The sequence below is a fragment of the Archocentrus centrarchus genome, chromosome 1 (genome assembly GCF_007364275.1).
Source record: "Archocentrus centrarchus isolate MPI-CPG fArcCen1 chromosome 1, fArcCen1, whole genome shotgun sequence".
NCBI classification, from domain to species: domain Eukaryota; kingdom Metazoa; phylum Chordata; class Actinopteri; order Cichliformes; family Cichlidae; genus Archocentrus; species Archocentrus centrarchus.
The window spans coordinates 19,707,631-19,835,973 of record NC_044346.1 but is presented as its reverse complement, the minus strand read 5'-3'; the positions used below and the strand labels follow the sequence as shown (position 1 = coordinate 19,835,973).

Here is a 128,343-nt window from a genome sequence, read left to right as displayed (position 1 = left end):
TCTCCAATATTGAGGGGGGAATGGGTGGGGTCCCCCCCGGTTCCTATGCCTGTGTGCGAAAAAGAAAGTTTTCACAGGATCCTGCACACAGGACTTTATGTAAAAAAACTAAGTACACCTCATGATTCAGTTGTTTTGCTGTTTAGCAGCAATAAAATGAAGTAATCATTTTCTGAATGACTTTATCAATCTCACATTGTTGTGGAGGAATTTTGATCCACTCATCCTGATAGTGTTGCTTCAGTTCATTGAGATTTACAGGCATTTGTTTACGTATAGCTCTCTAGCACTTCAATCGGGTTGAGGTCTGGACTTTGACTGGGCTATTGCAACACCCTGATTCTTTTCTCTTCCAGCCACTCTGTTGTTGATTTGTTGCTGCGCTTGGGATCATTTGTCCTGTTGCAACACCCGATTACAGCCAACATTTAGCTGCTGGACAGATGGCTTCACATTTGACCCTAGAATACTTTGGTATACAGAGGAGTTCATGGTCCACTCAGTGACTGCAAGGCAACAAGCCCAAATCAACAGCCGTCCAAGACCGTGATTGACAGTTGGTATGACATGTTTGTGCTGATATGCTGTATTTGGTTTGCACCAAACATCTCCACTTTGCTCTCATAATGACATTGTTCTAGAAGACCAGAAATGGTTTATTCAGATGCAGCTTTGCAAACATAAGCCACGCTCCCATGTTCTCTTTAGAAAGAAGAAGCTTTCTCATAACAGCCCTTCATAACAAGCCACACTGGTTCAGTCTTTTTCTAATTGTGCTGTTATGAAATTTAACATTTACTACGCTAACTGAGGCCTGGAGGGTCTGAGATGTAGCTACTAGGTTTGTTGCAGTTTCCTTGAGTATTGCACAGTCTGACCTTGGGGTGAATGTGGGTCTACTCTTGGGATGACTGTGATTTTGTGTTAACACACCTGAACGGTCCAGCCAGAAAACTGCCAAAATGTTGGGTTTTATAGGTGCTCACACTTGTTGATGATCAATTAATCTGGTACATTTGATTATCAACACCTGGCTGCTACTTACCCTCTTAATTCCTGTGGAAGCAGTAATGATGTGCTTAATTTTCACAGCACTGCATAGAGTCCTGTGAAATATGTCCTTTTCGTATGACTGTGACAGGTTTTTCTTTTTTTGGTTTGTCTTTCATTTCCGGTTATCTAGCGAGAGGGTTTATAGAGTAAATCTATTTATTGTTCTTATACTAGTTGCAGTTTTGACTAATACTTTGCCTCACCTTAATTAATCCAAAGCTCACTTTACTCTTTGCACTTTTGGGTTATCTGAGATGAAAACTGACCCTGGTGAGAAAGACATTTAAAATAATTATTTTTTTTTGGATGATCTAGATTACACTGTGATGTAATCTAGATTACACTGTGATGTAATCTAGATTACACTGTGATGTAATCTAGATCTGTGATCTGTGAATGAACCAATACGAAAGTGTTTGTATTGCATTGGTTGTATTTGTTAGCTACATTTCTACATTAAGTTTAGGGGAAAAAAAACCTCTTTCAGGCAGACACAGACCAAAACATGGGATGAAAAAGTTATTATAATTGTATAATGATTTTTTTGCATTTTCAAAATGGAAGCGCTCTCATATCAGTTTTTGTCATATTCACTGCACAATCTGACACGTTTCAGCGCACACAGGACAGTGGGTCACAGATTATTAACAAGGTTTTATTAAATCCATCTCACACATCCAGACATGCATTAAAATTAAGGGGCATTAGAAAAGGGAAGAAATTAGCAGTGATGTGGCGATCGGCCATGACCAAAGTTTGATTAAAATTGGTGATTTGAAGTGATGGCTTCAAATCACCAAATCACTGACCCCATCAGTCAGCCACAACCAGCTGACTGATGGGGTGGGAAATACATGGAAGGGTTATCTATGCAACCAGAGTCTGGGATACCCACTAGAGACCAACTGAAAAGCAATCAGGGACAAGCAAATCTAACTTTATATGTGGACATACTTGCATCACCTTTCTCAGTATTTTTCATGCTTTTAGCAAACCACTTAGCATGATTGTGCTAATGCTTTTTAGTGTTTTTTGTGTGTGTGTGTGTGTGTGTGTGTGTGTGTGTGTGTGTGTGTGTGTGGCACCGTCAGTGTTCTCTTGTTTTATTTCATTTCCTGTCTTTTTGGTAATGGCTTGTTGTTGATGTGGGTCTGCTTTGGTGAAACTACAATATTCCAAAGATGGGCTAAAAAATGCACATCTTAGGTTATTTCATCCTGTGTGTTATTGTGTCGTTTCAGGCTTTCCAGGTTAAAACATGGACAGCTTTTTTTTAATTTTTTTTTTTAAGTAGCCTTGTTTTTTCATTACTAAGATTTTGAATTTTTTACAAAAGGAAAAAGTCAGTTAGAAGGCATGTTTGCCCAGAAAGCTTTCTAAGGAAAATCTTTTCTTATGCTCTTTTTCATGCATATTTTCTCCTCATACCGAAGAGATGCTTCAGCTTTGATTAACATGTTTCATCTATAACTGATGTTATATTAATCCTCATGGCTGGCAATGCAGCTTCACTCAGACTCATAACCAGTGGTGTAAACTGAGTTACACTACAGTGTCATTTTGCTTCATTTTATTATTTTAATACAGTTCAGTGTAGGACTTTTTGGTGTTTCATGCAAGTCTATCACATCACTACAGGTAGAATTTCTTAAAGTGGCATAATGTTCATAGTTCAGCTGTGGGTTTGCTGAAATTTCAATACATACAGTGATCTGAAAAATAAAGTTTTCCCAGGATCCTGCACACAGGACTTTACAGTATGTGAAAACCCAAGTCCACCCCATGATTCAACTGTTTGTTTAGCAGCAATAAAATGAAGTAATCATTTTCTGTATGACTTTACCAATCTCACATTGTTGTAGAAAAATTTTGATCCACTCATCCTGATAGTGTTGCTTCACCTCATTGAGGTCTGCAGGCATTTGTTCATGTGTGGCTCTCTTAAGGTCCCACCACAGCATTTCCATTGGGTTGAGGTCTGGTCCTGTTGCATGACCCAGTTCCAGTCAGGCTTTAGCTGTTTAGCTGAGTCCTGTAAAATATTTATTTTTTCATATGACTGCATCAGCAAGTTTTGGCACAAGGTGGAAAACTCCTTGCCGGTTTACATGATAATGTGCATTCCTTATTGATCACAAGGGCGGGTCCAGTGGCTCCTATGCTAAAAGAGGTAATGAAGAAAACATTGCTCAGTATTTAGAGAATTTGACCAGCTTATTATGGATGCCATTTTGATACTTTTGGGTCAGTTTTTGTGGTCTCTCCTTTGACTCTTCCCTGCCCTCTCTGTGTTTTCTGTTTAGCTTTTGCTCCTTTAGTTGTATTTTGGACTTTTTCTTTTTCGTGAACAACTGTTTGAGTTTACCCTGCTGGATTTTTGCTAAAGCTCACATTTATTTCCTTAGCATTGACCTATTTTCCTATCCTCATTTGTCTAAACAAGACACAATTTCTTTCCTTTTTATCATCCACATGTTTAAGTAATAATATGCACTGAATATCTAAAGTTTATATCATGTCATAGCTGAGAAAATGAAATCACTTTGATACAGAGTGTGACATATTCGTGTGTATATCTTAAGTACACATAAATAATTTTGCCTGCAGGAAGTATCATGACTGGGTTAAAAGACAGCAGTAATCTTAGTAATACATACTCATAGATACATTCATGCAACCTGAGAAACTCACTTTGACCTTGAATATTTTGAGCATTTTATACACACACACACACACACACACACACACACACACACACACACACACACACACACACACACACACACACACACACACACACACACACACACACACACACACACACACAAACTGAAAAGAAAATCTGTCTGCACCTTTTATAGGTATTAGCGTTACTTTGGCAATGACAGGAGGCAAACTGTGTACATAAAATGAATAAGTGCTGGTCAGCTTTATGTTTATTTTCTCCTTTTAACACTTCATCATCTACACACATGCTGAGAGCATTTCATTGTAGCACCACAACATTGCTTAGGCATTTTGTGCTATGTTGTTATGGCAATAAAATAAAATAAAGTATTTTGTGGGCAATTATGTCTCGTGCTTTCAGCTTTGGACGGTACAGCATTGTGTTCTAGCGTTGTTGAGTGAAATGGTGTAGGAGACTTCTGTGTTTCTCTCAGGCTGTTTACGATACTGCCTAATGTAACATTTAAAAGTTCGTGCGGTAAAAGCACGGGCAGCTGCGAAACGTTTTGCGTTCAGCGTTCACATATATGTTCCAGAAGAAAATAATAGCAACATGTGTACAGATGCATGTGGGTGTAATGCAAAAGAAAAACTGTGGCTATTGCTTGATTTGCACAGGCTGTGTTGTGGTGTGTATGCTGCCTTATGAGCTGAAATGTATTGTCTCTTTTAATAAAGTTTTGTCATATAGAACTATGACTATGGGGCATTTTTCCATCCTTTGTAAAAGTGTTGCCACCGTGACATAAAATACTGTATGTTTAACACGCACAAATAAACTTGATACTGAAGATTCACTTTGATTTTTTTCTTTTGTAAAAAAAAGGTATTTCAGATAAAATGGATCTTCAAGAAGAATGGAGACCGGGCGTTTTAAATAACCAAAGGTTTTTTGAGAACTGTTTTTCTTTCAAACAGACCAAGGCCACTTCCCCATCATATGGTACACAAAATGGCTACTGGAAGCTTTCTATCTACTCATGAAACAGGGTACACACATTTGTCTTGAAGATAGTTATTTTATTGGGTGCCTGAAAGCACCTGAGTGACAGTCCTGGGAGAAAGAATGAATAGCAGATGATCTATGACTAGATCGAAGTAGCCCGCTTGTGATTCAGAAGTACCATTATGAAGATTTCATGACGAAAGAAACCAAACATAAATTTTATGCACATCTCTGAGTATTTTATGCAAAGTAAAAACTAACAACATAAAATGTTATTTAATATTTGTATATGGCATTAGCCACCTTGAACTCACCCACTAGTTTGTGACCCCCTGTTTTGTCCCCATGTTGGAATTGTAAAGCGCCGGTAGCGCCGGTCTCTGGCTGCATGATCGCAGATGCTTGTCTCTGGATGAGTGATCTGGAACGATCATTTTGTTGTGTGCTTTGTGCGCACAATGACAATGAGTTGAATCTAACATCTAACATCTAAAACTTGATGTGATGAATGAGAGGTGGATCTTACTAAGAAACTGAAGATAGGGAAGCAGCTTGTTAGGGCAGACCCATCCTAAAGCATACACTGATTTACTGTCTATAATCGACACAATGAGCATCATTCTGTATGAAATAACACTTGAAGCTAGGCCACAGACTGTTTTACTGTGTGGTATTAAATTCTGGTCATTTTATTGTAGACTTTTATACTGGCTTAGATCCAACTTTTGTAAATAGTCTATGGTCACAACAAGAATTGTACAGAAATTATCACTCAACCAGTTCAGCTAAGCTCTAAATCTTGTTGATGAAATCTGTAGCTGAAACAATCTGCAAAAGCTAAAGCTAAATTTCCATTTGTGAGAGGGAAGCAGAGCATTTTGGATATAAGTAGGATGCAGTTTTGCAGTTTGAACAATAATACGTGACCTGCACTTGCTAGCTGTTTTATAGTCAATAGGTGGCTGAAGGTCAGGAAGTAGAGTGGTTTATCTGCTAATCAAAAAGTCATCCTTCGATGTCCTCAGGTGAGATACTGAAACCTAGGTGAGTGTAGCTTGTCATGGAAACCGCTGTCAGTCATCATTACAAGAGCAGAATGGGAGGCAGATCAGCTATCAGGTTCCATCCCAGTTTGGATTCAGGAGGCAGATACCCTCTCTGCTTTTACCTTCCTTTCTGATCAAACTTCCAGTTAAGACTGGATCATGTGACCTTGAACCATCTCTTAGCTTTGCTGCAACAGGCTCGTGCTACAGGGGAACTTCTATGATCTGTCTCTCTGTGCTTTCCTTTTCTCCCTTCTCTTTCCCCTCACCGTCTCAGCTGGTCGCAGCAAATGGCTGCGCCTCCCCGAGCCTGGTTTTGCTGGAGGTTTCTTCCTGTCAAATGGGAATTTTTCTGTCCCACTGTCATCATTGCCTAAAGCACCTTGAGGTGACTACTGTTGTGAATTGATGTGACACAAATAAAATTAAACTGAACTGAAAAATATTTATTGCTGACAATATATTATTTACACACTATATTGTTATTGTTATTATAGTGATTCATTTTAATTACAGAAGTACAATTAAGCATTTAAAATATACCATTTTAAAATCAAGGAAAAGTTTAGCTAACAGATCTTTGTATTTATTTTTAATTTTTAATATTGATTCCATTCATTAATTTTGTGCACTCAGCCTTAGAGCAGTCTTCCTATAATGAAATATTGCTTTAGTGATACTAATAGGTGGGGAAAAACCTAAAGTATCTCAAGACTCTGGTTTCATGAGCTTTTTCCACACTGAGCAAAGCCTGCAGAACAATGTAAACAAATTTTAATTGGCTTTCTTATTCATCTGTGAAACAACTAAAAAAAAAAAATCCTTTCATCAAGTTATAACACAATGTAAGAAAATGAACATACTATGGGATATGTAACTGAGACAGGCTCCAGCAGTACATCCATATGTCAAAACTAATGGAAGTTATTAAATGTGTAAATCAATATCCATGGCTGAAGCACATGCAACTATAATTACAATAATTCTAATTAAGGGCCATCACCACATTTTAGAAAAAAGTAACTAATTATCCTCATGCTAACGAAACAAAACAAAACAAATTATCTGTTTTTGCGACAGGCTGCTCTAAAATATTGCCTTAAGATACGATTTAAAATTGGTTCTATTCTAAGTTGTCTGTTACAGTATGTGTACACACAACACTGGTTCAAGGTAAAATCAGTAAAATTTTTATGCTTAGATCAGTCACAGGTCAATATTAAGTGGCTTAACAAACACAAACAAAAAATGACCCTGAAAATGGTCACGTACAAAGACTGGACTGAAAATGAGTGAAAAAGCAGCCAAAGTCCAAAGAAAAACAAAGAACTATTGAATAATTCCAGCTTCCTGTAACACCAGTGTCATTACCTTTACTTATTTTAGAAAGTTTGACTTTCTATTGCATGACACTGAATCTCCAATCTCATTTAAATCCTGTATTCCTTTAGGAAGAGATTTGTGGACAATATTTACTGAGAAAATGTCAGATGGCTCAGGATTTTTCTCTCTCTGTGTGTGTGTGTGTGTGTGTGTGTGTGTGTGTGTGTGTGTGTGTTTGTGTGTGTGTGTGTTTGTGTGTGTGTGTGTTACTGACAAAGTGAAGGAGGTGTCAAACAAAGCCATTTGTAGATATACTGATCAAAAAACGGACCACTTTTTAATCAGAGCATAGCATCAGGTCAATTAAAGGTCAGCAGGAATGGTGTCTGCTCCTTTGTTTAAGGAGGATCAGGATGGGCACTGCCAGAGCCCTACAAAAGGGCCTCCAGCAGGCCACTGGTGTGAATGTTGCTGACCAAACAATCAGAAGCAGACTTCCTCTAGTAGGGTCTATGCTCATTGCCTGGCACTGTGGAGCCTGATTGGCATTTGCCATAGAATGCCAGAATGGGCAGGTCCATCTCTGGCATCCTGTGCTCTTCAGAGATGAGAGCAGGTTTAGTTTAGTTTATTTGGTTTAACATGCCTTATAAACAAAATATAAATTAATGTGGCATAAAAACCAGGATTGCACAAACAAGTGTAAACACTTATTTCCAAGGCTATCACAAACAGCAGAAAAAATACAAAGCAAAAAAAAAAAAAAATGTTAACATGCACAAGGATGAAGCTAAAAAAAACTAAAACTGTTTCATCATGTGACAGACATGAAAGGGTCTGGAGAAGCCATGGACAATGTTTTGCTGCCTGTAATATTGTTTAGCATGAGCGGTTTTGGTGGAGGGCCAGCAATGGTCGGGGAGGTATAACCATGAAGGGATACACAGACCTCTACAGGGTTAGGCAAAGGCACCCTCACTGCCATTAGGTATCGGGATGAAATCCTTGTCAAACCCTACGCTGGAGCAGTGAGTCCTGGATTCCTCCTGGTGCATGATGGGTCGGTCACGAACGATCCAGCTCTAAGAGCCGGCTTTTTGAAGTGAACGACGTGAGCCGGCTCCTGATTGGGAGAGTTTCTTTTTTCTTTTTTTCTTTTTTTTTGTGGAAGCCGCACGTGATTGGTAAAGATCATTGGCAGCATCTGTGCGTGGACACAGAGTGGGAGGGGAGGGGCTACAGACACACAGCACAGTGAGCACACAAACACAAGAGTGTGTGAGGCTCCTGCAAAGTTTGCTTGGGGACTGAAAGAGTGAGAGTTGCGCTTTGCATAGACAGAGGCTACACACTGGAAGAGTGAGGAAAATGAGTGACAGAAAGCATAGCAAAGTTTGGACAAATTTTAATGCGATAGTTCAAAGGCAGAGTGTAGACTGTGCAAAGCTAAAATTTCATATCGAGCAGGCTCCACAAATAACCTGCACAGCTGTATGAGAAATCTTCCTCCATCAGTGCAATTAGAAGCGAAAAGACAAGCAAGAGAACCACTGTGCCACTGTGTCTACTGCAACTGTTGCTGCTCCTACAATGTTTTCAGCCAGTACACCACCACAACCACCTACACCTACTACCCAGAGCTCAATGAGCCAGTTTTTGCAAAAGGCTATGACCCCAGCTAAACAAAAGATGAGAAACTGGCCAAAATGACTGCATGCAATTTTCAGCCATTTTCAGCTGTGGTAGACAGGATTCAGCAACTATACTCATGCTGTCAATCTAATGTATGCGTTTCCAAGCAGGAAAACATTGTCCCAAAAAAAATCACCCCAGGCCTGTATGACAGAGAACGTGCTTCACCAACATGTTGGCTTCACTCCTAGAAAGGGTCAAAAAAGCTACAGCTCTTTGTTTAACAACTGACTGCTGGACGTCCCGAACCACCACATCCTACATGTCAGTCACATGCCACTTTGTCAAAAATTACAAAATGGTGTCCTGCCTACTGGATTGTTTTGAGTTCAGTGACAGACACACTTCTGAGAAATTAGCAATGGAGTTGATCAAAGTGGCAAAAGAGTGGGGTGTGGAAAACAAAGTAGTTGTCACGGTGAGGGGCTGTGTGCGGAGGGAGAGGACCCAAATGCAGGACTGACGCAGACGTAAACTAAAACTCTTTATTTGCAGGAACTTGAATAATACAAAACACAAAAACTCGAAATCTCCACCAGGGCAAAAAACAAACCGGAAGCCTGGGAGAAAGCAAAAAAACAAAACACACAGCTTAAGAGGGGAACACTGGAGGAAACAATGACGACGTCACAACAACAAACAAAGGAAGACTAAGGGCTTAAAAACACACAAGGGGATTAGGGCAAGTGGAAACAACAGGGGACGACAGGTGAACCAAATGAACCTAATGACAAAGGGGAAGCAAAGCTAAACACAAAACACAGGGAACAAGAGACTGTCAAAATAAAACAGGAACTGACTAAATATAACAGACGCGGACCTAACACAAAGGGAACATACACAAAAAACAACAAGGGAAACTAAACAGCATACTCAAACAACAATATAACTATAAGAAACACTAAAAAACATAACCTAAAAAGTACAACAAAGAAAGCTACACAAAAGAAACTGAAAACGCTGGGCCACCGGCCCAGGATCATGACAGTAGTATGCTGTGTTAGTGACAGTGCAGCTAACATAACAAAAGCAATTAAAAGTCTGAAATCGCCCATGTCTTGCACACATGATGAACTTGTTTGTGAGAGATGCTCTGAAGGTGATGAAGCCCGCTGTGGACAAAGTAAAGGCAATAGTGGAATTCTTCCACAGGAACACAACAGCCACAGAGAAGCTCCAATCTACCCAACAACAGATGGGCATGCCTGAGCTGAAGCTGAAACAAGATTGTGTTACTAGATGGAACTCCACCTTCCATATGCTAAAACCAGTGACACGTGGTGAGGTTTGTGACTCGTCACTCACTTGTCTGGAGTCGGATGTTCACATATATGAACCCAAAATAGAAGCTGATATTTCAATTTTAATTATGCTAATGATTAATTATGCTTTAATCAACTCCATACTGTTCAACAATGATGGCAAGAAAAAGAAAATATTTAATGTAAGGTCTTTTTGTTTTGCAAATTTGAATTTATATTTTGTTAAGTGTTGTTTCACTGTACATGGTTGCAAATTTGCAAATAATACACACACACACACAATCAGAGACTGGATCTTTTTCTCTAATTGACATGGGTCTTTGCTTTTGTTTGTATTTTATAATTATTTTTGTAGCACTCTATTTATCTACTCAACATAGAACAAACACTTGATATGTCTATTTTTACATTAGTAATTCATTTTACACATAGTTTAAGCAACAAAAAAATTTTGAGGAGCCACTTGGGAGCTGAAAGAGCCGGCTTTCAAAAAGAACGAGGACTGCTGCATCCAAAATGACTTCATTCAGTCACTCTTCACGCTTTATAAAACAGACTCCCAGAATGGCTCTCGTACTGCTGAATTTACTCAGCGTGCTTCAGTTTTCAAACACTCCTCAGAGATTTTGATCCATATTAACCCCCACATCCATGTTGAGCCACATGTTCCACCACATGCCAAAGATGCTCTATTGTATTGAGATCTGGTGACTGTGGAGGCTGTTTGAGTACAGTAAACTCACTGTTATGTTTAAGAAACTAGTTGGGGTGGCTTGAGCTTTGTGACATGGCACGTTGTCTTGCTTGAAGGAGCCATGAGGAGATGGTGCACTGTAGTCAGAAAGGGATGGACATGATCAGCAACAATTGAAATTGCTGTTGAAATTGCTGAAGATGATGATGAGATCATCATTCAATTCAATTCAATTTTTTTTATATAGCGCCAAATCACAACAAACAGTTGCCTCAAGGCACTTTATATTGTAAGGTAAAGACCCTACAATTATTACAGAGAAAACCCAACAGTCAAAACGATCCTCTATGAGCAAGCACTTGACGACAGTGGGAAGGAAAAACTCCCTTTTAACAGGAAGACACCCCCCCCCAGCAGCCTAGGCCTAGGCAGCATAACTAAGGGATGGTTCAGGGTCACCTGATCCAGCCCTAACTATAAGCTTGATCAAAAAGGAAAGTTTTAAGCCTAATCGTAAAAATAGAGAGGGTGTCTGTCTCCCGAATCCAAGCTGGGAGCTGGTTCCACAGAAGAGGAGCCTGAAAGATGAAGGCTCTCCCTCCCATCTCATCATCTTCTGTTTCCAGTTCTGAGATGCAGCGCTTTTCTTAGCTAACCAAATGTCTCTGGAAGATCCTAAAAAGACTGACCAGTGGCCGCGTGACATCATCAGAGACACAAATTGATTAGTACAAAATTCTATTTTCAACTCAACTTATCTAAGAAATATTATCATGAGGATGAAGGCACTTTTACACTAAAAAGAAAAAAAATCTAAAAAGAAAAACAGAATAATAATTCTGTCTCTACTCTTTTATATAGAAATAACATTTTTAAAACGTTCCTTTTAGAAAGAAAAAGTCAATTGAATAACTAAAATAAACCAGATTTATTCCACAAAAACAATTTTTTTATTCGTTTCTTTTTTAACATCCTTGATGTGTGGCCATAACCCCAGTGCTATTCATCCACATTATGACAGGAATCTTTGTACTGGCCACTCTTTAACCTGACAGGCACATTTATCCAGGAATATTCACCAGGATGAATAGAATGATAATGAATCTCCAGATCCCAGGAGTTCACACAGTCATAAAAAACCACAGAGCAACTTAGATGTCACTCTTTTGCTTGTGAACATCCATTTTTGTAGTTTTGATTGCAGCGTAACAACATGCTATTAAAATAGTAGAATTTCACTCAGTAAGACTGGGATATTATTTGTTTTGGATACCCTGCTTTACAACACAGAAAGTTATATTATTGTATTTGTTAGATTAAAATCATGCAAATCATTTAGACTAGTCAGGGAACCACCTTTGACAGGGGAGCATTTGGTGTGCTCCTCAGTCATGCTTGTTACCATGATTGCTGCAGAAGAACTAAGATACTGTTAACTGAATAATTAACATAAGCTTGGTTGGTACTAAAATAATTTATCAGCAATGTGGAAGTTGTGGAACCATTAATATAGTTTAAACATCTGAGTTAAAAAAAAAGAAAAAGTCATCCTCTGTGCACTTGTCACAGAAGGGGAAATTGGGTATAAAGATTCTTTTGAATCAGGCAGTAAACACGCTAATTCCTGCTCCAAAGCTGAATATTGTAACATGGCTCTATGGAGATGACTTCCATTTGAACCAGCCTCATTCCAGGTCATTCAAAGACCTGCAGTTTTTAGCACTTTGCTGTTGGCAACAGAGCAGAAACTACATTTGTGCTCCTCATTGCCTATGAAGAACTGCATTTTGAGGCTCTGCTCTCTGGACTTGTAGCAGCTGATATGGTCACACACCTGCAAAACTAATTGAACACTGAAGGGAATATGCTGTGGCTGAAAAGTGTCCATGTTTTAGGGGGAACTATGAAAATGTCCCATCCATCCATCCATCCATCCATCCATGCTCTTTCACTTATCCTTTTCGGGGGGGTGGGTGGGTGGTATCCCAGTTATTATAGGGTGATAGGCAGGTTACACCCTGTACAGGTTGTACATCCAAATTGAAATCACTGGTGACAGATTGATAAAAACTCTCTGTGGCTTTTGTTTACATTTTTAAATACTGGCTACAAGTTTGTTACAAATTATTTGTGTGAATCTTTTTTTTTTTTTTTTTTTTTACAACACCCTCTTCAATTTAAAACTAAGGAATCATGAGAATATGACATAAAAAATAAAAAAAAAACGGAGGAAAAAAATTATAATTTTGACCCTAACTATTATTGGCCAGCAAATACACAACAGTGAAAGCAACAATATACAAATTCAGAGAAAAAAGACGCCCACCGCACACTTCTTTTATTTAACTGTAATTTCAGTTATGAGGCTGACTGCTAACATAATAATTGTGAATAGTGGGAGATAAAAGGACAAAGGAAAAGCCACTGCACTCTGAGAGAAAGTGAACAAAAAGAAAAAAAACATTAACATTTTGAAAATAGAGCTTGATTTTTTGTTTTTTTTCTCAAGCTTTTCAGTCCAGAAAATTGAAAGCTCAGCAAGGAGCAGTCCACATGAACTTGGCATATGTTGAACTGACAGACTTAACATGCAAATTTTTAAGATGGTGCAAATCACCAAATTCTTTTCAGGATCCCAGAAGAGCACCAGCTACTTTGTTTGACAAGTTTGATGTGTGTGCAGAAGCACTGCCCTCATCAGCAACAAGGTAAACTGGAATAATACTTTCAGAAAGGTTCTGATTCTGATCTGTCATTGTACAAGATTAATGGAGAAAAACAATTTTCAAGGCCGCAGAAGACAGCTCCCTTTCACTTCATTCACTTATTTGAGTTTTTTTTTTTAGGTTGTGGTTAATGTTTTCTCCACTACAACAAAGGATTTCCCAAATTTGGGTGTAAATATAGTGTGTCTCATGAAACACAGCTCAAACTGAGTTGTTTGTGGTGTGTGCTATATCGATATATAGATATATGAATATATCTATTGCAGAATCGCATAAGCGAGAAGACATTTGGTTTGTAATAACATCAGAACCTCCTGAAGTGGTTGAAAATGTTCATTTTAGAGTCAGCAAAGCTCTCTGAAATGTTGCTCTAAACTGAAAGTGACAGTTCAATTTGTAACAGATCTTCAGTCAAAAGAGTGACATTGATACTGAGAGCATGTGAACCATTTTATCTGAAATGTTGAAATTGCAGGCTGCCTGAAGGTGCAAAGGTAAAGCTGCAAATATCCTAATGCCAAATATTCAAATGCTCCCCTATGGCTCCATCCACTGAAACTGTTAAGGAATGATTTACATTAGTTATATAACAGCAACAACAACTTTTGGTTGCTGCTCTATAATTATAGGTAGTGCTTAAAAAAAAACACACCTGCTGCATTTATTTTGTTCTGTAAGTGCTATGATTGTAAAAACACAGACTTTATCAGCAGCCTGTTAATGACATAATATATAATGACTTGCAATCACTCGAAAAAAGCGAGAGAGAAAATGAAAACTGAAAACTACGAGTGAGGAAATCTGATTTCAGCCACATTAAAACGTTGTGCAGGTAATCAGCAGCATTCGTATAGTGGCATAATAGTAGGTTTTCATAGAGACCAAGAAAACACATGACAACAGATGCAGGCATTTTTCAAGTGAATTTCACACTTCAAGACGCAGCACTGTCCGACTGGTCTAACAGGTGGAACATAACTGAGGAATCATGGACTCTTCACTGCACCAGTTAAGTGGGATTGCCGTGACAGCAGGCACTCTGGTGTGGAGTAAAATGCCAAAATGATAAAATGCAGAAAATTAGTTATATTAGTATTCTACATAGTCTTGCAGACTAATTAGTTTTTCCATCACTGCACACAGAAACCTCCGTCATGGCATTTTCATAACGACTGAATGTACCGCAGGTCAGATGAAGGATGACTCACGTTGAGTGCATGGTGTGCTTCTGTCCCATCGTCCTTCCATTAATATGCAACTCCGCCAACATTCATGTTCTGCAAATGGTTCTGTGTTGACATCGTGGATCAAAGTGACCTCTGATGGCTCACAAACTCTTAGACATCTTTTCCACCAACATGTAGCCTAGTGGGTTTGTACAAAACCTTCTAAGAATGAGTTTACGAACACTGAGCCACATCATCACGTCGCTGCGTATGTCTGTGTACGTCTTCACTTTCTCAGTAACTCTATGACAGACTACATTGTCAAATGTCATTCATTTTAATAATGTAGTCTCAGTTTGGGGGTCACTACCCTGAGTGTTCAAATTACCACAGGGACCACTGTTACCCTCACCTTTCACATCCTCTCAAGCTCTTCTCTCAGCTCTTGGTATTTCTCGAGCTTCTCGTGTTTTTTCTTCTTGATCTTGCCATCGATTGGTATCACAGTGTCTATAAATATCGTTAGCCTCACAGCATAATTGCCTAAGTCATATTTTGGCCAAATTGAGATACCTGCCTAATTCTACTTTGCTAACACTGTAGATTCATTTAGATAGATATCTCAATTTGGCCAAAATATGACTTAGGCCATTATGCTATGAGGCTAACGATATGGCTTTCTTCCTCTTTCTTCTTCCTTCTGTTACCAGTGTGACTCTGAGAGCCCACACCCAGTGGAATCTACTGTTTCCAATGTATTTAACAAACCATATAGTAAAGTATACAATGTGTCAGATCATAGTGGTGCATGAATGCAGATAAACATATATAAGGTATTAAACAAAAATTCCAGAACTCAAAATAAGAAATCAGCATAAGGGTGGTGAGGTAGATGCTGCCCAGAGAGAGAAAGGGAGGGGGAGAAGGAGCTGTGAGAGCAGGTTTTATTCCCTTACCCGTTCCCACCTCTCAGGTTCAACCACTTCTCTGATGATCCACTCAAGCTGCTGCTAGAAACAAACAAGGAAAATCAGAGAGCATAGAGGGTGGGCTGTCACACCCCCTCCCATAAAGAGGTTTAACTCACAACCATCGTGTTTTTACTGGGGTTTCCTCAATCAACTCAGCAAGTACTTATGGTACCTGTAAGAAGCAAATTAAGAGAAAGATGAGCAAAATAGTAGGAAAACAGTTCAGTCGGACGAGTAGGAAATTCACTAAGACAAAGCCCTATTGACCAAAATATTGTTTTCACCCTTCATTTGGCAAATGTCCAAGTTAAAAGGCTGTAAGAAAAGACACCACCTCATAATATTACAATACTCATTTACTCTGTAACATGCCTGAGATACACTGTCACATATTTACATTTAACAACTTAAACCTTAGGTTACATGTCCACATACTTATACAAATTGCTTTCTAATGAGGACAAATACACACACATATTCAGCACACACACACACACACACGTACACACACATACACACACAATTTTAGTATTTAAGTTTGAACACAACTGATAGCAAAGCTGAAATCCAGCCCATCACTTCACAGTGATTCAGTGTCATATTGACCTCTGCAGCCCCAACTCATGTAGAAACATGCACGGGTAGCCTCACTCTTCATTACTGCTTATTTGTTACCTGTTGAAAATCAGGCTCTGGCTGGGGGTCAGTGTACACAGAGGTGAAGCTTTTGGTCAGAGGGAGAATGTTTTGAAAGAACTACCCTATGTCACTGTCAGATGCCTCTGCTATGAAATACCATCTCATTAGGTACTGGTGCAGAAGTTAAGCACTGTCTCGGTCTTTGGAAAGTCAGGTCTGCCAGACTGATGCACTGGAGGTGAGCTGACTTCAACAGCCAGGTCATCAACAAAGTAGGAGCCCTGGCAGAGTGATAACAGCCTTTTAGCAGCCTCTGTGTCAGACAGGCTGATCAAAGACACATCTCTTGTGTGACAGGATAGGATATAGCCAGTGAGGATAATTACCAGCTCAAAGAAGACTCCAAAGGCAGCAACAGGTCAGGCTGACTTAGAATGAGAAGCTGAGGGGAAAGGAGAGGAGGCTGCAGAGGCCAATATGATGTAATTAGATAATAAAATTAATTGTCATTAGCCACATTTTCAGTTCAACTCAAAGTCATCAGTTAGGGACAATGGTGTAATAATTTAAAGCACATTACGGGAGGAGACACAGATCCCTTTGGGGTTGTGTCAGGGAGGGCATCGGGCATAAAAATCTGTGAATAAGGGAGCAGCCAAAAGAAGCTTGTTATTAGTTTATGTCACTCCTTGTAATACACCCCTGCACTTTTGTAACAGCTGATGAGTCCTTCTGTTCTTTCCATAATCACCAAATTACCCTTAAAATTACCCTTAAGTGAATAAGCAGTCAAAATATTCAATAGTTCATGACTAAGCTTAGATTACCTAAAAACTAATAACATTTCTGACATGGTAATAGAAAAAAATAACTATTAGTAAAGTTCCTATATTTTCTGAGATGTTCAAAAAATTAAAGGAACACTAAAAAAACATCAGATCTCACTGGGGAAAAAAATCATGCTGGATATCTATACTGATGGTATAGATATCCAGCAGTACTCAGTAGTTTGTATGGCCCCCAGCTTGTATGGATGTGTCGAAGCATTCTCCCAATGAGACAATGGATGGCGTCCTGGTGATCTCCAAGATTTGGACCAGGGCATCAATGAGCTCCTGGACAGTCGGAGGCCCAACCTGGCGGTGTTGGATGGATCGAAACATAATGTCCCAGAGGTGTTCTACTGGATTAGGTCAGGAGAGTGTGGGGGCCAGTCAGTGGCATCAATTCCTTCATCCTCGAGGAACTGCCTGCATACTCTCACCACATGAGGCTGGGCATTGTCATTAGTGATGGGAATTCCAGCTCTTTTCAGAGAGCCGGCTCTTTAGGCTCGGCTCCCAAAGAAGAGCCGGCTCTTTAGGCTCGGCTCCCAAAGAAGAGCCGGCTCTTTCAGCTCCCAAATGGTTCCTCAGATTTTAATTTAAAAAAAAAAAAAGTGTAAAATTAATTACCGATGTAAAATCATACATTATAGCAAAGGTTTCTTTATATACTCAACATATAATACAGTTCTCCAAATACAAATTATAAAACAAAAGATTGGAAAAATCAAGGGCCTTTGAGGAGTCTATCCTGTTTCTCCTACATGATATGACCTGCCCTGTTTTGTTATTGTAATTGCACTGATGGATGATCAATTTGTGTACATCCGTGCAGATTGTTTTTGGAGCCTGCTTGATATTAAATTTTAAATTTGCAGTATACACTCTGTCTATCACATTAATCCTTTAACGCCAGGCGATTGCTGCTGAAGCGCTGGTTTCCTGCCCTTACTAGCTGCGAACAGCTGATTAAGACATCACCGCCCAGTCGGCTGATCAAATGAACTTTGATCAGCTGGCTTTTTACCATAACTCCGCAACCGTTTGTCCTATTGAAAAAATTCAAACGGTTCCTGAAAGCTCAGAATTTGCGCTTCACAGCCATGCATAAAAATTGTGGCACTTTTGAAGTATGCTGTGTCTCGTTAGACATGTTCAGAGGTATAAGGTTAAAATGTGTCCAGTCTTTACTACGTTTTATGTCACTCATTTCCTCACTTCCTCTAGCTCAGGGGTCTTCAACTCCAGGCCTCGAGAGCCAGTATCCTGGAAGTTTTAGATGTGTCCTGATCCAACACACCTGAATCAAATGGCTGAATTACCTCCTCAGTATGCAGTCAAGTTCTTCAGAGTCCTGCTAATGACTTCTATATTTGACTCAGGTGTGTTGAAGCAGAGACACATCTAAAACCTGCAGGACACCGGCTCTCGAGGCCTGGAGTTGAAGACCCCTGCTCTAGCTCTTTGGCGAATTTTGCTGGAGCCCCTCTCTCTCTGGTGTTTGTTTACTTCCTGCATAGTGTGTCCTTGGCCCCTCCCTTCCCGCTCAGTGTAGGCGCTCATATGCTACCATTCATCTTAACCAGTCATGTGCGGCTTCCACAAACAGGAAAAAAAAAAAAAACAACGAAAAGAAAAAAGAAACAGCTCACTATCTGGAGCGGGCTCCCGTCGTTTGCATCAAAGAGCCGGATCGTTCACGACCGACCCATCACTAGTATTTTTTGCAGTTTTACTGAACAGTTGCAGGTTGGCTTTGGAAATTAATATTAATGCAGACATTTACCACATTCTTTCTCTAGGAGGACTCTCTCCAGGCATTAAAGGCACTTAATATGTACACAAAGACAAGGTGTGTATTTTACATTCAGGGTGTGTATGCCATCTAACTGAAAATTTGTTTAATTCATTTGTGTAAGAACTATAATATTATTAGGGCCTGAGCACAACCTGTGTGAAGGCCCTATTGTAATTGCTTTGGACATTTAGGCAAATGAATTGCTTTTTTGAGGTCCTAAACATACTCAAAAACTCATGAAATTTAGCACACGTCAGGTCTGGTGAAAATTTAAGTATTTTAATGGTTTCAGGTATGGCCCTTTCAAAATGGCTCTACAGCACCACCTTTAGTTCAATTCCCACTGCTGTGTTTCACATACGTGTATGAAATTTGGTACACATATGTAACATGTCCAGATGAGCAAAAAAGACCACAGGGTCCAATGGCCTAAATCCAACAGGAAGTTCGTCATTTTGAATCAAATGGCTGATTTTAGCTATTTCCTGCCCTTATACTCTCTCTAATAACTTAGAGGTTTTGGATGTTATCAGCTTCATGTTTGTTTGGTCTTATCTACACACCACGGGGGAATCTAAATTTCAAAAATGGTGAGTTTTCACCAGAGGGCGTGGCCGTGACACCACAGTGAATTTCAATCATTCGCCAGGAAAGTTTGATTGCCTCTCATTCAAACCTGCATTATCCAATCTGGATCAAACTTCTGCAGTAGGATGACGGTCTGCCCCTGAACTCATACATATATTTACTGACAGTAAATATAGTGGAAGCAGGAAATGTCATGTTTTACACTTTGAGGTACAGCTCCAGGGTGGATGAGCTGAACCATCTCAAATTTCCCCTGAAAAGCCTTAAGGAGTTGGCCTTACACTTTTTTTCAAAACTGTGAGTTTTTGCCAAAGGGCGTGACCCTGGCAGGATGGCAATGTTTGGAGTTTCGCCATGAACACAAAAAGGGCCGTAACTCAAAGCCAATCTGCCTCAAACTTTAGTGGTTTGATAAGCCTCCCACCCTGAACACAATGATATGCATAAAGTCCCTAACCATTAGTGCGCCACCTTGTGGGACCTGGAAATATGATAAAATACCATGTTTTTTGCGTAGCCCCAGAGCTCAATTTTATCTACATATCTGAAATTATGCAGGCTCATGTAACATCCTAAGACGTACAAAAAAGTCTCTTGGACCCATACCCGAAACCCTACAGGAAGTTGGCCATCTTCATTTTCAGGCCTGGTATTTGAATTAACTCCTCCTAGGACATTTGACCCAGAGAGACTAAACCTATTGACCTATTTTCATCTATGCTGGCCCGTATATTTGTGCGTAATCTGGCGATCGGCAGCCGGCACTGTTGCGAACTTTTGTGCAACAAAACTCGCTGTCCCCCTTGATGCCAAAGAGAGGTCAGGGAGTTGCCACAGCATATGCAGGGATGCAGTACGAGCACTGTATGTACACAAAACACGGTGACAGCGGAGTTTTCAGGTTTCTGGTGTTGAGTCAAAAAGAGATTTCCTTTTTGTTTTTTGTTTTTTAATGGTTTTTCTTTGCTTATATATTGGTAAATAGATAGGTGCACAGGATTTGTGAAGGGCTTTAATATAAAGTGAAGAAATTAATTGTTCTTACTCTCATTAATAAAGAATATATTGTAGCGTCTGTTAAGACGTTAAAGAAGAGATTGCCAGCAAAAGTTGCCCTTTTATTAACAATTAAATGGTTGCTGTGTGCCGCAACCATACCTAAACAGTAACAACAACGAGACTGACTCAGATAATGATGATGCTTCAACTCAGACACTGAAGATAAGGAATTTGATGGATTTGTGGAAGATGAATGATTTAAAATGTGAGTGTATTTTTCTGTATTTGTTACAAATGAACAATATTCTAAGTTATTGTGAATGAGTTGAATAAAGTTCGACTTACCTGATGCTTTTGTTTTGCTCTACATATGTTTTATCATGTGCCTTATATATGAAAATACGTTCATATATAAGGCAAGTTCATTGATAGTGCGCCTTATAATGCGGTGCGCCTTATGGTCCGCAAAATATGGTATTATTATTATTACTGCTTTATTTTATTTTGTTATTCTGGCTGCAGAAAGGATCCTGCCAGTCCACAGCAAACACCTGATGACTAATGGGGGTCCTCAAGCAGAACTGGTGATACTACAATTACATATTTTTCCCAAAGAATGTCTGAATGCAAAAAGTGATTTATATTTCAACAGTGTCTATGTTTGCAGTGGGCTTTATATGTTATTTTCTTTGTAATTAACCATGGGCAGTTGGTTGTAAAATCTTAGCCACTGTTGTTCCTTATTTTTTTCTGGGTGAAGTTCTGGCAACAACAGCTGCCACTGTTTGAATGTAATGTTGATTTTTACAATAAAATACTGTTATGTATCACACAGTTGTATTCTGTTTTTCATCAACAACTGTAATTAGGTTTAAGGTATATCATTTGTATTTAGAATTGTTGTCATGGTCCTGGGCCGTCTGCCCAGCGCTTTGTGTTTAGTTTTATTTTCCCTGAGTTTTGTTATTTCCCAGTTCCCTTCCTCCCTGTCTCCCCTGCTTCCATGGTCTTGTCTGTTTTGTCATCTTTTCTTGACCCTGACCTCCTGTGTTTTCATACTGAGTTTTATTCCTAGTGTTGTGACTAGTCTGCTTCATCTGTTCTTTGTTGCGTTGTCTTCAGTGTTCCCTCACTGTGTGTGTGTGTGTGTGTGTGTGTGTGTGTGTGTGTGTGTGTGTGTGTGTGTGTGTGTGTGTGTCTGTCTGTCTGTCTGTCTGTCTGTCTCCCAGCACCATTATTTTGTAGTTAATTCTGGTTTCTTCTGTTTTCTTAATAAATCCTCCTTTAAGTTCTATTTTTGCCTGAGTCTACATCCTGGGGTCTAATCCTGCCTGCCACACACAAGCCATGACAATTGTTTACCATAAACAGTTTTAAATTGTCACCATATTTTATACAGTAAAATACAGGCAACCATAGCAGCCAGTATTTCACTGTGAACCTATTTGCGGTAAAATACTGGCAGCTGTGGTTACCGGTACTTTACTGTGACTCTGTTTACAGTATTTACCGTAGAAGAGTTTACAGTTAAGTAGTGGCAACCACAGCTGCCAGTATTTTACAGTAAATTCAACTTTTTTTTTTACAGTGAAGATAATAGAGTTTGACAGGAATAAATTTGTATTTTTGCAACAACAAGGTGATTCCCAAAAACTATCTCAACATGGTGTTCAGTGCCGTCTTAAAATAATGAGGAAACTAGACAAGTGGAGGACAAAAGAAGTGTCAGGCCTAAAAAAAACAGTATCTGAAAGTCATATTTTTAAGAAATAGAACAAATTCCAGCAAAGGCACAGCAAACCTTGCATTTTATTGAATTATTTTTAATACTCAGAGTGAATCCTCCACTAATGGCTTATGCCATATATTGTAAATTAAAAAATATATATATCATCGTCTGCTCATCAGAAGTGGGGCTACAGTGGTAGCATACTAGCTGCCACTGTTAGCAAAATTTTATTTTCCTAAATAATTTTCTACCTTGGATTGAAAATAAAACCAATCCAGGTGTAATATATTACTCATTATTATTAATTACATCAAAATGAAATTACATTAAGCATTACTTCTGCCACAGAGTGACGTGATTGACACTGTGAACAAAGAAGGAATAAAAATCATCTTCAGATCATCACTGCTGACCAAATATTTCTTTATTGTAATACTGTCATGGTAAGTTCAACATCTCTATATTGGTTAATTAAAATGGAGTTAACATATATTTGGAATCATTTTATATTGACACAGATCTTTATAAAAACTGTGGCCATCAACTCATGATCTGACTCATACCACCTTATCTGTCAAAGATGGTGGAGGCAGTGTTATATGTGCGCGAACTGGGCCACTGGTGTTTATTGATGAAGTGACTGCTGATAGAAGTAACAGGATGAACTTGGCAGTGAACAGTGCTACACTCTCTGCTCATATTCAGCCAAACACTGCAAAACTGGTCAGACAGCTCTTCACAGTGCAAATGGATGATGAGACTGATACTGCAAAAGTAATCCAAGAGCTTCTCAAGGCAAAGAAACTAGATAGTCCTCATGTCAGTCACCTTAACCCAACAGAGCATGCTTTTCAGCTATTGAAGACAAAACCTCTGAGTCTGACCACTGGGTTTCATGTATTTTATTCACAAACACTGGCCTAAACCTTTACCCATGTAAAACCGGCTGACTGACTGACCGGCTGCTCCAAGCCCCTGCTGCCACAGCCCGCAGCGGCAGTCTCCAAGCCTCAGTCTCAGTCAGCAGCTGTAGCTCCAGCTCTTCCTCAGTCGCTCCAGTCTCGGTCAGCCCCTGTAGCTCTCCCTCAGTCCGCTGTTTCGGCTCCCTCTCAGTCCCCAGTGTCAGCGCCTCCTGCTTTAGCGTCAGCTTCCCCAGTGTCTATTTTTCTGCCCACCGTCCCCGTAGTCAGTGCTTCTGCTTTAACCCCCTTGGTCCCCTCAGTCTCCTCGTTCTCGGTCCCAGTGCCCTCTGCTTTAGCTCCTTTTTTTTCTTTCCCTTCTTACAGCCTCTGACAGTGGACTCATCTCTGTTCTTGTCCTACAGAGATTAGAGCATACTATAGGTATTAAAGGTACTGCACTGCAGTGGTTTGAATCATATTTATCTAATAGACTCTAATTTGTTCATGTAAATGGGGAGTCTTTTTCAGACACTAAGGTTAATTATGGAGTTCCACAGGATTCTGTGCTAGGACCAATTCTATTTACATCATACATGCTTCCCTTAGACAGTATTGTTAGAAAGCATTGCATCAATTTTCACTGTTATGCAGATGATACTCAGTTTCGTCTATCCATGAAGCCAGATGTCGCACATCAATTAGTTAAACTGCAGGAATGTCTTAAAGAAATTAAGGCCTGGATGACCTCTAATTTCCTGCTTCTAAATTCAGATAAAACTGAAATTCTTGTTCTCGGCCCCACAAATCTTAGAGACATGGTGTCAAACCAGATACTTACTCTGGATGGCATTACTTTGGCTTCCAGTAACACTGTGAGAAATCTTGGAGTCATTTTTAACCAGGATATGTCCTTCAATGCACATATTAAACAAATATGTAGGACCACTTTTTTGCATTTGCGCAATATTTCTAAAATTAGAAACATTCTGTCTCAGACTGATGCTGAAAAGCTAATTCATGCATTTATTACTTCTAGGGTGGACTATTGTAATTTGTTATTATCAGGCTGTCCTAAAAGCTCCCTGAAAAGCCTTCAGCTGATCCAAGATGCTGCAGCTAGAGTACTGACAGGCAGTGTTAATTTCGTTGACGAAATATTTTTGTCATAGTTTTCATCAACGACCCTTTTTTTCATCACGATAATGAGACGATAACTAAATTAAAACCACCTAAAATGATAAAAACAATGACAAAATTAATTGACACTTTTGTCAACGAATGAAAACGAGACAAAAATGCTTGGCGGGGACGACATCCTGATTTAATTTTGTGATAGGGCGGGACAAGTTAGGAAAACATCCAAGCACACAGTCGCACAAATATGCTCTAAACCCGGGAAGGACAAACTAGCCTGTGATTTGTCTTTACTGTACTTCTGAGAGAACTAAGTTATGTAAACAATGTCAGCAGGGAGAAAGAGAAGAGCCGATGTATGGTCACATTTGTCCTTTGATGCCGTGACAAACAAAACGATGCGTAAACCATGTGGAGCGATTATCCTGGGTAAACACGACAAATCTTAAACAACATCTGCAAACCAGTCACTCAGATCTCCATGCAAAGGTAAGCATTTTAATGTCATGCAGGGTGAAGTGTTTTTCCCAGTTTAACGTTTGTGCATAGAGAAAATCACCACACCGCGGTGGATTAGCCTTTCCTAATCTTAGTCCTGAACACTGCCCTGTACCTTTCAGAGCGTGTCCTGCTGTAAAATGCTCGTTTTATCTCAGTAAGGTGCTGTTAATGATCATATTTGTGGGAAGCAGGTGAAACGCTAATGCTAATATCAATAATATTCCATAACATTTAATAAATTAATTTTCTGTAAGTGTGTATAATTAATTCGAGAACTGAAGAAAAAGCATTTATATTTTACACTTCATATTTTAGTCGACTAAATCGACTGTAGATTTAGTCGACTAAATTCTTACGATAATTTCGTGGACTAAAACTAGACTAAAACTAAAACTATTCAGATGACTAAATTATGACTAAAGCTAAATTACATTTTCGTCAAAAGACTATGACTAAAACTAAATCAGAATTTGCTGTCAAAATTAACACTGCTGACAGGGACTAGAAAGAGAGAGCATATTTCTCCCATATTGGCTTTTCTTCATTGGCTCCCTGTTAAATTTAGAATAGAATTTAAAATTCTTCTCCTCATCTACAAGGTCTTGAATAATCAGGCCCCATCTTATCTCAAAGACCTCACAGTACCATATCACCCCAATAGAGCACTTCGCTCTCAGACTGCTGGCTTACTTGTGGTTCCTAGGATACTTAAGAGTAGAATGGGAGGCAGAGCCTTCAGCTTTCAGGCCCCTCTTCTGTGGAACCAGCTTCCAGCTTGGATTTGGGAGACAGACACCCTCTCTATTTTTAAGATTAGGCTTAAAACTTTCCTTTTTGATCAAGCTTATCGTTAGGGCTGGATCAGGTGACCCTGAACCATCCCTTAGTTATGCTGCTATAGGCTTAGGCTGCTGGGGGGTTCCCATAATGCACTGTTTCTTTTCATTCACCTTATTTACTTTGTTTATACTCCACTCTGCATTTAATCATTAATTGTTATTAATCTCTGGCTCTCTTCCACAGTGTCTTTTTTTTCTCTCCCCTCACCCCAACTGGTCATGGCAGATGACTGCCCCTCCCTGAGCCTGGTTCTGCTGGAGGTTTCTTCCTGTTAAAAGGGAGTTTTTCCTTTCCACTGTTGCCAAGTGCTGCTCATAGGGGGTCATTTTGACTGTTGGGTTTTCTCTGTATTATTGTAGGGTCTTTACCCACAATACAAAGCGCCTTGAAGCGACTGACTGTTGTGATTTGGCGCTATATAAATAAAATCGAATTGAATAACTACTGCCTTACTCCCCATACATCTAAATCCCCAGTCTCATAGTCTTCTGATACTGCAGTTTTACCAATCCCTGCAATTATAATGCACAGAAGGAAACTGGTTCATATTCATTAAATTTCTTCACCCAGGCTTAATAATCTAATTACTGTGCTCTGTAAATCCCAGCTTTCCAAGCCTGTCAATTTGTCCTGTAGTTATCAGCCTTTTTAACTGCAGCTCTTTATTTATCATTAATTCTTGAGGATTTTGTTACCTCTCAGAAATTAGACTTCTTCTGTATCACTGAGACTTGGCTCAGACCAGAGGACTGCTGCCCCCTGCAACAGTCAAACCTTTACTGATGCCCAGTAAAATGGAGCTTTTAGTACACACTTTAACCTTCTCCCATCTTGATTATTGTAACTCAATTATTATGCGGATCTCTCAATCCTCCCTAGCTCTTCTTTAACTGGTTCAGAACACAGCAGCTAGGCTGCTTAAAAAAACTAGCCAGCACTCACATAGCATCCTTATTCTTGCTGCCCTTCACTGGCTTCCAGTAACATTTATAATTCATTTAAAAATTTTATTATCAACATAAAGCCCTACATGTCCATCCTCGAGCCTGTGTGGCAGACCTGTAAAGAACTTATTCCAACAGTCAGTCTGGAAAAAGGGTCTTTTGACTGTTCCACTCTTTGCAGTCACTGACTGCAAAGGATTTTCTTGAGCCTCTGAAAATGGGGGACTGTGCATAACAGTGATTATAATTCCTAAACACTTAATGCAATACCTTTGTTATACTTCTTGAATTAAATCTGAAAGTCTGCACTGATGGTTTGGTTTAAAAATGCACTGTGGTGATGTACAGAGGCAAAACTACCAAAATATTGTGCTAATACTCGTGGACCAACTGTACGTGTTATCTCTGTAACTGACAGGTTCACCACGGGAGCACTTTCATTAAGAAAACATACTGACATGTTTTTGCTTGATAATTGTGTTGAACTGGGTGTCATAGATGGGCAACACTTCACTCTTTATATTACTCCCACTCTGTTACAGCACAGTGATTACATGATAACTCAGTTCTAATATGTGGAGACATTAATATGTTGTGCATTACTGTTGTAATAAGAGAGCATAATGTGTGCTTGTCTAATGCGAAACAATTTATGCTTTGTGTGAAACTAAAAGAAAAAATGAAAATAATGTGATAAATTTATCAGCAGTGTTTGTACAGCTAATACCTGACATACTGTGATAGAAGGGATTTGATGGTTAAGCAATACTTAATAGGGGGACTTTTAATATTGCTGACCAGTTGGCTGTGGATGATAGATCAGTTTTGTCTTTCTTATCTCCTAAAATGTAAATGTGTGCTGGCTGTCTTCTTTAAGGTTCATTACAGAATTATGAAATCGAGGGCTTGGAGCCACAAAAAAATGACCATAGTTTGCTCTTACTTTGTAAACTGATTTTAGTTTTTTTTTTTTTTTAAAGCATGTTTATTTTTATAAATTTGACACAATGCTTAATAAACAATAATCTTGTCTTTGTCATAAATGCGCTTACGCCCATCTGGCACTAACTACTTGTGTGCATTCAGAGTTAAGTCTTTTCGTTTTTTGTTGAATTACTATTTCTATTAATATTTTACTTCTAGAATTTTGACAGTAGATAAAGCATCAAGAGCTTTCATTTGAGAAATTATATTTATATATATATATATATATATATATATATATATATATATATATATCAAAATGTCAGTTATGCCCCTATGGCTCCAAGCTCTAGAAGTGTTGTTAGAAAAGGAACTTCAAGCACTCCACCACAAAAAATAAATAATAATCCTTGAGCAGTATAATCATTGAGCTGTTTTTCATTGCATTTACAGTTCTGTGAAAGATCCGACAATTTCCTCTTCATAAAACATCTCAAATCTGCCTCAAAACTCTTATCATGTCTTTACTGAATCACTTTTCTCAGCTTTGTTCTACTACCTAATAGAGTCTCTTTGCTTTCCCTTTTTCCTCAATATATCAAGGATGAAAAATGCGATAATTTTTTTTAACCCTTTTTAAAAAAAAAAAAAAAACAAAAAAAAAACATACCTCTTTCTCAGACTCATTGTCTGGTTATGTCACCTTGTTCTTCTGTTACTGTAAAACCAGACAGTATTCTTCTCCGAGTCTCCCTTTGATCCACTTGATGTTCATTCTCAGATTATATGGGACATACTTGCGCTCAGCTCCATCCACACACGCTGTCATCACAAGTCCTCTTCCTACTGTATCGTATATGCCACAGATAAAGTCAAGTTTTAACATGTTCTCAGTAAATGGATGTTTTTTTCCTACATTTAAAATACAGTAAACAAAAGTATGAAACAAACCAAAATATGTTTTAGATTCCTCAAGGTAGGCACTTTATGCTTTGATCATCTTTGCACGCTATTGTCTGGAAGTTTTACTTAAAAAAAAAACAAACAAACAAACAAACAAACAAAAAAAAACCACACCTCAAAATTTTCAAGTTATGGATCTCAAAATTTAGAGTTAATAAGTCAAAATTTTGAGTAATTTTCTCAGAATTTTGAGTTAGCTCTGCCAATCAGGAAGCTCCATAAAGGTAGGTCATTTCCTTGTTACCGGAAGCAGGAGGCTGATGGCATCAGCTGTCCAATAGTTCAAACATGAAAACACTGATTTGATACCTTTTATGCAGCTTTTATTCGCTAGAAGGTCACAAACTTGACAGTTTGTTCATGTTTGCTATACACTGCTAGCTAACTGATACTGTCGCAACCTGATTCTGAGTGCTCATGCGCTGGCATCATCTGCTTCCGGGTAACAAGGAAATGACCTCTTTTATGGAGCTTCATGATTGTTAAAAAAACACAAAAAACAAATGATGGTCCTACTAAATGCAAACCAGATGGGATGGCATGTCGCTGCAGAATGCTGTGGTAGCCATGCTGGGTAAGTGTGCCTTGGATTTTGAATAAGTCTCCAATAGTGTCACCAATAGTGTACACTTCCTCCATACTTCATGGTGGGAACTACACATGTAGGAACCATCCACTCACCTTTTCTGAGTCACACAGTCCAGTCTTTATTAACACAAAATAAGGCAACAGATATTGCACAGAGTCAGGGAAAGAGAGAGTGACATCCAGGGATGGATGATCCTCTGAGAGGAGAGGGAAAAAGAAGTTAAGGTGCAGTCACAATATTGACAATATAATGTGAATAAAGTCATCTGAATGTTTGTTTTACTTGAGCTCCGGTTAGTCTCTACAAAGAGGCTGTGAGAGTCCACAGTTTGCGAGCATTGGAGGTAGGTAAGTGAAGAACTGATCCTGGAGGCGAGCGTTCTGAGAAGGTAGACAGGTGACAGAAAATGCAATGAAGGCACTGGAAGTGGAAGGAAAACAAGGGGAAAAACTGGTAAATACAGAATAGATTATCACAGCAAGCGCAAAAATTGACCTGATTACCAATGTGATAGGCAGACAAGCTGGCAGAGAATGGATGGCACCATTGGTCCTTAAATACTGGAGCTGGATGATGAGGATGAGGAACAGGTGTGTACAGCCAAAGAGCGAGACAAAGAAAACTAGACCCATCCGGGAGGAGCCTGCCTACAGGAATAACTCAGCAAAGCAGAAGGACTCCAGCAACATCCCATATCATGACAGTAATATGGATTAGAACATTACTTAAATAGGGCTGTTCACTGTATACCAACTCTACCTCTTCACAACACAACTGATGGTCTCAAACACATTAAGAGGGCAAGAAATTAACTCTTGACAAGGTGCAGCTGTTAACTGAAAGTAATTCCAGGTGAATTCCTCGTAAAGCTGAAGGAAAATACCTAAATGTGCAAAGTTGTCATCTAAGAAAGAGGATGACTTTGGATCTAAAATATAAAACTTTCTGATTTAACACTTTTTGGTTTACTAAATAATTCCATATGTATTTATTCATAGTTTGGATGACTTTAGTATTTTTTATTTTATTTTTTTAATAAAGCCTGTCATGTCTGGTAGTTTTTGCAATCGGAACGGTGATCCGAATGCAATGATGTACCAAACATATTTGCTTTTACAAGAACAGCTCTATAAGTTTTCTATAGGCTATTCTTGTTAGTGTTTGTATGTTAATTTTTTATTTAGTAATTTATGCCAGACCTGACAGGCAATCAGGAAAAGGATATAGAAGAGGGGAAAAAAGCAAACAAAAAAAACAAACCAAAGAAAACAAAAAAAACAAAAACAAAGAAAAACAGGGGGGGGGGGGGGGGGGATATACATACATACATACACACATTCACATGTCTATACAAATACATATACACACATACGCACAATTTTGCTGTTTGCAGTAATGTGTGTATGCGCCTCTGTCATGGAATGTACTCAATGAGACTTTAGTATTAAAATAGACAATAATTTTGAAATAATGAAAAACAATATTATCAATTTGTGAAATTAGCAGCAAAAGAAGTGTGATGAGTTTGACAACGCTGCACTGTAGATAAAATATCAATCAGTCAGGGCAATGGCCTCAACCAACAACAAGAAAGCTCAAGTTCTCCCAGCAGATAAACAAGGTAAAACTTTAAGAAGCAGGTAGTGGAAACTAATTAAATGTGGGTACAAGTGCATCAGACAAAAGAGGCGATATAACCTCATTTCACCTTCAAGTGGGCAGTGGGAGTAGCATGATGTGCACTGCTGCATGAAAATCACCCTGAAGTAAGTGACTAATAATTTGCTCTCTTTTTTTAACATCAACAATTACTTTCTTTGATAAGGTCAAGTAAACATGGAAAGTGCTATTAAGAATGGCATTAGCAAGTGGACCTCATAATCTGCAAGCAAATCCTGCCTTTGTCTTATTTGTTTTTTTAAAGTTTACACTGTGTTTGTGTATAAAGCAATGCTCCAAGGCCTGTGCTGCAGATTATTGTTAGAATAAAGACTGAAAAGAGGCAGAAGGGTGAAGAAAATGCTTTAGCCAGCATTTAATTTAAAGTGTTTCCTGAAGAGAAGCTTTTTGCAAACACTTTAAATCTCCAGGTCTGAAAGCACCTCATGCTGTCTTTCTACCTGTTATTTTGCATGTTTTTCTTTGTAAAACTTTGCGTTCTTCTTCAGCTGTTGTTTTCAAAACTGGTTTGATGTGGCTAATTCTATGTTTTTTGGAAATCCTTGCTCGAAGTGAAGTTGCCAGAAGCCTTTTCTCTCAATGTTGCCTACACCTAAAGACAGTTCATGGTATTCAGTTTTTAATCAATTGTACATTCTAATTGCATTTATAAATGTAAACATTTATATTGTTAGTTCTTCTTGTTTTGAACAATGCAGAAAAGAGGAGGAGAAAAGCAGCATATAGAATTTAAAAAAGCTTTTTTTATTGTTAGTTTTGACATTTTTCATGGATTGCAAAACTCTAGTACAAATGACAACCTTTGGAGCTCAATAAAAAAAAAAAAGGTATGGGGGGGGGTCCTATAAAAAAAGCTTTAAAATTTGTGAGAAATAAGGGAATTGCTAATGAAAAAATTCCTAATAAACAAATAAATAATGGAACTGGGAGCTTGTCCCTCATCCACCCATTCCTCGGATGCGTGAGCCTCGTCCTCGTCTCCCTGCATCAACCATTTTGTGCTGTCAGTGCTTCAAGTTCATCAGAAAAGCTGAAACCTTCAAAGAGCTCAAAATGTGGCTGAAGGAGTTCTGCGGCTTTCAGCATCTCCATGGAGACAGCCTGTATGAGATGTAGGCCCGTGAAGCTGGAAATGGGCAGAAACTACATGGATGTGCTGTGCACAGAGCTTACAGCATGTACAGGCTGCTCGCAGCTTTAATTTCCTCCTGAGCACATTTTATTTGATGAGCACACGTTACCTCGCAACTCTATAGCCTCTAAAAATCTGAATTTTAAATTATTATTATTTTGTAATATCTGTAGTACATCCACACTAATGAGCATTACATACAATACATTTTGATAGGTTTACCAACACTGACAGTCCTGCTTCAGACCTGCAGCTTCTAACTACACTGCACTTACTGTACATACTCTCGAATCCTGCTAAAGCCTTTTGGAACTTTAAAAGTGCATGCCTGCTGACCATGTTTTAAGCACAGCAAGACATATCGCTACACAAAGATGTGTGCTGCTGTAACAGTGATATTTCTGAAGGCCACTGTGGGACTAATAGCTTTTGTAGGGAATGAAGCACTTTAAATATGCCTGCACAGTGTTACACACCAAACAAAAAGGACATGCATACGTCACCACTTCAAATACAAAATAGAAAAAAAAAAAAATCAGCTAGCCAGAATAAGAATTTAATGGATTTTACAGTGAAAGAAAAAAATAAAGAAAAGCTCACTTTTCTGATGTTCTATAAAGCAATACTTTAAGCTTATCTGCACCTATTTAGTCCCGCTTCCTCATGTCATCTCTAAAAGAAGCACAGACAAAAAAAAAAAAAAAGTCTGAGTCTGTTTAAGCAGTGTTTTTTGTGACATTCGCCCTTTATTCAGTGTTTGATGTGAGCAAATAATCTTTCAAGCGCACGCTCCACAAGTGCTTTAGTCTTTAGAAAAGACCTTCTCAGCTTGAGATGGGGGAGACGCAATTTAAGATAGATGAAAGGAACGGGTGATGAGATGAGCATACGGCTGTTCCCATCACCAAACTCGAGTGAAAGCTCATCACAATGCCTTCTGAGTAGTTTTCCTGTGCTGTTAAAATAAATATAAAAATAGAAAAAGTTATGGTAAAGCAGTTGTTTCTGCCCTGAAGAAAAAGCCATTAACATACATCATAATGCACCATTTTAACATGAAGGAATTCTCCGTATTATTACAAATAATATGGCGGCCAAAAATCACTAGAAGGTTTTCTGTTTTATAATATATATATATTTTTTTTTTAAACAGTGCGGCATACCTCACTCCTGGCCATCCACGCTGCGCTTGCAGTGACTCTGTGCTCCACAGTTTGAGAGCTGCTGGGTTCATGCTGAATGCACATTAATTCCAATACAGAAGAATCATGAAGTCATGATGTGGCTGGTAATACAGCACTGTCATTTTTCTAATATTAGACACCATGATCTGTTCGTAACACAAACCTTCCTGGAAGTGATGCGAGCACATTTATTCAAATACTGCACATTACTTAACTGCAATTTGAGGTACTTGAGTACTTCACTTTTATGCAGTTTTATACTTTCAAGATTTGCCAGCACTATTTTTAATTTGTCTTTTAGCAACAGAAAAATACACACAAAAAACCCAACAAATAATAAACCTCAAGTTCAAATACAAAATACAAACCTTAATATCTGAAACTTCTGGCAAGTCCGCTGATTAATCCTCTGGTGAAAGAGATTTCAGGGCATTCAGTGTATCCAGGAAGTCCAGATAAGGGATATCCAGCTCAAGACTTCCTGTTTCATTTGTTGTTGTTTATTAATGCAGAACATTTTTTAAAAGCTAATAAAAACTCTCATCAGATAATGGCTATGGGATTTCATATGGCAAAAACAACCAGACAGGCTGCTTACCTGCTTCAACTCTGGCTCAGAATAGAAACTAGAAAGTTTCTGATACCAAAAATCTTGTCCCTATAAATCGCATAAAACATATGAAGCATATCATAAAACATAACATCAGTATTAACAAGCTAATAGTTTTATATGATATATCACCCAGTTTTTTCCCCCTAAGGATAAATACACTGACTTTTGATATCTTGAGCACATAAGGTAGATTTTGAAAGCATGTAGTCAAACTGGTGTGTGTATGCATTATGAGTGTTTAATCAAATAGAATGACTGTGTGTACATATTACTGGCTTTTATAGATTCGAGTTTTTGAAAGAAAGAGCTGTGCCTCACTATGCTGTTTATTCCAGCACAAGGATAAATTATCTGTGGCTCATTGTTTCTTCTCCACATATGTCAATCATCTTTTGAATACCAATCAGTCTACTGCCATTAATTTAATCTACTACAGCCCTCATCCACTTAATTTTTCCAGTATCTGCATACAATTTGACAGTAACTACAAGAAAACAACTGATCAGGGCCCTGTTGGGACTAATCTCTCCATGCCATTTAAGCCTTGCAAATAAAACTAATAATCTCAGCAGTTTTAACCAAAACAAATGGGAATGATAACATTTCCCTGTAGAGTGCAATTTTCAGCCTTATAACAACTGTGTGACAAATCATATCCTGTTTTAAATTGAATTCTTTATCCAGGAGAATATTTGTTGTCTCACCACAGAGAAAAACACGCACTGCATGCTTTCTCAGCACCCACATATCCAGTTTGTGAGTTTCTTATCGCTGATTCTTTTGTTTTGATTCTCTTTCCAAACCACCCCCTTGTTTTTTCGATTACATCCACTGAAGTGTGTGGAACACTGATTGTATCCTTATGGATTACGAAAAACCTTTTCTTGCTTTTTCAGCGGGATCAGTGTTTCCTGTCATCTGCTCTGTAACTTCTGCAAATAAGCCTACACCTCCATTTTGATTGTTTTCTTGCCATTTAGCCATGTCTTCTATAATTACAGTACTTTGCAAAAGTCTCAAATCACCCCTCTTTATATTTAGCTAAGAAAATGGGAAGTAGGCACAGTGCTTTATTGAAACGTGCAGCCATACATGGAAATGCAGCATATAAGGTAAAAAGAAAGTCTGTGCAATTCTAATTAGCATGAAAATTAACTTTGGGTATGACCATCTTCATTCTTAAATGCAGCTTGAACTCTCTGAGGCAGCTTTCTTCTCATTTCTTGAAGTAGTCTTCAGGAATAGTTCTCCAGGCTTCTTGAAGGACATTCAGAGCTCTTCTTTGGATGTTGGCTCTGAATAGACCAATCCATGACTGATGGTGATCCGTTGCCTGTTTTTCTATCCAGGTATGCTTTCACTGCATTGGCAGTGTGTTTGCGATCATTGTCAAGCTGAAAAATGAAGCCACTGCTACTCAGACACTTTACAGGTGATACTGCATGATAGATGAAAATCTGATGGTACTTTTCTTCATTCATAATCTTATCAATTTTGATAAGATCCCCAACACCACTGGCTGAAATTCAGCCCTAAACTTTGTTTTACAGTTGGCTGTAGACACTCACTCACTGTTGTACCTCTTGCCTGATCTTCTCTCCTGGCACTCCTTGATTTGAAACAAATATGTCAAATTTGGATTTGGATTTGACATTAGACCTGTTGCCACTGATTTTCATTAAATTCTTGTTTAATTTGGCATACCTCAGCCTTTTCTCCCTGTCTCCCTTCCTTAATAATGGCTTCTTGACAGCCACCCTTCCACTGAGACATTTCTGATGAGGCTTCAGTGAACAGCAGATGGATCAATTGAAGGGCCAAATACATCTCTCAGGCCCTGTATCCACCCTTTGCAAGATTTTTTCCCCCCTGTTTCTTAAGGACTTGACTCTCAGATACTATTTATTTGCTGTAGATAGTGTTTTAAGCCTGACACTTTTGTCCTCCACCTGTGCAGTTTTCAGCCAAGAGCTCTTTAAGAATCACTTTGCTGGTTCAAAATACTAATTCATTCCTGTTTATCTTTGATTGTTTCCATTGATTCAACTGAATGATGTGTTTTTGTGACAGACTGCAAGTAACAAGCCTTTAGATACCATTTAAAATCGGTTCTTTGCTAAGCTGTCTGTCATGTACAGCTACAACACTCTTTGATCTCTTTAGTTAGGTTTTGCTTTTATGCTTGACTGATTCATAGGTTAGTGTTAATTAAATGAAATAAAAAACATCTCACTGAAAATGGTCAGGTACAAGGACTGTACTATTATTTACTATCAAAACCAATAACCTCTAGTAATGTCTCTTAGTATATTTTAAACTTAACCTGAATTATTAGAATCCTTCTAGACAGTAGGTCTCGAAATGATGGGTAGAATAGGTCTAGAAACTGAAAACACAATTTTGTTCTATTTGGAGAGGACTATCTACTAATATTTTTGTTTTTGTGGTACAACCTGCCATATTTGCTCAATCCAGCATGAAGGTTGAATGAAAATACCATTTTCTTAATTTCTGTGACTAAGACTTTTATCGTAAAGTATACTACATTCACCTACATACATACATATATACATTCAGCCCTTTATCCTCTCAAGGATATTCGCGTGTGTGTGGGAGTTTGCCCATCCAGTCTACATGGAGGACTTGGAGAAGGCATTCGACCGCATCCCTCAGGTTATCCTGTGGGAGGTGCTGTGGGAGTATAGGGTGTCTGGCCTGTTGTTGTAGGCCATTCGGTCCCTGTCCAACCACAGTGAGAGCTTGGTCCGTATTGCTGGCAATAAGTTGGATTCATTTCTTCTGTGTCATAACCCAGGGAGGTTTTTGTGTATGTCTGTGTGTTTGTGCATCTCTTTGTCCTTTGGATCACGGCGATGGGGTTCTGTGTCCCCGCCCCTCTGGGGCAGATACGCTGGGTGTTACTTCACCACACCTGTAACAGATCGGTTCATCAGGAAGGTCTTTTTAAGCTGCCAGCAGACCATCAGTCTTCGCTGGATCATTGACTACTTCTCAGTTAGTGTCAGCTCCTATCCTGTGACTCTCTCTCGTGTGAATTTCTGTGACTTACCTGCTCTCCGTTTTTGTCTCTCTCAGATCCTCGTGTCAGTTCCTGTGCGCTCACTCTGGAAATCCTGCTGATCCTACTCTCTGCTTACCACGCCATCCCACGCCATGCCCGCTGCTGCCATTAGGACTCACCTGCTTGCTCACTCACCTGCTTTGCCTCCCCTCCTCTCCCCGGATTCCCTCCAGCACCGCGATCCTCTACACCTGCTCCCACCAGTCGTTCCATCCCTGTTTCCCTGGACATTCCTGCCCTTGCATATCTCACGATTGCACTGTAAATAAACTTGCACTTTTGTTCACATCAGCTACTGCCTGTTTGTCCTCTCCTTCCCTGGGTCGTGACACTCTGGGTGTTGGACTTCACCTTGGCTGCCCCTTGTCATCGATTCTGTTCATAAATTTATGGATAGAATTTCTACAGTAGGTGTAGCCAGGTGGTGGACAGCTTCCACCTTGGTGGCCTCAGAATCTCATCTCTGCTTTTTGCAGATGATGCGGTCCTATTGGCTTCATCAGGTGATGGCTTCAAGCTCACAGTGGAACGGTTCGCAGCTGAGTGTGAAGCGCCTGGCGTGTGAATTAGTACCTCTAAGTCTGAGGCCATGGTCCTCAGCCAGAAAAGGATGGAGTACCCACTCCAGCTCTGGGATGAGTTGCTGCCCCAGGTGTTCACGAGTGATGGGAGAAGGGAGCCGGAGATTGACAGACGGATTGCACTGGCCTGTCGTGGTAAAGAAGGAGCTGAGCGTGAAAGCGAAGTGGTCAATTTACCAGTCAATCTATGTCCCTATCTTCTCCTATGGTCATGAGCTCTGGGTAGTGACCGAAAGGATGAGACTGCGAATACAAGCAGCAAAAATGAGCTTTCCCCGAAGGGTGGCTGGCCTCTCCCTTAGAGATAGCGTGAGGAGTGCAGCCATTCGGGCTCAAAGTACAGCTCAAAGTACAGCCACTGCTCCTCAACATCGAAAGGAGCCAGTCGAGGTGGTTTGAGGATCTGACTAGGAGTGTGTGTCACGGCTCGACCATGCCACGGGTCAATGTGCGCCGGGTGCGAGGGCCCGATCATCGCTGCTTGTGGCTTTAATTTTTATTTATTTATTCAAATTACACATCCTGGTTAAATTTTGATGGTAAGAAAGGCCAGTGAAAATTTCAGGCTTTTATCTAGTTTTTGAGATATTTATTTTCAAACATGGCCTCAGATTTCAAAGTGCAACAAAACATGCTGGAAGTGGGTTGATGGACCGTTTAAAAAAACAAGAAAACAATCTTGAAGTATTTGATATACGAAGCTAAACTTTCGTAATGTATATATCCAAAATTAGGACCCTAAAAATTTTAGGTAAATCAGAGATGGTTGAGCAGAAGGCCCATGCAGATTTGAGCTGGCATGACCCTACCTTACATTCTGTGCTTACCTTCTGTATTTCTGTTCCCTTATTCTTCTATTTTCATGTAATAATAGCATTCAAGAAAGAATTTATTTTTAATATAGTACAATCTATTTGTACTTGGTGCTCACTGTGAAGGTACAACAGGAACTCTGAAATTAGAAATATTATAGTTCTGAGTCATATTTTTTATTCAAAATGCATCATCAAAGGTCTGTACCCTAACTTGAAATACCTCAATCTGCACTTCTAATTCTTCTAAGTCTAAAACAAAGTATTTGATCTATAACCTTAGAAAACATGAACAAACTGATACGTCCTAGACAAAGAATTACAAACATCATGGCAAACAAAAGAAGAATCTTGCATATTTTTTCACAGTAATCATTCTTGTTGATAGTGAATAAAGAACCAAGTTAAAGCATTAATAAATTAAGTAACACAAATATTATGTGTCTTGAACTTGTCTATAAATGGAAACCTCTTTAGTTTGACAAAGATTTAAATTAAACTTCAGTTCAATTTTTATTTCTGTAGCGCTACTTCACAGAGACAGTCCCTTCAAGGTGCATTATATAGCAAGTCAAAGAACCATTATATTAGGGACAACCCCATCATTTTTCAGGGGTGGACAATTAATCTTTCCTGGGACTGTTGTGGAGGGATTCTAAATATCGCAATATAGTTTGCTTCCAAATATATCACAGTCCCTGCATCTTCCTGACTGACCTGTCACTTTTTCTTTCTGTTCTCTTGCTGCTCCTTTTTCTGTCAGTGTGCATGTGTGAGTGTTTTTATTGTGGGCATGAATTGTTTACTTCAGTGCGAGGGTGTTTCCCCTAGGTTCTACCACCCTTCAGTCATAGCTTCACATGTGGTGAATCAGCTGATCTACTGAGCTGTTGCCCACCTGTGCTCATTAAGGGCAGACTATTTAGGACTGAAGAATTCTCTCCGCCGTCGTCATATTGCTGCGTCAGCTCAGGTATGCGCTCTGGCTCCTGCTCTGATTGTTCCCCTGTTTGTTTGTTCTGTTGGATTAACATTTTTCTCTGCGCTGATCCAGCCAGCCGCAGAACCCGTGACTGTGTGTGTGTCTGTGTGTGTGTGTGCGTGTGTGTGCGTATGTGTGTGTACCTGCAGAAGAACCCGCTGCCCTCGCTTAATAGAGGAGTTTAATCTTGTCTTTGTTTGTTTTTAAATCAGTGTTGACTCCTTTCAGTCTCCAGCGAGTGAGTCCTCTTTTGTGAGGTATATGAGAAAATATCCTGTCACATTTGACTCCTGATCTCACGTTTACATTTCACATCTGCCTTTCTTTCAAGTTGATCCCAAAATGTGTTATAACTAAAGAAAGTATATTCAAGAGAAAGAGAATTAGCTGCCTGGTTAGTACTGTAGTATATTATATAATAAGCTCAAGTTATTCATGTTCACTTATTTACATATCACTACCTACTGTCTGTTACCTACTCCTACATAATGTTTATGTAATCAGAGTAAACATCTGTCATGCCACCCTTATCTAATTTTTACTGCACTGCAAACTACTTAAAGTACATTTAAAAAGAACAAAGAAAACCAAACGAATATTTACAAAATACAATACTACTTCCTAAAAAGTAAATACTGCCCAGAGAGCTGCCTTGGTGGAGGTTTGTGCTCTCTGAGTACTTCTTTAATTTAATTTAATTTACTTTAATTTTTAAAATCCTGGGTGCTTAAGAGGATAGGGACCATGTGACTTGTTACTGGAGGATGTGGGTAATTTGCATATCTGTGAAGGCACCATTAATGCTGTTTTACTGTATGACTTTATCAGTCTCTCACATTGTTGTGGAGTCATTTGGGCCCACTCTTCAGTTCTTTTAGGTTTGCACATATTTGTTTATGCACAACTCGCTTTTTAGGTCTTATAAATGCCATTCAGTCTGGTTCAAGTCTGTACTTTGACTGGGCCATTGTAACACCCTGATTCTTTTCTTTTTCACTGTCCTGTTTCATGACCTAATTTGGGCCAAACTTTATCTGTTGACTGAGATGGCTTCACCTTTGACTCTAGAATACTTTGGTAAACAGAGGAGTTCATGGTCGGCTCAATGGCTGGAAGGTGTCCAGGTCCTTTGGCTGCAAAACAAGCCCATATCATCAACCCTCCACCACTGTGCTTGACAGCTGGTATGAGGTGTTTGTGCGTTTGGATTTCAACAAACATAGTGCTGTGCATTACTGCAAAACATCTATACTTTGGTCTCATCTGTCCAAAAGACATTGTTACAGATGTTTTGTGGTTTGTTCAGATGCACCTAAGCAGTGCTGCCCTTTTCTTTTTAGAGAGAAGAGGCTTTCTGCTGGCAACCTTTCCAAACAAGCCACATTTTTTCTGTATTTTTTGAATTGTACTGTCAGGCCTGCAGTGTCTAAGATGTAGCTCTTGTTTTTTTTTTTTTTTTGGCAGTTCCTCTGAGCACAGTTTGACCTTGGCATGAATTTGCTGGAACCTCCACTCCTGAAAAGATTGTGGTATTGTGTTAAAAGACACCTAAATACTCCAGACCAGCAAACATTGAGTACTGTGCAAACTTTTTTTTTCATAAGACTGGAGCCAGTTATGCTGTGACCCAGACAGCATTTTAAAAATTGATGGCATTGCATGTTTCAGCAAGACAACACCTCTGATTTTAAAAATATATCTGAACTTCTGAGAATCTGAACAATACTGCATATCAAGCAAGAATGGGGAAACAATTCTCTTTCAAAAATAACAACTGAACTTTTCAGAACTGAAAGGGTTACACGGTTGTTAAAAGAGGATGTGATGCAGCTCAGTGGTGCGCTGATCTGTTCCGGCTTTCTTGATATATGTTGATGCTATTAAATTCAAGATTAGCATGTTTTTAAAAAAAAAAACAAGAAAATATGCAATTTGCAATTTGATGTTTGTACTTTGTATTTTCTTTTTTTTTTTTTTTTTTTTTTTTTTTAGCCTGTCATGTCTGGTAGATCTTGCAAGCAGAACTGTGATCTGAATGCGTTGTTGTGCCAAACATATTTGCTATTTCAAGATGAGCTCTATAGGTTCTCAATAGGCTCTTCTTGTTGTTGTTTTAACCCTTTATTTTATTTATCTGAGTTATTTTTCCACATACTGTGTAACAGCCAGAGCTGACAGGCTGAAGAAGAGGAAAATAAAGAGAAGAAAAAGGGAGAGAGAAAGGGAGCAAAAAAAAAAAGGGGAAAGAGCACAAGTCTATTAATCAGATAGTTCATCACTTTAACATATAAAAAAAATACTATCAATACTTGCAAAAATAAATTTGTGTGTGAAAAACAAAACTAACAAAGCATGTTACGCACACCAACAATTTTGTTGAGTTGTGATTGAGTGGGCGTTTGTGTCTGTGTCATGTTTGTGTCTGTGTCATGGAACGTACTTACCAATGAGGGCAAAACGCTGCAGCTCCACCCATCAGAAGCCAGAGGCAGGTACGGAAAGCCCCCGGAAACCCAGGCCACCAGCAGCCCACCAAGGGCCAGGAAGACCCCCGGCCACTCAGTCCAAAGACAACCGCACACCTACCCCAGCAGACGGGAGAGGGTGGTCTCAGACGGAGCCCCCCCAGTCGAGGAGCGAGGGCTCCAGGGAACCCAAGGCGATGAGAAGCCAGCCCCCCCCCAGCGGCCAGCCCCCTGCACTGGCCGGCGGCAGGGCTCCCGGGCCCACGGCACCCAAGGACCGCCCGACCCTCCACAGAGCCCCCCCCCACGCCGAAGAAGCCAACGCAGCCCCGCACCGCACCCCCAAGGGGGGCAGGCCAGTACCCACGCCAGAACACCCAGCCCCACCCAGGAACCCCGAGGCACCCCCATCCCAGGGGGGTAGGGGGGAGGAGGCAACCAGCAAGGAGCGGCCAGGAGGCAAGGCACAAGGCCCAGACCCAGGGCCAGCCATACATACAAACACACCCAGACACCCGTGTACACATTTATACACAGATACTCATACATGCCCATACATACTTACCCACACACAGATATGCCATACATACACATTCACTCACCCACCCATACTCACGGAGACGGTGACAAATACACAAAGACACACATTCATCCATAGCTACCCACCCTCTGAAGGCGGGGCAAGTGGAAACCACCCCAGGGCCAACAGCGACCCCAGGACGCCACCAGCCCGGTCCCCAAGGAACCACCCGACCCCTACCCCGGGCGAGACGCAAGAAATCGGGGTGTAAGATGACCCATCCACCCCTCCTCCTCCCCAACTTGTAGGTCTATGTGTTAATGTTTGTGAGTGAATGAGGTGTATAGGGTGCAGTTAAAATTGAGGGGACAGTTATGCCACAAGCGCCAACTGTTGGTCGTCAGCGCTTGCCCACACTGCCCCCCCAAAACCCTCCATGTCTAAAGTGCAAATAAAATTTGGAGACAGACAGTGACGAGGATCCGAGTGGGGCCACCTCAGCGGCCCATCTCATCAACCTCTGAGTAACATGCCTGCCCCAAAGGTCCTATGTGTATCAGGGTGTAAGTGTGTATGTGTTGTGAGTTATAATGACTAAAGTGCAATTAAAACGGAGAGGCAAGTGGTGGTGCAGCTCTCCACGTGGCCTCTCCATCCTACATCTGTGAGTGATGTGTATTCTGTGTGTGTGTGTGTGTGTGTGTTTGTGTATGGGGAGGGGGAGGGGGGGGGGGGGCATATGACCAGGAAAAATCCTGGAAGAAGAGAGCCAGCTGGCCGCTGGCTCAATAGGCACCCCGACCTCCCACACCCCAGCACAGGGCAGGGGGAGGTGAGCCCGGGGCCGCGGTGACAGCATCCCGGAGCACTGCAGCACCCGAGGTTGGCGCCCTCGCCCCCACCGCAGAGGGCGGCCCGCTCCTCCTAGATGCCCATTCACTCAACAATAGACACAAACAGGCGACAGGACATACTGGCCTGGGCATGGAAATGCAGTGCCCAGTCCCCCCCAACCACCCCCACCCCACCCTGTTGACTGAGATGGCTTCACCTTTGACTCTAGAATACTTTGGTAAACAGAGGAGTTCATGGTCGGCTCAATGGCTGGAAGGTGTCCAGGTCCTTTGGCTGCAAAACAAGCCCATATCATCAACCCTCCACCACTGTGCTTGACAGCTGGTATGAGGTGTTTGTGCGTTTGGATTTCAACAAACATAGTGCTGTGCATTACTGCAAAACATCTATACTTTGGTCTCATCTGTCCAAAAGACATTGTTACAGATGTTTTGTGGTTTGTTCAGATGCACCTAAGCAGTGCTGCCCTTTTCTTTTTAGAGAGAAGAGGCTTTCTGCTGGCAACCTTTCCAAACAAGCCACATTTGTTCTGTATTTTTTGAATTGTACTGTCAGGCCTGCAGTGTCTAAGATGTAGCTCTTGTTTTTTTTTTTTTTTGGCAGTTCCGCTGAGCACAGTTTGACCTTGGCATGAATTTGCTGGAACCTCCACTCCTGAAAAGATTGTGGTATTGTGTTAAAAGACACCTAAATACTCCAGACCAGCAAACATTGAGTACTGTGCAAACTTTTTTTTTTCATAAGACTGGAGCCAGTTATGCTGTGACCCAGACAGCATTTTAAAAATTGATGGCATTGCATGTTTCAGCAAGACAACACCTCTGATTTTAAAAATATATCTGAACTTCTGAGAATCTGAACAATACTGCATATCAAGCAAGAATGGGGAAACAATTCTCTTTCAAAAATAACAACTGAACTTTTCAGAACTGAAAGGGTTACACGGTTGTTAAAAGAGGATGTGATGCAGCTCAGTGGTGCGCTGATCTGTTCCGGCTTTCTTGATATATGTTGATGCTATTAAATTCAAGATTAGCATGTTTTTAAAAAAAAAACAAGAAAATATGCAATTTGCAATTTGATGTTTGTACTTTGTATTTTCAGTGACATTCAAGGTTTGAATATTTAACAATTCATTACTTTGTGTTTATATTTATATTTTTCACAGTATCCAAAATTTTTTTTTTTTAATCATAGTTGTGTAACATCTGTCATTACATACAGACAGTAAACCATTGCTACAAATTAGCTACAATCATCGTCACACTGCAAACAAGTACATTGTCAAAACAGCAATTAAGGTGATAGCTGTTTTCTTTGTACTAGGTAAACTGATCTCTTTTGATCCATAAAAACATCTCCCACCTGTGCCAAAATGTAATGATGCAAAAGTGCAAATGGGTTTTCTGTGCTACAGTTTCTGGTTCTTGTACTTCAGAGGGTCAAAATGTTACAGCAGGGGCATGATGACAGTACGACTCCCCAAACTCATGTCTGTTCACTCTTTCATAGAAAGAGTATGCTAAAATAGAAAAGTTGCACCACCACCCTCTAAGTACAAATAGTGTAAATTAACCTCTACTAAAGTCCTTGTACTTAAATATTTTGATTTTATGCTAAGAGGGAATATTGGTATTTTTTTCTACCAAGTTTTTCTAAGAACTATTAGAGACCTGTCCATGATGTACCCCCCCTCTCACCCTATGACAGCTGGTATAGACTCAAGCCAACTGGCGACCCAGAATTGGATAAGCAAAAGAAAATGGATGGATGGATATTACAGCAGATTAGAACTTTGAAAACTTAACATTATACACTGACCATACACTCAGCTGAGTGTATTTAAACTGGGATGTTGCTACTTTTACTTTATTAAAAGATAATAAACCACCTCAAAAAAGATATCTCTTATGATCCTCTTCTTTGGGCTGCTCTCTTTAGGGGTCATCACAGCAGATCATCTGCCTCCATCCCACCCTATCCTTAGCAGCCTCTTCTGCTACACCAACCGTCTGCATGTTCTCCTTCAGTATATCCATGAATCTTCTCTGTGGTCTTCCTTTTGTTCCTCCTGCCTGACAGTACATATTCAACATCCTTTGTCCAGTATATCCACCATCCCTCCTCTGCACATGTCCAAACCATGCTCTAAAGTCCAGTGTCAGCATCTGTTACACCACTTTGCACTCCACTTGGCTTGGATGCAGCTGCTCGGCCATGGAAACCCATTCCATGAAGCTCTCTATGGGGTGTTCTTGAGCTAATTTGAAGGCCACAAGTTTGGAAGTCTGCAGTGATTGACTCTTCAGAAAGTTGGTGACCTCTGTGCACTATGCACCTCAACATCTGCTTTACGTGGCCTACCACTTTGTGGATGAGTTGCTTTTCATTCCCAACCACTTCCACTTTGATATAATACCACTAACATTTGTATGTGGAATATTTAGTAGTGAGGAAATTTCACAACTGGACTTGTTGCACAGGTGGCATCCTATCAAGGTACCACGCTGGAATTCACTGAGCTCCTGAGAGCGACCCATTCTTTCACAAATGTTTGTAGAAGCAGTCTGCATGCCTAGGTGCTTGGTTTTATACATTTATGGCCATGGAAGTGGAGCATACCTCAACTTTTACAGCCTTTATTCCCCCTGGACCCTACTCTCACAAGAGATCTCAATGTCATCTACAAACATCATTGTCCACAGAGACTCCTGCCTGACCTCATTAGTCAACTTGTCCATCACCATCACAAACAAGAAGGGAATCAGAGCCAATCCCTGATGTAATCCCACCCCCACCTTGGACCCATTTGTCACACCTCACTACTGTCTCACTGTCCTCAGACATCTCCTGCACCAGCCTCAGATACTTCTCTGCTACTCCTGACTTCCTCATACATTACAGTTCCTCTCTTGGCACCCAATCACATGCTTTCTCTAGATACACAAAGACACAGTGCAACTCCTTCTGAGCTCCTCTATACTTCTCCATCAACACTCTCAAAGCAAACATCACATCCGTAGTGCTCTTTCTTGGCATGAAGCCATACTGCTGCTCTCTTCTTAACTTAGTTTAAACAACTTTGTCCCTCTGCAGTTACTACAGCTTGCACATCACCCTCGTCTTTTGAAAAAACATCTTTTATAATGATGATAATTATGATTAAAACATTTAGTATGGAAGATTATGGATAAAAGAAACATAGCCTGATTATGTTACATAGCATAAATATTATTTGCAGAAAGAATAGTTGCAGCACCCAAGAGGCTTTCTGTGCAATCAATACTGTATACGAAATTCACTGAATGGATACGCTGATGAAAGATGAGGATGAGCTACAATAAAACTGTAGGTTCAGCAGTTTTGAAGATTGGTCTGCACTAATGAAAGCTGATGATTTGGCTGCTGCTTCTATCTATCTATCTATCTATCTATCTATCTATCTATCTATCTATCTATCTATCTATCTATCTATCTATCTATCTATCTATCTATCTATCTATCTATCTATCTATCTATCTATCTATCATACTGCCCCATGCATGAAATGCAGGGAAACAAAATGTTATTTTTCAATAAAGAGAGAAAAAGAAACACAAATAGACTATTAATAGCAACAAATTTATATAATTCAATAAAGTTAGGTAGATATTTAAATGCAAAATGTGGGAACAAAAACTAGAAAAGCTAAGGTACCTCACCAGAAGCAGACTAATTGCAATGAGAAATGTATAAAAGTCTCAATGTTTTTTTTTTCTTTTTTTTTCCAGATTTCATAGTTAATATGCAGATGGGAGACAGTTCTGCTCATGAGTATGCTTCATAATGTGTTTATTTATAACTATGTTCCATATTTTTCTGTTTGTATTGTAATTTTTCCTACGTCTGACGCAGTTTGGCGCGGTAGTGGTTTTCTCGTGACGAATACATTTAGGACACATGTCATAGGTAAACCAACCAATCAAATCGCTCTATGAGTAAAAAAAAAAAAAAAAAAAAAGCCCACTATACCCGTCTTGTGCGCAGACTCAGTCACAGAGGAAGAGTCAGAACTCGCGTCCCACAGAGGATTTCTCAGCTGCTTAAAAAGGTAAAAGTGCCGGTCTTTTGTATCGTTTGAGGTGTCATTGGTGGCCACAAGTTTAGTTAAACGTTATCAGCATTCACTGTCTGTGTTAGAATGTAAACGGCGAGTCTGTTTGGTTGCGGTTTACATGTGTTTTTGTGGTAACCGGCAAAAGCTAGCTAATCCGGCTAACGTTACCAAGTAGTAGTTAGCTTGGCACCTTTTATGTAAACGCTAACGTCAGCTTTTGTTTCATTGAGCACCTTCTGGCTCCGCTCGGGTCACTTTGAACGACCGCATTCACACATCCTGCCTCTGAAAAGTTTCATTAGAGCCGGCGCACGAAACAAAACAAGAACAATTCACAGGTTCACATCCAGATATTAAGTGATGGTCGTCTGCTGTGAGAATACCGCTGACTGATCAGTAAACTTGTACTGCAATGACGATGTTTTCTGGTAGACTGTAAAATTAGACTCCAGCGGACTGTTTATAGCCTGAGATGGTTCATATGGTAGAACACGAGCACGGGTGTGTTTTTAGACGCACTAGTTGTTTTCTGATACAGTCTACTTTAATGGGGAAATTTTATTATACTAATAAAGTTACTCTCATGGGCCATTTCAGCTAAAATTACTGAACTCAGAGAATAATTCCCACCTGGTCCCATTAGAATGAGCTAACATTTTTAATTTTTTTTACCAGTAACTTTATTATATTTAATGGAGCCATGCAAAGTTTGAGTTACAGGCCCTCAGAGGACATGGGGATGGGTAGAAATTTGGTGCTTTTTAATTCTCCTTATTTTCTTTGAGCTCTCATAACTTCTTGGATACATTAGTTAGCCACATGAAAAATTCAGGGCTGAAAAACAAATTTAAGTTACGCAATCAGATCAGTTTTGCAGCCACTTCCAGTGTCTGGTTATTGTTCAGCTAATGTTAAAGCTGAACCTAAAAATAGACGTCATTGTAGCACTGAGTTTAAGACGCCAGCTGCCCTGGTTTCCTGCTTGTTTTCTCATGCCTCTGGCACTAAAACAACCTGAATGAGAAACACTGGCAGGTCGTACGTCTTGTTAAGTAATGTGTGACCTAGGGCAGACTTGCTCCAGTTTTACATTTAAAATGATTCTGGTGCTTACAAACACATTCAGTCTGAGTAGTATAAAAAGCCTTGATCACTGCTGTTAGATATTGGTCTATTGTGCTAATTTCCTCACTGACTGTTGTACATATTTGGTTATGATTGTGATTCCTGATGATTATGATTCACAGCTTTCCGTTGCTTCCTTCTATTCACGCACTGCATTTTATTTGTGTTTTTTTTGCATTAGCTCTTAGGAGCTCATCATCACCTGTAAAGCTGTATAAGTATCGGGTTGACGGGACCGAAGGAAGTGGTGCGTCGTACGGGGAGCTGCCTGCTGAAATCGCCATGAGTTACAAACCCATTGCTCCTGCACCATCTGGCTCTAACCACACTCCACCGGGTACTCTAGGACCAGCTTTAATGCTGTGCAATATTAGCATGTTGTCAGTTCTTTTTGTTAAAGATATGCAGCACTTCACGCCATGACCAAAAAAAGTTTGCTCAACAGTGTTAAAATATTTCAAAAGCAAAGGTTCTTGTTATTAGTTTGTGCTTTAGGCTCAGCCATTAATGTGTTATGTCTCTTCTTCTGGCCAGGGTCTTCTGTGCCCTCTCCATCTCTTCCGTCATCGTCCAACTTCAGACCAGCCTTCAGTGACTTCGGCCCGCCCTCCATGGGCTTCGTTCAGGTACAAATTAGTTGCTCTGATACTTCAGTACAGACTGCTTTAATAATTCCTGAAGAGTAGGTCACCAAACATGTATTTTCAACCATTATGTTAATGTCAGTATTATTATTATTATCCTCCATTACAACTGCTGTAACAAACAAATTTAACAAATATTGGATGAATGAAGTATTTCTTGTCTCATTCTACAAAAAGTTTACATTTTTCATTATTAGTTCTCTGATGTGTGTATGGAGATGTGAAATGATCAGTATTTTATCTGTCTCTAAATTTTATACAGCCTGTGAAAGTATCCCAAGGGTCCACCTACAGTGAGCTCCTGTCTGTCATTGAGGAGATGAGCCGTGAGATCAGGCCCACATACGCCGGGAGCAAGAGCGCTATGGAGAGGCTAAAGAGAGGTACGCATATCAGTAGGAGGCAGATTATGATTATTATAATTAATTTAAAAACTTCTTTTTTTGGTGTAGAAGTGTGAAGTGGGTGTTCATTCTATACTTTTATGCTTTCGTTATGCAAATAGCACTACAGGAAGGGTGGTGAGTTCACCACCCTTGTGGTGAAGGCACATTTCACACAGGGCTCATTTTGAAAATATTAATTTACTTGGTAAAAAAAAAAGGTAATTATTCTTTTTAATATTAAAATGCTTGCCGCTGACAGCAGCTCAAGACTGATAGCCACAGTAGCCACATTTTTAGGAAATATGCCTGGTTGAAATAAAGCACAGTTACCTATTTTAAGTCACGGTTCTAAGTGTGTGGCACAGAGTCCCTACTGTGAAAAACATTTTGAACCACTCTTCTTTACATGTTGCGTCAGTTCTTTGAAGTTTTGGGTGATTGCAACACCTTGATTCATTTATTTTTCAGCTGTTGTGGATTTGCTGGTGAGCTTGTTATCATTGTCCTGTTGCATGACCTAATTTGGGCCAAGCTTCAGCTGTCAGACAAATGACCTCAGATGGCCTGACTTTAGAATACTTTGGTATACAGAGGAGTTCATGGATGACTCAAGGTGTTCAGGTCCTGTGACTGCAAAGCAAGCCCAGATAATCACCCCTCCACCACCGTACATGACAATCAGTATGAGATGCTCATGCTGATATACTGTGTTTAGTTTTTGTGGTACTGTGCAATACGGCCAAGCATCTCCACTTGTCTGTCCAAAGGACATTGTTCCAGAAGTCTTTTTTTTTTTTTTTTTCAGATGCAACTTTGTAAACTTAATGTATGCTAACTGTTGCTTGTAGAGTTTGAGATGTAGCGCTTGGGTTTTTGCACTTTTTTTTTTTTTTTTTTTTTAGCATTGCACTGGGGTGAATTTGCTGGGATGTCCACGCCTGGTAAGATTGTGACATTGTGTTAACACACACCTGAATGCTCCAGACTAGCAAACTCCCCGAATTTTTGCAAAATTTCTGAGGTGCTCACCCTTGCTTAATCAAATGCCTATGATAAGAAGCACCTGACTGCTGCTTTACCGCTTAGCTCCCCTATGGCAGCAGTGAGGGTATGCTCAGTTCCTGCAGGGCAGGCTGTGTGAACTGAAGAGGGGCAATCTAGACAAAGTCAAGAGAACCACTGCATTAAATTAACCCACAGTTTTCTTGGTTAATGAGAGCTCTAATGACTGTGTTGGGGTTTTTTTGTATTTCAGCTAGTCACAGACTGACTTTGAACAAAAAATATTTTTGCTGCTATTTTCACCCTTTTTTCTTTTTTTTTTTGTTAAACTTACCTTCTGTTTGTGTTGAACAGGTATAATCCATGCGCGTGCACTGGTCAGGGAGTGTCTGGCAGAGACGGAGAGAAGCGCCCGCACATAACCTTTTGGACAAATCCCTTCACCTGGCACTCTTTCCCTGCTGAAGCCCACCCTCATTGTGATCCCCACTGGATGTTTTGCAACTGTTTTTCTTTTTCTTTTTTTTTTTTATTAAATCCTTCCTCTTTACACTGGCTTTTTATAGGTGCATTATGTCCCGTTGTCCATTCACAGCATTTTGCCACATCCATTTTGGTAAAGACAAACTTTCTGCAGCCTGTGGGGCGTATGCAAAAGAAAATTTTATACCTATTTTAAAAGTGTGGGGAAACATTTTTAGGTCAAGCTGGGGATACTAATGTGGATGGGAATGTTTATATTTGTTCAGTCGTGGCAGTTGACCAAGAAAGTTGGCTTTTTTTAATGATGTCCACACTGTACCAATGCTCCAGTGTTGATTTTGAACATCCAGTTTTCAACCAATGAGTATTTTGTTATTCTGTACATCTTGAATATCCTCCTGTTCCTTTCACCTGTGTTTTGTTTTCCATATTTTGTAAACACACATCAGACATTTCTCATTCCCAAGAACTCTGTACATCTCATGTGAGTTTGTTAGTATGAAAATTTTGTAAACCAGATTTTTTGAAATTCGGTATGTATAAATTAAAAAATAGCCAAAAAAATTGTAAAATATTGTTTAGGTTTCTAAGATGTTACAGTAATTTTATCAAACAAAAATGATGACATCTTTCCATGGAGTGTTTTTTTTTTTAATTTAAATGAGGAAAAGGGTTTGTTACTGACCTTGAGAGCTGGGAAGTAACGAGGTACGAATACTTGGTTACTGTACTTAAGTAGAATTTTCAGGTACTTGAGTATTTATTTTTCTGGGAACTTTTTACTTTTACACCCCTACATTTTTATACAAATATCTGTACTTTCTACTCCTTACATTTTCAAAGCAGGCTCTTTACTTTAGGTTTAACTCATCTGAGTGAAGTTTTTATATCCGGTCACTGCGCACCTGTGCAACAGTAACACATAAGAGACAATTGTCTTGGCTTATTCAGCTCCAGGGCTTATTGTATACAAAGATTTGAAAGAGGCAAAACCATATAGTTTATTTATGCATCATTTATAGCTCTGTACTCAGGGGTTAAAGTGGGCTGGAATGATTCTGGAACAACGTTTTTGGTCTGTAGGTTGTGGTCAGCAGCAAAATAAAGGGAGTAATGTCTGGCAGGTAATTTCAAATGCAGTGTTTCTAACAGCTCAACAAATGTCAATAAACACACAAACTGTGTGCAGTTTGTCACACAGTGGGTCTGCTAGCCAGAGGTCCGGCTGCTGTAGTTCCAGGGAAAGAAAAGAAACAGAAGTTACTCAGAGATGGAGAAAGATGTAAAGCTCCGTGCTGGACTGGTTCACAGCGGCTGTGGTGTTCGCGGTCAGTTTGGTTACATCAAATGTAGCAGAGAAGAGTTTCAGTTTAAGCTGATGATGCTTAGAGTTATTAACTCAATTCAACCTTTATACCAACTGTGTACTGTCAGTATAAAGACATTATAAAGATTATACTGTCAGGGTAGGGGGTGGAAATGAGCTTAGCTAGCTCGTGAAATACTGGGTTACATCTTGTTGAATTTAACCGTAAATCCACAAAGAGCAGAAGCAGCTGATCACAGCCTGCACACAAAGAAAATCTATTTTAAAAAATGTGAGCTGGGATTCTTCTCCCCACATGGATCCACTACAGCTGATCTTAGGATTCCCCACCTGCTGAATCCCACTTTAACTTGACTGTACTCATCTTTCTGTTTGGGTGATAAGGCAGAGTCACCCTCTACAATCTAGGTAACAGAAAACAGCCTCTTTTTTTTTTTTTAAATAAGTTCTACATAACAGTGTTCAGGCTGAGTGCTATCATTAAAATTTAGATTGAAATAAAGTTTGTATTATAATATTGATAATAATGGCACATAATATTTTATGTTTATACAGCACAAGCTTCAGTTAGCTTTGCACAAAAATAGCTGTTAGAAATGTGCTCCAAAGTGCTACTTTTACTTTGAGTAGATTTCAGAGCCTGTACTTTTTCACTTCTACTTGAGCAAAGAAGTTGAATCAGTACTTCAACATTTACCAGAGTATTTTTTTTAACACAAGTATCTGTACTTCTACTTAAGTACAGAATGTCTGTACTTTTTCCACCTCTGCTGACCTTAATAGCGTTTCAGCAAAACACTTAGCACAATCTTTTTAGAAAATTATACTTAACAGCCTTAATCTACTTAATGCGTGAAACATTTAAAGTACGACGACAAATTTTCTTGAGTGATATTCTTTCATTCAAGCCTTCTGATTGATAGACAACATCCTGAATGTTTCTGTAGAGGCCATATTTACTGAAACACAACTAGGCATAAACACATTTATTTACAGTTACGTAATCACAACCTCAGTAACATGTCACTGCAGGCAGGCTTGGGCTAAATGACCCACTGCTCCACACGAAGAGGAAAGAGTAGCTCTTTCTAAGCAAGTGAATGCGATACTGGTACTTCATGCAGATTACATCTTCACATAAAAATAAAGGTATTATTTATTACATACATGAAATAAGTACACAGGAAAAGCAACAACAACACAAGTGTTTTATATGATTGTCACAGCGGTTACATTTCATGGCCCACCTATCGTGTAGTAATGGTGCTTCTGCTGTGATCACAACAGAAAAAGTGTGCGAGGCAAAGACGTGCATGTGAGTACATGATTATATAAAAAAGGAAAAAAATATTTTCTGACTGGAAATGGGCCCCAAATTGCAGATAAATTGGTTGTTAAATCAAAGGTAAAATGCTCCCTTAAGAAGTTTATTGAAAAAAACCAGTTCCTTTTAATTAAGTAACATTATGGACTAAATTGTAATGGCTCTGCCTTCTATTACAGTCCTTAATAAAACTGGGTTTTGACTTTAAACTCCAGATTTAATTTAAACACGTTCTAATCCAAACCTTAATTAAACATTTAGAGGACTAAAGCTGCAATACAACTCCTGTTTGCGTGTTGTCCTGCGGCTGGGCGTCTGGCTTGGATGGATAAAAGCGAAACACAGCGCGCCAAATGTTTCTCCTCCATCTTGAAAGTCACAGGCATCCTCTTGTGTCCAGCCCATCGGAACATTCAACCCTGTGAGAAGGAAAAGAACATAATGCCCATCATTAAAACACAGTATGACTGCTTAGGTGTCTGTGGGCCTGTGAAAATTATGAGTGCAATTAGAAAAACTGACTTTTTTTTGGACTTACTGTAGTGGCAGTGGCTGGTGGTGTGTTGTACTTGAACAGGCCCTTGTAGCGACCTTTTTCCTCCTTCTCTTTGGAGCGGATCTTCTCCTCCATGGCTCTTAGCTCCTTGGCCACAGATGGTCCCAAAGAAGGATCCAGTTCCAAGACCTTTGCAAAGTCCGCCCGTGCCTCCGCCTCGTTCCACACAGCGGCGTGGGCTTTAGCCCGCTTGTAAAAGGCCTTTACATTGTCTGTTGGTTAGACGAAGAACAGCATTTTAACATCAACTATACAACTCAGAACGCCAGTGGCATAGTAGCTCATCTGGCTCATGATCCATCACAACTTACTGTAATGTGTCATGTACAGGGAACGTTTTTTTTTTTTTCCCACTGGTTAGCTATACTGCACAAATGAATGAGAATTAAAATCCACTGAGAAGCCAAGGAAGCTTGCAACACCCAGCACCCGTTTCACCTAAATCTGACCAAAGAGGAGGAGCAGCGATTCTTATGAAAATGGAAAGGTGCCCATAAAATGACAAATATGACTTTGAGCACAAGTTTGGTGTAAATTCTAACTATTACTGTAGGAGGAGCAGCAATTCTTGTGACTGTCAGCCACCCCACCATCACAGAAGCTTATCTTCAGCCAGATGAGCTAAAAACAACAGTAGCATCCAAGATGATGAAACTAATATCCTTTTTCAGATTATAATAACTCTGAGAAATGGTGCAGCGAGTACAGTTCACTTGTATGGCATGCAGCGAGACATAATTTAGTTAGTGTATGTGTGAGGAAAATATGTGAAGAAATCATCTATCAACATACATATTAAAAATAAAAAAATAATCTATGTATCAACAAGTAATCTGATTATGATGAGCATACTTATATTGGTGATAAAACTCCCAAATGGTACCTTCTGATACCACCATCCAAAAATAAATGTAAAAAATAATAGTATTTTTGCCATTTTACTACAGAAATTTACAAATAAAGTGTACCAAGTCAAGTAAGTAACACTGCAAGATTTACTAATTTCAAGCTTGGGGTCAGTTTGGGGTCAGCTTGGGTCCACTGGAGCATGAGAGCCTAAGACCCAGGCTGATTTCTGGGTCTGTTTAATGTTTTGGGTAATACGTGCGTGGATCAGTCGTCAATATATAAGGACAGAGACAATGATTACATCACAGATTTATAATCAGCTCAGAATAACATCTATAGAGTCTATATCTTTCTAACTCTGTGACTGTGGACAGTTTTCTTGTGCTGCAAAGATTTACTGTAATTACTGTGTAAATTATCTGTATAAAGGTTTATACACATAACACACCGGTCGATCATGTGTCACAATCATTCACACTGATGGAAAAATGTCCGTCACACTTGGATCCTGGAGATGATGTGAACATTTGAATGAAAATGAGGTTAAAATGTATTTAAGTTTGAAAACGGAACTAAATGCATTTTAAAGGGAGTTTTTAAATGCAGCTGCGGACAGTTTGTGTTCTGAACATTTCATGTTGAAATTTGTTCACAAACTGAGATTCAGTCATTAAATGCTGTCAACATTTCAAAAAGGTTTGGTGTCTGAAAATTCAGAGTATGAATGTCAGCATATTTTCCACTGAAATCACCTAAAATCAGTCTCAGTGGATCGACCCAGAATCAGATCCGTGTATATTTCAAATGCTCTGTAACGACTCAGCAAAGTGTGTTCGAGTCCACTTGCACAGCAGGATGGATCTAAACCGGATAAGAATCATGGATCCAGACCAGATCCGGCTCTGGTCATTTCCCAGCTCATCCCATCAGGATTAGATCATAATGGCTTAATTTTTCCCCAACATGATCTGCATTCTTTATTTAAAATGGCTCAAAAACTATACTGACCCATTTAAAATCTATAAAAGCTGATACATTTCCTATAACATGTTTGCCTTTTTCTGACAAAACTTTGCATTCATTTAAAAGCTTAGAAAGCTGCAGTTTTTTTTTTTCAGTTAAATGTGAAGCTATTACTGACCTCTCTTAATAGTAACTCAGTAAAACATCTCTGGTATGACTGTAAGAGAGCCATCATCTATCAGTGAAGGCTGAATGTAGATCAGATTAGCAAAGATTAAAGCAGAGTTTTTCTGTAAATGTTATTAAGCATTTTTATCCAGTAATGGCAGAAATTCTCTATAAAAAAATATAAGGTTGCTGCACTCCACAGTAGATTACATTTTTATTGAATAATTATTCAAATGATGAAATGAGCATTAACTGTAGCAAGAACAGCTTTTATTTAATAAAAAACTAACCTGAGGTTAGATCTATCCCAGAGTCTGTTGCTATCTGTGTAACTAACCTCATTGGTCCATCAGGAAACTGTCTGATCTGTTTCTCCAGATTTTTATCTTCAGTTTCTGTTGCCTGCACTTTGTCCCTGTCAAATTGCAACTAAATAATTACACTTAAATATTCAAATGTAAAATTAGGATTCTAGCATCATCTAATGAAAAATTAAGTTGGATAAATGATGACAGCAGACACTATAAAAAAAAAATCATAGATTTTATACCAAATTTTATTCTGTCTATGATGATGACAGAGTGGCCCGAGCTAATTAAAATGACTTTTTTTTCATGGTCAGCACTTGATGTGTTCAGATTAAAGTGGATTTTTCATGGTAAATCCTGGTATCTGAGTTCCACTGATGATGGCTTTCTTTCTCTACTCACACGCGCTTAGCTCAAGGTGAGCATACTCAGAGTTGATTAAACTAACCCTGATCAGCTGTTCTGGAACAGGAAACAGAGTAACCAATTTCAGAGTTAATCCACTCAGAGCTTATTTTTAAACTCCTGGAATAGGGACCCGGGCACGACAGCAGTGTGTGTTAGCATCTGTGGCCACAAGGTGGGACCACATCACTTGCATGATTCACCTGGCTCCCGAGCTAAACCAGAGGTGCGACTTATCTTTGATGCTAAGGCTAGTAGTCGAGGCATTGATAGTCGATGCCGCGACTATTATAGTTCAAAGGAGCAAATAATCAAAAATGATTCAGGTCTGCGACAGATGGGACAAAGCTTACTCTAAAAGAGTTGCACGTGTTAACAAAAAAACTAAGTGGATTTCAAATCAGCAAGAGTAAAATTAGAAGATGTATTTTACCAACTTTCTTGACAAAGATGCTGAATTATGTGTCACAGAAAGGCACAAGGAAGAAATAACCGATGCTGACTTAATGAAGATACTAATGTTAATGTGATAATAGCTACCAGAAGTTAAATTTGTGCCAACTACTTAAGTACCAATTGGACTGTAACTGAAGTCAGGCTGCCTTACTCTCATATTTGAAGACCAGGGACGTGCAGTGTTCGATGACCTCGTAATATTGGCTCAAGAGTAACAGGCACTGACAGTAGTTGAGAAGCAGTGGTGTGATCATCTGGTCCAACTTTAACCAATTTTCATCTCCAGGATGCTCCTAAATAAAGAAACAGAAGAATTCACTGTATGGCAAACTGATTGTTCATAAATGAGCCAAAACTATTTAATTTCCCTCTAAGATGTGTTCAAGAAAAGAAATGTATGACAACAATGTATCCTAGGTTAATATAGTGAGCTACAAAATGAATGACTGTGCCCTAACCTTCATCTGCAGGTTTTTGAGGCAGGCGATGCCATTGTAGTACTTCTCTTTTGCCTCACTAATCTGGCCTTGTTTGAAGAGTTTGTTTCCCTCCTCGTGGATCTGAGGCACAAAAGCGAGTTTTTCGTCATCAGTCATAGCCCAAACATCCAGCTGGAACGACCCGGGAGGGAAAACCTGGGCAGGCAGAGAGACATGTGATCAGCGGCAGCTGCAGGAAAACAACTGTGTGTCTTCTTCATGGCATATTATGATATTGAGCTATTTAATGGATAATTAAATCCTAATAATAATAATAATTTAATTATCTAAAATCATTATCATTCCTTCCATTTAAAAAACTACCAACTCAAATATCCGACACAACCTGCTGTGGCGTCCACTTGTAAACAAGTGAGTAGCTGTATTAAGTTTGGACAGCTGGTTGGACAAAACAAGCATTGTAAAGGTGTCACTTTGGACTAATGACTTTCTGCATGTTTGCTCAATCAATAAAGCAAAAACAGAATGTATGAAAACTCAAGTATTGTGTAGTGCTTTTATTGCAACCCAATTCAACACCACCAGTGATGTTAAACTGTGGTTTTTCCCCTTCCTGCTCACCTCCAGCAGTTCGATGGTGAAGACAAGTGGCTGAGGATTAGCTTGAAGATGATCCAGGTCTTTGTGGCCAACAGAGTGGTGTGAGTGGATCTGAGCAATGCCACAACAGTGCCTCTGCCCTTCCAGAGGGTCCTTACCAACACTGATGTTTCTTAAGGACTGAGACACAAGCGGGTAGATTGCTGTGTGCTGAAGAATGAGACAGAAGCCCTAATCAATCCTGAGGCAGAATAAAATGTTTATCCTATCAATTCCAGTATCACCAGCTCACCAACCTTGGTATCACAGATAAATTCTGCAATTTCTCCTTTTCTCATAGTGATGACCAGTCTTTCCCACACAGCAAGTTTAAACTTCTTGCCCAGGATGAGCTCCATGGGCTTGCAGCGGCCCCCCATGGTTCTGGAATCATCCAGCACATTGCCATCACACAGGCTGGTGCGGTAGTGAAAGATAACCTGATTATAAAAAGGGTACGACTCAGTTAAAAACAACGATTACAGATTGAGTACCTCTATAACAGCTCTGTTAAGGATCTGCGTTGTACTATACTGTGACCAATCAAAACAATGGAAAATTGAGTGACGTAACAACTCGACCAATCAGAATTCACAAACACAGGGCCGTCCTGTTTCCGGCTCATTTTTTCCGTCAGATGAAATAAAAAAAAAAAAAAAAAAAAAAAAACTGAACCAGGCCTAAAATGATCCCAGTCCCGTCCAATACTCCATCGCTATGACTCGACAGAACTTCCCATCTTATCGGTACTGTGTATACACAGAAGCTTCTGGTACAACAAATATAGTCTGACTGACTCGAGTATGTTAACAAAGGTATAAACGCCGATAGCATTAGCTAACGTCCCTCGTCGCGTTACTTTGACTAAAGGCAAGACTGAACACAGTCAGCGGCTGGCATCATAGTTCTTACCTTGGTTCCATTGGGGAAGGACGATAACTCTCCTTTACCGGGATTGACCAATTTCTTTTTTATTCCCTCTTCGAGAAGGTTGCGAGCCTCTTCCTCCATCCTTGGCCGAGTCTCAGTTCACGAGAAATGACGATCTTTCCCGACTCCGGCCGTTTCGTAAGACGTCATTAGGGGCGTCATCTAGCGCGAGGTTTTTCATTTTTATTTAAAATAAACTGGTATGACAGACTTATTGTAAATTGTTACAGACAAGCAAGTAACGAAATAAACAGATAAATAAAAATATTATCTGTTTACATTTTATATAAATTGATATTACGTTCTGGTAATAACTATCCAGATGATGGCGCTCTCAAATATCTCAATAATCTCATTATGCAACGTTTTTGTTGTTTTGTTTTAGTTTGCTTTTAATTTACAAACACAATCTTTTAAAACCCTTTTCTAAGTTTTCACTTTCTGTGAAGCTGAATTCTTCATATATAGTACTGTACAAAAGTCTAGAGCCACCCCTCAGTAAAGCGATAACTCTCCAGCCTTTCTGAAGGTTTTGCAGATTGCTTTTTTTTAGACATCGGCTTTAAACAAAAACACAAAACAAAACAAAACAAAACAAAACAAAACAAACAACAACAACAAAAAAAACCCTCTTTTCAGTCCAGTTCTTGTACCTATTTTCAGAGGAATGTTTTTTATTTTTTTGTTTCTTAAGTAACTTAACACTGACCCAACGGACTCATTCAGGCATAAAAAGGGCTCTAGCTCAAGGTGCAGACAACATAGCAAAGAACCAATTTTGAATTATATTTTTAGACACTTTGTTACTTTCAGCCCATCATGAAAATATTTGTTCTAATTTCTTCAGCTGAATCTAAGAAAAAATAAGCAAAGAAAAAAACAAAGATAGCACAGGCTGAAGGGCATCAAACAGTATTTTTTTGCACCAAATCAGATGATTCCGAAAGTGCTATTTGCTCAAAAGTGAATGGTGTTTCAGTGTGTGCAATTTGGGGAAATTGGGCAAGTGGAGGACAAAAGAAAGTGGCAGGCCTGTCTAAAAACTGTCTTCAGCAGATACACAGTATTTGAAAGTCATGACTGAAAGTCACCTGAAAGTTGAAAAACTCCAGCAAAGATCTGATACAGGGCCTGAAAGATGCGTCTGGCCCTTTAGTTGATCCATCTACAGTTCACTGAAGCCTCATCAGAAATGGTCTCAGTGGAAGGGTGGCTGTCAAGAAGCCATTCTTAAGGAAGGGAAACAGGGAGAAAAAGCTGAGATATGCCACATCACACAAGAACTGGACCAAAAATCAGTGGCAACAGGTCTTATGGAGTGATGAATCCAAAGTTGAAACTTTTGGTTCAGATTGTCATCAATATGCAGGGAGGAGGTCAGGAGAGTACAGCCATCTGTTGAACATGGTGAAGGCTCTGTCATGATCTGGGGCTGCATTTCAACCTGTGGTGTTGGAGAACTTGTTAAAATTGATGGAATTATAAACACAGAAATGCATCGTCAGATTTTGATCAACTATGCAATACCATCTGATTGGCAACATCTTAATTTTTCAGAATGACAATGATCCCAGATGCACTGCTAATGCAGTAAAAGCACACAATGGAAGACCATCAGTCATGGATTGGCCTCCCCAGAGCACACACTCACAACATTAGTAAGCAGTGTTGGACCATCTTGACAGAGAACCGAACAAAAGGCAGCCAACATCAAAAGAAGAGCTTTGACTGTTCTTCAAGAAGCCTGGAGAACTATTCCTGAAGACTACTGAAAGAAATGACAAGAAATCTGCCTAAGAGGGTTCAGGCTGTTTTGAAGAATAAATATACCAAATATTCATTTTCAAGCTTGTTAGAATTGTATGAACTGTTTTTAGCTCATATACTGTATGCTGTATGTCTGTTTTCACGTTTCAACAAATTGCTGCACCTATAAAGAAATATGAGGTTGGCTCGAGACTTCTGTACAGCAGTTCATGTGTGTCACATGTGTATGATCTACACATCTGTCTGACACACACACACACACACACACGCACAGTGATTATCTGTTATTTTTTCCTCCTCTTTGTGGATGTGAAAATCTAACTGATTGATTTCCCTGTTGGCCTCAGGCACAAGGAGTTTATCGTTTTCATGAAATACCACTATTTTTTCTCATCATCACAGTTCTACAGTTAGTAGCTTCATACAGAGTGATCACCAGTCTTTACAGAGAAAAAAAAAATGCCCTGTTATTTTTAAAAAAGCACTACTTCACTCCAGGGCTCCAGTTATCAGCCCAGTCTGACGGGTAAGCAGCAGAACCAGAGCGTCCTTCAGTGGTATTCTTACCGTTTTTTAAACTGGGCTCATCAGGGACTTAGATATCTAGAAGCATCTCTGCTCCAGAGTTTCTGTTTATTGGGTCCAATTGCTCTTTTTACGGGCCAATTACATCGACCCTGAAACTTCCAGTGGTTTTTCTTACTTTTTTGAGTGAGAAAGTAAGGAGGTACAGGTCCTTTGTGATGTTAGGAATAAAATGTGATTATAGCCTGCTGGTATGTCATAACCAAAACTGATCCGATCAGGTCTGAAGTACCCAACTGGTACAGTCCAGTTTATTTTAGGGGGTATACTGTGATTGATCCCTCCCAGCCACAAACACACCAGTATGATCAGATATGCTCCTCCAAATCTAATCAAATCTCATTTTTATTACCTTATAAAGACAATTGTTTTAACACTCCAATTAATGTCAAATGACATGAAAAACAAATCAACTTTGGCATTTTTTGTAGATTTAATTAAAGAAATGGGATCAAATTATATGTTTTTAGCACAAGTTGCTAGTAAGAGAGCCTAAAGATACAATTTGCAATTGTTTCTTTGCTAAGTTGTCTGTTATGTGTAGATGCAAATGGTTAATCCCTTGAGTGCCTTTATATGCTTGAATGACTCATAGGTCAGTGTTAAGTGGCTTAACAAACAAACTTTAAAATGGTCAGGGGTGGCTTAAGACTTTGCGCACAAGATTTTGTCTTATTTAGACTTTGCATCTGTTTTCACATTTGTAAAGATGTAAAAAAAAAGGTTATCTTTCAAAAGATGGATTAGAAGGTGCAAAATAAGGATACACAAAATTAAAGAGCCATTACTTAACTGTGTTTGTGCCATCCTAATGTTTCTACCAAATTGGTTTGATGCTTCCAAAGCTACTTCTTAATTAAATTGAATAAATGTGCAGAGCCTTTCAGAACAGTGGATGAATGGAGTGAATAATGGACATAAAGTTTTCAGAGCCAGGAAACAGCAGCAGAAGGTCAAAATGGTTTTCACTGAAAAGTCCACTCAATAAAAGATTCAGATTTAAGGGAATGTCTCATTTAGAACAATATAAGATTTATGTTGTTCGTGTTATCTCTAGCGTGAAATATATCATTTGAAGCGCCAACATTAGACCTACACCTTTATGGGCACATTAAGCATTAAGTTTGACCCCACCCTAACATCTGGCTTTTCATTTCTCCACAGTAAAATTAAAGCAACTGACACAAATTAAAATATACCAACAATTTATCGTAATTTCACAGTCATCATTCACAAAAAAACAAAAAAAAACCCCCAAAAAACAGAATACACAGGCAAGACCACGCTCATTTTGGTATATACATACAGTAATGTTCATGTAGTGGAAATGTATTGAAGGCACTGAGTGGTTAAAGCAGCAGTGGTCTTATTACGGCAAACAGGTTTGTTATGAGTGTCAAAATACAGTTCATTTTAACATAGCAGAAAGAAATGTAGTGAACATGTCTGGCCTCATGAAATGTTATTTTTCAAAATAAGGTAAGTAGAACAGTTTGAAGCCTCTTCGACCACGGACTGCACAGCTGATGTAAATCACATGGTACACTGCAGGGGAGCACAGGGAATGACAACGTTCGTATCAGTAAATCAAAGCACGGCGCATACGGTGGACAAGTACAAAGTTTGAGAAACAAAATGATCATTTTACCTCCGGGGATAAAGAGAAGAAATCCAGGTATGAAGAAAATAGCACTTGAAATACCTGCAGGGACAGTTCTATTAGTTACAATCAAGAGAAAACACACCGTCTGTGCATACACAAAGTGCTTTGAGTGCTCAATTAAGAGTAGAAAAGTGCTACGTAAGTACCAGTCCATTTATCATTTACGTGTTCTGAAACTGCCAACAATGTTCAGATACATGAGAGGACTGATAAAGTTTACCTGTACAGTGAATTTGAAGCTTCAGCTGGTCAACTTGCATAAACACTGGAAATAACTAGTCTCCATCTAAGATTCACAGTGATTGGTTTTCCAACAACATAAATCAAAGGGTGGACAGGAAGATGAATTGATTATATTTTGATATATTTTATATTATATTTTTGACTATATTTTGAATTATTCTACTTTCATTTTATCTTAGTGTATATTTCTGAGTATAATTTAATTAGATTTTGATTATATTTGTAAACTATTGAATTTATATCTTTCTATTATGTAAGTGCAGTCATCAAAGCATTTCACTGCTAGTTGTACCGTGTAGATGGTGACTTAACAGAAGTTTATTTTAAAGAAACTCTTAGAGATTAATACTAGAGCAGAGCTGTCAAACTCATTTCACACTGTGGGCCACATACTTTGATCTTAAGTGGGCAAGACGAGTGAAACGTAAAGAAGTTTAACTACACAATTAATCACTGAGATATCTTAATATAAGAAAAAAAAAGGTGCAATTTAACAGTATGTTTTTGTACATGATCAGGAAATGCTGCTGCGGTAAATCTGTCAGCATGACTCTTTAAATTCAATTCTAAAAAATAAGTGGGTAAAATTACAGAAAAAGTTCTGCCCAAACAGAAAGTTTCTGCCCTATTTTTTAGTGTGGATTCACTGTAAAAAATATAGTAGATAGTGAAAAAACAGGAACTTTTCTGCCATTTAATTGTTTAAGTATTACCTAATACTTTGGTGTAGTATGAATTGCCATGGGGAAGGTCTTTTTAAGTAGTTTTACAGCTGTATTTTCATAAGGTGTAAAACTTATGAAAATACAGGTGTAAAACTTATGAAAATACAGTTCAAAGTTCAAAACGTATGCCCTCCTTCACATTTTCCAAAGCCATCCAGTAGACTGGATTGAAGTCTTTACTGGTCCAACTCTGGCCCCCCAGGGCCTTATGATTGACACCTCTGCACGGGAGGATAAATTGGTGTAATGTTAAAGGGATCAGGAGATGAATTCATAGAAGGTGAAATGTTTACTAATGTGCGACCAGATAATACAGAGAAATAGAACTCAGTTCTTTTCCACAGTTCTTGAGATGATGGTGTTCCAGAGCAGGTTTGGGAGCAGTGATAAGAGCAGTCGGTTGCTTAGAACAGGATTATAGGGTGATGGGATAGATAACGACACTTTCTAAGCAGATTTTACAGCTTAATTGCAGAGCTGCACCTGCTCCTATAGCTTGTGAAAGGCAAATTTATCTTTTCATCTGTTTGGGCTCAGCCTGGTGACATTTTCTTTGCATGTTGTGGGTGAGCTCATCCAAAGAGCACATTACCTACTTTCTTTCTGCCTCAAGTTGAGAGGAAACATTCTAAAAAGAAAAAAGCCATCCACGACTAATTAAAAGTGTCTAACAGAGGGCGGGACAGACCTTAAGTCATTATGAGCCCGGGCTGTATATACAGGCAAAGAAATGCTGAATAAAATCGGGAATATAAAGATACCTGATAAAACTGCACTGGTTGAATTTGACAGCTATGACCTTTTATTCAAGGTTTTTGGAGGCAGAAAGAAAAACAAAACAGCAGGGACAACAATATTTAAAGAAAAGGCCAAAGAGGTTCAAGATAGCTAAACTTTTGAAACTAAGCTTAACTTCAGGGAACTGGAATATATCAGAGCCCAGCAGACCTCAGCACTATATGGAGTGTGAAGTGTGGCCTCACTCAGTACAAACTAATCACAAGCGTGATGCCAGAGGGCTGCACAATTAATTACATTTTAATCTCAGTCATGATTTTTAGCTTCCCACAACTAAATAAACAAGATGGAGTGACATTGAAAATGGACGCTTCGCTAACTGAACACAAAGCTAAAGTAAACAGAGCGCTCCTTGAATCAGCGCCTGACCTCATTCCTGAATAAAGACTGTCACCATGACTGTCATACGTCCAAAATGTCAGACATGGTAACTTCACGTGGTTGATGATCACACATCTCCAAAACCTCAATAAAAAGCTGCAGAAGCCCAGAATGACACCTGAATGGGTTTGGGCTTGTGTCTATTTTAAAATAAATAAATGTCCTTCCTATTATTCATTCTTGTTATCTTCTTTCACTCCACTGTAAAAATAGACAGCAGGAAAAAGACTGACCTTGAGAACTAGACTGAGAAACACTGATGTATAACAAGAACTTTGGCTTTTAACACTGGAGTTTCTTCACTGCCAATCAAGCTGTGTGTGTGTGTATGTGTGCGTGCGTGCGTGTGCGCGCGCAACTCAAGATAAGACAGAGATCCGCCCACTTGTGGGAAAGCACGTCAGCATTTATGGAGTCCAATAAAAATATCCCATTCTGAATTGTTCAATTTAATCCATTGTATAAAAATGTTCTGCATTTATTCATGTTTTGTGAGTTGGCATTTTGGTGTAAAATTCTGGTCTGTTTATGATTATATGACAGAAATTCAGATGTAAAATGCTTTTTTTTTTTTTTTTTCTTTTTCTTTTTGTGTATGCTTGAATTTGGATTAATGTGCATTTCTGAAAACAACAATCTAAATGTGTTTTACTTTAACATTTTCTTTTCCTTACCTGCACTTGGATTGAGCTGTATGCCAATACCTGTGAAAATAAGAGCTAAAACAAAACAACAAAATATATATCTGAGAAAAGGAGAAACCAGCCAAATGTTTCTGTTAGCTCGGGTACTCTGGCAATAAATCTGTTATAATCTGCTCATCCGCATGGGGACAAAGTTCACTGTGCCATGTGCCAAGACTATCACTGACTCACACAACACGGAACAAACTACCTGGTATAAAATTGCAAAACAATTTGGACTGGAGTCTTCTTGTTTACATTGGAGCTTCATTTTCCTAAATCAGAAAGAAGAGGTTTATTTGTTCTTTTAAAACAGCCATTTTAGACTGCAGTCATTTTACTGTAATTTTAGCATTTCTCCTGAGTGAAAACCAAAATAAATTAAAAATCACTAAACCATCTATGGTGGGAGCAGCCGGTCCTTAATACTCTGACACTACAACAGCCAATCAAAAACCAAAAAAAAAAAATCAAGCAAACATGAGAAACAAGAATTTCTCTTTGAGAAAACAGTAAACTCACAGCAGATTATTCTGGTTTGTGTATTTAATATCTAATAAGCGAGAAAGCACGTTTACTCACCAACTCCAGTGATGAGGAGAAGGAACGAAGAAAGAACAACTCTTCTGTTTTTCTTCACCAGCGGATGGGACACCCACCTAAGAAAAGCGTGTTTTTAAAGTAACCGCGTTTGTTACGCTTCTCCGTGTGAGCAGACTGAACTTACCCGCAGCAGTGAGCAGAAAGCTGCGTGACAGAACTCAAGGTGCTGAAGGACCACTGAGAGCTGCAGTAAGACAGAGTTGCGGGGTCACTGAGGAGAGAGCAGAAACACGCTTCATTTCACGTTCGAAGAAGAGGCAGGCAAGACAAAAATCATATCGGGACCCTATCTATAGGACCCACCTGATTTTGAAGAAGTTATTGAAAGAGGAATTCCCATTGTTGCCCAAAGCGTCTTCATTTTCCAGATTCTAAAGCAACAGCAGACGACGACGGATGTCATATAAACAAATGAAAAAAGCAATGTATAGCTCACAGTAGGAAGTAAGGTAGTAAGGTTATTACAGTTAAGTAAAATTAAAATGAAACGTAAATCTATTCATTGATTGCAGAATGTCTACAGTGCTGTGCAAAAGTCTTGAGTCACCCCTCATTTCTTTATATTTTGCTAGGGAAATGGAAAATGGGAGCAGCTATGTATTAAAACGTGCACACATACATGGAAACAGAGTTCGTACAATTCTAACTAGCCTCAAAGTCAATTTATATTATGACCACCTTTATCCTTCAAAACAGTCATTTCTTTAAGTAGTCTTCAGGAATAGTTCTCCAGGCTTCCTGAAGGACATTCAAAGCTCTTCTTTTTAATGTTGGCTGCTTTTTGTTCTGTGCTCTGTCAAGATGATCCCACACTGCTCCAGTAATGTTGAGGTCTGGGCTCTGGGGAGGCCAATCCATGACTGATGGTGTTGCAGTGTGTGTTTTTCTATCCAGGTATGCTTTTACTGCACTGGCAGTGTGTTTGAGATCATGCTGAAAAATGAAACAGCTGCCAATCCAGATTGCATGGTGGACCAAAACTTGATAGTACTGATGTGTCCATAATTCCATCAATTTTGATGAGATCTCCAACACCACTGGTTGAAATGCAGCCCCGAACCATGACAGAGCCTCCACCGTGTTGATGACTGTAGACCAGGGGTCTCAAACTCCAGGCCTCGAGGGCCGGTGTCCTGCAGCTTTTAGATGTGTCCCTGATCCAACACACCTGAATCAAATGGCTGAATTACCTCCTCAGTATGCAGTCAAGTTCTCCAGAGTCCTGCTAATGACTTCTGTATTTGACTCAGGTGTGTTGAAGCAGAGACACATCTAAAACCTGCAGGACCTCGAGGCCTGGAGTTTAAGACCCCTGCTGTAGACACTCACTCTCCTGACCTCCTCTGTACATGCTGACAATAATTTGAACAAAAACTTTCAAATTCAGATTATAATGGTTTAAAAATGGCTTGTTGACAGCCATCCCTCCACTGAAACTATTCCTGATGAGGCCTCAGTGAACAGCAGATGGATCAACTGAAAGGCCACATGCATCTCTTGGGTCTTTGCTAGATTTTTTTCCCTTAGTTCTTAAGGACATGACTTTTAGACACAGTTTATCTGCTGTAGATAGTTTTTTAGGCCTGCCACTTCTTTTGTCTTGCACTTGTCCAGTTTCCTCATATTTACACTGCATAGCGTGCTGAGATATGCCAATTTTTCAGCTAAAAGCTCTTTGGGAATCACCTTGTTTGTGCAAAAATATTATTTTATTCTGTCAAACTGTTATCTTTGTCATTTTTCATAGATTCATATAAAGAAATGGGAACAAATTATGTGTTTTTCTGACAGGTTGCTAGTAACAAAGTGTCTAAAGATGCAATTTAAAATTGTTTCTTTCCTTAGTTGTCTTTTATGTGCAGACACAACACTGGTTCATCCCTTGAGTTAGGTACCTTATTTATGCTTGAATGCTTCATAGGACAGTGTTAACCCTGTCAGGCCTACGACACCAACGCTGAGAGTTTTTCAAGGTTCAGGCTTCACAGGCTTAAGTAGTTCAACAAACAAAAAGAACATTTCTCTGAAAATAGCCAGGTATAAGGACTGGACTAAAAATGAGTGAAAAAGCAGCCAATGTCCAAATTAAAACTAGAGAACTATTGCTCAAGACAGCTTAAAAAAAAATACCAGAAATCTCACTTCTTGGAAGCAAAATATAAAGAAATGAAGGCTCAAGACTTTTGCACAGTACTGTGCATGAGTCGATTGCCTTCACAGATATCTGTGATGGTGACTGACCAAGCTCCATCACATCTTTCTTTGTCCACAAACACTTCCGAGACCATCAGGACTTGAACAACCACACTTTGCACACAAGCACATCTTAGGCCGCTCCCAGTTGTTATCTATATCAGATATTATGATGTCATCATGTTGCCTACCAACCACCGGTAACAAAATGACCCAATTTAGCATTTTGGATTCTATAACACATCATAAAAGCATCCCATTGTTTTAATTTCATGGCAATAACATCTCATTTATATCCATAAAAGCTGAATTATGCATACTGTATTAGGATGCATCATGTTGCCTGGCAACCATCTAGCAACAGGCTAAAATTACCCACTTTTAGCACATAAACACATGCAAGGGCATGTACCAGCACTTTGCTTTCAGACTGCAGGCTTACTCGTGGCTCCTGCAGTTTCCTAAAGTATAACAGGAGGCAGAGTCTCGAGCTATTAGACTCTACTTCTGTGGAACCAGCTCACAGTTTGGAACTTGGAGACAGACACCCTCTCTGACCGTCGTTTAGTTATGCTACTATAGGTTCAAAACTGAAACACAGCCTCTGGTTGGAAAACTAAAACCAAAAATGAAACTGAAATACAAATAATAAATATGTTATATCTCTTGTGTACATGTGTACCTGATACTTGAGGTTAGTGGGTTCAAGGGAGCCAGCGGCAGCAGGGGAGGGATGACTCTGAGGTTTAGAGAAACTCAAAGGACCAAATGTCATCTCTCCTCCGTCTCTGTCCTTCCATCCCTGCGGCTCTCCGTCAGTCACAGCTCCCTCCTCATCTCCCTCCAGCACAAAGGCATCGTCGATGGTAAACTGTGTTGCCATGGTGATTTCCTCTTACACCCTGAGGTCCCGCAGCTGGATACTCACTGTGGTTATAAGAGTAATAATCAATTTTATTCGCACAACACACACACAAATAAATCGCAGGAGATATTTTAGAGTTAAAATTTAGTAGGTATTCTCGACCCAGTTCTCAGTTCTCGACCCAGCCCGTGGAAACAAAACTCAACTTAGCGGCTGCAGAGTTTTCTCTCATGAATCTGGGAATTTATATCCCTTTAAAGTTTGCTCATACAAGCCCATATAAAAAATAAGTAAACTCAGCAACTTTCTACTTAGTTTAAAAGGCGAAAATAGCCACCGTACTGCCTTGACTTGGCCTACATGGGACCGAGGCTAAGTACAACTGAGCAGAGGCTCCACGGCTTTCCTGTAGGTCTCTGCCATTGTTTGTCCTCATTCTTCTGGCCGATCAGATGACCAGGAGGAAAACTTACTGTCTTAAGTAAATCTATTCTCCTGCGAAGAAACTTCGGCTTCAGTACTTCAAAGATGAGTCACATTTTTGTAAGTCCTGTGACAAGTCGTTATAAAGCCTTCTGGTAGGTGTATCTTGATGTCGCTTCTGTAGCGCGAAAACCGCTTTTGTAGAAGTTTGGGCTCTCTTGTTTTTTAACGCTCGGCAATCGATTACATACGACTGATTACGCCCAAAGCGCCCTTTTTTTTTTGCGTGTGAGCCAGGGCGCCTAATCGAACGTCGTTTTTTATCGTCGTTTTGTCTGCCGACTTCTGCGATTGAAGAAAAAAAAAAGCCTTTAGAAACTGGGTGAATAATTAATCACAATAAATGAATATATAAATAAAGTAATTAATGAAATTAAATTCAAACATATAAAAAAAAAGAAAACAATATAATATAGAAGGCTATTTGAAAAAAAAATGCTGTACTTAAATCAAAATTTCAGGTTAGTCATGTAGAAATTTTGACTCACTCAGAAGTAACTGGAAATGTTGAAATTTTGAGATACCTTCTTCTTTTTTCCCTTTTTTGAGTGAATATATAGAGATAAATTACTATATAATTTATGACAATGTTATTAGAAATGATCACGTTTGGCTTCCATTAATTTTAGAGTAGTAGTAGTAGAGTAATTTTTCTAGTATAGAGATGATTTTTTTCGAATAGCATGTGAAGATTTTGCTTTCATTTACAGTAGATGAAAGCTTTACTGCTGCAAGAAATCTTCAGGAGTTGTTATATCATAACTAGGGGTGGGACTTTAACGCATTAATTTCAATGAATTAATTATGGGGAAATTAACGATTTAAAAATTTTAACGCAGTTTAATCGCACTTTGCACCGGAACGTTTCTCAGTTCCAGGCATACAGATTATATCGACGCACGATGTCAAAAATTCAGCGGTCGCATCGTTCGAAGGACCCGGCCCACGTCCTTCGCAGCCCAGGAAGACCGCAAAGGCCGGAAGTGAGCGGCTAGCCTTCATATCAGCGTCACCTGCCCTCTCTCTGCGTAGCTCATGTCGCCAGCAACCGTGAGTGCGAAGCACAGCTGTGTAAAAGCAGCTGGTTAAACCGAGAACGAACTTTTTCTCCTTTTTGTGGTTTAATTTTAAGTCTTTAATTCAAAATAAGCTGTTAAAACAAGCATAACACATTTCAAAATCAAGGAATACAGCTGAGCTAATGATTAATTTCCAACTATATTAAGTGAGACATTAATGTTGAATAAAACTATCCAGTTATGATGCTTAACTTTAATTTCAGGAGTTTGCTTATCACAGGAGCACTTCCACCCTTGTTGGTCTGTGTAGTAGACTGGTGGGGAAATGAACAAAATTTGGAAGTTTAAGCTTATGTATATTGATTCATTCATCAACCAAACTTAAATTAATATTTGTCATGTTAAATATTTAAATGAGATTAAAATGCGATTAATTAATTACAAAGCTCCTAATTAATTAGATTATTTTTTTAATTGAGTCCCACCCCTAGTAAAAAGTATTCTAGGGTCAAATGTGAGGCCATCAATCCAACAACTACAGCCTAGCCAAAATTGGTTCATGCAACAGGACAATGATTCCGAGCACAGCGGCAAACAACAGAATGGCTGAAAATGAAAAGAATCAAGTGCTGCAATGACCCAGTCAAAATCCAGACCTCAGCCTAATTGAAATGCTGTGGTGAGACTTTAAGAGAGCTGTGTAGAAATAAATTCCTGCAAACCTCACTGAACGGAAGAAATGCTATACAGAAGAGTGGACCAACATTCCTCCATTACAATATAAGATTGACAAAGTCATAAAAATTTATTGCTGCTAATCATGGTTCTACAAGCTACTGAATCATGGGATGCAGTTCCTGTTGCACAGTATTGCGTGTACTGTACTGTGAAAACCTTTTTTACATGACTGTATAAGATGCTAGAGAGCAAGTTTTCAAAAACTGACACACTTTACTCATTCAAAACTATTAGCATGAAAGCAAAACAATACAATAAATATTTAACAAATGATTTAAAAAATGAAAGTACTATAGAGAACCGATAGTACAATGCTTACTTGTAAATCAGATTAGGGAAACTACCTCTACCTGGTTCATCTATGAAATACTATAGATATTAATAGAAAGCTCTGCTAACAAAAGCTACTAAAGACAGTTATTTACTTTAAAAGCAAATGATGCACAGTTTGTGTTTGGGAGGAGACACAAATCACTTTGGGTTTGTGTGGAAAGGCAACTGCTGTTTAAAAAAGAGAAAATCAGCCAAATCAAATATGCAGAGTTTGCCACTCTGAGTCAGAGAACAACCGAAAGAAGCTTTAAAGTCGCTCTATTGTATGATGTTTGTACACAGATGCACCAACACTGTCTTCTTCTGATAAGGACAAACTGTACTTGTATTATTATTTTTTTGGGTGTCCTTTTTTCTCTTCCCACCACAACCATCTGCAAAATTAACTCATGTAAAACATTTTAGGAGTGAGAATGTTTGTCTTCTCCCCAACTAATACTACCGTTATGTCTTACTTGGCTTGACTAAGATGATGTTTATTAGAAACTCTGGACCAAAGCACTGATACTCGAAGTAATAAAATTTCTTTGAAATTATCTTTGAAGGCGAAATTAATGTAGAAATTTGAATTTTTCCACTTTTTTGCTGCTGCTGACATATGAAATCATGTGATTTCCAGCAAGTCAGAAGACCTGCATTATGCAAACAAACATCTCTAAACCAACAATCACAGATTAGTCATTGTTGGTTGCAGTTCAGGTGAGCAGATAGTCAGAGCTGGTAGACGACGTGAACAGTGGCTGAATGTCAGAGAAGCCTCACTGATAAATACTCATATCAGGACTGAATTTGGACACTTGGAAATTCAAGAGTTGTAAGTTATGCATTTGTGTGTGTGTGTGTCTGTGTGTTTATGTACTTCTAACTGAAAGCCTGTTACGTTAGTACCTAAACTATGTAAATTTATCTGACACAAACAGATTAATATGTGTGCGTATCTTCTGATTTTTTTTTTTTTTAATCTCTGGCAGATTGTGTACTCATTACAAATGCCACAAAAATTTAAAAAAGTTTAAATGCCAGCTGATATGACAACTTAACAGATTGCGCCACATATTGATCTTTCCTCCGGCTTGGTGCCACATTCATTTTGAAATCCTCTCTCGTTTGCAGATGAGACGAAAGGCCATACTTTGCTTCGTGCTGCAGCTCATTTTTGAGGTAAATCTTAAGAAGCGCAGAAAAGTCTCTTCACAACTCAGCAGAATGTTTGCTTACTTTAATTACTTCTCTAGAAGCCTTAAATGTCAGACACGTTGACTCTTAAATTTGTGAAGCTTTTCATCCGATGTCTTGTTTTCCCTCCTGGTCAGCTTTCGTCATGCACAGAAATCCTGGTGATACCTGGCTCTAAGCTGGAGCTGCCCTGTCTCGCATCTGAGAATTACTTCACTGAAATAGAAGAAATCACATGGAAACACAACGGTCTCATAAGGCTTCTGTTTTCATGTGCAAACATTTGCGCTCTCTCTCTCTTTCTCTCTCTCTAAAAGTATACGTGTGTGTGTGGTCTCTTTTAAAATACAGGTAACGTCATATTTCACCATTTTCAGCCAGCCAATTCACAATTCTACTTCCACATATCCCCCGTAACTTCAGCCAGTCAGGGTGAGTACGAGTGTCTGGCAAAGGGGAGCGATGTGGAACTGATACGGACATTTAACGTCACTGTGGATGGTGAGACTCTTTTATCATGCAAGCACTTTTATTTCACAGTTAGTGGAGCATATTTAGCTTCTAACAAAGAGCATAAAACAATTTGGAGTGTTTGCTGTTTGTCTGATTTTTGTTTATTTTTGCAGGACTTAGTATCTATCAAATGAAAGCATTTGAAAAGTCAGATGTTAAACTCCCATGCGATATCCCACGTTCCAGAGAAGTCAGTGCCAATGCACTGTGGTTCAAAGTGGAAGGCAAGGGGGAAAAAAGAATGCTGAATCTTGAAGATGACCCAACAGATGATGAGAAAAAATTTAGTCTGATTTATCCCGAAGACAATGATCAGACCATGAACATCAGAAACATTGGCATGGAGGATGCTGGCATTTATCACTGTGAACTGGATGATGGGGAAAAGCTCAGCATTGTAAACGTTAGTGTTGAAGGTTTGTCAAATTTAATAACACTGAAATTGATTTGAACCGTTCTGGTCAAAGTACATATAATTTCATATAAAGAAAGGGTCCATCAGTTGTGTAAAATATCTAATGATCTGTTTCATTTTTCTTTTAGTTCAGCCTACGTCTTCTTCTCACACGTGCCAAGGCTCCACCTCACCATGGGAACCCTGCCAGGACGAGAACAGTCGCACAGGAGAACCCACACTGCAGGAGTCCATGGCAGAGTTTGCAATGAAGCTGTACTCTTACCTCAAAGAATCATATCCTTCTACCAACTTGCTCTTCTCTCCCGTGAGCATCAGCGGGGCACTCTCCCATTTGTTGTTAGGTAGGAGCACCCCACTACCCCAACTCTGAATTGGATAAGCAGAAGAAAATGGATAGATGGATGGATGGATGGATGGATGGATGGATGGATGGATGGATGGATGTTGGGAAGTTTTACTTTACAATGGAAAGGATGCTGTGATCATACACCACTGCTATCTTCTGTGAACATCCTGGGCATTTGTTTCTGAGGTCACCAGTGTAAATGTACCAAAACTGCTGATTTGACCACTCCTAATGTTCCTGTCCACTCTGTGCTGAAGAAAGTGTTTAGTATTTAAACCCTAATGATGGCCTGTTTCAGTTGCCTTACATCTTTTGACCAGATGATGTAGGGTCACAGAAAAGCTTCCAAATGCAAATGTCATACCTGTAATAATCTCCAGATCACAAAAAAAAAAGCCCACAGCTATCCATGAAGCAGTGCAGTGAACTGTCCCATTACATTAGAGACACCCAGGGGAATGTGTATAATTCCTCACAGGTAGTTTTTGACCAGCTCCTAAAATTGAAGTATTGAAGTAGAACCTTCACCTTGAGCCCATACATGTATTTCAAATAACTGTCACTCAAATAAGTTTTGGTACACAGTTAAGAAGACAAAAATTTGCACCAGTGTCTTACATGGCTTGCAGCTTTCTATAACATACTAAGCTTATTGTTGTTATCTTGTTGGACCTTCAGGTGCAAGGAACGACACCCGTAAGGCCATTGAGAGCGCTATCTGTGTGCCTCACGACTTCCACTGTGTTCACCTCCTGATGAAGAAGCTGAGAGAGAAGCTGGACAGTTCTTTGCAGATGGCTTCTCAGATCTACTACAATCCATGTATTACTATCACAGTGTGAAGTGCACAAAATAACCAGAGATCATAGAGCAGAAAATCACAGATCATAAAAGATAAAATGATCTCTATTTCTGCTCTTATCCTTAGATATGAATCTGAGTAAGACCTTTACCGACCAATCCATTCAGTTCTATGATGCGAAGCCCACTGAGTTGCTGAATACCACTGAGGAAAACACACGGATGATCAATAGCTGGGTGGCAGAAAAGACCAAAAATAAAATCACAAATTTGGTTGACTCTGTCCCATCAAGTTCACAGCTGATCCTGCTCAACGCCGTCTCCTTTACTGGTCAGTAAACTGCGCGTGCACACAGTGCAACTGAAAATAGTAGAAACTGATAAACTGTGTTTACATGTGTTTCAGGTCAGTGGAAGGTCAAGTTTAATCAAAAAGAAAAAAAAGGATTTTTCACAAAACTGAATGGTGATGTGGTAAAGGTGCCTCTTCTCTATCACGAGAAGTACATGGCAACTATGATTTATGCTGCTGAGCTAAAGGCACAGGTAAGGAACAATTAAACCACCCACAGACATGCTTTACAGCAATGGCTGTCTAGATCCTACCCAGACCTTTCTGCCAGTAGATGGCATTAGAAATGACATCCTTTCTTTCTGAAAACTACAGGAAACATGCATGTTATGTTTCCTTTGTGTTGAGCTACTCAGCTTTAATGCACAAATAAACTTCACTACTAACTCACAAAACATACAGAATGAACAGTAACTTCGTTAATGTTAGCATCATAGAAAAATATACTTTTTAAAAAAAAATACCAACAGCTATCTGGTTGTTATTATACTGTTATTTTAATTTTTTACTACAATCACTAATACAGTTTATTGCTGTCAAATGTGTTAAAATACTGTAGCTCAATAGGATTTCATTTCATGTACCCTGAGGCTCAGTTTCTTGTTTTTCTTGAGTTATGACAGGTATCAGCTTTCATCATGATTCTCTTACTTCTCTCCCTTCACAGTCATAGGAATGCTCCTCATTTCAACAAACACCGTGAATATAAGTTTGATTCATTGCCACTGAAGTATTGGATGTGTGGCCCATGATTAACTAAACCCTAAAACTGTTCACACTGGTCACACAAATGCCATAAACTCACATTCCCATCAGTCACATTCTACACACAAAACAACTGAAATAGTCGACTCCACAATCTCTCTTTCCTAACAGCATCCAGTACCTGATAGGTCCATAATTCCTGTAACCTACAGCATTGTGCAAAAGTCTTGAGCCACAACTCATTTCTTTATATTTCACTTCCAAGCAGCCAGATGTTCTTGTAATTTTTAGAGTGGTCTTGAGCAATCGTTTTTCAGGCTTTTAAAGTTTTTCTTTAGACATTGGCTGCTTTTTCACTCATTTTCGGTCCAGTCCTTGTACCTGACCATTTTCAGAGGAAATGTTTGTGTTTTGGTTTGTTTCTTAAGCCACCTAACACTGACATATGAATCATTCAAGCATAAAAGGGGATGCACCAGTGTTGTGTCTACACAACAGACAACTTAGCAAAGAACCAATCTTAAATGGTAATTTAGGCACTCCGTTACTAGCAGCCCATCACAAAAACATATAATTTGTTTGCATGTCTTTAGTTGAATCTATGAAAACAGTTTGACAGGCGTTAAATAGTAACAAGGGGATTTTCAAGGAGTTATTAACCCAAAGGTTTGCATATCTCTGCATGGAGTGCAGTTTATCCTCAAAAATACTGAGGAGACTGAACAAGCAGAAGACCAAAAAAAAAAAAAAAACACCTACAGCAGATGAACAGTATCTGAAAGTCATGCCCTTAAGAAACAGGGAGAAAAAGTCCAGCAAAGACCTGACACAGGACCTGAGAGACGCATCTGGGACTTCAGTCGATCTATCTGCTGTTAGCTGAAACCTCATCAGAAATGGTCTCAGTGGAAGGGTGGCTGCCAAGAAGCCATTCTTAAAGAAGGGAAACAGGGAGAAAATGCTGAGGTATGCCAAACTACTCAAGAAATGGACTGAAAGTCAGTTGCAAGGGGTCTGTGATGAATCAAATCGTCCTCAGTATGTACAGAGGAGGCCAGGAGACAGAATGGAACAAAAGTCAGACAAAATCCCAAGAAGAGCTTTGAATGTGCCTCAAAAGGCCTGGAAAACTATTCCTGAAGACTGCTAAAAAGAACAGCAAAAAAAGCTTGTCTGAGAGAAGAATAAAGGTGGTCACACCAAATACTGACTTTCAGGCTCGTTAGAATTGTACAAACTCTGTTTCCATGTATGTTTGCACATGTTTTAATAAATGGCTGCACATTCTCCTGGGAAAATTAGGATTGGCTCAAAACTTTTGCACAGTGCTGTATATCTTTAAGTTGATTGTGATGTGGTAAATGAATCAGTGGATTTTGCTCAGACAAGTACGGGACTCAACAACAAAGTTACAAAGTTTTGTACTTTTACTGCATTTTTTTTTTTTACTACTCACAAAAGAATACACGAGATTAATTACATTTTGTGGATACTGAAAATACAACCAGTTGAGTGTTAACAAAAACAGTCACTATCATCAAAACAGTTACTGGCACTGATACTATCATGTGTATTCTTAAGATGAGATTTAATTTTTTTGGATTTCAGGTTTATTGTAAATACCTACTAAGCACTTTAGAATGATTAAAAACAGATGGTCCTTATAACTCCCCACCTTGGAAATGATCACTTTTGACGTTGATTAACACTTGGAATATTTACTTTGCCAACAGGTGGCGAGGTTTGCTCTCACAGGTGACAGCAGTCTTTACATCCTGCTGCCTCTCAGCAACACAGTGGCAGCACTGCAGCAGGTGGAGCACAAGATGACAGACATGGCTGTGCGTCAGATGATAGAAAGCATGAAAGCAACATCTCCTCAGACTATGGAGGTCACTCTGCCCAAAATCAAACTGGATATCCAGCCAGACATGAACATGCTTCTCAAGAAACTAGGTTGGTTCATCTTTCATGCTGTCCTCTCTTTTTAGTCCTTTTTTAATGTGCCACAAATGAATACCACCCATGCTTTCAGCCTGCACACTTTACCCAGCAGTCATCCATTAAGTCCCATTTATGAAATATGTCTCTACATCTAGTTTTAGGTCTCAAAGCATCTTAAGCACATGCTTGGTGCCCTTACTTGCTTTTACCCTCACTGTTACCTCTCTGGCCTTTTCTCTGCCTTTTCAGGGCTGTCGGCACTTTACGAGGGTGTCGAACTGTGCGGCCTCTACCCTATGGAGAAACTGTTTCTGGACGACGCCAAGCACAGAGCCTTCCTCGCACTGACCGAGCAAGGAGTGGAGGCCGGCGCCGTCACCAGCATGTCGTTCTCTCGCGCCTTCCCTTCCTTCTCTGCCCTGCGGCCTTTCATCATGCTGCTGTGGAGTGACCACACCAATGTGCCGCGCTTTATTGGCAGGGTGACCGAGCTGTGAGAGGAGAACGTTACATAGGAGGTGTGCTGGAAATGTCAGGCAATGTTTAACAAAGGCTGCTTTGCTGCTGTGTGTGAAGTAGTCTTAAAGTAATTTGATTTTTTTTTTTTTTTTGTCTGAAAGATGCAATGTTTTTAACTCAGAATCAATGTTGCTTCAAGTAGCCTAGTTATAAGCAGTGACTTAAAAACACACACATATACAGGCCTTGATGTGGATTAGCTTTCAAGATGATGATAAATAAACACATATCTACACAATACATGTGATTCTATCTTATGTTCTTGAGGACTTCAGCAAAGTGTGGATCACATGTTCAAGGGAGGACAGACGACCATTGATACAGATTTGATTTATTTTGAGAAGTAGTTACACAAACCCACCACAGGATGGCAGCCATACTGTGTGATTGACATTGACAGTTACTACACAGGGACTGCAACAGCGATATTCCCATCTCATTCCCTTCTCAGCCCTCCTGCATCATCGCCACTGATAATAATTTAAGGAAGACGAGTGTCAAAATCCGCGACAGTAAAGGTTTTTGTTTCGTTAAAGCGAGAGCTTGCTTGGAAAAGCAAAGCAACTGAGCAAAAGATACCCTGAATCGTCGTATTCACCAACAAATACACAGATGGCGAGAAGGCTGAATGTATGGCACATCGGCATTCAGAATGATCAGCTAAGGTTGCACTCTATTATACAAGCTGATGGGGATTGCTAAACATGCAGCTGTACTGCAGATTGAAATGATTACATAAGCAAAGCGGGGTCAATAGACAAGAGTCCCAAAATTCAGTGACTGTAAACAAAACTAACAGATCCAGAGACAGAAACAAATAACCACCCAGCCAGAAATGTGAACTCTATTTGATCACTGTCAACCAGAAGTGTATCCTTAATGCCTGGATAATATGATAGTGTTGTTTTGGTTTGATTATCTCACTGCTGACGTGCTGGGAGTCTCATATGCATAGACAGAGTGCAGAATAAACCCACCATCCTTTCCCAACTCTCACTGATGTTATTTAAGATCTAAATGAAAATATGTTTAAGCCTACACTTTTTTTTGTTGTTGTTAAATTGTCCAAGCCCTTTATTCTTATCCTAATCCACCACTGGAGGATCTACTCTTTTTTTTTTTTTTTTTTTTTTTTTGTAGTCAGCAATCAGACATTCACAAGGTTATCAAAGGACACCAAGAATATGAGCAGCCAGATCGATTGAACAGTTAGAAAACTCCCGGAGGCCACTGACCGACTGTGCATGTGCTTTTGTGAGTGAGTGTGTGGCCAGAGCTGTTGTGTCAGATGAACCAGGGGAGGACATTTGATATCCTGGCAAGCATGTAGATAAATTTTATATATCATGAAAATGCTGAAATGTGCATAAAGATGCACAACATGCACACAGCTTCACAAAAATCCGACCTTATCTATTTTGTTAATGTGTTGGATCAGTGAGTATCCGCTGACCCTGACGGGTGTGATTTCTCTTTACTCTGTGAGGTTAAATCATAGGGGGCTCTGGTACCAAAAGCAAAGTTTTATCTGAGCATGAAATCCTGTGTTTAGACATGGACAAAATCCTCTCAGTGATCTACAGTGTTGTGCCACACTAGACCTGATATTTAATAGGTCAGAAGTAACGGGACAAACAGAACTCCTAACAAAGCAACAACTCCCCCTGATGGTCGATCTCCACTCTTTTCTTTAGAGACTCTTGAATGTCCGAGGATGTGTAAACGTGAGCTAGGGAGGTTTTTCAAGCAGCGGGCAGCTCCATTTATATAAATCGGACAACTGAACTCATCAAATTCCTGTATTTTTAATTTAAAATGTCTGACACTGCACTGATGAAAGAACATGTTGCATAATTTATTGTTTCTGTTGGAGCAAAATTACAGTCACTGAGGTAAACTCTCTTGAATCCAGGTGAAATTTGGCTATTAATGTTGCAATAAAGTACAAGTTACTCCGAAAACAATATCCGTTTTGCCTGCTGTGGACACAGCTCCGGGCTTTCATCAGACGAGCAGTCAAAGGTTACATATCAAGGTATTTGCCTTTCTCAAAGTTGCTCTTTTGGCTTCCTGGCAGTGGCAGAGTGAGAGAGAGATGGCAAAGGCCTGGCACAGGTGGCCAGGAGCACTCACAAAACTGAGGCCTTTGGTGGTAGCAGAGGTTTTCTCTCATGCACACATTTCTTTTTAATACTTCTTCACATCTCTGTGCATCGGCATTCGGGTGGAGACATTTTGAATGCGGCATGACGTGCATACAGATTAGCAGATGCTGCACAGACACAAAATGCAGGCACTCATACTCTCGTAGCCCTCATGCACACACACACACACACGCACGCGCGCACACACACACACACATATGCTGACACATTACTGTCTCATGTGAAGGTGGATAAAATACCACTGTCACTAAAAGACAATGAAAATACATAAAAACAGGAACAATGAAAAGGTAAAGGTAGAAATCCACCAAATGGATCCGTTTGTGCTTTATAATATGGTATGTCCTTTTGCATTAGATAGACAACCACTTAGAGACTTCTCACGACAACCATCCTGTCATAACATCCCTCCTGCAACTATGTACCACATAATGAGTCACAAGGGTGCACATACTGTTGGGCACTTTCACTGAATGAATTTTGAGTACATTAGTCTCAAATCTGGTCATTATGCATAAATTTGAATGAATATGAGCAACTTCTACAATACAGTACGGTCTAACGCACATTTTAGTGAGATTTGTTTCATTACGTCAACACTTTAATGAGGACATTGTCACAATTTGGTTTACTTTGAAAAAAAAGTATTCAGATTACACCTTATTACCATCACTAATATTAGTATGAATATCATATACTAATACTCTGCGCCGTATTTGTTGGCAATATGAGACAGATTTTGAACATTATTGTTATTGCATGTTTTATCCTTTGTTCTTATTTCATCCTTACTCGCACTCTGTTATCAGCCATCGTTCAGTGAGACATGAATATGTGTGTGTGTGTGTGTGTGTGTGTGTGTGTGTGTGTGTGTGTTTGTATCATGAATGTATTGTATAATCTAGTCCGGTTTGTCACTGCTTGGGGCTCCTTGCTGCGTGAGCGTATGCCAGTACTCGACTTTCTTCCCTTTGTTTTTGAGACACTCGAACCAGTGTCTGAGTCTCTGTCCGCTTGCATTGATGCCCAGCTCCACTCCTCCTGCAAACACAGAGGGAGAGGCGGAGAAAACAGAGAAGAGTTGAGGTGAGGGGAAACCGCTGGTGAGAATGATGGGTGATAAAAGGAGGCAGAAACTGGGAGGTGAAGATGACTAATGAGAAACCAAACAACAAAAAACTTATATATATATATATATTTAAAAAAAAAATTTTCCAGATACTGTTCATTTTATCAAACATTTATGCTAATTTTAATATACCTCTGAGGTGTTCAGAGGGAAATCAATCACAGCAGTCATGGATGTTTGAAATATTAGCAGGGACCAAAGAATGGTCAGCATTTTTTATTTTTAAATTCTGGGAAATACTGAACTCATAAATTGGAATGGATGAAAAATGAAAAATGAAAAAATTCATTGACGCTGCCTTCATAAAGCAAAATTAAAAAATAAAAAAAAAAATCCCTGATTTAAATTTTGCCCCTTTCTGCTTCTAGGTCTTCTCGTTGTGAAGTGCTGTGAGCATTACGGCACATCTACTATGCTTGGACTGCTCCCTGGAAGTTCCAAACATGACAGGAGTTAATTGTCCAGATTGAACAGTCATTATTGGAGCAGCCTGCAGAGTCCAAGCATGAAGAACGGGCATCAGCTGAGAAGCAGGAGCATATGCTCCTAGTTTTACCAACTTTTACAGGGTGTGCCCCAGGAGTCCTGCTGGGACACAATTCCTGCCCCGAGACAATCGAGGAAGAACTGTCACTGTACGCAACTTGAACTATGGTGCTTGCTGTCATGCCATCATCCACCAGCCAGCACTGGGTATCAATAAAAGTGCTTTTGTTTCCCTACACACTTCCCTAATCAACTGATTTCACTTTGCGTGCAACTTTTGAGAGGTGGCGATGTGGACATTACTCTTATGTTTATTGCATAAAAGGACAAGAGCCTGATGGTAAAGTGCAAACTGCACTCAGGACAGAAACAACTACCAACTGCTTCTGACAGGACAGCGACTCTTTGCAGGCATCAGCACAGACAGCACGCTAACACCAAGTAAAAGCGGCTATGAGCTCAGCCTTCATTTCTACTAGAGAAGAAGAACCACTATGCTGATCAATGTGGAGAGCTCTTTGGGCACATTTTGAGCCTTGCTGTTGGCTTTGTCCTCATGTTTAATTGGTGTGCTCGTTAGGATAGGAATCTGTGTGTAGAAGGTATAATGCATCTCATGCCATGTTACTGAATAACGGAAGAGTAATGTAATGAGTGAGTAGTTCAACAAAAGACTTCTCAAGGGAGTAACACAATGCATTACTTTTTAAAAAGTAACAAGTAACATGTAATACCTTTTTCTGAGTAACAACCCAGCATGACCACCAGCATGGCCACATCACCGCAACTGCCACTCACCTCCCACTGTAGCCCCCAGATACAGCTCTGAAATTTTATCCCCCAAATCAAATTAGAATTTAGAGAATCATAATTTTTATGCAATGAAGGAGACCAGAGTCCAGCTCCCAGGGAGCAATGCAAATTCAGTAGGAGTGTAGAAATGCTCAGGGCACTCCATGAGATGACATTGAAGATGACAGCAGCAAAATTGAACTCAGGTATTTTTTTTTTCTTTGAATAGGCAGAGTTGCAAAACTTTTTGATCACACTTTGTACTCGCAGAAAGTAAATCTCCATCACTGGTGGCATCAAACAATAACAATAAGGGAAAAAAGCACTTTATTTTTTTGCTTTATTGTTAAAATGTAACATTTAATAATATGCAATAAAGATAAGCCAATGATGTACCATATTAAAATTCACGTCAATGTATTTATTTAACTGCCAGACTGTCATGGGAGCAAGGAAGGAAGTCAACAGGCTATCATGACAAGTTCCCACCAGGGAGAGAGAACGAGAAATCTTAAGGTAGCTGGAAAATCACAATAAACTGAAAATTTTGATGAATGATTTATTAAAAGAACACTGGGACTGGATATGCTCGGTACTGGGAACAAATATGGGGAGAAACAAATAATTCAAGTGAGATAAAGGAGCCACTGGCGGCGAGGCAAACATACGATAAAGACACAGGCAGCTGTCACGCTGAGGATACAAAGCCTTTTTACTCGGCTGTGATTGCACAGATAATGGAGCATAAAGTTTTAAACAGTATTCTGACAACGCTGACTTCTAAAAACACACCTAACAATGCCGTGGAAATTGACAGCTGCGAGCAAACAAGGCTCGATTTTTGATCTACGTCTTTTCAGCGCTCGGCACTGAACGCTGCTGCTGGGAGGAGAGGAGCAGTGTTTTGTAGCCTCGATCCTCCCTCGCTTTCCTCTCACACAGGCGTGCAACTTGTAGAGCAGGTCTAAACCTGCTGACAGAGTTTCAATACGATAATCACGCACAACACTTTGTCACTTTCACTGCACGCCCCCACAGCACTCCCACCACCTCCAAACAGAGATCGATGGAGTGTTCCCTGGGCCTGCCGGCTGCTAGTGACAAACGAATGGCCAGCCATCCTGACACTCACTGGGGGACAGAAGAAGGATGAGGAACTGGAGCCAGGGGGAGATGACGTGGTTGACGCACAGGCTGGAGAGCAGGTGCTTGCCAGCATTCACACAGTTCTAACCCTGTTTTCTGCTCACTTATTTTTACACAAACTCCCCTCCGCTGCAGATCTGTCTCATTAAACTCCACCAGCAGATGAATAACTGCTTGTGGTGAACCAAGCATTTAGCAGAGCCATAGATTGGAAAGAATCGATATCAGTCAAAGAAAGTTCTTGCTGAAACACTCAACAGCATCTGAATTTCTCTCTTCACGCAACTTTCCTTTTGGGACGGGCCGTGTTGAAGAGCTTTTGAGCCGTGAGATCAACAGTTGTACACACGCCAACCTTTTAATGTGCATTCACTCAAAGTCCCTCTCAAATTTCTCACAGGACTGTTCCCCTGACACATTGAGAAGGTGAGCACCAGTAGGTGATGGCAACTGAATGCTTAAAAAGAAGAAACTCTTGAGACTTGACGTGTGATGCTTCACTTACTCAAAGCATAGCTTTCAAAAGACTTTTAAGGAAAACACTCAAGTAAGTGTATGGCTCATGCTTGAGCCCATGAATTACCACAGCTTTATGTGGAACCTGTTCAAATGAAATACCTTTTAAATAAAAAGCAATGACAGACCTAAGGGATGCACAGATGACTTTAAAGGAGACTTTTTTACTTGCCCTTAGATCTTGAACTGAAACTTGATTTGAGAAGGCTTTTAACCCAAACCTTTTTTTTTTTTTTTTTGTTCTCTGTGGTGACAGTCCAATAACTGGTTTGTTAGCTTTCTGACTGTGCTCTTGTGGTGTCTTTACATTTCAGTAAACATAAAGTCTCTTGAGATGACTGCTGCTGTGATTTGGGATTATAAATAAAACTGATTGAACTGAATTAGAGATATCTGACTTGGATCACAGTCCCACTGCACTGGGACTACTCGGTTGACCTTTTTATCAACTCTTTATCTGCTGTTTTGGCCCTGAGACTTGACTTTGAAGGGAACAGATTGGAAAGGGCTCAGAGGTTTAAATTTGGCTCATGGTGAACATGAAATTTCTCATCTCTCCTCTCGTCTTGTTGCTCTCTCAGATTATCCATTTGATGCATTGCCTGAGTTCTCTCGCCTCTCACGGTCTGAGATCCTCAACATATTCTGCTAAGCCAGTTATCCTTCTTGTTACTGGTAGCTCTTACTGACGACCGCTGCACTGGGACTGTGTATGCTCGACCTCTTTATCAACTCCTTTTCTTCATCTTTTTTTGTTTCAGTACATTTTTCTCTCAGTCCCAATTAACACCACGGGCAGGCTGCTGTAGCTAAACCTGTAATGATAATGGCCAGGGGAATAGTTGTTATCTGTGGCTGTGTGGGGACTGATGGCCTTTTCTCCCAGCAGGGCTAATAAGTTATTGGGCTTATCTAAACAGCAGGTGTCCCCCCACCCCCAGCCCACCGCCTCACAAACCCACACATGTGCGCACACTCACATTAGACAAAGTAAAATGCTTTGATCTGAAGGCCTTCAAGCTCACAGGGTGGTAATCCATTCTCACTGTGCCTCCCTACAGTTCTCCATCACTCCTTAAGCTCCCATGTGCTCCATTGCTGTGATATACAGTGGTGTGAAAAAGTGTTTGCCCCCTGCCTCATTTTCTGTTTTTTTGCATGTTTGTCACACTTAAGTGTTTCGGAACATCAAACCAATTTAAACAATAGTCAAGGACAACACAAGTAAACACAAAATGCAAGTTGTAAATGAAGGTGTTTATTAGTAAAGGTGAAAAAAAATCCAAACCATCATGGCCCTGTGTGAAAAAGTGATTGCCCCCCTTGTTAAAACATACTATAACTGTGGTTTTTCACACCTGAGTTCAATTTCCCTAGCCACACCTAGGCCTGATTATTGCCACACCTGTTCCCAATCAAGACATCACTTAAATAGGAGCTGCCTGACACAGTAAGGTCCACCAGAAGATCCTTGAAAGCTACACATCATGCCGAGATCCAAAGAAATTCAGGAGCAATTGAGAAAGAAAGTAATTGAGATCTATCAGTCTGGAAAGGGTTATAAAGCCATTTCCAAAGCTTTGGGAATCCAGTGAACCACAGTGAGAGCCATTATCCACAAATGGCGAAGACATGGAACAGTGGTGAACCTTCCCAGGAGTGGCCGGCCGCCCAAAATTACCCCAAGGGCGCAGCGACGACTCATCCAAGAGGTCACAAAAGACCCCACAACAACGTCCAAAGAACTGCAGGCCTCACTTGCCTCAGTTAAGGTCAGCGTTCATGCCTCCACCATCAGAAAAAGACTGAGCAAAAATGGCCTGCATGGCAGAGTTCCAAGAAGAAAACCACTGCTGAGCAAAAAGAACATTAAAGCTCGTCTCAATTTTTCCAAAACGCATCTTGATGATCCCCAAGACTTTTGGGACAACATTCTGTGGACCGATGAGACAAAAGTGGAACTCTTTGGAAGGTGTGTGTCCCATTACATCTGGCGTAAAAGGAACACTGCATTTCAGAAAAAGAACATTATACCAACTGTAAAATATGGTGGTGGTAGTGTGATGGTCTGGGGCTGTTTTGCTGCGTCAGGACCTGGAAGACTTGCTGTGATAAATGGAACTATGAATTCTGCTGTCTACCAAGAGATCCTGAGGGAGAATGTCAGACCATCTGTTCGTGTTCTCAAGCTTAAACGTACTTGGGTTCTGCAGCAGGACAATATCCTAAACACACCAGCAAGTCCACCACTGAATGGCTGAAGAAAAACAAAATGAAGACTTTGGAGTGGCCTAGCCAAAGTCCTGACCTGAATCCTATTGAGATGTTGTGGTATGACCTTAAAAAGGCTGTGCTCGAAAACCCTCTAATGTAACTGAATTAGGACAATTCTGCAAAGATGAGTGGGCCAAAATTCCTCCAGAACGCTGTAAAAGCCTCATTGCAAGTTATCGCAGACGCTTGGTTGCAGTTGTTGCTGCTAAGGGTGGCCCAACCAGTTATTAGGTTTAGGGGGCAATCACTTTTTCACACAGGGCCATGATGGTTTGGATTTTTTTTCACCTTTACTAATAAACACCTTCATTTACAACTTGCATTTTGTGTTTACTTGTGTTGTCCTTGACTATTGTTTAAATTGGTTTGATGTTCCGAAACACTTAAGTGTGACAAACATGCAAAAAAACAGGAAATGAGGCAGGGGGCAAACACTTTTTCACACCACTGTACACATCAGGCCATGCCAAAGCAGTTTAGCAGTCTGATGAAGCTGCAGCCATCTGATGTGCCAAGTCTATGAAGGAAGTGGATCCAGAGAAAATCGCCTTCCTTTTTGAATTCTCTCTTCCATTTCCTGTTCCACTCAAACTCTTCTTTGCTCGCTCAGTCGTTCTCCTCAAGCCTCGTAATTACTCCTCATCTCTCCAGGTTTTTTTTTTTTTTGAACTCCTCTCTCTACCCATGCTCAGCCTGGGTTTTTTAATCTTTATGCAACTGCTCCACTTTCATTTAAACAGCCTGCTGCAGTCATATTCTTTACTTCACTGCTTTCCACTCCACTCCACTCCACTCCTCCCCTCCACACTACAGTGTTTCTTAGCCTACCTATGAAGTCGTTGCTCATTCCCAAGTCATAGTCCCACACAGTGATCTCCAGGGTTTTCTTTGCCAGCTGGTCCAAGGATACTTCATATGAAAACTCCTGTGCAGGTGGTGTACACAAGAGCATATTTATATCAATGATTCATAAATACATGATTGAAAGGAACTGAATTCCTAATTTAGCGCATGCTCTGTGATAACGATGATGCTGAGCGTGAATGCAGGGTAAAATCACTTTATGGTATGCTTAATTGCCATGTTTTACATTGCAGATCATTTGGAGTTCAGTAGAAAAATCCTAGAAGCTGCTAGCTGCAGTGTGATTATTTACTGAGAAGAAGTCAAATTGTACCTCATTGAATTCAGGATTGAGAGTCTTTTTCTTCACGGAAGTCTTGTATTTGGACTTTTTCCCCATATCTGGCTGTAGGACACTGAGAAAGAGAGAGAAACAAGATGAAGACATCAATTCAGTGTGATCTGGGTTGTTTGTTTTTTTTGCATTTTTGGCCACAGCAGCTTTTATCAGCAGTGGATGGAGACAGGAAATCAGGGAAAGATACGGGGGAAGACACGCGGGCAAATTGGCGACAGGCCAGGACTCCAACCCGCGCTGCCCACACCGCAGCGCAGTATATGTACATGGTCGCCAGCTTCACCACTGAGCCAGCCGGGTGCCCATCTTGTGAACTTTTTAGGAAACATGCTGCATAGTCTCAGGATAACAGTTTGTCAAAGACTCAACAAAAATCCTGAAACAGCCGCGGTTGGTGCACTATTTTGGAGAACAACAGATTCTTCTTATGCCAATATATCATTTTTGCTTAGTGTTTCTGACAAACTAATGGAAATAATCAGACACATGTATATGTAGCATGTCTGTGCAATATACAGTAAAGTGTTAAGTACAGAAAGTGGCTGAAAAATGTGGAGCACCACAAAGACTGGTGACAAATGGTAAACAGATCTTCTTACACCATCAGCTCTGAACAGACTGACAAACAATAAATGTAGTGATCTAAGAGCAGCAAGGAAGAATACAGGTTTGTACAACAGAGATCCTTAAACTCCTGTCAGGGAACTTCAGGGCCGGAACTTCATTATTTCTGCGATCAAAGCAATTAATCCACAACTTTTTTTTTTTTTTTTTTTTTAATCCCTTGCCCCACTGTGACAGTGAAGCTTGCTGAATAGCAGAAACAAAAGGGAGCATGAAAGTTTTCAAAATGCCTTTATGAGATAATTGTAACCCAGAAGTCTTTTGAACAATGGCAGGGACAGAGAGCGGGTGAAAGAGAAAGGGGAGAATCGTGGAGCACAGCAAGATCATAATCGTGCTGATGTTGGAGGAGTACACGCTCCAGAGAAGAGGCAACAGAAGGGTTGCTGGAGGGCAACAGGATTCATCATCAGCATAAATTCAAAGTCAAGATGTTCAGGCAGTGAGATATCACACTCTTCCAGCGTTCTACCGTCAATGACGAGTCCTGGCCTGACAGCTGATGCATGAGATGGGCTTGGGGCTGTCGCTGCAGCGCTGGAATCAGAGCGAATGAAGGATGTAGGTGGAGCAGGAGGAGGGAGAACTGACAGCAAGCAAGGTGGCACAAAGTTTGAATCCACTGTATGTTGGCTTTTAGTGCTTCAAACGTAATCTTTAATGGTGCATGTTTACGCATTCAAAGAATAGACAAAGAATATTTAAATGCCAGCTCACACTGGAGAGGAAAAACAATTAATGGCTCTCCGTAAACTGTAAAACACTTTATAGGGGAAAAAAAAGCCCTAAATATCACCATTCCATGTAAAATGGGCATTGGACTCAATATGTTGAACAGACAGACAACAATGCAAACCACCTGGTCAAACTACATTAGAAAATGCTATTAAAGCTTCAGATTAGATTCCTACTGATGTGTTCCAGGAATATAAATTTTATTTTAGCATTGTTCTGCTTTACTAACATGTATCTTATTTATTATATTCTGCTGATCCTGTTCTAGATTGAGGAAACAAGCCCATGTTAAATCGTAATAGTCACAACTTCAAGGTACGAATCTCTTTGTGAATAAAGTAGGTTAATGTATTTCATCTTTCATAAGTTGAGATAATTACAAGATTTGTATAAGCTTCCATGCAATCTATCCCTTTCACATTTTCCTGTAAAGTTGGCAGACCCACCTTCAAAGAAAGGAGCGGTCAACATCTGTGTTTGATCAACGAGATTTCATCTGAGAACAGACGTAGCCAAAAAGCTCAGAGATGAACCGGGGCGGTGTTTGTTTTCACTAGTTAGGCTACTGTAATGCAAGCACAGGAAATAACATCATAATCTGGATGGCCTAGCCAACAGATTGTTTGTGTTAAATGTGAAACAAGTGCAGTCGGTAACACACATTTAATTTACACTCCCTGGTCACTTTATTATTAGTCACATCTTGCTAGTTTTGGGTTGAGCCTCCTTTTTCCTCTAGAACCATTTTAATTTTTGATTGAACAAGGTGCTGGAAACATTCCTCCGAGATTTTGGTCCATACTGGCATGATAGAGTCACACATCAACAGTTGCTGCAGATTGGTTGCTGCACATCCATGATGTGTACATCCATGTTGTGCAGCCGAGAAATCCCGTTCCACCACATCCCAAAGGCGCTTTATTGGAATGAGATCTGGTGGCTGTGTCATGTTGAAGAAACCAGTTTGAGATGATTTGAGATTTGTGGCATGATGTGTTATCCTGCTTGTTTCAGAAGATGGGTACACTGTGGTCTTAAAGGGATGGACATGGTCAGCAACAGTACTCAGGTAGGCAGTGGAGTTTAAGCAATGCTCTGTTGGTAAAAAGGGGCCCAAAATGTGCCAAGAATATACCTATCACATGAGTACATCTCCACCACTAGCCTGAACTGTTGATACAAGGCAGGAGGGATCCATGCTTTTATGTTGTTTGAGCCAAATTCTGACCCTACCATCCAAATGTTGCAGCAGAAATCCAGATTCATCAGTGAAGGGTGCATTTTTCCAATCTTGTATTGTACAGCTATGGTGTGCTTGTGTAGAAGCTGGCCTCAGTTTCTTCTTCTTAGCAGACATGAGTTGTACCTGGAATGACCTTCTGCTGCTGTAGCCTGTCTACTTCAGGGTTCGATGTGCTGTGCGTTCAGAGATGCTCTTCTGGATACCTTGTTTGTAACAAATAAACAGACTACCCATTCTCCTCTGACCCCTGGAATCAAAAAAGCATTTTCACCCAGAGAATTGCTGCTCACCAGGGTGAGAAAACTGAAATTGAAAAAACATTGGCGTTAACTGAAATAAATAAAAACTACAATTAAAAGGAAAAAATGATAACTAACTAAAACTGTATTGTGAGTTTAAAAAACTAACTAAAACTAACTGAAGTTATTGTGGATTGATCATTTTTCCGCTCTCCGAGTTTAAGCTGGGAGCGCCGTCGGGCAGACCACGGTGTGCGTGCGTGTGCACGAGAAAGCTGCAGAATCGCTCTGAACCGACTGGGTTCAGAGCGGGTTCAGAGCGGGTCCACGCTGCCGCAACGCTGTGATTAACCTGTTCAGTTCTTGTGCGTTTCCGTCTACTTTATTGGTGAGAGAATAACAATCAGGAATAATAATCAAAGCATCAATATAAGGACTCACAAATGTCAGCAAATTCCTGGAGGGAGACTGCTGAAACTGTTGGAATGGACGTGAGGAAATGAAGGAAGTGGAAAAACAGGGACAAATATGTTTGCAGCCAAAAAACTGAACACAAAGAGCGAGGACCAAAAAAAGTCCCAGCTGGCACCGCGGCACACGACCACAAGGTAATTAACACACACAACACACACAGCTACACAAGCATAAATGCGGACATGAGGTCGGACACTTCCTTAGGTTGTGTACAGAGGCTGCAAAGACCCTGCAAGTCTAATCAGCGAGCATCTAACCAAGCTAGCTCCAAAACAGAAGCAGCTTCGGGTGGTGAGAACATCAGGATGCAGCTGGATTTGAGCTTTGACTCCTTCAAAGAGTTTGTTTTTGTCAAACACCACATGTAGGTGTTGTTAATCTACTGCACTGACACTGGAGTTTATTGTGGTGTTTTTTGTAGAATTTATTGAGTTTGGGAGTTCATATTTTTCTTTGTTTCTCCCTGTTGATGTTCATGTGTGTCCTAATTATTACACATTTAGCATGTAGTGCTTCTGTCTTGTGAACCGTTGGTTGTTGAATATATTTCTTTATGGTATCTTTTGTTGAGTTTTTATTACACAATAGTCACTTTTGCGCATTGAATCTTGCACCTGACAAAGTATGAAAATACTAAAACTAATACTGAAACTAACAAAACTAAACTAAAACTAATCATTAAACCTAAAATAAAAACTAATAAAAACGAGCAAAACCACTCTGAAAACTAATTAAAACTAACTGAATTAGAGAAAAAAAAGTAAAAACTAACTAAAACTAAACGATAATGTAAAATCCAAAACTATTATAACCCTGATGCTCACTGAGTATTTTCCCTTTTTTGGACTATTCTTTGTAAACCCTAGAGATGGTTGTGTGGGAAAATCCCAGTAGATCAGCAGTTTCTGAAATACTCAGACCAGCTGATCTGGCACCAATACTAAATCACGTTTCTTCCGTTCTGATGCTTCAGCGGGTCATCTTAACCATGTCTACATGTGTAAAGACACTGAGTTGTTGCCACGTGATTGATTGATTAGATATTTGAGTTAATGAGTACTCAACAAAATGGCCAATAAGTGTATATCAAAAATATCTACATAAAGGTGCAACTTTATGACTTTATGACCATAATTAATTATGATGCGTTTGGTGTACACAGAAATATGCCTTTCTGCATAAGGTGGTCATAGTGCACTTCTTAGACACACGTTAAACATTTATTTTAAATCTGAGCATTTCAAAGAAGTACCCCCCCAGGCAACAAACTAAATGCATGCCTGCTAAAATGCCAATTATAGTATTGCTCCAATATAAGCCGTTCAACTCATAAAATGTTCCAAAAAATGCATTATAATGAGGCACAGGCTCAGCTAAAAGGTCATTATCAGCACGGTTTACGTAATCAGCATGGATCCTCTGGAATACCTGGTGCTTACATAATAATGTGACTTACTTCACAAGAAATAAAAAGAGTTCTTGAAGAAAAATAATGACTCAATTAAGACAGTCAGACAAACAAGGCATCCTTTTAACCCCCCCCCGGCACGTGACGCAGCGAAGTGAAAGACATCTGAGCCTTAGCTCTGCCAAGTCGCATTTTGCATATGGCTCCAAGGGAGCTCACGCTGGAGAATTCCAATTTTCGGAATAACAAAACATTATTTGACACCAACATTCATAATTATGATTGCATAAATGGAAATACAGGCCACATCAGAGCAACCAAACCACACCCAAATTAGCACAGAAAACTCAATGTGAAAAATAATTCAAAATGTGGGAGGCTGGTCCACAGAGATAAGAGGATAATCCCCTTGTTTTTTCTTTTACTAACTGTTTCTTTAAAAAGAACCGCAAAGTACAGCTAACTAAGTAACCACATGTTTGTGTGCCGTATACTTTCACCATTTCAGCTCTGCGTCACCACCTGACAGTGACTGATAAGGTTAACGAGCTACCACAGCTGCTGCTGTCTGCCTTTAAACACAGCTCACGAGACAAACTGTTTTTGTAATGTCAGGCAACATGATCAAGCAAGGAGAATTCATGTTAAGAAAGCCACATAAGGAGTGGACAACGAAATGGGAGCACCTACCTGCACACATAATATTAAGAAATCCAACACCACTACAGGATTTTCTATTTTATACATATGGTTTGCAGACAGTAGCACTAACAAAAAAAAAAAAAAAAACAGGTGGCAGAGTTGAAGATTTCACTGGGAATGAACAGGATGGACAAGATTAGAAATGAGTACATCAGAGGGACAGCTCAGGTTGAGCGGTTTTGAGACAAAGTTAGATAGGCAAGGCTGAGATGGTGAGTGATAATGGATATATGGGACAAAGGATGTTGAAAATGGAGCTGCCAGGCAGGAGGTAAGGGGTAAGACCACAGAAGAGGTTTGTGGATGTCATGAAGGAGGACATGCAGAGGGTTGGTGAGGCAGGATGCTAGGGATAGGATGAGATGGAAACAGATGATTGACTGTGGTGACCCCTAAAGGGAGCAGCGGAAAGAAGAAGAAGAGATGTATTAATGATGTTCCTCATATTCTTCTTTTTTTAAGGGTTAGCTTACTGCACACTGATTTTGAAACCCATTTCCTACCAGCCAAGCATGACCAATCAGGTGGATATGTTCTAACACTACAGTCCTTCAGGAAGAGATCCCCACTTTGGCCTGCTTTTCTTTCTCTACACTGGAGTTTCCCATTCCCTTCCATTACAGTGAAATGGCTGTTAGGTTTCTTTTCTTAAATTAACTTTATTGGTTTAATTACCTCAGACCAGTGAAGCCTAAAAGCTCTAAAATCCACAGAATGAGGAAAGTACGCATCTCAAGCTGCAAGAGATTCACTTTACAGCAATTATGAGGATGAAGAATTATAAATACAAAATAACCTGTTGGTCTGAGTCAGAGTCAGAAATGTATTAACTAGATTTGAAAAAAAGAAGAATGACCTTTAATGAACTGATGCAAATTTGTACCTTCATTCTCTGAGATTGCTGTCCTCAAAGTACATAGGGGTGGGTGGAAATTTTGTGCTTTAGGATCATAATAGAAACAGTACAAGAAACAATCCTTTATGTAACATTTCAATTCAATGCAGTTTTATTTATATAGTGCCAAATTAGAAAAATAGTCACCTTAAGGTTCTTTATACTGTAAGGTCTTTATCCTACAGCATTAGACAGAGAACCACAACAATCAAATGATCCCCTATGAATAAGCAAAGTTCCTGAACCAGCAACAGCAGAACCAGGCAGAGCTAGCCTCAGAGAGGGATGACGGGAAATAGATGGGCACAGGGAGGCAGGACAAAACACAAACTAAGGGACAGAGAAAACAAAATTTAATGACACGCAGTAGTGGTGTATGAACACGTGGGGAGTCGAAGATGGCAGTGGGAAGCCCTTCAGCACCCTAAACCTATTGCAGCATAACACAACTAAGGGATGGTTCAGGGTCACTTGATCCAGAGATAGCTATAAGCTTTACCAAAAATGAAAGTTTTGAGTTTGATCTTAAATGTAAACAAGGTGGCTGTTTCCCAAATCTAAAAGAGGGAGAGGAGCCTGAAAGCTGAAGGCTCTGCCTCCCATTTTACTTTTCAATACTCTAGGAACCGCAGGTTAGCCAGCAGTCTGAGAGTGAAGTACTCTATTTATTGGGATAACATGGTACTATGAGGCCTGATTTTTCAGTACAGTATCTTGTGTGTGAGGAGTAGAATTTTAAATTCAGTTCCGGATTTAACAAGGAGCTGATAAAGAGAAGCCAACATGGGAGAAATACAGTACAGTCTCTCTGGAGAGAGAGCTAAAAAGGATCATAACCTCATGGGACTGGTGGCTGGTCCAAACAACTTATAGTACATGAAACGTCCCATTTTTGCCTACATAGATACCAGGTTCATCTTCTAGCCATGATTCCTTGTGAGTCAAAATAATTTTCCAAAATAGTCACTCATGGAAACATAATCAGCTGAGTCTAATGGGGTCAGTTATATGTTACTATAAGCTGCTTTCACACATGAACTCTGGAACATGTTGGGAAAGGACATCACACAGATTTTGTATTAGAGAGCTGGCAGATTAAAAATTATTTTAAGACCACTCTGACTGATAGGCTTGAGCCTAGCCTAACTGGCCTGGACAGGTTACCAGTTCATCACAGGGGTAACAAAGCAGGAACACACTCTTACATCCACACCTACCCGATTAATCAACCTAACAAGGATGTCGTCTGATAGTGCTAACCACTGCACAGCCATGCGGTTTCTTGGAGGATTTTCTCTTTGTTTGGTTTGTTTATTCTACATTTGCATTAGAAATTAAATAAAATGTGTATTTAGGCTTGGGTTCAACTCAATCTGAAACAGCAAACTCAGCTACTTGTTTTTTATTTTTGCCCAAAATATTTCTTTCCGTCATGGGAGCCACATGACAACTTGACAACTCTCTAAAAGTTTGGTACAGTGGCAAGTTAAAGCAGAGGCAGAAAGAAAAATGAGAGCAGCCCTGCGAATGAGAGGGAAAAAAAGAGAAATGACAGGGATAGATGGAGGAGAGGGAGCTGTCTTAAAAACAGGGAACAAAAATAAGTCTTGACATACAGATGCACCAAAAAGCAAAACAAAAACAACAACAAAAAAACACGTCACAATTAGAAGAGAGGAGCTAAATATATTCCTGCTGCAGCGAAAACTCATGATGTTTTTACTCTGTTTTGAGAGGACAGAAAGATAACAAAACTGTAAAGCATGGCAGTATGCTTGGTCAGCAGGAAATATGACATGTTTGCACTTTTTCTGCGTTTACATGGCTCTTTTTCCTGACATACTTTCTTTTTATATTTTAGATTGTGTGTGAAGAGCAGGGAAAAAGACTCTGGGCTCTTTTGAAAGATGTAAACCAATTTAGTCTTTAAAATGCTAATTTGTCCTTTAATTGGAATACAATTTAGTTCTGAGATCATTCTGACCTTGTGTCACTTGAAAGGCTGCTTAAAGGAAAATGAGAGAGAGAGACGACTGACTGGACAAGCTACAGTTTTAACAGTCATCTCTCTCCTCTTTTGTCCATCTCCAGTGGCTCCCAGTGGCTCTCATAAAAAATTATATGAACACAAAAATGAAGAATGGTTATTTTTCATCATTGCTGTAAGTGAGTCTTTGCATTCTTTAACTGTAAAAATGTTTAGTCTATACAGCAAATTAAAAATGTAATGTTTTAAATTATGTCTCATATATAGGTATAGAGATATATGGTGCTGTACTGAAAACCTTCTTACGATTGCTTTGGTTGCTAGCAGATTGTTGCAGTTGCCTAAAGTTTGCATAAAAGATTCAGACATTTCTGCAAACACTTGCCAACTCCTGACTGAGTTTTAGTGAAACTAGTGAAAAGTGTGACACAAACCGTAAATGGAGACTGCTCACCTTCAAGGTAAGAGCTGCAGCTTTTGAAATGTGTTGGCTACAGCAGTGCGGCACAACTTTTACTAAGGTGAATGTTCTCTGTTTCTGTGGTATCTGAGTGGTAGTTTTACCACCACTCAGATAATAGGTAGCAAGTATTTGCAGACAAATCAGCATCTTCCATGCAAACTGCAGGAAACAGTGGCAATCGTATCTGCCTGAGGAAACACTCGTCAGCTGGTCGGCATTTTTCCCCAAAGTAAGTAAGTAAGTATGCTTGATCTGTGGACTTTAGTCAAAATTAAATAAGATTTTACAGCTATTAGACTGCTACATGTTTTATTTAATATCAAGCATCATTTTTTTTATAATGAAAATGAATGTTAAAGTACCAAATACCCATGACTAGCCCGCTGCAGAGAGGTCACAAGATCTTAATTATTTACACTTATCAGTAATGTTAATAGACAGTTTATACCTGATTCTCTCTCTCTCTCTCTCTCTCTCTCTCTCACACACACACACACACACACACACACACGCACGCACACATGCACGCACGCACACGCACACACACACAATCAAGATCAGCTTGAGTTATAGATTCCTCCAGGATGTCTGCTTTTACAGCTGAAACATCAGTAAACTATTCAGAAGAATTCCTGTTGATTTAATTGCTCAAAGTTAACTTCACTAAAACTTCAGTGTTCATTATGTTGGGTCTATGGTGTGAAATGAAAAACGAGCTTCTTGAGCAGCACGCTTTCTGCAGCTCATCCACTGAACTGAGGTAAACAAGGCTCTGTGTGACGGATACAAAGAGTCCCTTATACAAGAACACAGAAAGGAACAAAAAGGAAATGCTGGCAGGGAGGCAACTGAAAAGACTCAAGTGCCAGAAATATGAATCAGATCAGGGCAGAGGCCTAAACAAATCATAAATTACAAGAGTTTGTGCAAAAGAAGCTGCTGGTACAATAATGTAGAACAAGAGGAGGAAGACAGAACCGAGGAAAATACACAAAGCAAGCCGGGGGATATAAAGTCGAATCAGCTGTGTATTCTAGGTGCACATGTAATTTTACCATTGTTCTCTAAAACGGTGCATAGGAAAAGACACCAGTATAGCACAGTCACCTTTAAAGTAAAGAAACAAATCAACTCCTTGAAGAGAAACTACCACTGTGCTATGTGTGTATTTCAGAGTCTTTTTGTTTGAGTTGTCAACAGTTAATATGTAAAATGATCCAGAAAATGCTCTCCACTTGCACAAACTTACGACACCATTAGATAAACAATGCCTTTCAATACAGCAAATGTTCAAACTACTAAGTACTGAAAAAGAACTGTGTGGATCCTTCTTCACGTCACAGTAGAATAGGTCATCCAGACCTTCCTGTAAGCCTGTACTTACAGTTCTGCAAATGCATGTCATTTTCCCCACAGATGTACTCAGAGGAGGGTGTTATTGGCAAGGAAGCTGAGTGTCATGGAGCCTGCGTGTCAGACAAGCTGACTGGTTCTTCAGAAGTTTAGTTCTGAACAGAAAACATGTATGCATGTTCAAGCTGCTTGGTTGTTTGAAACTAGAGGGAAACGGTGTGTTTACACCTACGCCTTTTCAGCTGGTAATTTGTTTTCTTTCTATTCATTTGCGTTCTCGGCTGACACTTATTCATTTGCGTGAGCATTTGTTTGGGGCGTTGTTGCTGGCTTTTTCGAAAAATCATAAATAATGACAAAATTATTAAGTACGCATCACCCTTAGGGTATAAACAAACATCATCGTGGCCAAAAATGAAAGGCTCAGAAACTGAAATGATCTATTATTAAACCATAAATGACTGTTATTTCAGTCCTGTGATCAGAGCTGAATCAACTGAAGAAAACCGAAAAGTGCTTTACAACCTTTTTAAGTATTTTTTAACATTATTTTCAGGAACCTGGTGCTGCTTCTACCTTGAAGCCTCCCACTGTTGGAGGTGGTGTTGGTTACAAGATTTGCTGTCCTGTGTGGGAGCTTTCGCTCTCTGCACTGCTGGTACTTAAGTGGAGCAGGCACGCTGGAGATTTAGCTGTGTGGGTTTTATCTGTCACTGTGCCTTACAGGCAAGCTGGTACAGTTGAACAGTATCACTTTAGGTCTGTTTTTTAGACTTTGAAGAGACCTGCGTTGGCTGAGAAAAGAATTGATCTCACTGAGAGTACAATGTGATCAGAATGTGTCCAGCTCCATTCTGTAGGACCTTCCATGTGTCTCACAGAAACACCTCAAGTCACAAAAGCATTTGATGATCTGCTTATTGCAGTGCATAATGTTAGTCAGACTTATGTTGACTTTACATTCCTGTCTGTAATGTAACCAAATCCTGGAAACAAAAGAAATGAAACATCTTTCATCAAGTAAAAAAAGAGCAAAGCAAAACAACTGTAGATTGCACAAACACCCCAAAAAGAGTTTTCACAGGAATCCATGCAGTGCTGTGAAAAACCAAGTACACTTTTACTGCTTCCATAGGAATTAAGAGGGTAAGTCGCAGCTTGGGGCTGGTAATCAAATACACTTGATTAATTGATCATCAACAAGTGTGAGCACCTCTATAAAAGCAAACGTGTTGGCAGTTTGCTGATTTGGAGCATTCAGGTGTGTGTTAACACAATGCCACAATCATCCCAGGTCAAAGTAAAAGTTCATGACAGTTCAATTAGAAAAAGACTGAATCAGGATGGCTTGTTTTGAAGGGTTGCCAGGAGAAGGCCTCTTGTCTCTAAAATGAACATGGCAGCACAGCTTAGGTTTGCAAAATTGCATCTGAACAAACCTCAAGACCTCTGGCCATAATGCACAGCATCATATTTGGTGAAACCCAAACATGGCATATCAGCAAAATCCCCCCCACCTTGCTGTCACTGAGTCGACCTCTGTATGCCTAGGTATTCTAGAGTCAAATGTGAGGTCATCTGTCTGATAACCAAAGCCTGGCTGACACTGGTTCATACAACAGGACAATGATCCCAAGCACAGCAGCAAATCTACAAAAGTATGTCTGAAAAAAAGAAAAGAATCAACGTGTTGCAAGGGCCCAGTCAAAGTCCAGACCTCAACCAGACTGAAATGCATTGCTGGGACCTTAAAAGAGCTGTGCATAAATGCAAACCTCAATGAACTGAAGCAACATTGTAAAAAAGAGTAGACCAAAATACCTCCATAATGATATGGGAAACTGATAAAGTCAAATAGAAAACAATTACTTCAAGTTACTGCTGATAAAGGTGGTTCTGCAAACCTTTGAATCATGGGGTGTACTATTTAACAGCACTGCAAAGTCCTGTGAAAAACTTTATGGTAAATACAGTTTGATGTTTGTTTGAGAAACTTAGCAAAATCATATTAAAGATGCATTCTGATTGCCACAGCGTGTAATTTATTCAAAGGAGCCTGCAGCCTGGCCTGGATAGATCAATAAAGCATAAGTCTGATGTATAGTAGTTTGTGGCTCTGGAAATGTTGAACTAAGGTTTTGGCAAAGGAAAGCACTTACTGAGATCATAAATCAAGAAGTGTAGGGTAATTTTCTAATAGACCTCTATGCAATCAAATGTCTGCTCACCATTATCAAGAATGTAGATTTGTGGCACTTCTACACTCACTTTTCTTTCAAAGCTGGAGGCCACATCTTTCTTTTATAAACAGCCTCTGGTTGTTCCTTCTTTTACAACTGCAAGGTTTAAATCACCGAAGAGTAGTAACAATTAAGGATTCCCAAATTAAAACCGCCAGGGAATCAAATACCACCTGGTGGCTTTCTCTGCTATAATCTGCAATGAGCCACTGGCAGCACGCTCACTGCAAACATTTAATGTTAAGAGTCCTTGCTTATGGTTAAAAAGATTGCGATCAGAGCTAAATATGATAAATGTCAGCACAAGACAACACACTAGCAGTCCAAGCTACACACTTTTTGCAGTACCATAAAAACATCCCAACATTTCCTGAATTCTTAAATTTCTTAAATATAATAAGCATAATTTGTAGGATGTCAGGTTTTTCATGGATATCTGACCTGACTTACATTTTGACAAAGGGGTCAGAGTAGCCATTGGAGTCCATGGCGGCCAGATGGGCACAGCGTATGATCCCGACCAGCAAGCAGCCCTTGTCCGTGTTGTAGCACAGTGACACCAGGATGCGGCCACGCTGGGGACACAAGAAGCTACAGTGTCAGACAGAGCACCTGTTTCCACTCTCATATTACCCTCTTCAGTGAATAACCACAGCAGGAATTCTTGCAGTCGGGTCAGTAAAGTTTCTCAAAACACTTGAAATACTTTCACTGTGTAGGATACAGCAACCAGCCTAGAGGTTTTGAAATAAAGCTCGTAATTAACGGTCTTATCTGGGCCCTGCAAAATGACACTGCTGCCTTCTCCTTTTAATCTCCAGGTTGAACCGTAAGCCGAGTCTAATCAGAGACCAAAAGCTATTAGTGTCTGTCTCTGAAATCACAAAGAGACGTGAGATAATGACCACCAGAGGAGAAAAAACACTGGAGTGGTAGCACTGGTGTAAATTACAAACTGTTGCTATACGGTGTCCATGTCGATAGCTTCTCTATCAAAGGTCATGCCTCAGACACATACACTGATTAAAAACATCTAATTAAACATTTTCTTCCAAGATATTGGAAATAGATAACAGATTAGGATTAGAACTGCCAGAAGGATAAATTGTACAAAACATGGGAGATTAATAGGAAATTACAGTGGGTCATATTTTGGTTAAAGAAATTCTTATAAAAAAGACTGATTGTGATAAAGGGGGATGATATTGTTACCTCTTCTTCTGCGACAACTGCTCCCTGCTCCAGTGTTTGATTGTTAGTTTCTTTATTCTGAAATAACAAAGACAGAGAGTGAGATCATGGTGACAGGCTGCAAAGCAGTGGGCACAACTCGTTCCAGAGTAACACATTACATTTTTCTGTAACGCGGTGAGGTAACTCAGTAATCACATTACACTTCACAGCATTATTTCAATTACATAAAGCCAGCTGACTGCAGTTGCTGTGGAGTGAGTTAAAAATACAGACACTGGAGTGGCAAATGTTTACCAAATGTTTAATCTGAGAAAATGTACCTTTTAAAAAAGAAAAAAAAAAAGGATCACTTTGAATTTGATGGCAGCGATACGGCTCAAAAAAGTTGGGACAGAGCCATGTTTACCTATGCTGTCCCATTCTTGTCTAATATAAGATTCTAGCTGCTCAACAGTCCTGGGTCTTCTTTCTTTATTTCATGATGTGTCAAATGTTTTCAGTTGGTGAAAGATCTGGACTGCAAGCAGGCCAGTTCAGCACCCAGACTCTTCTGGATGCCGTATGAAATTTAGCATTGTCTTGTTGAAATATGCAAGACATCTTCAGTATGAGAGTGTATGTTGCTCTAAAACCTGTATATGTCTTTCAGCATCGAGGGAGCCTTTCCAGATGTGCGAGCTGCCAATTCCACAGGCACTAATGCACCCCCCACACCATCAGAGATGCAGATTTCTGAACTGAGCACTGATAACAAGTAGACCACAGAACAGTTTTCCACTTTGCCTCAGTCCACTTTAAATGACTTTGGCCCAAAGAAGTTCACATTTGGCTTCTTCTTTACATGAGCTTTAACCTGCATTTATGGATGGCACGCTGAACTGTGATTTCTGGAAGTGCTCCTGAGCCCATGCAGTGATTTCAGTGACAGAATCGTGCCTGTTTTTAATGCAGCGCTGCCTCAGGGCCTGAAGATCATAGGCATCAAATATTGATTTTCAGCCTTGTCTCTTGAGCACAGAGATTTCTTCAGATACTCTGAATCTTTTGATGATATTATGTATTTTAGATGATGAGATAGTCAGAGTCTTCACAGTTTTACTTTTCGAGCTTTTCGTTGCCCTATCCCAACTTTTTTTGAGATATGTTGCTGGCATCAAATTCAAAATGGCCTTATTGTTTTCTTAAAGAGGTTTTCTCAGTTCAGACATTTGATACGATTTCCATGTTCCACTGTAAATATAAAACAATGAGATTTGGAAATCAATGCTTTCTGTTTTTATCTATATTTTACATAGCTCCCCAACCTTTTATTTTGGAATTTGGGTTGTACCATTTAAACTGCAACATTTTTCTGTGAAGTGCTCTTTAGGTTGATTTTCAGTTTTGCTCTTTATGTTAAAACTTAGCGAAAGAAAGATCCTGTGTGATCTCATTAGGATCAGGGTTTGTGTAGGTGCGTGGACCTGCAGCTTGAAATTCATGTTGATAAATGGGAATTATGTGACGATGCATCTGAGGCCATGTTGCAGAGTAACACAAAAGCAATGCAACAAGTAGTGTAACAAATGACTTTCTCCAGGGAGCAATAACATAATGTAGTACTTTTTAGAAATGTCGCGTACACACACACAGAAAGAGTACAAAACATGCTAGCTGTAGCTATTTTATTTATGCATGAACATGCATAAATAAAATAGGACACATCCTGATATTTGACCGCAGAATTCCATTTGATATGAGTAATGCACACGTACCTGCGCAATTCTCTCCAGGCCCATATTGTAGCGTTTGTTCTCACCCTCTTTCAGTTTCTTCAGAGCCACTCGTACCTCCCCGATGAATTCATTTCGTCCCAGTCTGTCCATGTCACAGACACACAGCCTTCATAAAAGAATGAACAATAGAGAAGAGATTGCAGGTGAATTAGTAAAAAGTTTTCACTCACCCCTGCTGCTCTGCTCTGCCTAAAAATTGTGAAGCAAGCAAATCATATGCCAAATATATCCAAAGGGCATCTCAACAGTCAATCTGCTCCTCCATCTGCAACACGAGATTGGTCCGCTGTGAGCAACCTAATCTTCTATCTTTTTTTTTCGTCACTTCCTTCTGATTGTCTTGTGTCCATCAGACACAACGTTAAAACGTATAAGAGGCTAAGAGCATTTTCCAGAGCTAAAAGGAGAAATATGCTGCTACATTGAATCAATGGCATCTACAGCGTATCCTGGACTTATTTATTGATAACAGCAGTAAAATCTTTAATCTCTTACACATACAGTGTTTCACTGCAGATATTATGGCTTTGTTGCTGCATCCAATCTGAATCAATATACAACTGTCTCTTTTCTATTGTTTATTTCTCTTAAGCTGCACTTTGAATTTAAAAGGAGACAACTAAATCAATAACTTTGTCTCTATTGCAGCAATACTGGTTCTGTAAAATGATTTCTTCCACCCAGAGCACTTATTCAAACTGATGGTTATGTTTGATAGAAAGTGAGTTTTTCATCAGCTACAGTTGAGTCTTCACAGCCCATCGCCTGCTACAATACTCTCTCTCTGCTCAGATATTCCCAGAGGGACTGTAGCTGCTTGATTTCTTCCTTCACTGTCTCACTCTAAACCTCTCTGTTTCTCTCTCCCACACACACACACTCTCTTCACACACACCTTCTCCCTCGTCCTGTTCTCTTCCTGTCCCTCTGACATTTTGGACTTTTGACATGCTGGTTCCAGTCTTTTAGTCATAACGGATGAGTATCTCTAGCAGAGGCTTCAGAACAGCTCTGACTCATGACCATGGCTGTCAGATGATTTATGTCCCTTTGCTCTGTCATACATGTAGAGCCTCTGTAATGAGACAAAGGTTGTGGGGGAATGTGACACCATTTCTGTTCAAAGTTTGGCTACTTCAGTGCTCATTTTTCATTCATTTCCCCACAATTTTCCAGCTTTATAGTTCCTATAAAACCAAACAGATGCTTGTGGAATCTGTTCAGCCTCTCCTGCCAAGTTTCATTTGGAGTCATTGATAAAATCCACCTCATGAGAGTGAAATTAAGGCTTCCTGCGAAAAGCGATAAAAACAAGTATGAAGAATGGCACCAAAATTACTTTACACATACTGTACTGTGAAAAAAGTCTTGATCCACCCTTCATTTCTTTATACTTTGTTAAAGAAAAAAAAGGGAAATAGGTGCAGCAATTTATTGAAACATGTGGCAACATGGAAAAATAGTATATATGGACAAAGAGTTTGTACAATTCTAACAAGCTTGAAAGTCAATATATGTTATGACCACCTTTATTCTTCAACACAGCCTGAACTCTATTAGGCAGCTTTCTTGTGAGTTCTTCAGGAATAGTTCTCCAGGCTTCTTGAAGGACATGCAGAGCTCTTCTTTGGATGTTGCCTGCCTTTTGATCCATTCTCTGTCAGGATGATCCCACTCTGCTTCAGTAATGTTGAGATCTCCATGACTGTCAGTGTTCTGTTGTGTGTTTTTCTATCCAGGTAAACTTTTATTGTACTGGCAGTGTGTTTGGGATCATTGTCATGCTGAAAAATTAAGCCGTTGTCAATCAGATGCTTCTCAGATGCTGATCAAAATCTGATGGTACTTTTCCGTGCTCATAATTCCATCAATTCTGACAAGATCCCCAACACCAAAGGCCGGATTTCAGTGGTATTAAATAAGCACCACCATGTTTTAGATGTAGACACCCATGTTGTACCTCTCTCCTGACCCCCTCCGTACATACTGAAGAAAATTTGAACCAAAACTTTCAAATTTGGATTCATCACTCCATCAGACCTGTTGTTACTGATTTTCAGTCCAGCTCTTGTGTAATGTGGCATGGCTCAGCCTTTTCTCCCTGTTTTTCTTCCTTAAGAATGGCTTCTTGACAGCTGCCCTTCCACTGAGACCATTTCTGATGAGGCTTCATTAGAAGTAGATGGATCAACTGAAGGGCCAGATGCATCTCTCAGGTCCTGTCAGATCTTTGCTGGATTTTCCTGTTTCTTAAGGACATGACTTTCAAATACTGTTCATCTGTTGTAGGTTTTTTTTTTTTTAGGCCTGCTACTTCGTCTCCTCTCCTCCACTTGTCCAGTTTCTTCTGATTTTTTGATGACACACTGCACACCCCGCTGAGATTTGCCATGTTTTCAGTTAATAGCTCTTTGGTAATCACCTTGTTGGTACATAAATTCTATTTTATGCCTGTCAAACTTTTGTTTGTAATTCCAACTAGAGAAATGCGAACAATAGTAACAAAGTACGTAACATACAATTTAAAATGGGTTCTTTGCTAAGTTGTCTGTTATGTATAGACACATCGCTGGTCCACCCCTTGAGGTAGGTGACCCTTTATACTTGACTGATTCATAGGTCTGTGTTAAGTGGCTTAACAAAAAAACATAATTCCTCTGAAAATGGTCAGGTGCAAGGACTGGACTGAAAATGAATGAAAAAGCAGCCAATGTCCAAAGAAAAACTTTGAAAGACCTTCAGAGAGCCTGGAGATCTATTGCTCAAGACCACCTAGAAAAAAATTACAAGGATGTCTGGGTCTTTGGAAGCAAAATATCAAGAAATGAGATCTAATACCCGGTCAACATATTTCTTTTTACTCCTTGATCATATTTGTACATGACTGATTCTCACCTAAGCCACCTGTTAGCCAATCTCGGCCTCTATCAAATACCAAATCAAGCCACAGATTTATCCCTATCAGCCCACACCCGAGGACAGTGCAAATCTATTATGAGGCGTGACAGAGGCATGGAGAGATAGGGGAAAGGAATTGAAAGGAGACAGACTAGAGCTGGCACTGAAATCATGTTTGTGCTCCTCTAACACACACACAAATACACCACATCTCTTGATACCCAGCTCTCATCACACCTCCACATGATCAATTTCTCTGCTGATAATTCACAGCCTGACAGATGTTTTAGTTGTAACTGTAAGAAGGACTTTTGAAAGATTGTCCCCAAGGTATGCATTAATGTTCGACTTACCTCATTTTTTTTTTTTTTTTTGCATAAAAATGCACATAAGAGTGGTGTCATTTAAATAAGGGGATGGATCACTGTATCACATTATCACTCTCGCTGCTTTATAAATTATTAAAAAGTCTGCCCAAAGGCAGATTCACACTGCAGCAACTGATGGAGAAATTTGGGCCTAATCCCACAATCACGTGGCCCCGCAGTGAGTCTGTCTCACATTGAGAATTCAAAGGAAGCAGATATATCTATAGCGGAAAATCAGTGCCGGGAAATTATCTCACATTTCTTACACTTTCTGACAATCTTTCAAGTCATAACCTGAATAAATAAGTTGCAATGTCGGAGATTTTTATGGTCTATTTTACTGCAGTGGACTTTTCACTCAAGACTAAAGCACCTTCGGCAGACTGCTGCACCAATTAAAGGATTAGCTGGTATGAGGCCAACCGTAAAGTCTGGATTGAGGACGTTAGTTATTAGTTTACTCAGCTAGTTCATTGTTAATAACAGAATGGACCTCTGGCGGCCCTTAGAGATAAAGTCTGCACACTGGAGCATTGCATAAAGGATGTTAAAAAAAAATAATAATGCTGATACAACTTTGAGGGTTTTTTATGTCTCCCAGCTATTTCATGACTGTCTTCAATTTAGTCGTTCCCTTTTTTTTATTTTGCCTGAGCATAATGGCTTTACATAATCACACTTAGTGCAAATTATTGAATGAAAGATGAAAAAAGAAATAAATGCCCAAACCCACTCACCGAGGAACTAGTTTTTTTATGTTGTCTAGTACAAAGAGCAGTGCAGTGGATTGGACTCTCACTCTCACTTTATCACAGTCAGAAGACAAAATGCTTAAATTTTCCATTAAATCAAAGCCCATATTTTGGTACTATGTACTGTTTTTTTTTTTCTTTTCTGTGATGGCCTTGTAATGTATTCACATCCACCAGCTATGACTTTATGTAGTAGTTTTTAGTGGCAGAGCTATCCATTCCTGCACTAGATTCAGACTGCGAGAGATTCACGGCAAATTTCCTACTGCCACAGTGTCAGATTAAAAACTGACAAAACAGCAAAACACAATCATGGGAACCATAATGAATTTGTCACAGAGGTTATCACTTTGGTGTTTTTAAGCTAATCATTTTCAACCCCACTAATGCATGGGTATTACACACTTAAGTACTACAGGTCTGTAGAGACCCCGCATTAATATATGTGTGAGAATTTGTGAATATATCACACTGATTATGTCTTATTTTGCTCACAGTCTTCTGTAACTTCTGCAAGTGTGACGCATAGTGAATCAAAATTAGTTAGCAGGACAATTACTCATTAATTTCACTTTCTCGTGACTATTGCAATGTGGTTGTTGTTACACGAAGTGCACAACACATCGCTGTTTTTGAGGCAGCGTAAGGACAGAAAATCTTCAGCTGTTTCTGGACAAGCAAAGACTAAGAGCAGCCATTAAATGTAAAAAAACAAACAAACAAATGTAAAAAAAAAAGTCTCTGGCTAGATCCTGGGATGATACACAAATACCTTCTTGATTGAATCAGGAAGCTCATCCAGTGTAAAAATCTGCCATATCAACATGTAGAGCTATCTGCTGTGGGACCCTTGAGAATAAGGCAAGTAACGTGCTACAACTGCCAGAAGGTGACAGTAATGCACCTACGAGCTGTTTGTCAATCACCCTTTAAGAACAAAAAGCAAAAGTAAGTAAAAATGTGTGTGAAGTGCTGAGGTTAGATGGTACTATACAAACAGAAGAAACATGACGACTACAGCCATCAAAAAGTTCAAAAAGCCTTAAAGAAATTAAGAAAATCACAGCGCAATTTCTGAAAATGAAAGCTAGCTTTTCACAAGCAGCACTACTATGCAGTAATTTAAAAAAATAGCTCGTTAGATCAGAGTGAACACAAAGTTGTATTTTTTGCATTTTTTTCTAGTTATATTAACTCTGTGGAAAGTCATGTTATGGGGCCACAGCAGCTGAAAGCCAGCATCTTAGAGTCTGAGCCTTTTTGGGTGATTTTGGCTTCCTAAGTAGAAATTTGGCATGACAAAATTACAGAATGAAGTAACTAAATGTCACTGCTTCATCTGTCCCAAGTGCCAGACTGCTGATGCGACCCAATTTTGAAAGTTACACAATTCAGGGTTTTTTTTTTTTTAAATCACATGCTCCAGATCTGCTTATTCATGAATGGGAGAAAGTGCCTCATCAGGTACATCACTTGAAGCGCTGTCATCAAAACCCTCCAATATCAGAGAAAATGCAGCTATCAACTAAACCTCCTTCAGAGAGATTATGTTACTGTGACAAACAGCTCCAAATCACCATTCCTCTGCTCATTCAGTGTAACAGTGAAACAGCACTTCCTCGTGAGGATAAATGGGGAGGGGGGGGACAGCACCCCCCCCTTCCCCCACCTTCCCCCATTAATTCAGTCCTGTAAGAAATAAGAACTTTCACTGTCACACACACTGCCGGAAAAAAAAAAGTCACCATCTGGATTTAACTAAGCAAACAGGTAAGAAAGAGGTCTAGGAACAGCAATATTAGGTGTACCCAAAAGAATGAGGTCAGCTGACCAACAGAATATAATGAACATAATGACCAGGATTTTCTATTAATGGATTTTTTTCTTCTTCTCTGATGACACGGGCATATTTCAGCATGACAATGCCAGGATTCACTGAACTCAAATTGGGAAAGAGCAGTTCATCATTTTCACGCATGGATCGACCACCACAGAGCCCAGACCTGAACTACTTTGAGAATCTTTGGGACGCGCTGGAGAAGACTTTATGCAGCAGTCCGGCTCTCCCATCATCAACACAGCTGATGCATGCCGTCATCAAAAATGAAGGCAGTCCAACGAAATATTAGTGTTTGACCTTTTATGGCCAGGCAGCGTAAATCGGGTCCCTATGGAGTTCTTTGACACAACTGCACAATGAAGAAAAAACACTTGTTTTTAAAAAAAAATCTCCACGATGACTGTTACACAACAATCACGGGCTTTACCATGTCAGCAAGGACTTAAATATAATGAAGATTAGTTATTGAAGAACAAACAGGCCAAACAGTACAGCTTTGTATCAAATTTCAGTTTGTTGTTCAACTGTCCACTCTGCAACTTTACTCTAGTGGTTCACACTCACCACTCTCACAGCAACCCCCTTTGGCTGCAGCTGTACGTTACCCGCTCGGCAATAAAATTGCAGACACAGTTCAAGCTGACTGCTGAGGCAGATGTTTTAATTGGACACTGGAGACCACAAACAGCTAAAAAAATAGTGCATCGTGCATGTATTAATCTAGTGATCAGAAATATGACTCAAAACAAGGAATACAGTGGGTGTGTGTTTAATGTTTGGCACAAAGTGTACAAAAACTCAGTTATTGCTGGTTTAAAACTGCTTTGACATAATCTATGCTCTTACGTAAAAACACATTTTTTAACTATAGAAGCTATTGGATCTGACAGGATGGCCCAGTTTAACAGTACTCTTTGCACTATCCAGGCCTTCAGGCAAGTCTGCGAGAGGCCGAATCTGGGCAGAGTCCCTCTGTCTCAGCAGTGCACGGAGCACAGGGATCAAATATTACAGCATCCCCAGCAGAGCAGATGAAGCAGGGCACAACCCCAGCGAGGAAACATCTCTCTGGGGATCCCTATCTGCTTTCCCATTCTCTGACTTCTTGCCCCTTTCTACGGAGTAATGAGTACAATGTCTGTTTGTTGTCTGAGGTATTGTGCTGCTGCCTGAACGCATCCAGAGAGACTTTGAGCCAATTTTAAGCCTCCCCTTGTCTGTCACTTCTTTTTTCTCCATTCTGCTTTTTTTCCAGACAGCATCTCATTCACTTGGGTGCATTCGCTGTCTCATATTTATTACTGTCCTCATTCTTTCGTTTTTGGCTCCCCTTTGAGTAAACTCCTCCCCAACACTCTCCCTTTTTTCTCAGCTAAGTGAATTTCCTCATTCATCACTTTATCCATCTTACGAGCTACTCCAGCTACTGTCTCACTTTCAATTGACCCTTGGATTCTCTCTGTCCCTCTTTTCTCTCATCTTTGTCTGTCTTGGCCTCCCTAGTTTCCTCTTCCACGCACCCTCATCTGTCACTCTACATCATTCACGCTTTTCCTCCTGCTCTTTTTGTTGATCTTGGCAGCCACCTCTCTCTCTCTCATCATCTCTTGCTTGGCACTGGTCACACTCCACCTCCTCCTCTTTCTCATTTTGGCAACCCAGAGCCCCCCTGCTGGTCTGTGGCTATGGGCTATGTCCTTGAACAAAGGTCATTTGGGTTTCCTCTAGTTTGAGGGGGGGGGTCTCTCCTCAAGCTGATGTTAACATGTCAGGCATGTTTTTTCCTTTTTTGGGGGGTCGGGAGAGTAAATGTCATTTTGTCTCAAATGTACATGCTTGTAAAAGCTCAAGGACATTTGTTGTTTGCGTGTGTGTGTGTGTGTGTGTGTGTGTGTGTATTTTGACTTCACGCAGAGGAAAGCCATGCATGTTCTTTCCCACTAGTGATTGCCCTTGACATGGACACAAGAGGATAAGCAACACACCTGACTGCCAGCCTTTGTGTGTGTGGTATAGATGGGATTCATGTGTCTGGGTATGTGCACTTCCCACTGTGTACGTGCATGCGTGCGTAGCTTCTGCGTCGCATTTCCACAGGATAAACAATGCTATCCAAACCTATTATGAATCCCCTGACTAAACTGACACTGATTGCACGTTCACAAACAAAACACACACAAAACTCTGTCTCGGAATCAGCGCACACATGCAGACTGGCATGCGTGCGTCAGAGTTTTTGGGCCAAGATGGCTACGTTTGACCTCAATCACTCCACATGCAGAGCGATGTTGGAGGGAGGGGGCGGAGTCTCCTGGCACAGTCAACACCTGGGCAGCTACTGCAGTAACAGCAAGTGGAACATTTGGCTGGTGTCGCCGGGCTGCAATAATGAATTACAGTACCTGGAAAAGCTCACTGGGAAGCAGACTTGCTGTTGGCAAGTCACTGGAGGGCTTCACGTATGGCTCTTCATCATTCACATAATATATTTTGGCTCTTGCGGGAATAGCCAGAGTGAAATCAAGAGCTGAGCGCCTACCTGAGCGTTTTGGTGGTCATGTCTGCTGCGGTGATGCCATGATACACCAGGGTTTCATTCCACACTGGATTCAGTGTGTTCTTCAGGGTTTTTGTGCGGAGTTTGTTTGCCTGCAGAGGAAAAGTGAGACAGATGAAAAGAAAGTCAAGGAAAGGGACACAACTAAAGAATAAAAGAAGACCCGGGAATGTTTAAAGGGCAGGAGAGCAAAGTCATTAGATCGGAAGGAGAGAGGACATAAATGGTTATGAAAATGTACCAAAAAAAGTAAGCAAGAGAGTGGGTACACATCATTTTTCTCTGTCCCTTTGGAGATTGCGCACATCTGCTGGTTATGCTATAAAAAAAGAGGTGAGAGTGCGCACGGCTACCCTCAGCTCACCTGTTCGTCTGTCTCCTTCACAACATGATTAGACAGTGCATTAGCACCAGCCAGACTTCCAAAACAAGCACTGCGTCTCAAATGCAACACAGCACAGCAGCCAATTAAACCGCGCAACACAATCATCATGAAAAATTAAACCTTTCCAAAAGAGGAAATCCTCCCGAGCCCCTAATAGCTTCAGCAACCATAAATAAAGTTTGCATCTACATGCTGCCTCACTTGTCTTCAGGGTGTGCTAATCTTGTTAAGTTTTTATTTCAGGTTTATTCAGGATGGTATACACACACACACACACACACACACACACATATATATATATATATATATATACACAGCAAACCTCTGATGGGTTAGTAAGACCATGTTGAGCCACAGGCAGAACTAATTGGCAAGGACTCTTTGTTTGAGTGTGTGTGTGTGTGTGTGTGGGGGGGGGTTGTTGTGTTTGACAAAAAATTAATAAACTGTATTTATTTTGCATATTTTAATTCTGACTGCAAGTCTTTTGCTTAATGAGGTATTTTTGCATTGCGCTTTTGCTGTTTTTTCAGCACTGCAGGCTATGCAAAATTATACTGTATGTATATTACAAATACATTTCTGTCTTAATATACTCCTGCTCACGTCTGAGGCATGTGTGAAGTCAGATGCCTTAACTCTCTTCCTCTCTGCCACTGTCAGCCTCTTGCTATAGTGCCTCGGGGCTAGAGGCTGAATGCTCCCTGCCATTGCCTTTCTCTTCGTCTGTTTTTGTCCCCTCATCCTATTGTTCTGCCTGAGCTGCAATTCCCTCTTCTCTCCTCTTCTCACATCTCTGTCCCCTCCTCTATTCTCATTTCCTGCTGGAAACATCTGGCTTAGTGACAACAGTCGGCTCTTCAGAACTTGGTCGATCAAAGGAGCAAGTGTTTTCGATTCGTGTCATTTGTTTGATTCATTAATGTGCAGGAGGAGCCATGCTTAAGCAGCGTCACGACTTCCAGCACCACTTTGTGTGTGCCGGCACAACTCAGCAGAGCGATTCCTTCCCAAATAATGATCACTTGTTTGTGCCTGGATTAAGTTTGGTTTCTGCTCTATCTTCAAACATAAAAAAAAAAAAAACAGTTCCCTCTCACTATCACCCCCATCCTCTGTTTTCCCTCTATACTAGTGCCTTTTTTTTGTTTTTAAATGTTTTATTGGTAGCACTCCATCTGTCCATCACACCACTGCTCCTTTCTCTCCATCTGTCTGCATGGATTGTTTTACTTATTTCACACTCCCTCTTCCTCAATCCCTACTTCCCAAAGCTCAGAATGAATTTTCTTTTCATCTTGGTTAGTAATGGAGAGATGAAGATAACAGTGACCATCACAGAGGTACCAAGAACTGCTGTGTGTGTGTTTGTGTGTGTGCCAGTCAGTGTGTGTGAAAGAGAAAGGCAGTGATTGAGAGGGAGGGTGGGAGCTTCTCTGTGTGGTTATGGCTAAACCCTTAGCATGTGTCTGCACATACACAAAGTCACGATGAGCATGTGTTGCAGCGCATCTGACAGCACAAGAAGGCATGCTTAACTGTTTCCTTTAAACAGGAAACATGTGGGTGAAGTGAGAAAGGAAAGGAAGCAAGCAAACATGCAGGGCAGAGGAGACGTGTGCCTCTGTTTATGTGGACAGGAGCAGATCGGCGTGTGCGTGTCCTCTGTCTGCACTTCTGCACGAGCACACTCCCACTTCTCTTGTGACTAAATACCCCCCGTCTGGTGGATATTTAGCAAACAGTCATTCATGGGTACTACTCATTGACGCCTTCCCTGCATCCCGCCATTACCACCTATACCCCCCCCCCCCCCCCCCCCCCCCCCCCCCATCAACAATTGCCTGTTGACGTGAGCCGTGTAACAATCCTCCCTGTTTCCATGACAACCACCTGCTGCTGTCCTCCCCTCATCTGTCTTTCCCTCTCTCCCCCATCCCTCCCTTCCTTCACTCCCTCTCCTTCCTCCCCCCTCTTCCTCTCCTCTCAGTTGTCTCCTTCTCTGCACACTGTTGGTATTTCAAGGTCAAAGAGGGTCACAGGCAGATAGTGAGATAGAGACAGAGATAGGGCTGGGAAGTGGGGAAGTGAGAATTGTAACAGTGGGATAGGAGACAGACAGAGGGAGGCTGGAGGACAAAAATCTCCCCCCAACGTTGTTACGGTCGGCACCTTAAACCTCAGACGTTTGCCTTGTTCGGGCCGTGCCACCTCATCGTCTCCACCCCCAGCTCTTTCGTAACCTCATTTTGTGTGAACTTTGAGCCAAAATGGCCGACAACAGGTTGCATTCTGTTGTTGTGGCAAGCTTTATCTTCCCTGCTGCTTGAGCTGAAAACAAGACAAGAGAAGTGCAGTGGACCAGAACATGTTTGTGCTCGATAAAGCAGAGCACCGGACGAGCCACATTAAGCAGTAACCAACTGAAACGCTCTTTGCTCATTGAATTGAGGTGACACGTACCAAATTAGTTTGCTCTCATGCTACATTTTCGTTTTCAGGCTCTCAACCTTTTCATGATGTGTGATAAACAAGAATCCACAAAGGGAGGTTTTCATACAGAAGATGTTTTTTTTTTTTGCAATGTTTTTTTCTGGTTTCCTCAGTAAATGAGCTACTTTTACCACCAGTTAGCATGTGACATATGAGCTTAATGAGAGCGAATCAGTAACTGGGACATCCCAGCATGACAGCATGTTATGATAATTGCCATTGAGGTAAGGGTGAGACAGTGACCTTGCTAGCCCCGGGGAGAAGATGCAGCTTGACGTATGGATCCGCCAGCCCATTGGAGTCCATGGCTTTCAGTCCCTGTAGACACAAACAGACACACAAATACACAAGTACTATAGTGTCAAAGGTGACATCATCATGCCCTCCAACAATTCACACACTACTGGCAGGGTCAGATAAAGACAGTGAGTGCGACAGACCTCTTCGACAGTAGTCGCATCTCAGTAGTTCTTCTGGCTGTTTTCTCTCTATGCTAGTGTTTTCTACCTCCTTTGTGATGTCCTCAAGGGAACTGTTCAGTGAGATTTGCATAATTGACATCATGGGAGTGCGTGCAGCATGCAATGGAAGGCTCGTGTCCTTGCACGATGACCATAATGTGTCTGCGAGAGCAACCTAGCAACATTATCCAGCATTTCGTCGTGCCGTGAGATGATTTAGTCTTGAACTGACAAGCTGCCGAGGCTATGTGGCAAATTTGTTTCTCTACAAAGGTTGAGAGACAGCAGTCTGACGTCTTCTGCAAACGTAAAAGCATTACAGGAGAATTATTTTCACTGGGCTTTCAAGGAGGATTATGCAACGGCACACATGCAGACAGACAGCCTGTTTATAAAGAAGATTTTACAATTGCATGTACCTTTGCCTTGTGGATGGTACAATGCAGACAGTTGTTCTCTTGATCAAAGAGCAGGCTGAACTCCAGCGTTCCCAGGTAGGCTAAAAAAAACAACAACAACACAAAACACAGCAATTACTGTCAGTAAAAAGCACAAACACATTCAGTCAAACACACACTCAGAAGCTCTGAGTCATATTTGTAGCAGATGGGCTCTTCAAAATACGACGGTGCCTAATATGAATTGATCTGTCTTGTTTGATTACTGTTTGGGAAAGAACAGAAACCAGAGCCCCGCTATTGCGGAGCTGTGTAATAAATCATTAGAGCCACTGTGTCACATAAAGTGGGAGTGACAAACACACAAACACAAAATGCTTCACTCCACAATTACTCTGCAAGCATATGCTGTGCTTCTGAGGGGGGAAAAAAGCAGGAGCTCAAATCAAGTAAAACAAGATGATGTTCCACTCTAAACTGCATAAAACAGTGTTGTTTTTATGCTGCGGTGCTTAGTTGTTTACACATGAATGAAAACACCTGACTTTGAACTTTGAGCACAACTTTCTCCAAAAAACTCACTGTCCTCATCATCAGAGTCGATCAGCTCCTCCTTGTCTCCTTCATTCTCCCCTCTTCTCTCGCCATCCTTGTATCCTCCACCCGTCTCCCCATTGAAAGTCTCCTCTTTCAGGATCTTCTTCTCCCTGGGAGGTGGTGGCGTGCAGGGGTAGTCGTGAAAACGTGGGAAGAAGTCTGAGATCTGTGGAATGGGGAGGATGGGCCCTGGGCACACATTAATGGCAAAGTGCTCCTGCATAGAGATTTTGACTGGCGAGGGCGGGGGCGGGGCAATGGAGTGGGGCGTCGCGGAGGGGGAGGAGGCGGATGAGGAAGGGGTGGAGGCAGAGGAAGGGGGGATGGCCAGGTGGGAGGTTGAAGGTGGCGGTGGGGGCTTGGAGACACTCATGTGGACTGTCAGACGGGGCTGTGGGATGAAAATGAAAGTGAAAAAAGATGAAAAAAGATGAAAAAAGTAAGAAAGACAAAGACAATTACATTAAAACACAATCAGCCTCCTGCGACTCTGCAACACTCCACTCTGCTAGGGGTCAGTTACTCTCAAAGACCATACTGGCCCTCCATTAACATTCATCTTGGGTGAACTCATCAAAAGTGGATACCTCCAATCAAAGGTATGAATCCCCCTGAGATGCATTTAGGCTGCACTGAGACGTGAGATCTCTCAGATCTCTGAGATCACTCACTCCACATTCTGAGGTGGTCCGGGGTGCATACGGCCACGTTCTTTTAGCAGTGTGCAGGGGAAAAGTTTGCCTTTGGGGCTTTCTGCCAGAAATGGTTTGTCTTTAAAAGCTTTCATTTCTTTTCTTATATATTTTTACATCTTTCATTGTTTTCACTGCATTTGGTTATATTTAGGCAATAAAACTGCCCAGTAGATGTAGCAAAATATAAAACCTAGGGTTTAAACACACCTTTATTAAAATATTTACCACATCTTCCAGAGTCTGTCTAGCAGAAAGCCACTGAAGACAAACTCTTCCCATGAGAAATGTGTCCTGCACCCCACTGAAGGACCGCTTACTCAACTGACGCCCTCTACATGAGTGGACACAGCCGTTATTCTTTTGATTTCCGCTTTTAATTTTCTGGAGTGCTGTGTACGGGGAGTGCGTTGCTGCCTCCCACCGGTTAAAATCAACAATAAAATCAACCATGTGTTTATTTGCATACGGAACTGGGAAGTGAAATTCCAATCACAAGTGTTCTTGTTCAAGTGATCTTGTGACACATCTGCAACATCCTGTGAAAAGAAATCTGAAACATGCTCCTGTTTTCATCCACTGACGCAATCCTGACTTGTCAAAAGCCAAAATAGAATTTGCCAGAACCTTTGGCACTTCAAGCATGACTCACACACTGTGTCAGCACCAGGTCTGTGCTCTGAATGAATATTCAAATGCAATGCTGTAAAGTATGAACAAGTGATGTCACTTGTGTATCTGTACTCTAATCCATCTCGTATCTCCCTCTTTTCACTCTTCTCTCCCTCATCTTCAACTCCCCAGAGCAATATTTACATAACACTACTTGAAGCCTTTCTCAGTCCTTAGCATATTTGTACCTAAATGAAGCATAATAACTGTTTCGAGACTTCATCATCATTAAGCCAAATGCTCTAATTTCCTATTTTCCGAGCAGTAATTAAGAAATACCGAAGATGTGCTATCTCATGTACTCCCACAGCGCTGCTGTGTCTTTAATATTTCAAGAGCTAGTTTGATTTTATTGGTCACAGAAAAAAAAAAGAAAAGAAAACAACTTCATACTAGATAGAGGCCATTTTCTTTTTGTTTACTGCTGTTGTCCCAGATTAAAATATCAAGGATAAAAATAACTTCATTCAAATAAACTGGCTTAGTCTTTACCAAAAATATGCAGATGCACTCCATGAACGAGCGTGACTGAGTCACTGTCAACAGCAGGTCATGTGAGGATGCGTGCCATTCGTCATCTTCCTATATGTTTCACACATCCATCATGTCACAGCTTGTTAGGTTCAGCTGGTGACCCCTGCTCCTTAATGTCTGTGCAGTTTGTGTTTAGCGTGTTGCAGAGGACCTCCAAATAAAAGGGTTTTGCTCTTTAGTGTTTGATTCACTCCGATTCACTTCTTGTAGGCACAAACGATTGTGTCCTTATATTGAAAACCTACATATGAGAGCCGTGAAGCAGTTTTCATTGTGGATGACTTTACTCTTAATTAAAAGTGCAAAAATGTCCAAGTTCCAAGAGCTCAACCTGACATATGCCGATGGCAGCGGCCGATATTTATTTGTTGTGTCACATCAGTTTTGCACTGGCTAAATGTTCAAACGTAGTGGGATAAAAACCTGAACGACTTGTTTCTCTTGACACCGAGGGGGAATAAATAACAAGAAAAAAAAATAGACTGAAAATATATTCTTATGGCCACACTGTTATTCACAGCCGGGCTGACCAAGGGTCTATAACTCAAACATAGTTCACGAACAACAGAGAGGATGCAAAAACACGTGGAAAAATGGAGGATAAATGACAATTTTGCATGACAAATGACTTAGTCCGTTTTGAAAATTGTTATAGATTATTCTTCAATCAATTTGCACATAAAATAATTGATTGGTTGTTTCAGGTCTTTGAATTGAGCTTGAGCTTCAATGATACTTTGCAGAAATGTCATTTGGAAATTAATTTTTCTTTCATAACGAGCGCATCTATATAAATGCACAAGTTACACAGTTTGTGTAATTTGTGCAAGTCATGCAAAAATCAACAACAGGAAAAAAAAAGACAAAATGTTTTCTTTTACTTTGTTTTCATCAATATTGCTGAAACCCCTTCATACACATAATCACATGCATGTATATGAGGTCAAATTTGAATGCACATCCAAATCAACACTTAACTCAGTTTTGAACTTGCATCTCTGAGAGCATCCCACATTCCTGACAATACAGTGCATTACCACTCCCTTACACACATCTTTTCAGACCCTCAACACACATAAAGACCCCAAACTGCCTGTCCCCATCCTCAATAACTACGCTCATTCAGTCACTCATGTCGCTCTTACGTAACAACACCTAAATTCACTGCCTGGGAACCCGCATTTAAATGTTCACTTGCAGCATGTTGCTTGCAAACTCATCCGCTCGCGCCCTTTTTACATACTGAGACACGCACATGTGCACACGGACACTTCCAGACACTCATACACACATTCACAATTATAGCCACCCTCAAAAAAACATACCCAGGGACAGTCTTCATCTGTGCCAGCACTCCATCTTGCCTGCTCTCACATCCTCTGTCTCTCACACTCTGTGGAGCATGCAGACCAGCTTTGAGTCAATATATCCTTCTGTACTCTCTCTCTCTCTCCTTGTCTCTGTTCACCGTTTGCTCTCCCCTCCCCTCCCTCTCTCCCTTCCCCTTTACTTGTGACGTATGTGCTTAAAATCCACATCAGTCGTTTTCAGACTGTGCATATAGTACTGTCACTCACTTTCTCGGCAGTGGGGAGAAATCTGGGCAAAAAGGCAGGCTTGGGAGGGAGGGGTGTTTGTGGGGTTTTGACAGAAAGGGATAGAGAGAGAGAGGGAAAGTGACAGAGAAGAAGAGCAAGACATCGGATGGGGAGACAAACATACATGCAGACAAATACAAGGCAGAACCAGCAAAGACAAACACAAAGAGACCCAGATATGTATATACAGTACATGGGGAGGAAAATGGGTGTGAAAACACTGAATGCACACAATAGGAAACATTAGTTTGGATGGAAAAAAGGAGGAGGGTGGGGGGGCACTAGCTGAATGACAGAGAAAGGAAATTAAATTCAACATGTTGACTGAGCTCAACAAAACACACTGCCAACCATTAAATTACACTACCAGATTACTTTGTGTGGGCTATGACTGCAGCCAATATCAGGCAAGCATACGTGTGTGTGTGTGTGTGTGTGTGTGTGTGTGTGTGTGTGTGTGTGTGTGTGTGTGTGTGTGTGTGTGTGTGTGTGTGTGTGTGTGTGTGTGCTTGTGTTTGTCTGCATGTGTCCAATTCGAGCAGAGCTGATAGTAACGGCTGCCACCTGCCACAGTAATAAAATGAATCAAAGACAACAACGCATCAGTAGCAGTGGATTTATGTGCGATGTCACTGACAGATATCAGCGATGGACACAAGGATGAGAGGATGAAGGAGAATATGATTGTGTCTAAACAAGTTTACAAGTTTTTTGTTTTTTTTAATATTAGATGTCTTCTTAACATTAAGAAACCCCAAACTTGACGCATACATAATTTTTTGTCCTGACAGAATGTTTTACACAGTTTTACATCCCTTAAATCTTATTTTATGAGGTTTAACATGTATTTAGACCTATCTGTCATCCAAACTTATTAAATAGTTTAGACTTACTGTAGTAAATAAATGACTTTTAGGTGGAGGTCAAAAACATTGAAAATGTGAAATTTTTGGTCCAATAATGTTGTATGGTCTTTTGTTGCCACATTATTAAATTATCTTCAGACTGACTGGTTAGCAAACTTCCTGAAGTGGTATTTAATCAAGAAAATATCTGAAGGAAAAAAAAAGAAAGAAAAATGTCACCATGAGCAGCAATGGGGTCTGTAGGAAATGCAGCCAATTTCAATAAAACAAAGGCTTTGAACAAAGATGGAAAAAAAGGACATTAAAAAATGGGAGAACCATAAACCTGGGTGGGACGATGGTGGACTGGTCAGCACTGTGAAATCACAGCAAAAAAGGTTCACTCTCAGCTGGGGGAGAGTTTGCATGTCCTCTTGAGTTTTCCCCAGTTTCTCTTCCTCCCACAGTCCAAAGACATGCATGTTAGGTGATTTTCAATTGGCCATGATATAAGGTAGATGAACTGTATAGATGTAGTGTACAGAAAGTGCCGTATGAATGCATGCTTAAAATTCAGTTTCAGCCTAAAGAGATTTGAGTGGTCAGTAAGACTAGAAAAGCATTTTATAAATGCAAGTGCATTTATTTTGTCTGATATAACAGAGCTTCTTGCCCTTAAATGACCCCATTTGTTAAAGACGTATATTACACCTATGGACTGTATATAAAAGACAGTCATAATGTCAGATCTGAAAAGTGAAGCCAGTGTGTAGGAGTCTTAGCCCTGAATCTTTGTAATGGCCATCAGAGGACATGTGGTTGCAAAATGAAATCCAACTCGCCCAAATGCTCATTGGATTTATGATCTTAGCAAAAACTTTCCTCATGAGATTACAGCCTCACGGTGTTATAGTTTGGAGGGACTGGGCTGGGCTTTGTTTTCCTTCTGTTCCTCTCTGTTAACTACACTCAGGTGGAGTTTTTGGGCTGCTCTCCACCTCAGGGTGAAGCCTTTCAGTGTGAGCCATCCTCCCCCCTGCACGATTCTGCAATGAAACAATCAAGCAGCAAAGCCCCTGTGAAATCCCCTGAGCCGAAGCCCCAGTTGTCTTCACCCCCAGTCTCTCAATCATTTACCACAGTAAAGACTGTGCCACTGAGTACTGTTGTTTGAGCCTGCTGCACAACAGCTATGCAGCAAGTTAATTTTGTAAATTATGCTCCCATTTAAATCAAAGTAAACAACAAAGCAGGTTATGATTTTGTTTGATTGGCAAGTCACTGCCACATGAGCACGCTGTGTTCTTGGTTTGTCATTTAGGTCCACGCTTTGAATGTGATGCCTGGTTTCCAAAAGCAAGGATGCACTAATCAGTGGGTGATATTAGGGTGGCTACTTTCATCCTTTATATACAGTCTATGATTTACATGCTATTTCACTGTGATTCCCTCTACTGGCAACAAAGATCATGTCAGCAGTAATGATGTGGGGTACTGCGGTTATAGAGCTACAAAGTCTACATAGTGGAGGAGACTGGCATCATCGCTGCAGCTGAAAAAGTACTTTCAGGTGGGAGAGCACATTTTGCCACTTTTGACCCTTTTCTTATCTTAACGGTGTGTTTCTTCTTATAACCAAGAAGACAAGAGTCCTCTAGTTTCAGCTAAACTCTCTACAGACTTATACCTGTCCTATGATTACCTATATTTGTAGTAAATGCTGGTCTGAGTTGTATTCAGTAGGTAGGCATAAACCTTAATGTAACTTTGCATTGTTAAAAATAACAGATGATCAATATCAAGCCTATTCAATTATATTAATGGTCATCTGGAAGGAGAAGATGGGTAAATACATGTGGGTGTGTGAGCTCATCCATTTATGAACAGATTTACTGTGGGTATGTCATTACGATCGGGATTGCCACATCAATATTGCGTTAACAAACCATTACGCTGTTTATTCATTAATTTGCAAAAGGAACATGTCGGCTAAATGAGTTGAAATGAGATGAATGATTTCTCTCTGTACCGATGCCAAAATGATCTATTTTTAAATAGGTGTTTTAGACATGCGCCACATGCTTCAAGTGGCTTGAAATTGATTCTCTTAAAGTAAACATCTGTCTGAGTTCTGGTCACACGGGCACAAAGTCTTCATGGTGTTGGTTTCTACACAGCTCCTCATCTGTCTGGTGAAAATGAAAAAAAACATAGGTGAGCAATTTCACTGCACCCACAGTGGCCGCTATCAGAGCGCTCACAGCTGACCTCCAAAACTCTCAGACATGCTCCATCTGGCTATGCACTGTAGTTCACCAGGAGGGCTCTTACAGCATGTTATGGTCATGGATGATTGACAATGAAATACAGATTTCTGGTATACGTATGCTGGGTTAGTTTAGCAAAATTATCAGTTCCTGTCCTTGGTATTCTTTTGGGGAATTCACTTTTTTCTTTGTTTTGCTTTGTTTTGTTTTTTAAGGCTGAACAGAGTATTTTTAGATCCCAACCAACAAAAGTAAGTCAGTATGGACTTCTTTGGGGTTTGGGGAAAATAGAGGGACAAGGTTGTAGGAGACTTATATTGGTTGACTTTTGTAGTCAGTGTGTATTTTAGCTATTTAGTTGTATGGCTGGGGGGCACCCTGTCTGATGTGGTGGTTAGAAATACTAGGGCTCAAATTTCCAATATAACAGTGAAACATGCCACCTGCAGAGGTACCCTGAGGTACACTGCGGTGATTGGGTGTATAACAGGAGTCGGAGTACAGGGAGCTGGTGAGGAGCTTTGTGGAGTGGCCTGGCTGAAATCACCTCCTCCTGAATGTCAGTAAGATACAAGAGATGGTGGCTGATTTCCAGAGGGGAAAAAAAAAACTTTGACTACGCCCATTAACATCATGGGTGAGGAGGCTGAAACAGTGGACAGCTACAGGTACTTGGGTGTTCACTTAAATGACAGACTGAAGGACCAACAGTGATGCTGTGTACAAGAAGGGGATGACCAGACTCTACTTTCTGAGGAAGTTGAGCTCCTTTAATGTGTGCAGCAAGATGTTGGAGATCTTCTATCAGTCTGTGGTGAGTGAGTGCATCAGTGCCAAAGACGAACAAACTAATTCACAAGGCTGGAACCATCGCTGGCCAGAATCTGGAGGTGTGTGAGTCAGTGACAGACATGAAGTCCCTGAACAAACTGGTCTCCATCATGGACAACCCATCACACCTGCTCCACTCCACACTACAGAGGCAGCAGAGCTTATTCACCCTTAGACTGATTCAACCCATAAAGAACACTTCAGGAAATCATTCCTACTCTATAAAACTCTACAAGAGCTCCTCTTTTTCTGAAAGATGAACACACCTGTCAGGACATAAGTTTCCACACATATTCACACATTCCTGTATCAAACCTTCTTGCTGATGATTCTCAGATTTATAGTGTACATGTTATTTATGAATACATTTGCATGACTATTTGATAGAATTCTCTTTTGCACAAATGATTTTTAAATGATTTTTTAAAAAATGATTTTTCTTTCATTTTTAATTTTACTTTATCACTGCTGAATATGTAAAAATTGCATTACCTTACATAATAAGGTCTTCAATATAGACTTGGGGTCTTTTAACAATGTTTTTTGTAAAAATTGTAGATCATACTATTTTTATTTTTTGAAATAACTAAATAACTTCAGGACTTGTGGGTTTTTCTTAACATCCTAGTCTATAGCATTGCAGTTTAAAATCCACTCATTTTGTTCGCTGTGCTCTCAGCACTAAAATCATCCATCCAAAACATTAAACAGCCAAATACAGAAACACAGTTTCTGCTACTCTGGAATAACCACATTATTTTTCATAGTAACAGCTTCTTATCAAAGACAATATCCATGATTCTTACACACTACAGAAGGAAAGCGAAGGGAATATAAATGTTTGCAAAACATGAATAATCTGCTCTACCTTATTTCCAGAATCACTCAGTTTGAATGTTATCTGGCTGTTAAATGTCTGATATCAGTTTTATTCACTCGTTGTGGCTAGTAGGCATCCTCCTGCACCCACAATCCATTCTGATCACTGATAAACAGAACACAACCCAGATTAGGCGGGCGAGGCCTGTGGCTGTTTCGATAAGTACATGCAAGAAGTGAACTTTTCACCCTTACAACATGGAAAACTGAACTTTCAGAGACAGTCTGGTATTATTATGTCTTCAAGTCATCAGGTTGTGTACAGTATATTGGTTTTTCTTACATTACAAACCAAATTTTAGGAAATGTGTTCAATCTGCTGGTAGTTCAATAGGTTTTTGGGGGTTTTTTTTGCAATTTTTTTACACCACATAATGGATTTTAAATCAACCAATCAATATGTGATTGAAGATCAGCCTTTCAGCTTTAATTTAAGGGGCTTAACAAATGCATTACAGCAGATTTTATAAATAATCACCCATTTCCAGAAGCTCAAAAGAAATTAAACAACTGGCTGACAAGCTGTTTCCATGGCCAGGTGAGGTCTGCTCCCTCACTGTTCATGAAAAATGATTATTATATCAAAAATTATGTTGGTTTGTCTAATTACTTTTGATCCTCTGAAAATGTAGGACTGTGTATAAACATGCATTAAAGTCACAACTTGATTGTTTGATGTAAAATCCACTGTGGTGGTGTACTGAGGCAGAATTACCAAAAAATGTGTCATTGTCCAAATACTTATGGCCCTAACTGACCAAACTGAAACTGTAGGTGTGGCAAAATAATTTTAAAAAATGACATAAAATCTCAAAATTTTGAGTTATTTCCATTGAAAGAGTTTTTGTCAAATTAGCAACTCAAAGTTGGAGTCTACACTAAAAAAGAGGTGAAAACCTCACAACTGCAGATCAACAATGAGGCGAATGCGGTAATGAGTACATTCGACAGGAGGTGGCTTAATTTACAGTGTTCTTCATTCACAGCATCGTGGATTTGCCTGGTTTACCATGTCCTGGCCAGCTGTGAGGAAGAAATGCAATCAATTGTGCTTGAAGAATGACGTCTGGACAATGGTGCTGAGATATTGATCTTTCTTAGGGGTAAACATTAGGCTGCCTGTCTGGATATTTAACACAGGGGCACTGTCCATGAGCTGACAAAAGTGAAGAACAGCGAGCAGCCTCCAAAGAAAACAAGCAAAGTGAGTTCCAAAAAAACAAAAAAGTGAACTCTGATAAAAAAATAATGATGGAAGGAGATGCACAAATTCAAAATATTATTCAGCGACACCACAGATAAAAAGACTACTTCAATGACAAGCTAAATAAACAGTAAAAAAAAAAAAAAGAGGGAGAAAAAAAATGATAGCAAACAAAATCCATGAACAAAGCCGCTCAGCTGCCACACATGCCTCAGCCTCCGTGTCAGCATGATTAAAGCATCCACATTGCTCATGAGTATAATATGAATAATAAACATCTAGAATAAGTGAGGAAGAGATTGGTGGGAAGGAGGGAGAGGCTGCAAGCAATTTGTGGAGGAGCATTCATCCGGTCCTTCTGCATGGCAAGATAATCTCCTCCCATTACTACAGCACAAAGCAGCGCAGGTTTTCCATTAAGTGTATAACCACAGCCTCCCTAGCCTCTCACCCACCATTAGCTCTGAGATTAAGTAAACCTCTATTTACATACTTTAGCACTAGCATATGGTGGATTTCTTTTTTTAACATTTGGCATGGCACAGGGCAAGAAATTGCATAAATATTGTGATAAAAATCAAAAGAACTGCTCATCATTTCCTACACTTGCACTTCCAAGTATGTGAAGACATCCTGTCGTACTATCTTAAATTCTTGAGTAACTTCTCTGCTTCTTTAACAAAATGCAAAGCCACGGCTATGGTGTGGGAGACTTCTAAAGTGAAGCCAAATTAAGAAGTCACTTATAATACAGCTGTTTTTGTGTTTCCTACATTGGCATTTCCTACATTACACATTTAAGTCCTGTGTGTGATTTTGACACTCCCTCTGTCTGTGAAAACACATCGCTCACAGGACTGGTGTGAAATATGACAGTCTGGTCTTTTGCTTCACCAGTGAAAGAGAGAGAGAGAAAACACTAGTCAGAGAAGCTTTTTCTACACTGTGATAGTGTTTGTGTCAACTTGTGCCATTTTGTGTACCCCTGAGTGAGGAAGCACATCCTGCTCAGAAGTTACTAAGTAGTGCTCACAACTTCACAATTACCTCACAACTGCCCAGCAAGAACTTTGATGTTGGGTAACTGCTGAGTGGTGTTTTTTTTTTACCGATGTTTACTCCTGATTCAAAAATTGTTCCAAAATAAAAGCTGAACTGATGTCAATGTTCTTTTCCTGCTGAACTACTTCCAGTCACACTCAACATGTTGCATCCCTGTGTTTATGATGCTGACACGGGGGACAGAAAAGCAGTGGTTGTAACTGTAACAATCACTAACCATGTAACAATCCATGCATCCATCTTCTACTGCTCATCCAGGTCCGGGTCCGGGTTTGGGTCCGGGTCGCAGGGTGAGCAGTCTAAGCAGAGAAGCACAGGTCTCCCTCTCCCCGGCCACCTCCTCCAGAATGAAGGGGTCGCTCAGTGAAATGAAGCTTAGGCTTAAGTTCAATAACGAAGATCTGTATTCACTCCTCTGTCTGCTTTCCTGGGTGTTTGGCTGCTAGTTTATTCTTCCCAACACTTCTGCTTTTCCATGCTGTCAAACTCAAAGCTGGCATCATTGCTCTAGTCCAATCATCTTTCTGCCTGCGTACCTCAAGCCAATCAGTCTCCACTTTGCATTCTTTAAATCTCACTGCTTACCTGTCATTCTTCCATGCAAACTTATTTGTGCAACCCACCTCCTACCCATCTCCACCTCATCCAAGTCACTGTGCGCCATCCAAGCCTCCATATTTATCTTCACCACCACCAGCGTCTAGACTCTGGTGGGTCCTGCACTAATTCCTATCATCGCTGGGATTCCTTTCTGCTTCGATGGGACATTGGAGTCTAACCGCCAAAGGGATTAAATTAATTCTGTATATCAATAAATAATATGACGCTGGAATTTCATTCACCAAAACTGAGGGTCTGTAGCACACAGCAGGCTGTATTATTTTTGAGGACACTTCTATCAAAAAAGCTCCAAAAGGCACGAACACCACAAGAAGTTCCAGGCTGTAAATATGCTTTCCACTCCTGTATTTTAACATGAAAGTCTACAGGGAATTGACACGCTTTTTGAGCCGGCCTCAAGTGGCCACTGAAGAAACTGCAAATTTTTGGGCACTGCCTTTGGGAATGGAAAAGACTGAACAAAACGACACTAAAGGTACATTTTCACATAACAACAATACCTTCACAC

At 40.0% G+C, this 128,343-nt stretch overlaps 5 protein-coding genes across 5 annotated transcripts; 2 read left to right on the top strand and 3 right to left on the bottom strand.

Annotated features, from left to right (window-relative positions):
- The first annotated feature begins 46,875 nt into the window (after nucleotides 1-46,875).
- Nucleotides 46,876-51,255, top strand: cdk2ap2 (cyclin dependent kinase 2 associated protein 2). The gene is made up of 5 exons (XM_030743553.1): nucleotides 46,876-46,976; nucleotides 48,289-48,444; nucleotides 48,642-48,733; nucleotides 49,014-49,134; nucleotides 50,494-51,255. Exons 2-5 carry the CDS (start codon nucleotides 48,390-48,392, stop codon nucleotides 50,559-50,561), a joined length of 336 nt encoding a protein of 111 aa, XP_030599413.1. The 5' UTR covers nucleotides 46,876-46,976; nucleotides 48,289-48,389; the 3' UTR covers nucleotides 50,562-51,255.
- Nucleotides 51,256-52,874: 1,619 nt separating this feature from the next.
- On the bottom strand, nucleotides 52,875-59,123 carry aip (aryl hydrocarbon receptor interacting protein). Its single transcript, XM_030730758.1, has 7 exons — nucleotides 58,970-59,123; nucleotides 58,315-58,497; nucleotides 58,040-58,228; nucleotides 57,437-57,613; nucleotides 57,130-57,271; nucleotides 53,812-54,041; nucleotides 52,875-53,692 (listed from the first exon to the last, which is right to left on the bottom strand). Exons 1-7 carry the CDS (start codon nucleotides 59,066-59,068, stop codon nucleotides 53,687-53,689), a joined length of 1,026 nt encoding a protein of 341 aa, XP_030586618.1. The 5' UTR covers nucleotides 59,069-59,123; the 3' UTR covers nucleotides 52,875-53,686.
- Nucleotides 59,124-61,489: 2,366 nt separating this feature from the next.
- Nucleotides 61,490-70,184, bottom strand: tmem134 (transmembrane protein 134). The gene is made up of 8 exons (XM_030730774.1): nucleotides 69,967-70,184; nucleotides 69,311-69,555; nucleotides 66,739-66,806; nucleotides 66,560-66,646; nucleotides 66,415-66,491; nucleotides 65,824-65,868; nucleotides 62,988-63,041; nucleotides 61,490-62,884 (listed from the first exon to the last, which is right to left on the bottom strand). Exons 2-8 carry the CDS (start codon nucleotides 69,509-69,511, stop codon nucleotides 62,802-62,804), a joined length of 615 nt encoding a protein of 204 aa, XP_030586634.1. The 5' UTR covers nucleotides 69,512-69,555; nucleotides 69,967-70,184; the 3' UTR covers nucleotides 61,490-62,801.
- A 2,558-nt stretch (nucleotides 70,185-72,742) lies between these two features.
- Nucleotides 72,743-79,080, top strand: serping1 (serpin peptidase inhibitor, clade G (C1 inhibitor), member 1). The gene is made up of 11 exons (XM_030728613.1): nucleotides 72,743-72,880; nucleotides 73,180-73,227; nucleotides 73,380-73,491; nucleotides 73,594-73,743; nucleotides 73,869-74,171; nucleotides 74,299-74,514; nucleotides 75,198-75,341; nucleotides 75,448-75,651; nucleotides 75,727-75,866; nucleotides 78,111-78,333; nucleotides 78,571-79,080. The coding sequence occupies exons 2-11, from the start codon at nucleotides 73,180-73,182 to the stop codon at nucleotides 78,816-78,818; spliced, it is 1,788 nt and encodes a 595-aa protein (XP_030584473.1). The 5' UTR covers nucleotides 72,743-72,880; the 3' UTR covers nucleotides 78,819-79,080.
- Nucleotides 79,081-79,155: 75 nt separating this feature from the next.
- doc2g (double C2-like domains, gamma) lies at nucleotides 79,156-119,948 on the bottom strand. The gene is made up of 11 exons (XM_030728626.1): nucleotides 119,854-119,948; nucleotides 116,616-117,021; nucleotides 116,055-116,134; nucleotides 115,418-115,492; nucleotides 112,279-112,388; nucleotides 103,861-103,987; nucleotides 102,125-102,181; nucleotides 101,363-101,487; nucleotides 88,526-88,607; nucleotides 88,177-88,273; nucleotides 79,156-82,046 (listed from the first exon to the last, which is right to left on the bottom strand). Exons 2-11 carry the CDS (start codon nucleotides 117,001-117,003, stop codon nucleotides 81,907-81,909), a joined length of 1,281 nt encoding a protein of 426 aa, XP_030584486.1. The 5' UTR covers nucleotides 117,004-117,021; nucleotides 119,854-119,948; the 3' UTR covers nucleotides 79,156-81,906.
- Nucleotides 119,949-128,343: the final 8,395 nt, after the last annotated feature.

Bases quoted from the DNA above. Each gene is read 5' to 3' on its own strand.
- cdk2ap2 (XM_030743553.1), top strand. From the start codon at position 48,390: ATGAGTTACAAACCCATTGCTCCTGCACCATCTGGCTCTAACCACACT. The intron at 48,734-49,013 runs GTACAAATTAGT...AATTTTATACAG, and splicing joins CCTCCATGGGCTTCGTTCAG to CCTGTGAAAGTATCCCAAGG. The intron at 49,135-50,493 runs GTACGCATATCA...TGTGTTGAACAG, and splicing joins TATGGAGAGGCTAAAGAGAG to GTATAATCCATGCGCGTGCA.
- aip (XM_030730758.1), bottom strand. From the start codon at position 59,068: ATGGAGGAAGAGGCTCGCAACCTTCTCGAAGAGGGAATAAAAAAGAAA. The intron at 58,498-58,969 runs GTAAGAACTATG...TTTTATAATCAG, and splicing joins CCTTCCCCAATGGAACCAAG to GTTATCTTTCACTACCGCAC. The intron at 57,614-58,039 runs GTGAGCAGGAAG...CTGCCTGCCCAG, and splicing joins TCACCATCGAACTGCTGGAG to GTTTTCCCTCCCGGGTCGTT.
- tmem134 (XM_030730774.1), bottom strand. From the start codon at position 69,511: ATGGCAACACAGTTTACCATCGACGATGCCTTTGTGCTGGAGGGAGAT. The intron at 63,042-65,823 runs GTAAGGAAAAGA...CTGTCCCTGCAG, and splicing joins ACAGCTCAATCCAAGTGCAG to GTATTTCAAGTGCTATTTTC. The intron at 62,885-62,987 runs GTAAAATGATCA...GCTCCCCTGCAG, and splicing joins TCTTCTCTTTATCCCCGGAG to TGTACCATGTGATTTACATC.
- serping1 (XM_030728613.1), top strand. From the start codon at position 73,180: ATGAGACGAAAGGCCATACTTTGCTTCGTGCTGCAGCTCATTTTTGAG. The intron at 73,228-73,379 runs GTAAATCTTAAG...CCTCCTGGTCAG, and splicing joins TGCTGCAGCTCATTTTTGAG to CTTTCGTCATGCACAGAAAT. The intron at 75,652-75,726 runs GTCAGTAAACTG...CATGTGTTTCAG, and splicing joins CAACGCCGTCTCCTTTACTG to GTCAGTGGAAGGTCAAGTTT.
- doc2g (XM_030728626.1), bottom strand. From the start codon at position 117,003: ATGAGTGTCTCCAAGCCCCCACCGCCACCTTCAACCTCCCACCTGGCC. The intron at 103,988-112,278 runs GTAGGCGCTCAG...TCTTTTATGAAG, and splicing joins ATGACCACCAAAACGCTCAG to GCTGTGTGTCTGTGACATGG. The intron at 88,608-101,362 runs GTAAGTCAGGTC...TCTCTTTCTCAG, and splicing joins TCTGACCCCTTTGTCAAAAT to TGTCCTACAGCCAGATATGG.